We start from the raw sequence: 134,304 nt of genomic DNA, 5'->3' as shown, positions 1-134,304 counted from the left end.
AACCGGATTTTAAAACTAAAATGTTAGCATGATCTTTTACAGTAGTCTTCTGTCAAAAGTTATTTGCATTCTAATGTTTCAAAACGTTCCCCTGTAAAATGTATCTTTTTCAGTTTCGTAAGTTTACCATAAAGGTGACATTATATCATTTTTAAAAATTCTATCTGCGCGTGCGAAGCCGGGTGAGATCGTACAGTATACCATTATATACCATCGTATAGAAAAACATAAGAACTAATATAAAAAGAATGCTGTTGCCACTTGTGCAGCTATAAATCAGGATAATAATGCAAAAAAACAAGAAGATCTATAGTGACAGTCAAGTGGCTAACAAAGCACTTGTATAAACAGAAACGGAATTCAGGGCTAACTTAATATACCATTCAAAATTTAAATGATTTGCTACATCGATCTCGCCGAAGACTAACTTAATAAACTCGAGCGTCTCCAAAACCTGTTTATTAGATTTATATTTGGACTTCGCAAATACGACCACATCTCTAACTTTCGCACTCAGCTCAAGTGGCTCCCGATACGTCGACGCCGAGATTGGCATATACTATCTCTTCTTTATTCCATTCTATTCAATCCTCTTACACTTTACTATCTCAAAGAGCGATATATATTTCTCGGTGAAGTGCAGTCACGCTTCGCGTACCTCAAATAGTCTCCGTTTAAAAACCCCAATACCTCCGTGTACTACACCAAATCCTTTTCCGTTCAGGCAGTGCGCCTATGGAACTCGCTGCCACCGTCTATTCGGAGTGCCAATCCTTGGCTTCGTTTAAAGGACAAGTCAAATCACATTTTCTTTCACTATAGTTACTCTTTTCCATTCCTTTGTGTGTGCTATGTATGTATTCCTTATGTGTTCTTTGTATGTTTATGTATTTTGTTTGTATGTTATATATATATATATATATATATATATATATATATATATATATATATATATATATATATATATATATATTATAGTAAGTAGTTTAATAAATTATACATACATACATACATATCTGTCACGTCTGTCTCCCATTAGGGTAGGCAGAAACAATGGAACGCCAAATGCTTCGATTTAAACAAACCTCTTTCGCTTCCTCCACATTTATCAATCTTTTCATACACGCTCGCCGGTTACGGGTACTTTTAATTTGGCCCTTCTTCAGCACGTCGCCTATTTGGTCGACATACGTCCGTTTAGGGCGGCCCCTACCGACATCTCCATTCATTCTTGCTCGATAAATCTCTTAATAAATTATATGTATTTGATATTTTTGTGCATTAGGGGTTTTTGTATTTTATGCACGAAAAATTATTAATTCACTCTTGTGCCACCTGTATAATAAATAAATAAGTGTAATAGAGTCCGTTTGATATGTATCGCAGAACATGTAGGGATTTTTTTTTTAATGGGTGAAAATGAATTGGTAACTCCGCTAGCGCTATCGGTATACACCGAGGCACCAATGTAAGATGATAGGTGAGAATGAATGCAGGTCAGTTGGCCCACCATGATGAATTCGACGAGAATCAAACATGATGGTTTCCAGGGGGAACCGCGTGGAGGTCGATTTGAGAGGGTATATTGCTAGTAATGGGGCTATTAGACCCCATTACTAATAATTCCTTTCCCCCCACATATAGGAATTAAAGGTAATGAAAAATCCGAAAAGTTGGCAAAAAGTAGGATAGAATAAAAAATAATAGGTGAACTGGGGAAAGGGATTGTTAGCAATGGAGTTTGACAGCTCCATTGCTAGCAATATGCCCTATTAGGTCGACCTCTACGTGGTTCCTCCTGGAAACCATCGTGAACAATTCTTGTTTAATTCGTCACGATGGGCTAATTGACCTGCTTCATCCTCACCTTTTTTTTTATACAATTTAAAATGGCAAACAAGCTGACGGCCCACCTGATGGAAAGTGGTAACCGTCGCCTATAGACACGAGCAGTACCATGGACATAACAGAGTATACTGTTTCGCCCATGATACCCCCCATGCGTTGCCATTCCTTAAGACTCAGGTGTTATTCCTCTGTACCCAGTAAATTTACGCCATACTTCAAACCCACCCTTCAAACCGAAACACAGCCATGCAAACACAACTGCTTCACGGTTGAAACACGAATGGGACAGAGGTACCCAAGCAATCGACTTTTGTGCAAAGTCATCCTTCATTGGTGTCCCGCCGGTGTATACCGATAGCGCAGGTGGGGTTGCCATTCCATTATCACCTATTAAAAAAAAAAACATTTGTTGCACTTGTATCGAGTGTGCAACTATGCACCTGAAGAATATGCGAGAATATTTTACCAGAGCGAGATGTGAAGTTAGTTAGAAGTACCATGTAAGATGTGAAGTTGACGTAAAATGATAATCCAGAAAAAGTTTGTTAATACGCTTGATTGGGGGGAAAGGGATTGTTAGTAATAGAGACTAAAAATCCCATAGCTAGCAATATACCCAGCCAGGTCGACCTCCTCGCGGTTCTCCCTGGAAACTATCATGGTTAATTCCTGATGAATTCATCATGATGGGCTAACTGGCCTGTTTTCATTCTCATCTATCACCCTTTACTGGTGCTCCGCCACCGTATCCCGTTAGCGCAGGCGGGGTTACTATACCATTATCCAGCATTAAAAAAAAATACGCTTGATTATAGAACTAACAATCAATATGTAGATCGTGGTGTCTTTTATAAGCGACATCATGTAATGTCCTTAGAGAAACTTCATTGTCTTGATGCAACCATTGAAAATATCTTTATCTCTGTATAATAGATTTAGCAAATAAACCTTCATTGGACAGCTCAAGTTTTGATATATGTACATTATATTGCGAATTCTAGATTTGGCAGGCATATTCCAAGTTGCTACGAACATAGGCACAATATAAGAACTTAATCGTCTTTTTGCCTTTAAAGGAATATGACGACTGCATAATAAAACCTAGAGCTTGGGTTCCTTGGCATGCAGTAACCACTTGCCATCGGGTGGACCGTATGCTTGTTTGCCACCTCAGTGGTATAAAAAAAATCTTTATTAGCTTTACTAATAATATGACATTCAAATAAGAGCCTATTGTCATTATGTACTCCTAAATCTAGAATGTTTTAAATTCTCTCTAGTGCAAGATTTTTAATTTTATAATCGAAGTAGAGAACATTTGATTTCTTGCTAAAGTTGACAGTATAATATTTTGGAACATTAATAACTAGTCTGTTTACAATACAATAAGCATCTAAATTGGAAAAATCGTCTTAAAGTTGTTTTCCTTCGTTTATATTGTTGACAGTTTTGAATGTATTCATACCATTCTCAAAAAGAAGATACCTAGTCAGAATGTTTAAAACATGTTTCAATGTCGTTAACAAAAATAATGAATAAGAGCAGGCCTAATAAAGAACCCTGAGGTATGCCTGAAGGCACTGATACTCAAGATGATATGAATCTGTTTAAACTTACTACAGTTTAGCCTAATTAGTTAAATAATTGGATTGTTAGTAACAACACAACACTCATGTATTGTTATTCCTAGAGTTTTGTGCCTCTTTACTCTCTAACTTCATTGTCATAACCCACCATTCAAATCGGAACAGGCATGGCAGAGTTTTGCAAGGAATCACAACAGAAAATAAATAATACCATAAAGAAAATTTCACCCAAAATTCTTAAGGTATCCTAATATTCAAATATAACTAACTTATTTTCTGAATAGTGCTTACTAACATTTGAAAAGAAATAATAAATAAAAAAACGAAAAATTTGTTAAACATTTATTAAAAGAAAGTGAAAAATTTGAACAAAAACAAATATCCTTTTTTAATTATATAAATTAATTTTGAGAAAATATATAACAATCATTAATTATTAATCACAATACTTCAAATCTTCATAATTTTAAGTTTGTTACTAAAAAAATGAATCTTGTTATCTGACATTAAACAAATTTGAATTTGAATTAGACATTACACTGAGAATGGGAACAATTAAAACATATTACATTTCATTGTAGTGTTAAGACAACTTCGTTAGTTTAACATGATTTTTACTTAAATACAATGGATGGTCCGATGCATTAAACTGAGTATCAGGATAAAGCCAGACTTTGGCTCAACGGTACAACAACGCAGGCCAGTTTTTTGCAAAACTAAGATTATAGTTCCATACTGACTAGACGAACTGTCGCTTTTCTGAGCATAACAAAAGCCAATAAAATTGTTTGTCATCATTTGAGCTGATTGTATTGAATACCCATCTTCAAAGTCTTTATTCCTCGTTAGAAATTAAAGTCCCCATCGCTAGAAATGTTTAAACCACTATTGGAATTGTTGTTACGTTTTACTGAAAGTTTTGTTTCTTGAAATGTTTTAATTGCTGCCCGGAAACACTGTTAGAATTACCGTTTTAGTATGAACTGGAAGTTGAATTGCTGAAGCTAATAGAATGGCCGAGGTCGCTGGAGTTTACACCACCTGAGTTAGCGGTACGCCGCTGGAGTACAAACCGGAGTTTACACCGGTTGAGGTACTGGATCTCTCATAGCCGTTGGAGTATAAACCGGAGTTTACACCAGTTGTGGTACTGGATCTCTCATAGCCGTTGGAGTATAAACCGGAGTTTACACCGGTTGAGGTACTGGATCTCTCATAGTCGTTGGAGTATAAACCGGAGTTTACACCGGTTGAGGTACTAGATCTCTCATAGCCGTTGGTGTATAAACCGGAGCCAACACCGTTAGTGATACCGGTAGTGCCAAGGCCATTAGGATATAAACCGGAGTTTACACCAGTTGAGCTAACGGATCTCTCAAGGCCATAATTGTATAAACCGGGATTTAAACCGCTTGTGATACCGGTAGTGCCAAGACCGTTAGAGTATAAACCAGAGTTTATACCACTTGAGACGCCGGCAGTGTCAACACCAGTGGGATATAAACCAGAGTTTAATCCGTTTACGTAACCGGTTCTGTCAAGAGTGCTGGTGTATGAATCAACGCCTGTACTGCCCAAGACACCGTTGGTGCCTAAGACGCCATTTCCTGCAAAATACAATTAGATTTTAATAAAATAAAATTAAGAAAAATATTCACATGAAAATTGATAATGTAGACAATTATTCTGCAGATAAGAAACTATTTGTATTTGCATTTGTTACAGAACTAATATGTATCGCATCACAGCTACGTTCCCAGTTTTAGTAGCAGCTGGACTTGAGTCAGAGGCTGCAATGCTGCCTGCAGTATTAGGCGCTATTAAGACTCTTAATGCATCTATTTCCCCTCCTAATGAGGTAGCACCCAACACCTACGAAATTGCCAAGAGCAAAATCGGATTTAGCTTCATTTGCAGCACCAAATCTAGTTTAGATTCCAGTTGCGACTGAACAGAACTGGCAGAACCTCTTAATACAGATGATGCTGCAATATTACCTAGGGTTCCAACTCCTGCTGGATATACACCATTAAGTCCATTTACACCAGTAGCTCCCTCTACGCCACCGGCTACTTCTCCGCCAATGTCTGTTGACAAAACAAAATTTCAGATTTGGTCTGATTGAAATTCCAAGACGGTGTCGACGTTAATTCACTACTACCATAGCATAAAATAATTTCAAGTCAGGGCAGTACTACTGCTTTAGCACTAACGCGAATAGATTATTTTCAAAAAAGTAGATAACTACGACTACAGATTATTTCTGTACGAGCTACTTTACGTCACAAATACTGTCATCAGTGACGAATTCAATATCTCACATTACCACATTTTACCCAACCGTCAAATGAAGAAAATAATTTTCCAGCTTTATGAAATATGTCATTACCATTGGTACGATTTTAATATTACTTGTTGGACAATATGGTATGTGGTCCTGGCATAAATTAAACCACCTTTTGTTGTCGCAAGAGGCGACTAAGCGATATATACTGGTTAAAGAATGGGCTGTAGCGTCCTTCTTGAAATATAGCTAAAGCTAAAAGTAATTATAGACAAAATCTTTCAACAGTAAGCTATGTTCAGCGATGGACAGTTAATGATTGTTACCATCGTCATCGTGGTTAGATTTTAATAAAGTTTTATATCCAGTTTTCCAGCAATAAAACAGTGTCGATGGTTTATATTCTGCCCAAATTTAACCAAATTTCTTATATATCAAGGAAATTTGATATACGGGTAGGTTATCTAATAAAAACCCAAATGATACTTAATATCCTGATTTAAGCCGACAAATTCGCAGGAAATAGATGGTAGTTACAATTAAGATAAATATAAATACATTAGAAGAATTGTAAGATTGCCAGGGTCTATGTAACGAAAGGTCAAAGTACGTATGACAGGCATAACCAGACAAAATCAAAAACGTATAAGTAAAGTTGTCGTTTTGGATTTTTGATTTTTTGCTATATATAAATGATCAGGCTCAAAATAATTAAAATTAAGTGCTAAATATGATATCAATGGAGTGGTTCTAGAACTAGAATAATTTGTGTTATAAATAATAAGGCAGCGAATATCCAGAAGTACCACCCAGTACATCTTGATCCAAGCCAATTTGTTTAATGGTTGATAATGGAATAGTAACCCCGCCTGCACTATCGGGATCTAATACTGGCAGGGCATCAGTGAAGGATGATAGGTGAGGAAGCAGCAAGACAGTTAGTCCATCATGATGAATTGAACAAAAATTCAAACACGATGGTTTCCGCCAGAAACAGCAATCAGGTCGATCTGATTAGGAATATTGCTAGCAGTGGGTTGCTAACTTCTATTTTCGCAACCCAAGCCAATTTAGCAAAATTCGTTCCTAAATTAGCTCGATCAAGAATCAAACTCAGGATGTCATTTACGCGAAGGAGTGTCCCGTGACGCAATGGTGGTTTGCGTAAATGAATCGCGTGTCTAAAGAAATCAACAAAATTTAACTAAATTTATCAATTACAAAGTGTAGGTAGGTACTTACCAGAGACTAATGGGGAGCAAACGGCAGAGCCGATCTGTAAAATAAAATCAGTCGATTTATTGCAAGAAAACACACAAGTGAACTAACAATCTAGTTATTTTATTTGCATCTTGCAGCGATCAGCAAGCTGACAATCCAGCTGATGGAAATTAGCAACCGTCGCCTTTAGGCGTAAAGAGCATTTCCTACATAACGGAACAGGTATTCTGAGAAGCTCATCCTGAATCCTGAAGATTGAATGTTATCTCTCACAGTAACTTTTTTTTTTACCACGCAGGGGGCAAACGAGCATGCGGCCCACCTGATGGTAAGTGACTACCGCCGCCCATAATCACCCACAACACCAGCGGCATTGCAGGTGTGCTGCTGGCCTTTTAAAAAGGAATATACTCTTTTTTTGAAGGTTATGTTGTCGTATCGGTTCGGAAATACTGCTGCTGGAAGTTGATTCCAAAGAATGGTTGTGCGTGAAAGAAAGTGTCTTGAAAAACGCACGGTGGAGAACCGCCACTCGTCCAGATGGTTGGGATGAAACTTTAGTTTGTGGCGGGTTGTACGGTAGTGAAAATCAGCAGCAAGTATTAAACTTTTAGTTTTTTGTCGTTTTCAGACGTTACAGATTTGAATAGGTCTTTTATTGTTATATCAGCTGTAAATTGTCCACTGTTGAACAAGAACTTTCCTCATAAAGGGACCCTTGCAAATAGTTACCATGCTTGGCAGGCTACTTGACAAACGCAGTTAGGCTTTTGTAAAGTTTTAAGAGGGATACTGCTCCTCATCTCTCGACCATTAAGTTCTCTTAATCATCTCTTACGATACGACACGAAAGGAAAGGGTTTTTTTTTTAATGGGTGATAATGGAATGGTAACCCCACCCGCGCTATCGGTATACACCGGCGGGGCACCAGTGAAGGGTGATAGGTGAGGATGAAGCAGGTCAGTTAGCCCATCATGATGAATTCAACAAGAATTGTTCACGACGGTTTCCAGGGGGAACCACGTGGAGGATTATTAGCAATGGGGCTAAACTACATTTCTAATAATCCCTTTTTTTTATACTACTTAGAATGGCAAACAAGCTGACGGCCCACCTGATGGAAAGTAGTAACCGTCGCCTATAGACATAAGCAGTACCATGGACATAATAGAGTATACTGTTTCACCCATGATACCCCCCATGCGTTGCCATTCCTGAGGACTCAGGTGTTATTCCTCTGTACCCAGTAAATTCACGCCATATCCCATCCTTCAAACCGAAACACAGTTATGCAAACACAACTGCTTCACGGTTGAAACACGAATGGGACAGAGGTACCCAAGCAATCGACTTTTCCCTTTTCGTGGGGGGGGGGCACCCCCCGAAAGGAAAGGGTGGTTCGTTCTATGCCGGAACCACATGGAAATTCAATTTACAGGACGCTAATGTTATTAATAATAATGACCGTATGGTCCCGGCTTAGAAGAGACCGCCCCTTCTGTTCTTGTGGGTGTCGTAAGTGTCGACTAAGGGAGGGCGAGGAATGGGTTGAAGCATTACTCTTAAATCATCTTTAAAGCCTTACGGTGGTTGCCAATTCGCCTGTTAAACACGGCAGCTACTGGAAAGGCTTATGGGCAGCAGTGGGTAGTTAAAGACTGGCATGATGATGACAATGAATGATATCAATAGTGCGATGATGATGCGTTATGATTAATTCTAATATAAAACGATGATAGTAATAATAATAGTATATTACCAGAGCGAGAAGCAGTGCGAACCTCATGTTGGCAAACTTGGTGAATCTCTTGCGGATGTCTCCAAAACTTATGGAAAAATTTCCGCTCGCACCTTTAATATACCGACTGTAACAATGAGTCTGACGCAGTTGGCATTATGTTTGTTTGTTGAATTGTATTGATAATATATTAAATATTAATGTAAATAAATAGGCTTTTAAATCTACTGTATGTACCTCGAGTAAACAAGTAGGCTTATGTATGTATATCTATATAAAAATAAAAGGTATTCTGTCCGTTGTTTTATAGTAGATAAAAAAGCATTGAATGTCATTGAATGTACACATGCTCCTTTCTTAAGGGATCAGCTTTAAGAAAGCTTCATATGTACTCAATCTTAAATACGCCAATGAGCATATGTTCCATGATTAACATTTCAGTTCGCTACTAAGAACTAATATAAAATTTTAGATTTTCGCATTGCATGGTTTATGGGTTTTTACCTTTTACCTGCAACTTCGTCCGCGCGATCAGGATATGTTTACTGACCGGGTTAAAATGTTGTCTATATCCTTCTCCAATACATATAATAGTGTATGCCAAATTTCGTAGTGGTCAGTTAAGTCGTTACGGTGCTATAAAGTAACAAACAAACTCTCTTTCAATATTTATTTATCTTATATATAAAATTCTCGTGTCGCGGTGTTTGTTACCAAACTCCTCCGAAACGGCTTTACCGATTTTTATGAAATTTTGTGTGCATATTGGGTAGGTCTGAGAATCGGCCGACATCTATTTTTTATACTCCTCAATGATAAGGGTGACCTTCCCCAAAAATTTTTTTTTTTATTTTTTTAACAAATTTTTCCATTTTTATTTTATTATGATTTAGCTTTGAAAAATATATACAACCTCAAATTTTCACCGTTTTACGATCAACGCCTGTTTGTAAATCGCTATTTTTATATTCCGCAATAGGGTTGCAAGATGGCAATCGAATATAATAATTGTAGTAGAATAAATTTTCATGTATAGTTCTCGAAATAATGTATATGGTAAAACAACGTTTACCGAGTCAGCTAGTTTATTTATAAAAGACACACCAACAATGTGCTCACAACAATTAAGCAGACAATATACAATGTTATTAGTAAGTAAAAGTGAAAAACTACTATTAAAAAATGCTTAAATCTAAGTTTGAACGAAAACATCTCACTGCTCACTACCAAGCTTAAGGCCATATGAACACATCAATTAAAGGTGTATACAGCTCTCACAGACAAGCGTCAATACTAAGTAACAATTATACAATTAGAGAAGACCTAATTACTAATCCATATTATTAATAAGCCTAGTAAACTCCACTAAAGAATTACCAAAGATGTCAAAATCATTATCAACGTTTACGGCTTTATTATAGGTGTTAACATTCTGTTGAGGGGAGAATTGAATCCTAAGTACGACAAGCTCATGTTGAAAATGTGTTAACTATTTTAGCAGTTCTAATATTGAAATTACGTGGTACTATCAAGCGTATATCCTTAACAACGTCAGGTATCAAAATAAGGCCATTTAAAATCTTGAACAACATTATAAGATCTATAACCTTTCTACGCTGACTCAGTGACTTCATCCCGAAGAATTCCAGACGATCAGTATAAGATGCAGTTATTGGACATAATTTAACTTTGTAGGCCAAGTAACGTATGAAACCTCTTTGCACTCTCTCAATACGATCGATAAGACATTGATATTGGGGATTCCATATCAGAGAAGCATATTCAAGTGTACTGCGGACGTATGCGTTATAGAGTATTTTGATTGGCCTAACACCTCTAAATTCTTTACAAGTTCGTTTAATATTGGTTAGGATAAGGTACGAGAATTAACCATTTAGTTAAACTGTGATAATACTAGTAAGAGAAAGTGACCACGGTCAGTGTAACACGGTCAAAACGTCGAAATAACCTAAGTGAATTGTTATAAATTACTAAATAATTGTATGGATTCCTGTCTCTCATCTATATCTGTAAATAAATTATTATATTATCTCTGTTTATACTAATATTATTAAGAAAATGGATTTGATTGTTTGTTTATTTCTAATTGTTGAAAACTGTGATAATTGCGATGCAAATGCGGCTAAACTATCATATATTTATAAGGACGACGAGATAAGTAAAATACATATTATGTTTTCAACATCCATTCTTACTAAATTTGAATAGAATCCACAGAATGCATTATATTTTTAATAGTAAAAAAGTATAAGTGGCCAGTACGTGCAATAATAAAAAGAGTTCATTTTTACATATTGAATCTGCAACATTAATACACAAACCCGAAAACTAGTCTATCGCTTTCCTTCTTTCACCAATAGAAAGCTATATTGTCAGGATTCACAGTTAGTTAAATCACGTTAAGTTAGTTGTAAAATAACGTTCACACTAAACAGTCTGTACTGACTTTAACATTTTTTCATTATTATTACTAAAAACTTATTCGTTCAATCTCTGATTCTCCCCATCCTTGATTATGGTGATGTCTGCTGCACGAACATGAATGAAGACCTCTTAAATAAATTGGGTCGTCTTTTCAATAATAACATACGTTTCATTTTTAGTCTTCGTAAGTATAACCATGTCTCTCCTTATTCCCTTAAGTGACTTCCTATCCGACAATGTAGTTTTGATGGGTGAAAATGGTATGGTAACCCCGCCTGCGCTAACGGGATACGCTGGCGGAGCACCAGTGAAGGGTAATAGATGAGAATGAAAACAGGCCAGTTAGCCCATCATGATGAATTCATCAGGAATTAACCATGATAGTTTCCAGGGAGAACCGCGAGGAGGCCGACCTGGTTGGGTATATTGCTAGCAATAGGATTCTCAGTCTCCATTACTAACACTCCCTTTCCCCCCAACAATGTACAGTTATTCGCATATAGTGTACTTTTCGTTCTATTGTATTAGATTCAATTATATTCAATCCAAATTTTAATCTCATAGGAATATTTCCAGAGGGAGATTTTGCACAAAACTCGGTGCTTGAGTACTTCTGTCCTATTCATGTTTCAACCGTGAAGCATTTGTCTTTGCATGACTGTGTTTCGGTGTAAAGGGTGGGATATGGCTGTGAATTTACAAGGTATAGAGGAATGCAACGCATAGGGGGCATTTTAGGCGAAACAATATACTCTGTTATGTCCATGGTACTGCTCATGTCTATAGGCAACGATTACCACTTCCCATCAGGTGGGCCGTCAGCTTATTTGTCATTCTCGTCGCATAAAAAATACCAATAACTAACTTCGTCCTTGCAGGAAACTTCTTCTTCACGTACCTGCTCTCTTACTCTCTCTCTCTCTCTTACTCTTACTGTCTTCATTTCTTATTTCTTTGCCAATCAGGCTACTACACACTAAAACGCCTTCTTGGTTCAGTGGTAGAGAACACCATCTGGTGTTAAGCTCATCAAATATACATACATTAAAGTTTGAATTAAAGATGATGATCAATTTGATGCCCACAGCAACTTTCTACCATCGTACGGCTCGCCATTGACAGGCAGTTCATCCTCATGTCCTACAGCCTCAATGGTCGCGTACTGCGCGGTTTCAGAGATGTTTCCTCCCACGAACACTCAGGTTGTGGAATGAGCTCTCTGCCGAGGTTTTCCCAAGAGACTACAGCATGGGGTTCTTCAGAAGGGGGATAAAGAGGTTTCTTCAGGGTCGGCAACGCACGCGTAATGCCTCTGGTATTGCAGGTGTTCATAGGCTACGGTAACCACTTACCATCAGGTGGGCCGTATGCTTGTTTGCCACCTCAGTGGTATAAAAAAGAAAAAGTTTAAATAGGCTAAATTTTATCTTTGAAAATTCTGTCTTTATATATATGTGATTTATATGTGAAGTCGGGCCGAAATGTAAAGATATACCATTATATACCATCGGATTGTAAATCATAGACTAATATAGAAAGAATGCTGTTGCCACCTGTGCAGCTACGAACCTGGATAATAATGTAGAAAACAAGAATATCCATATTCCAAACGACAAGTGGCTATTAAAGCACTTGTATCAACAAGAGTGAATTCAGGGCTAACATTGAATACCATTTAAAACTTCAATTATTTGGGTGGCTGTAATGCAGTCAGTTTGATATGAGCCCCTGGAAATATAAGGATTAAAGGTAATGAAAAATTCGAAGAGTTGACGAAAGGAACTGAATCAAAAATTACAGGTCCTGAACCATTTGTCACGCTTGCATCAAGTGTTGTTAACCACGTCCCTGAGGAGTATGCGAGAATGAAACAGCAAAAGGAATTGGGAAAATTTAAAGGTCTCAAACTTTACATAATGTTTTTAAACAAAAGTCTGAAGGATGAAGTAAACTCGTCTATATTGGAGATAGATAACATACAAAACTCATAAAGGGTGCCTTAACTGGACACATGTCATTAGTATTCGATGTGTTTGCAACCTTAACATCTAGAGTCCTTAAACATATAGAGATTAAAGGTAGGATAAAAGCCGATGTGTTGGAAAGAAATCGAATTAAATAAAAAAATATAAAATTAGGTTCTGAAATATTTGTCGCACTTGCACCAAGCGTCGTTAACTATGCCCCTAAGGAGTAAGCGATATTAAAACCGCAAAAGGAATTGATAAAATACTGATCTTAAGCTTTCTAGAAAATTCTTTAATAACAAGGCTGAAGGGTGGGATGAACTCATTTACATTGGAGGCAGACAACAGGCAAGACCATTTACCAGTTAAGGCACCTATTACGAATAGGTGCCTTAACTGGACACATATCGGTAAAACGTTCGAGTGTTTACAGCCTTATCATAGACATGTACAAGTGTCCAAAACTCGCATACCTACCTATCTATATATGACCTTGGTAGTGGAAGAAAAGCATAAAAGCCCCAATACCAGCAACATACCTCTGAAAACCATCGTAGTTAATTTTTGTTGAATTCGTCACGATAGACCAAGCGATTTGCTTTCATCTTCACCTATCATCCCTCATTAGTGCCCATTACAAAAAAGATCTTAGTGATATAGCGGTTTAACATACTACCTTACCTACCGACTATACAAATATTTTTATTCATGACTTCATCTCTGATAATGGGTGCCTTAACTGAATACATGCTGTTAAGGTATATACTAAACAAAATGGCTCTGTCTTTGAAAACACTGTGCAGATTGTGCAGTGAGGAATCAGAATCCATGGAACACCTGATGTGCAATTGAATGATTTTTCCACCTAGATCATTGTCGGCATCGCTGAAAATCCTATGAGAACCTAAATGTACTTTTTTTTAGGGTGAGGATAAAATGGTAACCCTGCCTGCGCTTTCGGTATACGCTGGCAGGGTACCAGTGAAAGGTGACAGGTGAGGATGAAGGCAAGTCAGTTGGCCCATAGTGGACAATTGAACAAGAATTAACCACTATGGTTTCCAGGGGGAATCGCGTGAAGGTCGACCTGATAGGGTATATTGATAGCAATGGGGTTGTTAAATCTCATTATTAATAATCCCTTTCCACCCACCTAAATATATTGAACTGTAGAATTCCTTTGAAATTATAAAATTTGAAAAATATAAGCAGCTTTTCATAAGGAATTACTATACCTACCATCGTACGGCTCGCCATCGACAGGAAGTTCATCCTCATGTCCTACAACCTCAATGGTCGCGTACTGCGCGGTTTCAGAGATGTTTCCTCCCGCGAACACTCAGGTTGTGGAATGAGCTCCCTGCCGATGTTTTCCCAAGAGACTACAGCATGGGGTTTTTCAAAAGGGGGGTAAAGAGGTTTCTTCAGAGTCGGCAACGCACGCGTAATACCTCTGGTATTTCAGGTGTTCATAGGCTACGGTAACCACTTACCATCAGGTGGGCCGTACGCTTGTTTGCCACCACAGTGGTATAAAAAAAAAGAGAGATCGCAAAATCCTGATAGCACATTTCGATAGCGTGTCCTGAATCTTATTATTAATACAACTCCTGACTCCTAATTAAATGACTGACTTTACAATATAAGTTAATGTTATCATATTTTTACCAGAGGGAGACGTTGTACAAAAGTCGATTGCTTGGGTCTGTCCTCTTCGTGTTTCTACCGTGAAGCAGTTGTGTTTGCATGGCTGTGTTTCGGTTTGAAGGGTGGGATATGGCGTGAATTTACTGGGTGTAGAGAAATAGCGTCTTAGTCCTCAGGAATGGCAACGCATGGGCGGTATCATAGGCGCAACAGTATACTCTGTTATGTCCATGGAGACTGCTCATGTCTATAGGCGACGGTTACCACTTTCCGTCAGGTGGGCCGTCAGCTCGTTTGCCATTCTGAGTTGTATAAAAAAAAAATTAATCATACAATGAAATATTAATCAATACAAACGCAATGTGAACCCTCCACTAGATGGAGTGACGACCTCAAATGCAGGGATGCAGTGAATGCAGGTCGCTCAGGGCCGTTTCTTGTGGCAGTCTATGGTGGGTGGCCTATGTTCAGCAGTGGACAGATAATGATGATGATATATTAAAATTATATTTGATAAAAATTTTATGATACTGTATATGTTATGATCAGGCGACAGAGGAATAACACCTGAATCCTCAGGAATGGCAACGCATGGGGGGTACAGTATGTGTACAGAAACAGTATACTCTGTTATGTTCATGGTACTGCTCATGTCTATAGGCGACGGTTACCACTTTCCATCAGGTGGGCCGTCAGCTTGTTTGCCATTCTAAGTTGTACAAAAAAAAAATTGTCCGCAGTAAAGGCATAATTGTAGTGTGTTTCCCATCTTTATCACCATCAACTCTTGAATATAGGCCTCCTATATTTTTGTACAAATACTTATCAATTTCAAAAGTACCGTTTTTTTACTATTAGAACAAGCCGATTATCGACTACTAACCGTAAGCATATTTGCTTATATATATTTGTGATATATTTGTCATCATCCGTTTAGCATATCAGCCGTTAATTGTCTACTGTTAGTGCCTTCACCTAATTGTAATCTTAAGGAGTCATTTATAAATATAAAAACACCTAATTTTGGTCAAAATATTCTTGTTTGTAATAGTTTCGACGTTTATTTATATAATTAAGCTTGTTAACTCAAAAATGTTTAAGAAATAGCACAAAATACTTCGCCAAGGACTAATCTTAAATCTCGGAATTTCAATTCGTTGGAAGAGTTTAGCTTAATTGGTTAAATAGTTTGAAAAACAGTAACACCACCATGCATATCACAGGATACGATTTCTACTATACCATTCCTAAAGAATACAGTTTTGGTGCCTCTGTACCCTCTAACTCCATTGCTTTATCCCTTGAAATGGGAACACAACCATACAGCAGAGTCATACGAGGGACCAAAACAGACGGTATCCTCTATTTTCAAGGTATCCTAATACTAAAATATCTAACTCTTAAAAAAAAAAACAATAAATTAATAATGAACATTTATTGACAGAAATTGAAAAAAAAGAACAAAAGAAAATATCTGTATTTATATTAAATTAACTTTGAGGAAACAAATAATAAACAGTATTTGCTGTACTATGTTTGACACTACGTACTATGATATTTGAGAATGGATACAGTTCACAGACATTGCAATTTATTATAAAGTTAACACAACTTCGGTACTTTAACATGATTTCCGCTGTAACATGGATGGTCCGCTTCATTAAACTGAGTATCTGGACAAAGTCAGATGTTGAGTGATACATTGGCTCTACAGAAAAACAACGCAAGCGAGTTCTCTACAAAACTAAGACTGTCGTTCCATATTGAATAGACGGATTAACTCTTTTATGAACATGATAGAAGTCAATAAAATAGTTTAGCGTCACTTAAGCTGAATATAATGGATACTTATCTTTGGAGTTATCGTTTTATTCCTCGTTAGAAACCCAGTTGAAGTCTCTATCGCTAGAACTATTATATCAATCACAATAGTGATCACTATTGTAATTGCTGATGCGTTTCATTAGAAGTTTTGGTTCTCAAATTGTTTTAATTACTGCCGGAAACAGTGTTAGAAATACCGTTTTTGTATAAACTAGGAGCTGTATTGATTGATTTATCATAATGGCCAAGGTTGCTGAGTATAAACCGGTGTTTATACCACTGGTGTTACCGGAACGCCGCTGGAATATAAACCGGAGTTTACACCGTTTGAGACACTGGTTCTCTCATAGCCGTTGGAGTATAAACCGGAGTTTACACCGGTTGCGATACCGGATCTCTCATAGCCGTTAGTGAAACCGGAGCTTACACCGGTTGAGCTAACGGATCTGCGAAGGCCGTAGTTGTATAAACCGGAATTTAAGCCATTTGCGATACCGGTAGTGCCAAGGCCGTTAGGGTATAAACCGGAATTTAAGCCACTTGCGATACCGGTAGTGCCAAGACCGTTAGAGTATAAACCGGGGTTTACACCGCTTGAGACATCAGCAGCGTTAACACCGGTGGAATATAAACCGGGATATAATCCGTTTACGTAACCAGTTCTTTCAAGAGTGTTGGTGTATGAATCGATGCCTGTACTGCCCAAGACACCGTTGCTGCCTAAGCCGCCATATCCTGCAAAATATTCAATACACATTAATTTCAATAAAATAGAATTATAATTTCAAAATAATTAAGAAACATGTCGTCATGAAAATAGATAGGATAGATTATTATTCTGCAAACAAGAATCCGTTTGTATTTCTTTTATGTAATTTAGAATGGCAAACAAGCTGACAGTCCACCTAACGGAAAGTGGCAGTCGTCGCCTATAGATGTATTTGCATTTTACATCTGAACTTGAGTCAGAGGCTGCAATGCCGTCTACCATGCTAGATACTATAGAGACTCCTATTGCACCTATCTCTCCTTCTAATGCAGCAACACCCAGCACTCACAGAATTTCCATTAGCAAAATCCAATTCAGCTTCACTTGGTACCAATTCTAGTTTAGATTCCAGTGTCAACTCCCAATATAGATAATGCTTTAATATTACCTAAGTTGCTAACTCCTGCTGGATATACACCATTAAGTCCATTTACACCTAAACCGGTAGCTCCCTCTACTCCACCGGCTACTTCCCCGCCAATATCTGTTGGCAAAACAAAATTGCAGATTGAGATATATTTTCCTTCACTTGGGTACTAGCTTAAAAATCCAAGTGTCCTTGTCCAAATCCTTCAGTAATTCATTCAATATTTCACATTATCATATTTTACCCGACTGTAAAATGAAAAAGAAAATTAATAATATGGTCAGATTTTGTTCTGCCTTGTGGTCCTATATAAAAATAAGCTACCACATCCTTTACCATGGTTGTCTTAAGAGACAACTAAGGAATTTTACTGATTAAGAAGGCAGTGCGAGAAGGGGAGAGGGGCAACAGCGTCCTTCTTGAAATATCGCCAAAGCAAAAGGCAACTATGGGCAAAATCCTCCAAGAGGGAGGTCTAGCCTGGTCAATTAGAATAAATTATGTTATGAGAAATAAGGCAACGAACATTCAGGGGAACCGCCCAGAACATCCAGATCCAAGCCAATTTTTTTTAATGGATTATAATGGAGTAATAACCTTGCCTGCGCTATCGAAGGCTAACAGTGGCAGCAAGTCAGTTAGTCCATCATGACGAATTTAACAAAAAGTCAATCACAATGGTTTCCATCAGGAATACAAATGAGGTCGATCTGATTAGGTATATTGCTAGCAGTGGGTTGCTAACTTCTATTTTTCCGACCCAAGCCAATTTACTAAAATTCGTTACTAACTTAGCTCGATCAGGAGACAAATTCGAAATGTCATTTACGCAAACGAGAATCCCGTGACGCAGTGGTGGTTTGCGTAAATGCGTCATTAGAAATCAATTAAATGTAAATGAGTTAATCAATTCAGATGTAGGTAGGCACTTACCAGAGACTAATGGGGAGCAAACGGCAGAGCCGATCTGTAAAATAAAATCAGTCGATTTATTGCAAGAAAACACACAAGTGAACTGACAATCCAGTTCTTTTATTTGCATCTTGGAACGGTCAACAAGCTGACGGTCCAGCTGATGGAAAGTGGCAACCATCGCCTATAGTTAAGCTAAATCCTGAAGATTAGATGTTATTTCTCACAGTAATTTTACTTTGACCTTTCGTCAGTTTATTGTTGTTTTCAAACGATATAGGTTTTAAAAGGTCTTTTATTATTATTTCAGCCGTTAACTGTCAATTTTTGAACAAAAACCTCCTCCATAAAGGGAGTTTCGCCAGTAATCAACAAGCTTGACAGGGAGGTTTGCAACCGCAATTAGGCTTTGGTAATGTTTTAAGAGAGACGCTGCTGCCCATCCTTTAACCATTAAGTTCTCTTAGTTGCCTCTCATGATACCCACGGGAAAGAAATAGGTAATTCGTTCTATGCCGGAACCATACGGGCTAAAGGTCTTATGGTCATAAATGGTCTTTGAAAGAAATATTCAGTACCGCTAGTAGAAATTCAGTTCATAGAAAGCTAAAATGATATTAATAATAAAGGCGTTGTGGTTCTGGCATAGAATAGGCCACCCCTTTCTTTCTCGTGGGTGTCGTAAGAGACAATTAAGGGAGGGCGAGGAATGGGTAGGAGTGTTCCTGTTAAAACATCTCTAAAGCCTAACTGGGGTTGCCAATCCGCCTGTTAAGCGTTGCAACTTCTGGAAAAGCTTATGTAATTAAGTGGATAGTTGAAGGCGTGTACGATGATGATGCGCTATGATAAATTTAAATATAAAATGATGATAGTAATAATAATAGTATATTACCAGAGCGAGAAGCAGAGCGAACCTCATGTTGGCAAACTTGGTGAATCTCTTGCGGATGTCTCCAAACTTATGGAAAAATTTCCGCTCGCACCTTTAATATACCGACTGTAACAATGAGTCTGACGCAGTTAGCATTATGTTTGTTTGTTGAATTGTATTAGTAATATATTGAATACTAATGTAAATAAACAGGCTTTTAAATTTACAGTATGTACCTCAAGTAAACAGGCAGACTTATGTATGTATATCTATATATAATCAAAGGTATTCTGTCCGTTGTTCTATAGTAAATAAAAAAAGGATTGAATGTCTTAGTGTACACATGTTGCTTTCTTAAGGGATCAGCTTTAAGAAAGCTGCATATATACTTAATCTTAAATACGCCATTGAGCATATGTTCTATGATTAACGTATCAGTTCGCTACTAAGAACTAAGGAACTACTAGTTTTTTTTAGAATGGCAAACAAACTGACGATCCACCCGATGGAAAGTGGTAACCGTCGTCTATAGCCTTATGGCTACTGCTTATGCAGTACCATGGACATAATAGAGTATACTGTTTCGGCCATGAAACCCCCCATGCGTTGCTATTACTGAGGACTCAAGTGTTATTCCTCTGTATCCTGTAAATTCACTGCCATATCTCACCCTTCAAACCGAAACACAGCCATGCAAACACAACTGCTTCACGGTAGAAACACGAATGAGGCAGAGGTGCACAAGCAAACTACTTTTGAGTAAAGTCTTTCTCTGGTCAAAACAACTACTAGAAACTAGTAACACATTAAAGTTCCAATTTTTGCGTTGAATGGTTTATGGTTTACTAGCTTTTACCAGGGATTATCTCCATGTCACCGGGTTAAAAAGTAGCCTACATCTTTCTCCATTCTCTATAGTTGGAGTCAAATTTAATAGTGATCGGTTAAGACGTTACGACGCTATAAAGTAACAAACAAACATACTTTTTCATTTGTAATATTAGTAAGACTAAGATTCCCAAAGAGGGTTGACGTCAGGCAGGCGGCTGGTCGTAAAACTATAGTATAAGCCAAATCCTTTAGTAATATGGATAAAGCTATATTACGCCGACCTCAAATAATAATTGGGATAAGAGAAGGAAGGTGATGTAAGGATAAGAGACAGGAATTAATGCGAGCATTTAGACAAACTGTGATAATAAGAGGAAGTTATGATAGCACTTTCCGTGTGGTCCAGGCATAGAATAGTTTTCTCCCACGAACACTCAGGTTATGGAATGAGCTCCCTGCCGAGGTTTTCCCAAGAGACTACAGCATGGAGTTCTTCAAAAGGGGAGTGAAGAGGTTTCTTCAGGGTCGGCAACGCGCGCGTAATATCTCTGGTATTGCAGGCGTTCATAAGCTACGGTAACCGCTTACCATCAGGCCGTATGTTTGTTTGCCACCTCAGTGGTATAAAAAAAATAGGCTACTCCTTCCATTCTAGTGAGTGTCGTAAGAGACGACTAAAGAAGCTTATGGTGGAAGGATGAGCGACAGCATTCCTTTTAAAATATATTTATGAGTACTTCTGTGAAAATGGATAACTTCCATGCCAGTATGGTGTATACTACACAAGAGGCTCTATCTTTGAACACGCTGTGCAGATTGTTCAGCGAGAAATCAGAATTCATGGAGCACCTAATGTGCAATTGAATCATTTTTCCATCCAGATTTTAGGACAGATCTCTAAAATCCGAAAATCCTTTAGGAACCTAAATGAATTGAGCTGAAGTATTCTTTTAAGAGTTTAAGCCTCTTAAAAACCAAAAGACCTTAATGGTCAATGGACGGGAAGGACCTAACTGCGATTGCAAACTCGCTTGCCAAACGTAGCAGCTACGGGCAAACCTCTTATAGTGGGATTTATGTTCAGCAATAGATTGTTAACGGCTGTAATGATGATGATGATGATTCTTTTAAAAAAAATATAAGCAGTTCTTCATAACGCAACATTATTACACTCGTAATGTATATAAATTACCCTAAGGTTGTCTTGAAAAGATCGCTCTCAGCAATAAGACCGCCTTACTGTACTTATACAATTGTATCGTTGTGTTTGTAAATTGTCTTGCTTATTCCTTATATTGTATAATGCAAATAAAGTATACTCATTCATTCATTTGTATTTTGTAAGAGTAGTAAGTTCCTGATCTCACATTTCGACTGCATGTCCTGAACTCTACGAGTATTTTTAATACAAATCCTTCTATTGACTCCTAATTAGATGACTGACTTTACAATATGAGTTAATCTTATTATATTTACTGGTACTTATACAATTGTATCGTTGTGTTTGTAAATTGTCTTGCTTATTCCTTATATTGTATAATGCAAATAAAGTATACTCATTCATTCATTCATTCATTTGTATTTTGTAAGAGTAGTAAGTTCCTGATCTCACATTTCGACTGCATGTCCTGAACTCTACGAGTATTTTTAATACAAATCGTTCTATTGACTCCTAATTAGATGACTGACTTTACAATATGAGTTAATCTTATTATATTTACTGGTACTACGAAATATTAAATATGAAATATTACCAGAGGGAAACCGCCTTACCGTACTTATACAATTGTATCGTTCTGTTTGTAAATTGTCTTGCTTATTCCTTATATTGTATAATGCAAATAAAGTATACTCATTCATTTATTCATTCATTTGTATTTTGTAAGAGTAGTAAGTTTTGGTTTGGTCATTTGGAGAGGATGGATGAAAGAAGAATTACGAAAGAGATTTATCGAGCAAGAATGAATGGAGATGTCGGTAGGGGCTGCCCTAGACGGACGTATGTCGACCAAATAGGCGACGTGCTGAAGAAGGGCCAAATTAAAAGTACCCGTAACCGGCGAGCGTGTATGACAAGATTGATGAATGTGGAAGAAGCGAAAGAGGTTTGTTTGAATCGAAGCATTTGGCGTTCCATTGTTTCTGCCTACCCTAATGGGAGACAGGCGTGACAGATATGTATGTATGTATGTAGTAAGTTCCTGATCTCACATTTCGACCGCATGTCCTAAACTCTACGAGTATTTTTAATACAAATTCTTCTATTGACTCCTAATTACTTTGCAATATGAGTTAATCTTATTATATTTACTGGTATTATGAAATATTAAATATGAAATATTACCAGAGGGAGACTTTGTACAAAAGTCGATTGCTTCGGTACCTCTGTCCCATTCGTGTTTCAACCGTGAAGCAGTTGTGTTTTGCATGGCTGTGTTTCGGTTTGAAGGGTGGGATATGGCAGTGAATTTACAGGGTACAGAGGAATAACACCTGAGTCCTCAGGAATGCCAACGCGTTGGCGAAAACTGTCCGACTTGACCCACTGAAACTGCGCAGAGATGTTGCATCTCTGTGCATCTTCTACCGAATTTATCATGGGGAGTGTTCTGAGGAATTGTTCGGATTGATACCTGCTGCTGATTTTCACCACCGTACAACCCGCCACAAACTAAAGTTTCATCCCAATCATCTGGACGAGTGAAGTAAAAAAAAAAAAAAACAGTATACTCTGTTATGTCCATGGTACTGCTCATGTCTATAGGCGACGTTTACCACTTTCCATCAGGTGGACTGTCAGCTTGTTTGCCATTCTAAGTTGTATAAAAATATATATATATTTGATACACATCCATGTGTGTATCATGATTAAGCGATGAAACATACTGTAATTATGCCTATACTACGAAAGGCATTTTTTTTTTCAAGTGAGGCGTCAGGTTGTTTGCCATTCTAAGTTGTATAAAAAAAAATATTAGGTTATAACAAATTTGTAACATATTGTGCGGACTTAACCCTTAAAGGGATTTAGATTTCATTTTATTATTCTTTCATAAATTTTATCACCATTAACATTATATCGACCGTTAATTGTCCACTTTTGAACATAAGTCTTCCCCTTGGGGAGTTTTGCCATTAGTTGCCACGATTAGCAGGCGGGTTGTCAATTGTTTAGGCTTTGGTGATATTTCAAGATGGACGCTACTGCTCATTCCTCGATCATTAAGTTCCCTTAATCACGACAGCCACAGGAAAGGAAGGGTTGGCTCATTCTATACCGGAACAACAGGGTTATAAATTTTGTGATAGTAAATAATTCAGCAATTTCAGTGGCTTAAATTATAGATTTTTTTAAAGATATAAGATATATATATATATATATATATATATATATATATATATATATATATATATATATATATATATATATATATATATATATATATATATATATATATAAAATACATATATATATAAGATATATGTATTTTGATGTGGTATATCCAATTTATACATTTATTTATATATATATATCCCGTGTAAAAAAGACGTTTATTTCTTTATTTTATACTTTATTGCACCAAGTAAAAAAAAATACAGTAAATATTAATGAGAAGTGCTACAAAAGGCGGCCTTATTGCTTACAATCTCTTGCAGACAACCTTTGGGTAAAGGACATTGAGAAAAAGAAAAATAGAAACATATATATATATATATATATATATATATATATATATATATATATATATATATATTTACCATTAAGGTGTATGTGAGCGCAATTTTGGTATTGACAGGGAGGAAATTAGGTAACCATGACACAGTGTTATCAAAAATAATGCCAAGATATATTACTTTTTTTCTGGTAATCTATTAAAATTTCATTAAAAATTACAAGCGGAAGATTGTTTAAGAAAATTCTTGTGTTTTTAATGAGTCATTTATTACTGTAAAAGCTCCCAATTATGGTTAAAATATTTATTGATTATTAGAGTAATTAAATACCTAGTTTATTCGAGTCAGTACTCGAGACAGCCTGACACAATTTACTAAAATTATAATAAGGACATTCTAAAAGTAAATGTGTATTAAAAAGTATAATAATATGTAGAGTTTGCATTGGCTGGTCGTCAATAGTATTAACGTTTATTTATATGATTGAAAATGTTCAAGAAACAGAACAGAATTCTTCCTGTGATAAATGCAGAGCTATTCCCGAGAACTAATCTTAGACCTCAGAAGTTAAATTGATTTTTTCAATCTTAAGTTTAGTTTAATTAGTTAAATAATTTGAAAAACAGTAATAGTTCTATGCATGTCACAAAATACAATTTCTACCATACCCCTTACATATAGTCATTCCTAAAGAATGGAATTTTGTGTCTCTGTACCCTCTAACTCCATTGCTTTATCCCACTTTTGAAATCGAATCGAAGCACGGTGTCATGCGAGAAATCACAAACAGATCCAAACCGTACAGAAAATTTCACTCAAAAAACTCAAGGTATCCTAATATTTAAAGATTAAACTCTTTTAAAAAGTAATAATAAAAAACGAAAAATTTGTAATGAGCATTTATTGATAGAAACAGAAAAAAAATTAACAAAAGGAAATATCCTTTTCAATGATCTAAATTGACTTTGAGGAAACAAATAACAAACAGTAATTATTGTACTATAATAGACACTACGTACTATTTGAGAGTAGGAACAGTTCAAAGACATTACAATTCATTAAGTAACATTAAGACAACTTCGGTACTTTAACATGATTTCCGCTATAATATGGATGGTCCGATTCATTGAACTGAGCATCCGAACAAAGTCAGAGATTGAGTAATATAATGGCTCTACAAAAAAACAACGCAAGCGAGTTTCCTGCAAAACTATAACTATCGTTCCATACTGACTAGACGAATTGTTGCTTTTCTGTTTGTCATCACTTGAGCTGATTGTAGTGGATACCCATCTTCGAAGTTATCGCTTTATTTCTCATTAGAAATTCAATTAAAGTCTCCATTGCTAGAACTATTTGAACTCCTATTAGAATTGTTGCTTGCGTTTGGATCGGAGGTTCTATAGATTGAGCTGTTTTCCTTACTGTCGAAAGCACTGTTAGAATTGACGTTTCAATATGAACTGGAGCCTGTATCGCTTGAGCTATCGATTCTACATTTTTCATTGCTTGAAGTATTAGAATTGTTGTTTGAAGTGCTTTTGGAATCACTGCTGATATTGCTTCTTGAGTTTGAATCGATGTTTCCATTGATGGAGTAATTTTAATTACTGTAGGAAACACTGACAGAATTTCCGTTTTAGAATTAATCGGAGTAGGAGTCGGAGTTTGCGTTGCTTGAGCTACCCGAACTGCCAAGGCCGTCGGAGAAGGAACCGGAGTTAGCACCGCTTGAGCTACCGGAACTGCCAAGACCGCTGGAGAATGAACCGGAGTTGGCGCCACTTGAGCTACCTGAACTGCCAAGGCTGCTGGAGTATGAATCGGAGTTTGCATCGCTTGAGCTACCTGAACTACCAAGGCCGCTGGAGAAGGAACCGGAGTTTGCATCGCTTGAGCTACCTGAACTACCAAGGCCGCTGGAGAAGGAACCGGAGTTTGCATCGCTTGAGCTACCTGAACTACCAAGGCCGCTGGACACGGAACCGGAATTAGCACCGCTTGAGCTACCTAAGACGCCAAGGCCGCTAGAGGATGAACCGGAATTGGCACCACTTGAGCTACCTGAACTGCCAAGGCCGCTGGAGGATGAACCGGAGCTAGAACCTCTTGAGCTACCTGAGCTGCCAAGGCCGCTGGAGCTTGAACCACTACTAGAACCACTATTGGAGCTTGAGGCGCCATTTCCTGCAAAATATTGAATACAATTCAATTTCATTTGAATAAACGTATAATTAAAAAAAAAAACTCGAATTAGCTGATTCATGATAGATAAGATAGAATATTTACCGGCAGACAGGAATCCGCTTGCATCGCCAGCTGCCCTTGCGCCTGCATTTGCTGCAGAACCTGCAGCCCCAAAACCTGATTCAGCTCCAATTGAAGCTGCATCCCCAGCTCCGCTGGCAGCTGAAGATATATCAGAGGATGCAGTGTTGCCTGCAATGTTAGCTGCTCTAGAGGCTCCTGATGCACCAACAGATGCAGCATCAGTGGCAGCACCGACAAAGTTGCCACTAGCAACATCGGATGCAGCTTCACTTGCTGCACCGATTCCAGCTTCGATTCCAGTTGAGGCTAAACCAGCACCTCCCAATAAAGATGACGATCCAATATGGCCTGCGGCGCCAGCTCCTGCTTCAATAGCACCTCCGAATCCACCTGCACCTGCACCGATAGCTCCCTCTATCCCTCCGGCTGCATCCCCACCAATGCCTGTTGATATAATGGATTTATAGATTAACTGAAGGTTTTCATTGAGTTAGGTACTGGCTTAAGAATATATACAATAGTATCCTGTGTTAGCTTAGAATAATATGATTGAATTTCATGAATTTTGTTATCTTATTTTTCATGTGGTGCAGAGTAAGAATAAAATAACGACAGGATTAATGGGACAAAACACAGTACACCAGCGCAAGAGAAGGAGATCTTGAAACATAGATGCCTAGTAACATCCTCTTATAACAATGGAGAATCTCTTCAATCAAGATTCAATCGAGAATCAAGGAGGTTCTTATGAAATTTGTGCCAAGTTGTGAGCTATTCAAGTTTTGGCTTTTTATATATATATACCATGAAGCCCAGTATAATTAGATATAATTAAATTAGTCTGTTATAAAATGTAGGCGAATACTTACCAGCGAATGATGGGTAGCAAACGGCAGAGCCGACCTGCAAATAAAAAGATTATGATAATTGTAAGGAAACACATACGAATTAAAGCTGGCCATGTGGTCCCAGCATAGAATAGACCACCCCTTCCTGTCCTGTGGGTGTCGTAAAAGGCGATTAAGAAAGGGCGAGGGATGAGCAGCAGTTTCTCTTAAAACATCTCCAAAGCCTAACTGTGGTTGCTAATCCACCTGCCAAGCGTAGCAACTAATGGCAAATCCCAAAAGAGGGAGACTTATGTTCAGCAGTGGATAGTTAAAGGATGATAATAAAGATGGCATACGAATTAAGGACTTTATCAATTTTTAAACAGTTCGGTAAGACAAACAAGCTAACTGATAGGAAGCGGTAATGATCGTCTATGGTCTTAAAAGACATGGTGGATATCACAGAGTGCACTATCCTTAGCAAATTTATTATTAACAAATAATGAATTAATTATACCAAAATTAGCGGACCTTTCAACTGTGCTTTAAACTTCGAGGTCTGAAGAAAAGCCGATTTCGCTGTAATATGGAAGGAATCTTTTCCAAATACTTTTTGTAAGCATAAACACTTTAAATCTGATCTACAGAATTTTTAAGATAGTGAAGGTAGGTGAAGTCAAAAGATTGCAATGGATCGAAAAGAGACAGGTTTAGAAATAAACTCATAGACGATATGGGATATGATATTCCAAAAGTGCTTAGAGGTTACAGATGTAGTCAAAGCATTTTAGCTTCGGCATTCATTCGAGCGTCAACTCATTGTGATCAAGCACATTGAAAGGATTTTTTCTATGACTCGTGGAGAGGAATTAAACTAACAAAACAGGCTCCTTTCCCATTCAATTAGCTTAATGGTCTCATGAACAAGATTGCGGACATTTAATTTGATCCGGATTATCCAATAATAAAATTTTATTGTATTTAATATTGGTCGTGTGATCCCGTTGTAGAATAGGCCACGCCTTCCTGTGCCGTGGGTGTCGTAAAAGGCGACTAAGGGAGAGCGAGGGATGGGCAGCAGCATCCTTCTTACTCCAAAGCTTAACTACGGTTGCCAATCCGCCTGCCAAGCTTGGCAGCTACTGGCAAAACCCCACAAGTAGGAAACTTATGTGATATTTTATATACTAAGTGATTCCTAAGGGAGCCAAATGGGAAATTGTTTCTTTCTTAGTTGGTAACAAATAAATAAATAAAATTGTCAATTACCAGAGCGAGAAGCAGAGCGAACCTCATGTTGGCGATCATGGTGAATCTCTTGCGGATGTCTCCAAACGTATGGAAATTTGCTACCTGGTACCCTTAATATACTACCTGCAACAATGTGTGTGACGCATTTAACAGTCTATTTGTTCATGTTGTATTGTATTAATAATAGTTCGGACACTAATGTAAATAAATAGGCTTTTAAAATTACACACAGCTCAAGGTAACAAGTGGGCTTATAATTATATAAAACTAAAGGTGGTCTGCCTATTGTGTTGCTGGAAAATTTATAGGAAGAAATTATTTCATATTTCCAATAGTGTTATTTTTCCTTTAATTTTGTTATTTTAACACTGGCTGATGAGGACCAAAGATAGATATTTCATTCTATTTAGCATTCTAAATTTAAATTATAAAATGTTACATTAACAATTTGTTTTTGCTTGTAACTAATATTTATGAGAACAGGAAAATATTTGTTACTTTAACAGGCAAAAATTACATACACAGGATTATTATATATGATTGACTCTAGTCAAGAAGACACGGATTTTGCATTTAATGACCACGCTTGGCAGATGGGTTGGCAACCGCAGTTAGGCTTTGGTGATGCTTGAATGAGGATGTTGCTGCCCATCTCTCGATAATTAAGCTCAGTTAGTGGCCTCTTACGACACCCATGGGAAAGGAAGGGGTGGCCCTTCTATGCCGAGTTCACACAATATATTATACACTAGCGGTCCGTTCCGGCTTCACACGGATGGACATTACAACGTTTTACATTTTTATCTGATCCTAACAGATATCTATTTCATAGATGTGCCCGTCTCTACCTGACCCTCTCCCGCACCGCTACAATGCCTGACTAGCTAGCCACGCGGCCGACACGGCGCAGGCGGCGAGCGGCGCCTTTTCTATATCTGATTTTTTAACATAATATCTTTCGAATGGAATATACCTACGATTTGAAAAATTCAAAAAGTAATCTGCAGGTATTGAAAAAATTTTGATTACAAAATAATTTATTTGAATAAGGATTACCAAATAGGTATGAATAACATGTACAATGCGACAGCGTTATTTTTCTATTTCTGTGACTTATTAAATTCGTAATATCTATTGAATGGAATAGCCGATTTGAACAATTTAAAAAGTAATCTACATAAATTGAAACAGTTTTGAAAACAATATGATTTATTTGAATAAGGATTTAAACAGAAGTATGAATAACATGGTGTAATTTTGGTCGGTATTTCTATCAACTTTTAAAATGTAAAAAGTGGTTATTGTAACATAACGATAATAGTTGGATATAGTGTCGCGAAGTTTTTTATAGTTATTGATATTTTCTTCAATATTGTAAAACATACTTTTGTTCTGTCATAAATAGTTTCCGCAGCGCACGCGACGAAAGATATTTTATAGCATTTTTCACACCTTGAGTTACGTTACTAAAGTTTTAGTAAGGATCCCTAATCTTGATATCACATTCTGTTTTGTTCCAATCGCCTCAGGAACCGTCCGTTGAGTAGCCCCCGTTTGGAGCATGCCTACTGCCCGTAACATCTCCTCTCTTGTTAAATGGCGCCGCTGCATGATGAAAACAGTCGCATAAATTTCGAATCAATCACTAACTTGCTATAAAACAATAATTTGACAAAAAGATTTCCAAAAACTATGATGGGTAAATTGAAACATTCGAATTTCACCTTAGTAATGCCGCGCAAATCAATTGTTTTAATTATTTTTACAAATTCAAATTAAGAATCGTTAAAAAAGACCTATAAGATATCTTCAAAAACAAAGGTCAGTATTTTTAAAAGTTTAAAACTTTATATGAAATATCCCTAGACGGTGTTGAGGTGTGTATATATATGTATATATGCATATCCCTTTATATTTATGTATGTATTATTTATTTTATTAGCTATACATTGTTAGTTGTTATTTTCTCTACCTATCTCTAATTTTATAATGTAGTACCGCGTTCGTGATTCCCTGTTCACCCCAAAGGTTGACTGGTAGAGAATGCTACTAGCATCGAGTCCACCTTTTGGACCTCATTTTATTTTGGTCAATAAAGTTATTTAAATAAATACGGGCGCCCACCTTCTCAGTGAAATATTTTCTTGTATTTGTTTGTATTTATAATAAATTTACTATTGTAATCTTTTAGAGGAAACAAGAAAGAGTATTTATCTTTTTTTTTTTACAACACAGGGGGCAAACGAGCATGCGGCTCACTCCCCATGATAAATTCGATAGAAGATGCACAGAGATACAACATCTCTACGCAGTTTCAGTGGGTCGAGCCGGACAGTAAGACGCCGATCGTCAACAATTCGAGCTGCTTGACTTTGAATGCGGTCTAACGGAAGGAGTTGGTACTGTGGCGCTCCTGTCCACAGGTGAAAACAGTATTCCATGTGTGGCCTCACTTGAGCTTTACACAGTTTCAGGCGGTTTTCCGGCGTGAAATACCGTCTCACCCTTGAGCACCCCCAACTTTTTGGAAGCTATCTTAGCTTTTTCCTCCAGATGACCGCAAAACTGGACATCGCTAGATATATCGACGCCAAGAATCCCCAGACTCGACTTATTATCGAGGGAAGTGCCCTGAAAGTGAGGAACGGGCCCGGAAGTGAGTGCGGTGAACGCGCAGACTTATGTCTTCTTAGGGTTAAAGTGAATAAGATTGCGTTCGCCCCAGATCGAAACTTTATCGAGTAAAGTTTTGATTTCAGACACAAGTCTGTTCCGGAGCTCATCGGTAAGTGCCCGCGAGATCTTTGCATGACCGGTGTTAAATGCATCTCCTGTACTGTCATCTGCATAACAATGAATATCACTGATCTGTAACATATCATTGATATGCAGAAGAAACTGTGTCGAAAATAGTACACAGCCTTGCGGGACACCAGCATTCACAGGTTTTAAGTCAGAGCATATAAAACACGCATCCCAACATGTGTGTGGACTGAATAACGGTCGGGGATTGATGACTAACACTTCATCATACTACACACCACAACACTAACACGTCATAGAACTTTTACTAGTAATAAAAGTAGGCAGTTACACATGTATTTAGTACTAGCGGCCCGTACCGGCTTCGCACGGGTGGATATTTTTACAATATTTTAAAATGTGGTTACTGTGACATAACGATAATAGTTAGACATATAGTATGGTGAAGTTTTTTGTAGTTATTGATATTTTCTTCAATATTGTAGAACATACTTTTGTTCTATCACCAATATTCTATTTCCGCTGCGCACGCGACGAAAGATATTTTATAACATTTTTTTACACCTTAAGTTACGTTACTAAAGTTTTAGTAAGGATCCCTAATCTTTTCTAGCAATAAATATAGCCTGTGTTACTCAAGGTGAACGTAGCTTTCTAATGGTAAAGAATTATTGAAATCGGAAAATTCATTTTTGAGTTCTTTTATTACAAACATACATACTCACAAAAATACAAATTTTTTCTCTTTATAATATTAGTGTAGGCAAGTAGCGGAAATAAAAAAACTAATTCCGGACATCAGTGACAGTAATATCGAATGGTCCCAGCATCGAATAGATCACTTATTCTTTTCTCGTAGGTGTCGTAAAAGTTTTTCAGGTAATTTAAAAAAAAAAACAAATGACATAAAAAGTTTAAAAATTTTTTTGGTCTTCTCTCTACGTCTACGGTCTTTAAAAAAATTTTTGACATAATCACCATATGGACCAGATAGCTTGTTTATTCAGCTTCAAATCCCTTTTTTTAAATCCTCAATACGATCATTTTTCTTTGAATGAAAAAGGGTATTTTAGTCTTTAATTAACAATATCTCTGCAACTAATGATTGCACAGAAAGTTGAAAATGGGTTCCGGAAACTTCAATAAATTTCCTACAAGAATAAGCAATAAATATTTTTACAAGCAAATACACAAGTACAGATGGGCAAAGCACCGGGTTTAAACCCGGTGCTTTGGTAAAAACCCAATAAACACCCATAAACTCCCATAATCACCCAAAAAAATAGGTTTTTACGTATTTTTTTGAAAATATGTAAGTAATACCAATAAATTATTTTTATAAATTGTATTGATCAATTCTACAATATTAAATAAAACGTTAACTAATAATATTTCAGGAAATTTTAAAAATCTATATATAATAAAATGAAAGTAATTAATTTTCAGTGTTTTCATGTTGCAGTTGATCAACATGTTGGCCTTTTGCTTCCCGTAGATACTTTAAAATTTCTTCATAACACCTCGTTCGCACACATGGCCGTATATATTTAAATTCTTGAGCCACTAACAGTCCGAAATACTCATTTCTTTTATCCTCTTCTCCATAAATTAAGCATTTAGAACAGTTTGTTTCTTCTTTCAGTAAATTTTCTTTTACTTTATCCTCGTTTTTTTCTTTGTTGCGACGACGCTGGGTAAATCATCTGGACACTGGGTCTCACTATCGCCAAATATATTTGGAGATCGGCTTCGGCTACGGCTTGGCAGACATTTTTTTCTTTCTACAATTTTAAATTAAATTTATTAGAATAAATGCTTCGAACACACGCGATCTAAGTACCTTTTGTGTTTATTATACCTTACCTACCTAGGTATAAAAAGAGTACTTACGTAGATTTTCTTTTATTAACTGTTTTATACGAAGATCTTGATCTCTCAAATTAGCATCCATTTTACTTCCAGTGATTATCAACTAAATTAATAATCCACAAAGTATTAAATAACGTTTTTATGAAATATTTAGCACAAAAACAATACCCTTTAAATATCGATCGTCAGTAACTGTGGCTGACTTACCTATATTCTAGCAAGCAGGACTGCCAGATGTGAAGGGGAAATCCCCAATAAATTGTTGCATGTGACTGATGATGTGAGCATGTTCGTTTCATAATAAAAATGTTGCCAGGTAACCAAAAAGTCGTATGTTTTTGTGCGAATTACGATCATAATCTTTACGATCGTACATTAAAAAATAGACAAATAATAGTATGAGTACGATTTAAATCGTATATCTGTCAACCCTGCTAGCAAGACAGCGACAAAATCACGTTGCATAACAATGTAGCCCAAGCTTATATCTTATGAAATATACGGAAGAGATACGGACTTAGAAAAAACAGAAATGTTGTTCTTTGTGGAAGTCATTGATGAAATTCTATGTATTTTAGCCCGCAAACTTTCTTCAAACAAAAACAGCGCCATCTAGTATCGAGTTCTGTAATTATCTCTTTGTTTATGGATTTGAAGTAAGACCGCCACGCATGCAATACATTATGACTGGGGATTCCCCTATTCGTCGACGCTGAATATGAGGCGACGACAATCACTGTCAAACGTGTTCACTATTACTCTGACTCTGGTAACGTGACTTCCTGGTAACGTGTTAGGTAGGAAAAGCAGTAAAAAAGTGCATATTAAGGGAGCAGATTTGAAATAATATTTATACTTAACAAGAAATAATTAAAGGTAAGTGGATTTTTGAATGATACAATTATATCATGATCACTTAACAATTTTAACTTAAAATTAGATGTATTATTACAAGCTTTTATTTAGCTTGCGTTATGTAAATAAAAGTATGTAGGTATGTTCGTATGTTGATGCAATTATCCTCAATCCTCAACCGACTGGGATAAAATTTTCCATACACGTTTATTTTGGATGATAGTGCATAGTTAGCTGAGAGTCGTCATTGGATAATAATGGTGGATAGCCTAAGATGTGTACTAGATATTTATTTTTAACATAATATGCGTAAGTACCTAATCGAATTAAAGAAGTTGCTGAGAAAAATACAGAACAATACGATAATAAACTAGCGTCTGCGTTTAATCCTCCGAGGAGATGTAATTTTACAAAGGTTTTTTGTATTTATTTTATTATTTTTTTAATAAATTTATTGTAAATAACAAGAAATAATCATTGTAAAAAAATAGGCACTCTATTGTTGAATTTTCGTCAGACCAACTAATCATCGTTCATTTTTTTAGGTTCAATGGGGAGACCTAAAGATTTACGCATATGGGAGCACTACCGTACTTTACCAAACAAGTCTGTTTCTTGCAAGCTTTGTAATAAGGTCTACAAATTCAGTAATGCTGCCAAAATGCTTCAACATCTTATCACTTGTCCAAAATCTCCAGAAACATTAAAAGACTCTATGAAACTTATAAAAGATAGCTCGTCCAAAACCAAAATGTCTGGACTGTCAGAGATAGAGACAAATGATTCTTTTATAAGCCCCTCGTCGTCTGCTAACACTACAATAAATGCTGAGTTTCAAGACACCGATGATCATATAAAAACAGAATTAGCGAGAGCTATATTTGTAACAGGGACGCCATTATCGATGGTGCAACATCCTTTATGGATACAATTTTTCGAAAAATTGCAACCAAAATTTAAAATACCTTCACGTAAAGCTTTAGCGACAAAATACTTAGATAAAATATATAGAGAAATGCGTTTTGAGTTAAATGAGGAACTAAATGCTTGTAGTTACTTACACCTTCAGTGCGATGGCTGGTCTAATTTAAGAAATGAAGGAATAATAAACTTTCTTATATCAAAACCTCAACCTGCATACGTTAAAAGTTTGAATACAGAAAGTAATCCTCACACTAGTGAATACCTTAGCCAAGAAGTTGAAAAAGTAATGAAAGTGTATGGAGCAAATAAGTTTCTTGTACTTATTGGCGATAACGCTAGAAATATACAAAAGGCATTCGAATTAACAAAACTCAAATATCCACATGTTGTTCCTCTCGGTTGCTGTGCACATATCCTTAACTTGTTGTGCCAAGATATTGTAAAGATACAAGAAGTAACTGTGTTTATTATGCAAGCCATAAATATAATAAAAACTGTTAAAAGGAGTCAACGATTAAGTTCCTTGTTGATAAAATCAAGGCAGGGTGAAGATTCTACACAAACACTAAAATTGCCTTGTGCTACAAGATGGGGAAGTCATGTTACTTCGTTAAAAAGTTTGAAAGCAAATAAGATAGCTTTGCAAATATTAACAGTTAGAGAAGATGTGGTAATTTCAAGAGATATTAAAGATTTAATTCTAAGTGATGATTTCTGGACGAAGACAGGGGAATGTATAAGTATTTTGGAACCAGTCACTGAAAGCATATTTTACTTAGAGAGCGACCAGAATCGTTTGCATCGCACATACATTACATTTAGAGATGTACAAGCTAAGATACGTTTTGCATTAAATGAGATTTCGACATTGAGCGAAGAAAGCAAACAGCAGATTCTAACATCAGTATCTTCAAGATGCAATATGGCAATGAGGCCAATACATTTTGCAGCATATATTCTAGACCCCAGGACTCTAGGAGTCGAACTTACTCAAGAGGAAGAACTTAAGGGTATGGAGTTTATCTACAATTTAAGCCAACACTTAAGTTTGTCAAATGTAATGGCAGATTTGGCGTGTTATAAAGCTAAAGAAAACTTTTGGGCCAGAGGATTTGTATGGAGCTCATTAGATAGCATTGAGCCCCTAATATGGTGGAAAGGTATTTGTGGTTCCACTGAGTTAAGCAAAGTAGCGATTCGTATTCTATCAGCTCCCTGTACTTCGGCAGCCACTGAGCGTTCCTTTAGTATCCAAGGCTACATACATAATAACAAAAGAAATCGACTTACAACTGAAAGAACTGAAAAAATTTCATTCATTTGTTATAACTGGAATCTTAAACATAAAGCTGAATGCGAGGACATTCAGTTTAATGAAGAAAATACCTTAGAAGCTTTCATTGAGCAAGTAAATGAACATAACAGTTTAGACGAAATAGAGCCTATCGAACCTATACAATTCATCGCTTGTAATAACTCTGAATCTGACAGTGATTGACTGTAGTTTTACATTTTACTTTCATCTCTTTCTTAATAAACTCAAAATCAAATTAAAAGTTTTTTATTCTGTAGGCTGCATAATAATATTGTCTATGTCCAGTATAGTGGACGTCTTGCGGCTGAGATGACGATGATGAAGTACAAAATCATAAACACCCAAAAATTTGGGTGTTTATGGGGTTTAAACCCAATAAACCCAAAACACCCGGTTTTTACCCACCAGACTTTAAACCCACCCAGGTGGATTGCCCATCTCTATACACAAGTCTGCGCGTTCACCGCAAAAAAGACGCCATTTGTCGTATCTCCTCACTTTCAGGGCACTTCCTTGATATAAAGTCGAGTCTAGGAATTCTGGGCGTTGATATATATTGCGACGTCCAGTTTTGCAGTCATCTGGAGGAAAAGGCTAAGATAGCTTTCAAAAAGTTAGGAGTGCTCAATAGGATGAGACGGTATTTCATGCCGGAACACTGCCTGAAATTATATAAAGCTCAAGTCAGGTCGCATATGGAATACTGTTTTCACCTATGGGCAGGAGCGCCACAGTACCAACTCCTTCCGTTAGACCGCATTCAAAGTCGGGCGGCTCGAATTATCGATAGTCAACGCCTTACTGTCCGACTTGACCCACTGAAACTGCGCAGAGATGTTGCATCTCTGTGCATCTTCTACCGAATTTATCATGGGGAGTGTTCTGAGGAATTATTTGGATTGATACCTGCTGCTGATTTTCACCACCGTACAACCCGCCACAAACTAAAGTTTCATCCCAATCATCTGGACGAGTGGCGGTCTTCCACCGTGCGTTTTTTAAGGTACTTTCTTTCACGCACAACTATTCTTTGGAATCAACTTCCAGTAGCAGTATTTCCGAACCGATACGACATCGTAACCTTCAAGAAAAGAGCATATTCCTTTTTAAAAGGCCGGCAGGACATCTGCAATGCCGCTGGTGTTGTGGGTGATCATGGGCGGCGGTAGTCACTTACCATCAGGTGAGCCGCATGCTCGTTTGCCCCCTGCGTTGTAAAAAAAATAAACTATTTTCAGAAAAAAAAAATTTACATTCTTGACATGTTTTTGAAAATGCAATAAATATAGGGCTTTTGAAGGTTTTTTGTAAAGTAAAGCGTTAAATCGAAAATATTTAGGAAACCTCTAATGTTAAGTGTACTTTTTACAGTTCAATATACCCACAAAAACCCCACAAAGTTTCAATTTAATCCATTTGGCTGTTTCTTTGTTTTACTCGATCAAATTTTTGAAAAAATTAAATGTTCACTATTTTCGTACAACAAAAGCTCATAATCTTTAGAAACTAAAAAAAGCTACAATTTGCTTTTTTTAAAATGTCTCTACCATTACTTTTCTCCGAGTTACAAAACATTGAAAAACTGTTAAACTGTTGAAAATCACCTAAATATTTTAATTTTTTTTTATCTCTTAAGTTTTTCCATTAGTGTATATATATATATATATATATATATATATATATATATATATATATATATATATATATATATTATTGCGTTTTGGGCCTTGTTTATAGACTGTACGCACCTGTTCATTACTTAAGTAAAACATTAAACACCTGTATTTAAATTAAACACAATTATTGCGAATTTGAGTTCTAGGCGTGTTGTTTGTATTGTAAATTTTATGAAAATTCTACGCTTTTGCTGAACTAGTGTTTACCCGCGACTTCGTTCTTGTGGCCGGCATATTTATTTATTTATTTGTTAGTACATATAGGTAATACATAATAATCTAATTGACTTATTGCTAGCAAGCAACACACCCTATCAGGTTGACCTCCATGCGGTTTCCCCTGGAAACTATCATGGTTAATTCTTGATGAATTCATCATGATGAGCTAACTAACCTGCCATTCCATCCTCACCTATCATCCCTCACTGATGATGCCCCGCCAGCGTACCCCGATAGCTTAGACGGGGTTACCATTCCATTATCAATCATTGAAGAATATATAAGAGTGGGGGAAAAGAGATTATTAGTAATTGAGACTGAAAATCCCATTGCTATCAATATACCCAACTAGGTTGACCTCTACGCGGTTTCCCTTGGAAACTATAATGGTTAATTCCTGATGAATTCATCATGATGGGCTAACTGGCCTGTTTTCATTCTCATCTATCACCCTTCACTGGTGCTCTGCCAGCGTATCCCGTTAGCGTAGGCGGGGTTACTATACCATTTTCACCCATAAAAAAAAATAAGTCTATGCCCTTTTTAACACCTTATAAAACGTGTATACCAAATCTCTTAGTGATTGGTTAAGCCGTTTAAGCCTTAAGAGGTAACAAAGAGACTGACTTTCATATTCTTGATATTAGTAAAGAGAATATTTAGCCGACTCCGAATAAATACTACTAAAGGTAGTCATAGGTTTTTTTTTTATTATACAACTTAGAATGGCAAACAAGCTAACGGCCCACCTTATGGAAAGTGATACCCGTCGCCTATACACATGAGCAGTACCATGGACATAACAGAGTATACTGTTTCGCCCATGATACCCCATGCGTTGCCATTCCTGAGGACTCAGGTGTTATTCCTCCGTACCCAGTAAATTCACGCCATATCCCACCCTTCAAATCGAAACACAGCCATGCAAACACAACTGCTTCACGGTAGAAACACGAATGGGACAGAGGTACCCAAGCAATCGACTTTTGTACAAAGTCTCCCTCGTACGCGATGGAGATATTGTGACTGCGCCGATATCTCCATCGCGTATGTTGCATACGTGTAAATTGATTTATTGAAGAAAATTAACATTGTTGTTCTTCTAATAGATTTTTTAAATATAAAATTCTGTTATATATATATATATATATATATATATATATATATGTATATATCCTCTAATAATATATTTTTTTATTGCTTTGTAACGTGATCTGTACAAATTGTTTTAAATGTCACTGAAGAGCAGTTAAAACTTGAGCGTCTTCAAAATTTATGTATACGGTTCATATTTGGACTTCGCAAATATGACCATGTATCCCAATATCGTACACGGCTCAAGTGGCTCTCTATCCGTCTTCGTCGTAACTGGCACATCCTTTCCCTTCTTTACTCAATTCTCTTTAATCCAGTTACCAACCCATTATTTAAAAGAACGTTTTATATTTCTTGGAGAGAGCAATTCTTATTCTTTACGTAGTACTGACAACCTCCAACTCATAATTCCCACTCATTCTTCCTCTTTCTACTCCAAATCCTTTTCCGTGCAAGCAGTTCGTTTGTGGAACTCACTCCCTACCTCTATACGGTGCGCTCAATCGTTGCCCATTTTTAAAAACTTAGTTAAAGCCCACTACCTATCCTTATAATCATTTAGTCCTACGTATTTCCAATTTTATGTGTGTTATATATATGTGTTAGTGTGGTATATTTGTATGTATTTATGCGTATATATATATATATATATATATATATATATATATATATATATATATATATATATATATATATATATATATATATATATGTATGTGTATATGACTATGCTGTCACAGATATTATTTTTTACAGATCAATTTTTTTTAACTCGCCACCTACTTATTTATGCTTTAATTCCTTCTACACAAAGGTTGTCGGGAAGAGATTGCTTAGCAATAAGACCGCCTTTTGTACTACACTATACGTATTGAAAATTGTTCAACAAATCCTGTTATGTTGATGCAATAAAGTGTTAAATAAATAAATAGATATTCAAGAAGAATTGATATTAAAGCCCTTAATAAGACCAATAGAAACCAAAGCAATCATTTTTAGATTTCAGATGAGCCGTCAGCTTGTTTGCCATTCTAAATTGTATAAAAAAAAATAGATAGAGTAGTTATTTTAGTATATATATGTGTGCTACAACGCGATATTAAAAGTTTCTAACATGTGTATATAAGCTCTGTAATATATTGAATAAAATAACAGTAAAAAATCGATTCGGGTACAGTTCAATCGTGTATTAATTTATTGAAACCTAAATCAAAACGAACCTATACTATTGGATGTGAATAAAGGTTTATCATCCATTAAAAAAACCTTTTTTGTAAACAACTCCTACTTACGGTCTGTTTGTCGTTTCCGACAATTGTTTCGACTGCACCCGAAAGTCTTCTTCAGGGGGCGTAAGGCTCCTGTTATACATATATAATAATAATAATAATAAACTCTTTATTGCGCACAGTAGAGATGTATACAAGGAGTATTTATACAGAATGTGCATATACAAAAGGCTATATATATATATATATATATATATATATATATATATATACAGACTTGGTTAAAATTAATATTTTAAAGAGAGAAATAATTTAATCAAAGAAGCATCCGACTCACGCAGTAGCGCACAAAACAAGAAAAAAAAAAAAACAATAGTATAACAATAACAAGTACAAAATTGTGCGGTAAATTACTTTTCCTTTTAAAATTTCACGGTACTTATTGGACACTAGGGTGATCGTATGGCGCCGGCATATTCCCGTGTGCTCTCGGGAATATGCCGGCGCCATAATCGGCGATTAAATTGTCCAGGGAAGGGAAGCAGCTCGTAAAATATCACCGAAGCCTAACTGCGGTGGCCAATCTACCCGCCAAGCGTGGCAACTACTGGCAAAACCCGCGTAGAGGGAGGCTTATGTTCTTTTTGTTTGTATTTTGGTAGCGTACAAAATGTAATCTTATTGAAGTGGATATATTATACACAATTTCAGAACTTACAGTAAACATATTTCTAATTGCAGTAAAAATATATAAATATCAAATTTATAAAACGTCGTATGAAATAAATTTATTTAAATAAATGAAAATTATTTAAATACTTATATTTTAAACGCCTAGAGAAAAGAAACGGTTCTAATTGTCATAAAATTTTATTTGCTACATGATTTTTACGTCCTACTTCATATGCGTAGATTTTAAAAGTCGAAAATTTAATTAAAGGGACTTAAAGGGCTTACCAGAGGGAGACTTTGTACAAAAGTCGTTTGCTCGGGTACCTCTGTCCCATTCGTGTTTCAACCGTGAAGCAGTTGTGTTTGTATGGCTGTGTTTCGGTTTGAAGGGTGGGATATGGCAGTGAATTTACAGGGTACAGAGGTATAACATCTGAGTCCTCAGAAATGGCAACGCATGGGGGGTATCATGGGCGAAACAGTATACTCTGTTTATTCATGGCACTGCTCAAGTCTATAGGTTTTACGTACAATGGCCCAAATGAGAGGCTAATCGCGGAAAATAGAGTCTTTTTCACATTCACAAGTCTATAGGCGACGGTTACCACTTTCCACAAGATGGCCGTCAGCTTGTTTGCCATTCTAAAGAAAAATAAATAAACGTTAAAATACACGTTCAGTATTTGTTTACTATCTCCTACCAAATTTTATGATTCTCCATTGTTCTCTTGTCACATTATTTTAAAATGTTGTCAATACTTATATTAGAATAGTGTGCAGAGCTAACTACAATAACAAGAAATCTTTACATTTTGTATGTAGTTGTATTATAATTCGCCGTGTGGTTCCGGCATAGAATGGGCCACCCTTTCCTTTCCCGTGGATGTCGTAAGAGGCGACTAAGGGAACTTAATGGTCGAAAGATTAGCAGCAGCGTCTCTCTTAAAAGCTCACCAAAGCCTAACTGCGGTTGCCAAACTGCCTGCTGACTACTGGCAAAACCCCCCTTAATGGGGGAGGCCTACATTTAACAGTGAATAGTTAAAGGCTGATATGATGAGATGATGATGATTGTAATAGCTAATCACATGACAGAAATAAAAAAATAGTAGATTACTGCAGCGGCCGGCAACTGAGGCATTGATGGACGAACGTGCAAATGTGAGCCGAGGTGTAGCCGAGGCACACATACGTGAGTCCATCAATGCCTAGTTGTGGCCAAGGCTTGTATAGTACTTTTCTCAAATAATGCGCGGAAATCAAAAACACAATTTTACTTTTTAAGTTCAATGACGAATAACGAACAATAATAATTTTTCACGCGCCATAATTTTCCTTTGTTTTTTTTTCAGTAAACAGCTTTCTATTTGCATGCCAGTTCGAAATTTAAATAAAACCTTTTATTAGTTACCTCCTTGGTAGCCATGTTTCTAAGTAAAAGGTCATTCTATTTTTAAATTACAGGACAGACATGAGTTTACATAGTAATTTATCTGGCCATAAAACATAACAGATATGGATTTTCATACAACTTTTGCCGGCCGCTGCCCGCATGTATCTGGCCAGTACGGCAATTTTGATTTATCTTGAAGAAGATTGTCAAAGTAATGCTCAAATTTCCAAGCATGTTTGAGAAAAGTATTTTATGGGTATTGTCTAGAAAAGAGATAAGGTAGTAAAATTACCTGGTACCAAAGTATGATACAATAGCTCCTTAAGAACAGTCACCGCATAACCTGTATTGCAGTCTGACAGACGAGCTGACGGCCCATCTGATGAAGAATGGTAACCATTACCATCGGTGATCAACAGTACAGGCACCACAGCGTGGAATCTGTGAATTAATAATTATTTATTTATTTAAACTGTAATTCAAAAGGCTACCGGTTAAACCGTCTTTCAAAAAAAAACGTTCACGCTCACTTTTTTACTTTACCCGAGCAGTAAGTACTTTATATTGTTCTCAATTTCTTGTATAATATAGTATATGTTATATATGTGTTTTTATATATATTCATTGGTTTATATATGTAATTTTAGTATGTATGTATATCAATAATTACTAGTACCGCATTCGAGTATTCTGACACTTCCCTATGGTTGACTGGGAGAGAATGCTTTTAGCATTAAGTCCGCCATGTACACATATATGTACTAATGAATAAAGAAATAAATAATACACATTAAAAATGAATTGACGGTCTCTAACAGTCAACCATCTTGCAGAAAAACAAAAAAAAAGTAAGAAAAAATAAGTAATACTTAATACATATATTTATACACTATAGACATAAAATTAGACTAATATAAACATAGTATGTAAATGAATGAATGAATGAATGAATGAGTATGTTTTATTTGCATTATACAATATAAGGAATAAGCAAGACAATTTACAAACACAACGATACAATTGTGTAAGTACAGTAAGGCGGTCTTATTGCTGGGAGCAATAAGTAATGGAGTAAAATAAATAAACATATAATATTTACATAAAATAAATACACACATAAATAAATACATAAAATATTAATATAACAAACAATTAAATGTAATATAAGAGCAAATAAAACAATCTATAACTCGAATAGAATAACCAGCAAGGTTAAGTTCAAAGAAAAAATAAGAAAAAAGCAAATAGATCGGCCTTTTTAAGAAATAGGAGCGCAAGTTATGTCTTAAATTAAAAGCTAGTTTGCTTAACTTAGATCTTAAAATAAGCGGGAGTGCGTTAAATATAGATATACATATATTAATCTCATAGTTATTTGCAAACATCGTTACTTCCGTTTTCAAAAATAAAACTATCTTTGGACTTATTTACAAGCAGTTTTAAATCATTATTTTTTATGAATCCACTGCAGGGTTCAGAAAGTTATTATCTGTTCTGAAAAGAGCCCGCAAGAAACTCAACAGTTGCTCTTTTAAATCTCTGTCAACATTATATGTATTTATTTAAATGTACTATGTATAAAATTAAATCAAGTAAGTTAATTGTACATAGCTATTTCAACTTTTTCAATTAAACTGGCCACAAAGATTCGGCTGTGATGTTTTTTCCCTGTCATTCTCTCTACTTCGATCTCTCGCCTTTTAAATTGTTTAGTACATAGTTAATATTTTTCTACTTATTGCTTGTACTATTTCTACTGTAAATACCTTCTTCATTATATGTACATATACAAAATTAATTACTTCGATAATTATCTCGAACAACTGCAACAGTACAAACTTATAGTTTTAAGAATCATTCCTCCATTTTTTGAACATTATAATTTTTATCATAACCAGTTCATTCCTAAGAACTAAACTATTTAGCCTCCATACCTACTACAACAATGACTCTGTCTATACTCATATCTGTTAACTCATATCTTATCTCTGGTGATTTCAATACTAGATATATAAATACCTAACCGTATTGACAATAATTTATATTAATTATATTCATCGTTTAACTGTCCAATGTTAAACATAAATCTCCCACTTAAGGAGTTCTGCCAGTGATTACCACGCTTGGCAGACAGACTGGCAACCGCAGTTAGGCTATAGAGATGTTTTAAGAGGGACGCTATTGCCCATCCCTCGAACTCCCTTAGTCGCCTCTTACGACACCCACAGAAAGGAAGGGGTGGCCTATTCTATGCCGGGACCACACGGCGAACTCTATATTGCTATATGTTAGTATTTGAAATCTAAAACCAATTATAACTACACAGTTCCTAAAATTATAAAAACACCATGGGCAATTAAAAGAAAGATAGAAGATAAAATACAATCAACATTTATTAATACAATTTTGAAAAATAATTCGAAACAATAGATTGATTTGAAATCATTAATTTCATGAAATTAATTAAATTACAATTATCATTTTACGAAAGGCGTTTCATTATTCATTACATGATGATCCGTAACTAGTAAGTCCGGCATAATTAACACCCTTCTACCTTCAAACCGTCGCTGGAACTTCCGAATTCGTTATTAAACTCTGCATTTTTAGCGCTGCTGGCGCCGAAACTGTTAGAGCTGGCACTTCTGTCGGCACTGCTTCTAGAGCTGGCACTTCTGTCGGCACTGCTACTAGAGCTGGCACTATCGTCTGAACTGCTACTAGATTTGGAACTCTTGGAGCTGCTACTATAGTTGGAACTTTTCTTGGAACTACTACTATAGCCGGAACTTCTATTGGAACTGTCACTATAGTCGGCACTATTGCTGGAACTGCGATCAGAGCTGGCACTTCTGCCCGAACTGCTACTGGAGTTGAAATCGCTTGAGTCACTTAAATCGCTGCTGGCACTTCTAGCGCTGTTACTTGCACTAGCACTTCTTGCGTTGCTAGAGCTATCGCTTAAGCTAGAATCAAGGGAACTCCTGTTGATGTCACTACTAGCTCCGTCAAATGAGCTAGAACGGCCTACGCTGTCTGAAAGGCTGTTCGAATCGCTCCTAGAACCACTGTAGGAACTGCCGTTCAAGCCTGAATCGCTGATGCTTGATGATTTACTGCTAGAACTGCTCGATCTGTCTACACCACTGCCAAATCCATCATTAATGGTGTCAATGCCTAAATTATTGTGAGAGTCGCTGATGGAACTGCTACTACTGTTTGAGTCAGCCAATCTCAAAGCGCCATTGAAGTTGAAGCGTCCGCATCCGGATATTCTCTTCTTTATATCCGATCCCAATGAACTCAGGTCTGGAAGAAGAATAGAAAATTGTATTAACATTTGCTGTAACTATTTAGATATTTGTGTTGACAGCGATAAAAATGAGCGTTTAACTTCGGGTATCAAATTTTAAACGACTGTATGAAGAAAGAGAGTTTTTTTTTAATGGAATTAATAATGGAATAGCTAACCTTGCTTACCTGGTGGTAAGTAATAACTGTCACCTATATGAACAGCCGTGTGGTCCTCGCAAAGAATGGGCCACTTCTTTCTTTCCAGTGGCTATCATAAGGGGCAACTGAGGTAATTTAATTTTCGAAAGATGAAAAGCTGCGTCCGTCTTAAAACATCATCAAAGCCTAACTGCGGTTGCCAACCCATCTGCCAAATGTGGCAACTGCTAGCAAAACCTTCCTTTATGGGGTAGGCCTATATTTGTCAGTTTACGGTTAACAGCTGATATGAAATGATGTGAACAGCTCCATGGGTATCACAGAATATACTCTGGCAATGCATTCATCAGACTTTTCGATGATCGCTGATGATGATGTTAGACTTTCTTTTTATTTTATATATAATATTTTTAAGAGTAGACTTAAAGTGCATCTTCTATCTCTATGAACATATATTTATTTATCTATATATGTATATGTGTGTGTATGTATGTGTTATTATATGCATAGATGTAGGTATATATTTATGTATATGTATATGTGTATTTATACGATTAAATATAATGTAATTAATTTAATTTTGACTAGTTTGTTTGTAAATTGTCACAATATTGTACACCGCTCTACCCGCTGACATTGATGCTCCTTACCACTTTGGGTGTTGCTGGAAGAGAACTCTATTAGAGTTAAGCACGCCTTTATACATTTGATTACCTATGTCATATTCTTATAAATGGTGTGTACAATAAATAAATAAATAAATAGATGATTATTTAGATATTTAGATGACATCGATGATGAATTTATATTTGTTTTGTAAAATTTATAACAAAATACTCATAAAACTTACCAGAGTATCCACGGGTCTTGAAACTTCTTTCAGCGTAAGCAATCATGGCTGAAAGAGAGAATAGAATATTATTTTTTATGTATCATATTATGATTAACATATGTAGGTCTGTACAGTTACTTTTTATTTCATTATATACTAGCGACCCGCCCCGGCTTCGCACGGGTGCACATTACATCACATCACATTGAAAACCTCTGAAATTATCAGTGTTTCTCTACTATATTATGCATGTATTATACATATAAACCTTCCTCTTGAATCACTCTATCTATTGAAAAAAAACCACTTCAAAATCCGTTGCATAGTTTTAAAGATTTAAGCATACATATGGACGGACAGACAGCGACAGCGATTTTGTTTTATACTATGTAGTGATTCAATTTTAACTAGGTATTATTGAGTTTGTATCTTTAACTGTATGGTTTTTTGCCTTTAAACATTTTATAGTTTTCTTTCAGCTTCTCAAAGGTTTTAAGAGATCCCTTTATGGGATAAGTCCGCCATTTTATAATATATTAAATCCTTTAATATGTCCAATGTAAATTATGTACAATAAATATTTTACAATACAATACAATTAATGATATTATATTTTTTATAATTCTACAATTGATTTTCACATAGTTAAGGTTTTTTTGAAATACAGGCAACAAACGAGCATACGGCTCACCTGATAATACTTATCATTCACTTAACTATCGTTGTGTAACTAGTTACAATTAATTTTAACTGTTACATTAACTGATACAAAATATTTTACTTGACTGTAAGCGTATGTTGTTTTATGTAGGCTTACAAACGATTTGTTATTTACTTTTTTAGTTTTTTTGAAAATTGACTGCATTCATAAATGAATGTCGTGCTAATTTAATAAGTGAATTTACTGGATACAGAGGAATAACACCTGAGTCCTCAGGAATGGCAACGCATGGGGGGTATCATGGGCGGAACAGTATACTCTGTTATGTCCATGTTACTGCTCGTGTCTATAGGCGACGGTTACCACTTTCCATCAGGTGGGCCGTCAGCTTGTTTGCCATTGTAAGTTGCATAAAAAAAAATTATAAATAAAAAATAAATAATTAAACTACTTACAATCCACAAGATCATCGCCAACTGCAAAAAGAATGATACGATTAGCAATTCGAATGATAAAAATCTATTTAGCGTTATGAATGGGCCACCCCTTCCTTGCATGTAAGTGTCTTAAGAGAATAAGGGAACACAATGGTAGAGGGATGGGCAGCGTCCCTCTTAAAATATCACTAAAGCCTAACTGCGGTTGCCAACCCGTCTGCCAAGCGTGGCAACTACTGGCAAAACCCCCTCTTTATGGGGGAGGCCTATATCCAGCAGTAACACATCACTTGTAATTTACTGTTTTTTTCTTTACAAAGATTTACTTATGTAATAAATATTTAACATTAAGTCCGTTTTCTTTCTTTCCATTTAACAGTTTCCTCTTGTCGGTGCAACTAATTCATGCATCTTCTTCCAGCCAGCTCTATCCCAGGCCATATCCTTGACCTTCCTATACGACATGACACCTAGTGTTTTCTTTGTCTGTCCCATGTAGTTTTTTCTCAGTCTTTCCCATTCTCTTTTGCCTGCTATTTTACCTTCTACTATGCTCTTAAATAAATCCGTCTATTGAACTATTGTTATAATAACTGTAATTTGAGAGGTAAGAAGTAATAAATTAAAATTCCAATACTTACGTCCGTCATAATAACTGTTACCAAGCAAACCCATGATGCTGGAAACTGGAAAGAAATGGAAAAAAGAAATATAAGTCACTTTGAACAAGATAACGTCGAGTTAAAAATCCCAGAAAGATAGTTCCCTAGTTGGCAATTTGATTACAGTTATTTTGTTTTATATATTTAAAAATATAAATAAATAATATTCTTAACATTAGTAAGAAAACCAATCACCAGAGGGAGACTTTGTACAAAAGTCGTTTGCTTGAATACCACTGTCCTATTCGTGTTTCCACCGTGAAGCAGTTGTGTTTGCATGGCTGTGCTTCGGTTTGAAGGGTGGGATATGGCAATGAATTTACAGGATACAGAGGAATAACACCATAGTCCTCAGTAATGGTAACGCATGGGAGTATCAAGAGCGAAACAGTACACTCTGTTATGCCCATGGTACTGCTCATGTCTATAGGCGATGGTTACCACTTTCCATCAAGTGTGCCGTCAGCTTAATTGCATTTCTAAGTAGTATAAAAAAAATTAAGAATTATAGAGGAGGAACACCGCTCACCCTTGGAGTATGCTGAGACCATGTCATCGCGGCTCCATCTGTTATCTGAAATAATTAGTGTAAATTAACATACAATTATATAATTCAATTGACAGTTGAGTTATTTATATATATATACAACTGTTATTTTATGTTTATTATATTTATACTTTTATATATCTATACTCAATTATTATATAACTGTTGATAATATAATTTATTATTTATCGTATTATTTTCGTATCATATATGTTATGCTTTATATATAAAACCTAAAGACACTTTCTCCTTTCGACTTCTCAAAGTTGACTGGAACAAATCCCTTTAAGGGATAAGTCCACCTGTGTACATTTTTGTTATAATCTCTAATATTTATATTAAAAGTGAATGTATAAAATTATTTAAAAAATAAATAAATAAATTTATAAACAAATATTTTATTCTAATAAATAAATATAAAAGAGAACAATAATATAAAATGCCAAGTACTTACTATCAAAGAGTCCGCCCAATTCGGTCATCAATTCCACCATGACTTTGTTGGCGCCTAAAACAGAAATTAAATTAAATACCTCGATATTTTCCATTTGTATATTTTTTGTGTTTAATAAATAAATAAATTTCTTTCAGTATAAATTAAATTACATTGAAAACCATTACACAGTGTAAATATTTTCATTATCTTCTTTGTAATAATTTTACAATAATTACAAATAATTTGCTTTACTAAATTATTCGTAATTATTATAATTATTATACAGCCAATTCTGTGTATATCTTTAACTGGTGTGTATATACTACTATGTTTATATTAAATGCTGTATTCTAATAAATTATATGTAACAATTGCCGTTGTACCAATAAACAAATTATTGGATGAAATAATTTATTAAAGTTAAAACTGAAATTATTATAATTTTAATTATATTTATTTTAATTTACATTAATTTAAATCATATCCAATTTAAATTAATTTAAATTTAATTTATAAAATGAAATTAAATTTATTTTAAGAAATTTAGATTTATTTAAATTTAACTTAAAATGGCTGAGAGTCAGCCACAAGTTTGTCGACCGCACTCAGCCACAAGTATTATTAGATTTTATTAGAATTAATAGATTGATCACTCATAACTGTAACGATGGTGAAGAAGAGACAAACTCACCTGTTAGAGAGCCGACACCTTTTCCATTCGTATACTTTCCGACAAGACTGTCAATTTGTGCACGGACTTTCAGAAGGTCGTAGAACTTGAGCACGGCTTCGGCGTTGGCGTAGCCACCAGTGTAACTGGACCAGCCCCATTTTGATCCGTAATTGTTATTACAAACAGCTGGAGTCAGATCTGCGTGGAGTGGAACGGGAAAATAAAAAAAAAACTGTAAGTAACTCTTTAAAAAATTTTACGTATGTTATTAAGTTAATAGAAGGAGAGTGTATAAGAATTGTCTGCTTGGATACCTCTGTCCTACTTGTATTTCTGCTGTGAAGCAGCTATCAGCTTGCATGACATTGTTTCGGTTCGAAGGGTCAAATATGGCTGTGAAAATAAAGGGTACGGAGTAGGGATGCGTAATATTAGATATAGTAACATCTATATATTATAATTATAATATCTATATATGGGTCAAATAACGAATATATTATATATCGATAGTCCAATGTATAATTTTTTTTTATGGGTGAAAATGGTGGTAACCCCGCCTGCGCTAACGGGATACGTTGGCGGAGCACCAGTGAAGGGTGATAGATGAAAATGAAAACAGGAATTATTATTATTCATCAGGAATTAACCATGATAGTCTCCAGGGGGAAGCGCGAGGAGGTCGACCTGGTTAGGTATATTGCTAGCAATAGGATTCTCAGTCTCCATTACTAACAATCCCTTTCCCCCCATTGTATAAATATATTGTAACTGCCTGAATGCAATTGGCAAACCTTTATTTTAGGTACTTTGTTTAGGATAGGAGTCAGTAGATGCAAATGGCTTGGGTCTATTCCTTATAGAGGTCTATAGGACGGGCCTATGTTTCGCAGTGAACAGTGGAGTAGCTAATAAGATAGTGATGATGATGATGATGATTTTAGGTGCTAATAAAATATTTTTACCTGTCCTCTTATCGACGACGCAGTTGACAATCCTAGCAATAGCCATGATGCCTGTAAAAGGAAGACAAAAAATAAATTAAATACATCGTGAGGAATAATTCTTTATTTTAAATTTAATTTATAGTTATAAATAATAGTATTTTCCACTTATTATAACAAAAAAAAAAAGAAAAAGATAAATAATGGATCATGATTAATTTTAAATTGTAAAACTGAGTTATTTAATTATCCACTTATGCGAGAAACATTTGTACCACTAAATGTATTAAAAGAATTATATAGTTCCAAGCTAAGTGTATACTATGGGTCATCATCGCATCCTATTTTGTAGGATAGGCAAAAGAACGAAGATGATACAGCTTAATCTGATGTTCTAGAATCAATACTTTTTTCTGAGCAAAAAAAAAAACAGCCAGTCTTATACAAACACACATACTGACGAATATATGTTTATATAATGCCAGGAATCGATCCCATGGCCATAGAAAAGTAAAGAAATGTGTAAGACTGCTACACCATCGATATTGTCAAATATATATAATAATTTTAGTAATTATCTTATGGCTTTTGGCCACAACAAAATATCAGTGTTTTGCTCTTTTGAGGGCAAAGCAATAAACTGAGTTGTGACCATTTTGTGTTATTGTGGCACACGCAGGAAGTGAAAAATTTTTACTTATTTAATGCATTTTGTTTTTTTTTTTATTTTTGTGTTTGTGTTTTATGTCTGTTGTTTGTGTGCTGCAAGTAATGCAAATAAATTATCTATCTATCTATCTAATTATATCCCTAAAAGACTAATAGTAAAAAAAAAAGAAAATATATACTCACTGTTGCCAAATAGTGATCCAACTGAAATTAGAAAAAAAATTAAAATTAATATTGTAAATTTATCATTATAAGTAATAAAATTAAGTAAAGTAAACGACTTAATTGGTTGATTTTCCAAAAAAAAAATTGGGTCATTTTGATAAAAGCAAAAAAAATAAAATAAAATTCAAAGTGCCAAAGATTTAACACTAATATCATGCTACGGTAACATTAAAAAAAAACAGTCGAATTGAGAATTGTCACCTTCTTGGAAGTCAGTTCAATATTCAAATCGTGAACAGGTTGAATTTGCTCATAATAAACTTCTCCTTCTCTTCTTCTCCTTCTGTCGTTTTCGTTTTATATTTATTTTTTTTTTGTGGAAAAAATTAGAAGTTTTCCCCGATAACAATAAAAACCACTTTTTCCATAATTTGAAAAGTACATGAGTTTTTTTCTAATAAAATCAATACGTGTTCAAACTTCCACCAAATGTCACCAATCACAACCACCAACATTACCAATTATGTATTTCTGAAAAAAATAAAAAAAAAAATATATACTCACGGCCAGGAATTTGAACATCAATGATGCCTCTTGCAGCACGAGCCACTAGAAAAGAAAAAAATGATTGTAACAAACGTTGCGGTCAAGCCAAATGAAAACCTAATCTCCCGTTAGATACGTTTTCGTCACCGCACGCACGAGAAAGAAGAAGACGTCGGATATTACTGTCTTGTTCTATCTCATGTATGTCTTAGCGAAAACGTGTCTACTGACAGATTCATCTACCATTTGTATAAAGAATATAACAATTTAATTTTTTTTTTAACAAACTAATTGTTATCGGTTTTTCTTATCACTAGTGAATTATCTGATATTTAAATTATATATTAAATGTATAAGTCTTATTATTTAGAAATAAATTCATTAAATTAAAATAATAAATAAACAAACATAGCATAACTTACTCCTGAGCATGACGTCGATGGAGTCATCGAAGCTACCGGCGTATTCTGAAAAACAAAGTTATTATTAAACGTCCGTCATACTCGAGAACGGGTGCTACTTGCGGGAAATGACAAACTCTGGTCACTACGACTGATTGTTACTTAGCTCTAATTAAATATTTGTTTCATATCTAATTTTTATATATGATATAACCTGCAAATTTCATTTTTTACATAAATATACAATTATAAAACACTCCAATATCAAAGTTCAATATTTTTTTTATAAATAAAAAGTTATAAGACACTCAGCCAAACATCATCATCATTGCTTCATAAATAAATAAATAAAATAAAAATATTTTTTATTCAAATAAACTTAATTAGAAGCATTGCTTTTATATAATGAAATTTATTTAATTAATTTATTGGCTATGTGGTCCCGGCATAGAATAGGCCAGCCCTTCCTTTCTCGTGGGTGTAGTAAAAGTCGACTAAGCGACGGCGAGGGATTGGCAGCAGCATCCCTCTTAAAACATCTCTAAAGCCTGACTGCGGTTGCCAATATAATCTGTATCATTCTTTGAAGGGAACATTAAACTGCTTTCATTCATTTATTCATTCATTCATTCATTCATTCATTCATTCATTCACATTTAAATAGTCTTTATTTATGAATATTTTCTAATAAATATCTATTGTTTCTATTCTATTCTTCAAAGTTGTCGTAAAAAAATTTGTTCAAACAATATAAAGGATTTTAAGAGTAGGTTGGATTAAAGATCGTATATGCAGGAGAGTCCGCGGGGCGCAATTAGTATAAAAATAAAAAATATGCTTACTCAGACTAGAGATGCCAGACAAAATGGAGCTTGCATCGCCGGCATTGTTGGTCACTCCCTTAGCGAAGAAACCTGGAAATTAATGAAAAAAAAAAGAAATTAATCAATTGTAAATTGTCATTAATCAGCTGATCAGAATCATTCTGTATGCATAGTGAAATATTCTTTTATTATTTTTTATTTAATATTCTTTTTTCAATGATATTTTCTACTAGGCAAATTGAATATTTTTCCCCAAAGTAATATGGGTCCAAAAGTGACAAAATATTTTGAGTTCTACTAATTTAACGCGACGTGTTAATATGGACGGCTAAATCTTTTGTTATTTTTCACCCCATGTTTTTATTGCTCCTAGCACTTCAGTAATATTCTTTATAGTACATATATTGTTAAATTAACCCTAGTACTTTATATATGTATGATCTATATCAATAGATATTAATAAAGATATCAGCGACTCGACCATAGAGAATCATATGATATCCAATAGACAAATAAAACAAACAATAAATTGATCGAATCTTTCATGTTTTTACTAAGTCCATTTATAGAGTGACTCTGTGATAATAGCAACAGAATTTGGTTCCTTTATCTTTTCAATAACAAATATTGAAATATTCATAAAATCTAAATGATAATAGTATTATAATTTTAAACAGTGTCTTACCGAAAGGTTCAAATATGTTGTCGCCCTGAAAGCAAATAAAAATTTAATATTGTAATATTTAACATAAACTTTCTAAATATTTCTTCGCCATTTATCAATCATTCACACAAACTTTTCACATACAACTACATTTTTTTTAATGTCAGCCCTTTTAGTAGCACATTAAACATGGGTTAAGAAATGACAAAAATAAATCTCGAGTTCCCTGATATTGAATGATATTAAAACTGTGTTTCACAAAAAGGAACAATTATTTTGATTTCAAAACTAAACTACTGGACCGATTTTGATAAAATTTCTATAGGACCAATCTGTAATTATATGCTGCATGATGAAAAATGAATCTTCTAAATCGATTTACAACTAACTGAGTTATAAGGTAACAAACATAAAAAAATATAAGCAAATTATGAATGGGAAAGAGAGTAAGAGGTGTTGTAGATTTTTTGCCTACTAGACAATTTCATGTAACCAGAAAAATACAAAATAATAGTTTTTTTTTTTCAATTATTGTAGCTTGATATGAAAAACAAGCTGACGGTCCACTTGACAGAAAATGTTAAACGTCAAATTCGAACACAAAAAAATACTTTGGATATTTCAGAATACATTACGAAGCTCATAACATTGTCTATGCGTCGCCATTCCTGAGGACTATGGTGTTATGCCTCCGTGCCCTGTAATTTCACTGCCATATCCCATCCTTCGAATTGAAACACATCAAAGCAAGCACAACTGTACTTCTCCCTCTATTTCTTAACTTCTATGAACTTTACCTCTCGGTATTTGTAGTCGTCATCGAGGAAGCTGCTTTCGCCAGATTTGAAGCTAGATTTGAAACCCGTTCTTGCATGGCCGTCGTGTCGGCACCATCCGGACCACCATGGCTTTCCTACTATTTTAGCGTTTACCCCTCCTCCTAATCCTCCTCCAAGTGCTCCTCCCAATCCTCCTCCAATTGCTCCTTCTAATCCTCCTCCTATTTCTCCTCCTAATCCTCCACCCAATAGGGCGGTGGGGGATGGGGTAACGACTACCACCTGTACAAAGATAAACCATCAGTATTTTCCTGACCTTAATTTAATTATTTTTAGGGAAAGGAATTGTTAATAATGGGTACTAATTAAAATTTAGTGACGTAAAACCATCGCGGTTTCACTCTGCCAGGGTATACTGTCAGGAAAGGCGGAGTTCCATTATCACCGTTTAAAAAATCCTGTATTCAAGGGGAAAAGATTTTTTTATTGGATGATAATAGAATAGGTAACCCCACCCGTGCTATCGGTATACACTGGCGAAGCACCAGTGAGGGATGACATGTGAGGATGAAGCAGATCAGTTAGCCCATTGTGCCGAATTTAATATCAATCACGATGATTTTCAGGGGGAACCGCGAGGATGCCGACCTGATCTAATCCCCATTACTAACAATCCTTTCTCCCTCCCAAAGGGAGAGGGGGAAGAAAGGATTGTTAAAAGAATGTTTACAACTTATACCCTATGAGTTTAATATTCACGCAATTCCCTCTAGAAACCATCTTGGCTAATTTTTCGTGAATTCGTCACGATGTACCAACTGCCTTGATTACATTCTGACCTATCACATGTGAGTAGTGATGCTGCTAACTTCGAATCGAGGACCCCTTTCTTCGGAAATAGCTTAAAAAAAATTTTACTCACCACAAATGAATATGTAGTCGATAAGAGAGTTAATTTGGAATTACCAAAAATATGAGGTTACTCGTTAGCACTGAATTAAGAACTTATTTTAAGAAGTTGGTTTAGTATTAATACAATTAAAACATACTCACCAGAGCGGCCAACACGATCAGCTTCAGGGACATTTTTTGGGATAACTAACGAATATTGTTCTTTCTGCCCATATTTATATGAAATCTGTTGTTTACGTTTACCTCGAATTTGCGTTAACACATGTATTTATTTAATTACTGAAAAATATAATATTTACATGTTAATTGGTTCAAACAGTTGGTTTTGTGCGATGCGCTCAAATGCGGATTTATTGTTTACAATTACTCACTACTGTGATTAACAGTAAGCTGGACAGAGACACTTGTCGACTGCTACCGTTGTGGTAAAGGTAATTCTCGACTTGCACACATTTCAGCCGAGCATATTTGATTCCAATCCTATGGGTGTCGTAAGAGGTGATAAGGAAATTTAATAGTAAATGAAAAGAGATGGGTAGCAGTGACCCTCTTAAAATATCAGTAAAAACCTAACTAATGGGGATAATAATGATGGGGAGATACGGACTATAACTTAAGATTTTGAGATTTTAATACCATGTTATATCCTAGCTCATAATACACTGTTAGATATAAGATTCTCTTAACAAATCTGCCTTATATTATTTTAATTTTACAAAATATGTTACCGTAAAAGCCTGTACTTTAAAAAATCTTAGAATTTACCAACATTATTTGGTAAATGTAAGGATTTAGCAAAAATAATATTTTTTTATGCTGTTACCAAACCAATGCTGATCTAATTTACCTTTCAGACCACAAGTATGACTGCCATGCAGTAAACATGCCTATTATTGCAAAAACTCGAATGGTAAGTCTAAAATTTTCTAGTAAACATAAGATATACTAACTATTTATTTATTTATTTATTTATTGGAAAACCAACAGCTTACAATTTATAGCTTAAAACAATAACAAATTATCCATATAAAAGGCCAATAACAGGTTTTCACTGACTTAGCGATATAAATTTGTCGTGGCTAGAGTAATTATAAAATTTAGAAGGAAATAAAAATAAAAAACTACACTATAGTATATCATAACAATAGTTACTAGATTGTGTGTGTGTGCGTGTGTGTGTATGTGTGTGTGTGTGTGTGTGTGTGTGTGTGTGTGTGTGTGTGTGTGTGTGTGTGTGTATATGTGTGAGCTCTTTAAATGGATATATGTATATATATGTTTCAATGGAAATGACAAAATAAAATTAGAGGTTTTGAAGAAATATTTCAGAAAGTTTTTTTTTATAAGTTTGTTTTGAAGAGTATGTAAAGAGATCCACTTCTTTAAAAAACTTATTATAAATTGACATTATACGTGCAAATATAGAGTTTCTACCATAATTTGTATTAAAAAAGGGTATTGAAAATAACGGTGTTCCACGCACACGACGGCGAGGAACATAGAATGTGATGGAGTTAAGGATGCGTGGACTATCAATATTCCCTCTGACAATATCATACAGAAATGAGGCATCCAACAGTTTGCGACGTTGGTCCAAAGTGAGAAATCTATAATATTTGCAGCCTTCTTCATAGGTCGGAAATCTATTCTTCCGCTTAAAGTTAAGGTATTTAACAAAACGAGATTGCACCTGTTCTATTCGATCCTTATAGATTTGGTAATGAGGTGACCATATACAACTAGAATATTCCAAAATGCTACGTACATAAGCAAAATATATAGACTTCAAACACTGTATGTTATCAAAATGTTCACAAACACGTTTTATAAAACCTAAGTGTTTGAATGCTTTAGTCACAACAATATCCACATGTTTGTCCATTAAGAATTTGTCATCAAAATATACACCGAGATCACGTACAAGATTGACACGATGGACAGGGACATTATCTATGGCATAATGAAATACAATAGGAGTCCTACGTCTAGTGAAACTAATAACTTGACATTTGTTATGGCTTATAGTTATTTTATTTCTTTTATAGAAATTACTTAGCGAAATCAGGTCATTTTGCAATTTATAACAATCCGAAGTATTTTTTATAACACGGTAAATTTTTTTATCATCGGCATATAATAAATGTTCAGAATTATTAACACATGTGTAAATATCGTAAAGATAGGCATTGTAAAATAAGGGTCCCAGATGTGATCCCTGAGGAACACCAGAAGGGACATCAACAAAATCCGATCTAAAACCTCCTAATACAACTGCTTGAGATCTATTAGAGAGATAGGAAATTATCCAACGAAGAAGATCACCGTGTATACCCAACTTATTCAATTTTTGTATAAGTATACCATGGTGTACGCGATCAAACGCCTTCTCAAAGTCAGTGTATACCACATCCACTTGTCCCCCGCTTTCCATATTTTTCAAAACGTAGGATGAGAAAATAGCTAAGTTGGTTGTGGTAGATCTAAACCTAAGAAAACCATGTTGATTATCAGTGATGTTGTGACTTACTGTGGGATAGATTACAGTATACACAATTTTTTCAGCGACCTTACTAAAACCATTTAAAATGGATATAGGTCTATAATTTTCAATTTTAGTTTTGGAACCTTTTTTGTGGATAGGTACAATAAGTGCTTGTTTCCAAATTGAAGGAAAAGAACCCTCCCTTAAGGATCTATTAATAATTATAGCAAAAGGTCGTGATAGTGCTTTAGCACATTTTACTATAAAATACGGATGTACTCCATCACTGCCAGCTCCTTTTGTTGCATCCATATTAGACATGATACGAAAAGCTTCACCTTCAGTAACCTGTACTGATTGAATACAATCCATGTTACCAGGTAAAGGTATATCGTTATTTACATTATCAATGGCTTCTGTTTCATTTAGGAAAACACTGTGAAAAAAGTCATTGAACCCTTTAACTATTGCAGCTCCCTCGGTAAAAATGCCAAAATTTGATGTTAAAGTTTGTGGGTACGAATTATTGGATCTTTTAGATTTTACGTAGGTCCAAATTTTTTTTGGATTCTTGGTGATTTGATCTTGTATGGAATTTGTATAGTTTTTATAGCACACCTTCTCCTCTTGATGGAACCTTTTTCTCAATAGTGAAAATGTATCATAATCTCTTAAGTTATATGTTCTCCTCCAACGTTTGTGAGCCTTTGCTTTATCTTTCAAAATGTGTATCAGCGATTTATTATACCATATCGGATATTGAGTATTAGTTTTATGACATATGGGAATATTTTCCTTTATATTTTCGTAGATTATATTATAAAAATTTTGAGTAGCTTCTTCAACTGTAATATTATTTAAAATACAATTCCAATCTTTTTCGAATAATGTAGTATTAATTTTATCATAATCGCCTTTATAAAATTTATATTTAGGTATGGAATTTTCTCTGAGAGTTTTAGACACAACATCACAACTATTAATCTCCAAAACTGGATGAAATGTGTCTTCTCGTACTAGAGGACAATTACACTTTCGCACTTCAAGGCAGAAATTGGAAAATATTAAGTCTAATACATTACCATGAGAGTTACTTAGAGTGTTATGTTGATTAAGTCCGCACAATGTCATCTCACTTATCAACCTTAAACCGGTTTCCTGTACTTCTATAGGTCCTTTCTTTAAAAAGATAGGACCATCATTATGCCATTCGATACACGGCAAGTTAAAATCTCCAATCAGAAGCAGTCGATCATTACTATAATTTGTGCTAAGATTATTGATCAAACTTATAATATTGTCAATGTCCCTAGACTGGCGCGGAAGACCACCTGCAATATAAGCTCCTCCAATGTGCAAACTGAAAGATGACCGACGTCCGTCGCATCCAATACTTCGCGAGGGTATCGTCAGCCAAACCGCTTCCGTAGGTGATACAGTCCATTCGAGTCGCGGGATAGCACATAAGTGACGTAAAGTGCAAATCAACACACCGCCGCCAGTAGTCTTGCCTGTAAGCACACGATCCCGATCACACCGGAATATATCATAGCGACTATCACAAAGTTCGGCATTGAAAACACCGTCGCATAGCCAGGTTTCCGTTATTATAATCACATCATAATTATTTGATAAGATATTTCGGAATAATTCTGAAGTTTTAGTGCGCAATCCGCGCGCATTCTGATAGTAAATTTTTAAAGATTTTAATTCATCGAATTCTATAAAATTTCACTACAATAGTACTCACGCTTCGAACCGTTGTTATATCATAGTATGTGAATAATACTAAAGCTAAAACGTAAAAAGTACAGGCACATGACATGTATAATAATTTAATAAAAGTACATTTGTGCATGAAGTTCATAAAAAATATATATAATAAAATATAACATGTTATGCCTTTATAATTAATTGTTCTATTTATTTTAATGTAACTAAATCGAGTGATTACATCAGAATGTAATATTTTATATTGATTACACATCACTACTAGTCCCATTGTGTATCTGTGGCGAAAGGTTCCCCTCACTAATTCAGCGGTGCGAGTATTATTTAATGTCGGTACTTGCTTATTGACAATGCTATATAGAGGTTTATATAGTTTATCAAAGCAACAAGTAAATAGAAACAGAAATCCATTTAAAGTTCGATTTAAAACAATTATTTGATTATGTGTAGAAAGGAATAACGTATGTTGTTTATTAGCTATAAAATTAAAATGTAAATAATTGGAAAATTGTAAACAGTTATCGCATTCAAATATTAATAAATAAGAAAAATAATAATATTCAAGTTTAAAGTTACATATTAGAAAGAAAAGTGGTATTGTGTATGTTGTATTTAGTGTAATTATGAGTATAATTTGCACAGAAAAATAAAAGTTAACACCTGTCAGTTTTTTGTCGTGTGTGAATGTTTGAATGGTTATATAATTTAGGTGATAGATTCCTAATAAAAACATATATAGTTGATCGTTCGCTATTGTTATGAAACAGTACATTAACAAATCAATTATCTTAAAAATTGGAGAAGATAACAATTGAGATTTTTGACAAAAAAATGAACAATATATAACGATGAGATTTAGTACAGACATTTTTATGAAATTTTGGTTATGTCGGTATCGTTTCTCATCAATAAAGCCGGTGAATTTTCGTTTCGTCTTACGAAAATTTGACAGTTTTTTACCCACACAAATTTGTATAATTTGGTTTTAGCTTTATCTTTTACCTTTTTCAATAGCAATTTATTATTAACGGTCAGATGTTCGTTGACATATATACGGCGATCTTCGCCCGGAATACCCACGTCTTTAGTTTTAAGTCCACGAGTTCCTCGTAATCCAGAGATGATGTTGTCTTTATGCAACCGACTTTTTAGCTTTATAACGATGGTCCTGGGTCGTCCTTGAACAATCTGTCTAGGTTGAACACGGTTAGCATGTTCTATGTTATCCTTAGTTATAACCACTCCTGCATGCTGCGCAACCTTGACTGTCAGATCTTTTAGACATTCATTTTTTATTTCAGGTACACCGATTATTTCTAAATTAAGCATACGCTCTCTTTGTTGGTACATGTTAATTTCGTTTTTTAGCTGACCCACCTGGATATTTAAATTATGGACGTTTTCTTCCGTTTTAATGAAAGTTTTATTTGCCGATTCTAACTCACACACCCGCTTTTGCAAATCACACTGTAGGTTAGACTGGTATTCCATACTATCTTTCAAATCCTGTATGTCTTTAAGAATTTCAGTCTGGCATACCTGCAGTTTTGAAATTGTTGATCCGAGTTTGTCGTAATTTGCATTTAACTTATTCAATTCACCTTGCATGCCCAGGGTTCGTATAGATAATGTATCGAGTTCACTTCTTATTACTGAATCGATTATATTGTTAATACTTGAAATTCCGGTATCCATTTCTGATTTCCAGGTGTTCATTTTTTCGAGAAGTTTTTCAGATAATCTCTCAATTTGTTCACAGACAGAATCTTCTGGTTGTTTTCTTTTTCGGGATGCGAATCTCACTGCATTTTCAGCAGTTAGGTCTGGATTAGATGAATACTTTGTGGGAGTTCTCTGCACCGACATGATTATGATATATGATGATGGTAGCAACAGTAGTCACTGGGATTTGTGAAATATTTATTATTACAATATTTAAATTTACTTAATTTGATCTAATTTATATAAATTAAACGTATTTATAATATAAGAGTATAAAAATTCAAGCTTTAGACAATGACACGTCCGCCCGCCACGATTGTAGGGTAGAGAAAAAAAAAAAAAAAAAAAAAAAAAAAATAATCAAAAAAAAAAACTAACTATTAATGGTAAAAGTCCAAAATGTCCTGTGATGATGTGAATAAGGCTGAATCTAAAAATAGGAAATGATACTTCCTCAGGGAGGTACTATCTCCCAGGAAGATCGAGTGAAGGAGGTGTATACACTACGGTTTCCACAAATAGAGTTCGATTTCGGCATCGCAGAGTCACTCTACAATGGCAGTGACGTCACGGGAGATTCGTGGGAGCAGCCCACGTCGTTGAAATTCAGGCGCCGAAAGCCCTGACAAATTTGACTCTGACACAAAAACCAGCCCTTGGGGAAGCCTCGGGAAGCATCAGAGGAAGTTGAAACAACCGCACTTCATACCTAATTGAAGGAGAGTTCATTCAGTTGCTATAAAAGTACAACTATTGATACAAGTAGGGCAAAGTGAATGGCAAAATGGTCCTCGAAATGTAGCTCTCCAACGCTGCAATGCGAGTTTCTTACTTAGGGCCGAGGTTCTCTCAAAGACGTAAGAAAATGATGAAACCTTAGGTAAAGTGGTCAAAGACTAAGACCATATATTGGCAGAATTTCTTTTTGCTAGATTTTTTTTTTAAATAATATTTTATTTGTTCTGATTCGATACATATAGCACGATTCAAGTATACACATAGATCTTACACAATGTGATGGCTTAATAACTAGAGCATATTAAATCTAGTATATCTAGTATAGTTATTCTGTAAAACAAATAACTGACAATAACCACCTAGCATAGTTAGTTTTTTTACATCAGAATAGACAGTACAAAATGAAATGAAATGTATACTACTTTGTAACACTAACGCCAAGTAATGTGAGGGTAGTTTAAGCAACGAAAATGTTTTATGATTATGAATATATTTTATGTTTATTAGACATTGATATTCTAAAGTTAATTCGTTGAAGAGAGTTCAGCGTGAGAATAGGGAATTCAGATGTTAGGTATGTTATTATTTTGGACGAGTAAGCGCCTTGTCTAAGAGAGTTGTGCACTTAAATGCGCAAAAGGAAATGGCAGGCGCGGCGCCTGTAATAATATTATTGCCGGAGCTGTACCCATAGAATCCTATGGAGTTTACGTTCACTAGAAAGACCCCGCCCGAGGTTCAGGATCGGTTCGGAATGGTCGAAGCAATCATATTTGAAATTAATGAAGTCAATTCTATGGTGTCATTTCTATCCCTAAAACTAAATTTCAATTTAATATCACAACGAAATTTTTTATCATAAGGACCAATATGAACTAAATGTGTAATAAATTTAAGTTGAAATAATTATAAATTTAGTTTATAATGTATCATAAAACAGTAATTTCGCGTAATTATCAAATTAAAATATTAGATTAAAAGATAGGTTTAAAGAAATGGCGCCTCAGGATCGAGCCAATTATCGCATAAAATCAGAAGGTGGAGAATTTTGCAAAAGAAGGAGCTCATCATCTTCCTACCCTTATCCCAATTATTATTTGGGGTCGGCGTAATATAGTTTTATCCATATTACAAAAGGATTTAGCTTATAGTTTCACAACCGGCCGCCTGCCTGACGTCAACCCTCTTTGGGATGACTGTGTGTTTTAGTGCAATAAAGAATATATATATATCATGGGCAGCAGTAGCTTACCATCAGGTGAGCCACATGCTCGTTTGCTACCTGTTATAAAAAATAAATAAATAAATAAAAGTTAACTGATGCATATCACGCTGCAGTCAGTTTGTAAGTTACAAAAAAATTGCAAATTATGAAAATTTTACTTAATTTCTTTTGATATCATAATTGGTATTCTCGTAATAAATAATGTGATGAACGACCTACGTGGCTTGCTGATGATACGATAAGTCGCTCAGCTATCATCCAATAGCTATCACGGAGATAACGCCTAGTTACGCTCGTGAGCAACCTATATGTTTTTGGGCATTTTGCTAATATATTATCAAGTATGATTTGGGTAACAACATTAACAAATCAACATATGGGAAATATTTTTGCATTGATTGCATGTTTTGGGAAACATTTTAGCATCAACAGAATGTTTGAATTAATCTTTATAATCTGTATTATTCTTTGAAAAAAAACAATAAAGAGCCTTCATTCATCCATTCACTTTTCCATCAACACGTTGTTTTGGGTAACATCTATACAATATATCAACAATTTGAATGTGATATTTACATCAACAGTATGATTTAAGAAACATTTCTAAAAATAATTAGTAAATTTTGTGTCGAACTACATATTTACAATACTGAAAAACGACATTGCTCATTTTTTTTTTAAATTACATAACAGCCTATGTACAAGTGGTCAAGTGTTTATCCAAGCCCTCAAACTAGAGTTAGGATTCGATTTTTCGAAATCAGATTATAACTAAGATAGCAATAGAGAAGTGAAATTAGAGAGAAGTTTGGACTGAAGGACGATGTAGTGACAAAAATCAAAGGGAATGTTACATTGGTTTGACCAATTGAGGAAAATGGATGAAAGAACAATTACGAAAGAGATTTATCGACCACAAATGAATGAAGATGTCGGTAGTATCGTCATCACCATCATCATATCAGCCGTTAACTGTTGACTGCTGAATATAGGCCTCTCCTATTTGGGAATTATTCCAGTTGTTGCCACGCTTGGCAGGCGGAATGGCAACCACAGTTAGGCCTTGGTGATGTTTTTTGAGAAGGACGCTAATATCCATCTTGCGCAATTAAATTTCTTATATCTTAATATAATAATAATTAATGTTCCCTAGATTTAGGGATTCTGCTGACCTTTTACTTGGTACAATAAGTTTATCTTTAAATTCTAGTATTCGATCTTTACATTTAACTTTCTATCTTTATTCTAGTAGACTTCTTTACAAGTACTTTTAAATCGACAATTTTTATTTATTACTTTATTGTACATACTACTTATATATAAAAATATCACACAGTTAAGCATTATTTACAAAGGCGAGCTTAACTCTGCAAAAGTTCTCTTCCAGCAAATCCAAAATGGAAAGGAGCATCAATATACATTGTAAATAAACTGGCTTTAAAAAAAAAAGTAATTCAATTGAGTTTCTTGCCAGTTCTTCTCAATTGGATCTATATACCGAACTGGACGGTAGGGTAAATATAAAATTATAATGTAAAAATTTGACGTTCATAAGCGGCTAAAATGTCCTACATGAATAAATGATTTTTGAATTTTGAATTTTGAAAAAAATTTTTAATATCAGCGGGTAGAACGGTGGCAACTGCAGGGTCTGAAAGTTTTCTTTTTGTATTTTATTGTTATATATCTCTATTATCGGAATAACCTAACGGTCTGTCAGATTTAATTAAACCAAATCCGTTCAATCACTCAAGCAAAACATATGTCAGAAACATCCAAATATCCAGAGTCGAAAAATTTTCCCATTTAGCAGTATAATTTCATGACTATACATTTAAGCAGGCGAAGCCGCGGCATATAGTTATTTAAGAATTAATTAGTTTTTTTCATCTGACTTTAAAAAGGAGGAAGTTGTCAATTCGGTTTCGGTAGTTTAGTTTTTAAATAAAAATAACTAGTTTTGCGACAATTGAAGTAATTTTTTAATCGACTTCAAAAAAATGGAGATTTACAATTCGATTGGATTCTTTTTTATTTGTTTACTCATAACTCTGTTAGTTCTAAATCGATTTGGAAAATTTCTTTTTTCTCTAAAAGAATATACGAGTACTTTAAAATTAGTCCTATAGAAATTTCATCAAATTCAGTTCTGCGGTTTGGTTTTTAAATTGAAATAACTAGTTTAGTCCACGATTGAAATAGTTATTTTGTTTTTTAATTTTTCCTGTTAATCTTTAATATCTATTACATCAAAAACGGTTTTGTAGTTTAGTTTTTAAATAAAAATAACTAGTTTTGCGACAATTGAAGTAATTTTTTAATCGACTTCAAAAAAATGGAGATTCACAATTCGATTGTATTTTTTTTATGTTTATTATTTCATAACTACGTTAATTCTAAACTATTTGAAAAATAACTTTTTTTTTTATCTAAAATAATATATTTTCCGATTGGGCTTGTAGAAAATTAAACAAAATCGTTTCTGTATTTTAATTAATAAAACAAATTAACAGGTTTCGACACAACACGAGTTGTCGTTTTGTTTTTTGTTGATCAAAATGTTCACGTTCAATTATGCATAACAATAAAATTAATTTAAATAACGCAAAATATTTTTATGTTATGTGCGTAACATGTTGGCACAGATGTCACTTAGCGTCAACCAAGGATAATAACATTCAAACAATTATTGATTAAGTCCTGCAATAATGGTAAACATGTTGTCGGTACACCTGATGATAAATTTTATCTATTAACAACACGTTACAGAATGGACTGACGCATTTGTTGCCATAGTCACTTTCAATTGAATTTAACACTGGAAAGACTGGAAGTTTCTCTTACGAAAAACAAAATGGTCAGGTCTCTTTTGGACCCAGGTCGACTAAATTCGATGATTGCTTAAAAAATGTCCAATGTTTTTGTAATATTGAGAATAAAGACTTTTTAATTAATTGTTGAGTCGACAAAACCAGCTCTAGTTGCAGGTTAATTAATAATTATTATATCTCATAATGTTTACCATAGTTTATATATATATATATATATATATATATATATATATATATATATATATATATATATATATATATATATATATATATATATATATCATATATTAGTACATTACTGCAGCGGCCAACAACTAAGGCTTTGATGGACGAACGTGCAAATGTGGGCCAAGGCGCAGCCAAGGCACGCATACGTGAGTCCATCAATGCCTAGTTGTGGCCAAGGCTTGTATAGTACTTTTCTCAAACAATGCGCGGAAATCAAAAACACAATTTTACTTTTTAAGTTCAATAACGAACAATAATAATTTTTCAAGCATCATAGTGTTCCTTTGTTATTTTTTCAATAAACTGCTTTCTATTTGCAAGCCAGTTAGAAATTTAAATAAAACCTTGTATTAGTTACCTCCTTGGTAGCCATTTTTCGAAGTAAAAGGTCATTCTATTATTATTTAAATTACAGAATAGATATGAGTTTACATAGTAATTTATCTGGCCGCAAAACACGACAGATATGGATTTTCATACAACTTTTGCCGGCCACTGCCTGCATGTATCTGGGCAGTACGGCAATTTTGATTTATCTCGAAGAAGATTGTCAAAATAATGCTCACAACTCCAAGCACATTTGAGAAATATATATTTTACAAGTAGTATTTATGTATAATACGTATATTGCTCATGTATTATTATTACAGTATATTGCTATAATTATGTCATATATTTTTCACCACATCTGCCCTTCATACGCTCTCTGTTTTTACCTAATGGTTAGCTGGTAAAAAATGCCATATGGCATTAAGCTCGCCATTTGTACAAAGTTTTATTGCGCAATAAAGAATAAATAAATAAATAAATAATAAATAAATATGTACCGCTGTGTGATTCCAGAAGAATGGGCCATCCCTTTGTCCCTTCCTTTTTGTTTAACCTACTTATATACCAAATTTAGTTTGAATCCGTTCAATAGTTATTATTATTATTATTATAGCGTTTTATCCACTTCAGTGGTCCCCAATGGTAAAAGCCTCCTCCATCTTTTTCCACTTCTCCTTATCTGTAGCAATATTTGTCCAGTTTTTACCTGCTGTCTTTATTATGTCATCAGCCCATCTCTTTCTTTGCCTTCCAACACTCCTTTTTCCTGATGATATCCAGCATTTTTAGCATTAAAGAGCAATAAATATCCATTCATTCATCTTTGAAAACTTTCATATTTATTATGTTAATAGATGTACTGCACGCTGCGCCTTCGTTCGCGAAAACAAGTACATAAAATATCCTATGTGCTGACTTAGTATATAAAGTACGCATTTTTTCTAAAGACTCGAAACCAAAATTGTTCACCAAAATTTAACAGATTTTTTACTTGCCAAAAATTCCAGTTTCAAATTTTTCCTATCAGCTACATTATACATATTACCATGTGGTCTCGGTATAGAATAGGCCATCCCTTCCTTTCCCGTTTGTCTTATAAGAGGCGACTAAATGAACTTAATAGTCGAAGGATGGGGGGAAAGGGATTGATAGCAATGGGGTTTGACAGCCCCATTGCTAGCAATATGCCCTATTAGGTCGACCTCTACGTGGTTCCTCCTGAAAACCATCGTGAACAATTCTTGTTGAATTCGTCGCGATGGGCTAACTGACCTGCTTCATCCTCACCTATCATCTTTCACTGGTGCTCCGCCGGTGTATACCGATAGCGCGGGTGGGGTTACCATTCCATTATCATCCATTAAAAAAAAATAGTCGAAGGATAGGCAACAGCGTCCCTCTTAAAACATCACTAAAGCCTAATTGCGGTTCCCAATCCGCTAGCCAAGCGTAGTAACCACTCCAACCTACAATACGGGAAGGCCTATGTTCAATAGTGGACAGTTTTTTTTTTTATACAACTTAGAATGGCAAACAAGCTGACGGCCCACCTAATGTAAAATGATAACCGTCACCTATAGATATGAGCAGTACCATGGACATAACAGAGTATACTGTTTCGCCCATGATACCCCCCATGCGTTGCCATTCCTGAGGACTCAGGTGTTATTCCTCTGTACCCTGTAAATTCACGCCATATCCCACCCTTTAAACAGAAACACAGCCATGCAAACACAACTGCTTCACGGTAGAAACACGAATGACAGATTATATAGTGATGTGTGCCAGGACTACATAAATTGTGTTTCGGTTTGAAAGATGGGATATGGCATTGAAACTACTGGATATAACACCATAGCCAAATTGGCGATGCATAAGATGCATCACAATCTGTCAAACAAGTTGTTCATGTAATGAAAATTGGTAACAATTCCCCATAGATATGAACATCTGGTTTATTACAGACATACTATTATACTTATGTTTAAAGTACTATATAAGTGTTACCATACGTGAGAACTAAGGCGTTTGTTTCCATTGCCATGCATTATAAGAAAGCATTTCAGAACATTTATTTATTTATTCATTAGTACTAACAAATATGTGTACATGGCAAACTTAATGCTAAAAGCATTCTCTCCCAGTCAACCATAGGGAAGTGTCAGAATACTCGAATGCGGTACTAGTAATTATTGATATACATACATACTAAAATTACATATATAAACCAATAAATATATATGAATAACAAATATACTTACACATATATGATATATTTTATATTATACAGGAATTTGGGAATAATATAAAGCACTTACTGCTCGGATAAAGATAAAAAGTGAGCGTGAACGCTTTTTTTGAAAGACGGTTTAGTCGATAGTCTCTTAATGGCATCTAGAAGCGCGTTCCAGAGTCGTGAAGAATGTAGGAGAAAAGAGTTTGAAGCGTAACCAGTACGGTGAGAGGGTATAACATAACATAACAAAGTATGGCGAATTCTGTACATTCTGTCAATTTCCAAAAACATAGTTGTTTTTAACAATTTTCAATAATACTGATTATCAATAAAATTTTTAAAAAGTATAGAATGAATGACTATACTTTGTTTGCATTATACAATATAGGGAATAAGCAAGACAATTTACAAACACAACGATACAATTGTATAAGTAAGGCGGTTTTATTACTGAAAGCAAACTTTTCAAGACAGCCAAAAACCAAAAAGTCCAAGACAAAATGTAGTCTGTTAACGAACTAAAACGTCAATTATTGAATATAAACAAGCATACGGCCCACCTGATGGTAAGCGGTTACCGTAGCCTATGAACGCCTGCAATACCAGAGGTATTACGCGCGCGTTGCCGACCTTGAATTATATACCTATTAAGCTGTCATGAAAAATTGCATTTCGATGGCAAAAAATGTATTTGAATTATTCCAAAACAGTTTTTAGTTGTAGATTTATGTATATGCAACGTTTTCTATGATTCACATTTTAGTTCGTAGGCACAACAGTATATCACTAAGAACAAGGAATAAAATAGACGGAATGATAAAATAAAAACTGTAAATCATATGGTTGCCTCCTTTCTTCTTATGCAAATATAATTAGTAAAAAGAGGACGAAAGATACACCATCAGTTGCTATTTTTCTCAATTCACAATAGGCTAGTGTATAGAAAATGTGTATGTAAAATTTTTGTTCATTTACATTACTAGATTATATATTCGACACAGTGTATGTTGAAAGTAAGTATGCAAGCAGGTTGTGTCTGAATTTGGTAGGGCTATTTTTTTAATGGATAACGATGGAGAGGTAACCTCGCCTGCGCTAACGCTATACGCTGGCGGGGCACCAGTGAGAGATAATAGGTGAGAAGGGAAGACCACGTGGAGGTCGACCTGATAGGGTATATTGGTAATAATGGGACTGGTAGTCTACATTACTGACAATTTAACCCCCCCCCCCCCCCCCAATTTGGTAGGGTTATACGGTCAAAAAACCAATTGACGAATTTGACTTCTACGAACTAGTCAAAAGGTAGATGCGTTTTTATTGTATGTCTATCCCTCTCTAATGCATTGGCAATGTCATAAATACAACGAGCAAACACACTATGTGAATTATGCATTCTATCTACTCTATTCCGACATCTTTGGTAAGTCAATATCCAATCAGAAATATTCAAAATTCTTCAACTGGTTTTAAAAACTGACAGATAATTGGTAAATGTACCACATTTCGAACTCAAACTTTATTTATGAACGCATTTAACTCATATCTATCTACATATTTTATTTATTTATTTATTTATTCATTAGTACAAATATGTGTACATGGCGGACTTAATGCTAAAAGCATTCTCTCCCAGTCAACCATAGGGAAGTGTCAGAATACTCGAATGCGGTACTACTAATTATTGATATACATACATACTAAAATTACATATATAAACGAATAAATATATATATATAACAAATATACTTACACATATATGACATATACTATATTATACACGAAATTGAGAATAATATAAAGTACATATGATTCCAATACCTTACAAATACCAAACAGACAAACAATAATTTTGTATTCAGAATTTGTTTCTTTTTATAATTTTGGTTATAGTTTTTTGTTTATTTATATTTTTACTTTTTGATCAGCGTATTGAGGCTCCCATTCGGAAAATGGGTATTGGCAACTTGCATGAATGCTAAATTAAATGAGTTAAGGGGCCGCTTGAAAATCAACGCTATATAGGTACATCTCGCTGTGTAGGTACATCTAGGTGTGCATATATAGCAACAGCTGAGGTGGCTCCAGCAACCAGCAAAGTGAATTGTTTTTTTTTTTTTTACTGTTATTTATTTTTACCTGTTATTATTGTTTTAAATTTTCCGAAAATTCTCATCTTAAGGAAAGGAAATGGTAAACTAACTGCCGGCAGAAGCACAGTCGGCCGTAGTTCAGGGCCCTAGGGAGTGAAATCGGAGTACAATGCGGGCGGAATCTAAGAGCACCGCTTTCCGCATCTTTCCCGGGAGTGAGCCGTCTCGGAATCCCAACCGTCTGAGATGTTGTTCCAGACTGGTTGGGATAAGATCGTTCACCGACATAACGATAATTGTTATTATTATTGTTAGGAATAAAACATCTATTTATCTAATTTATTTGGTCTCTATATTATTATATACCATGATGCAACATCTGAAATGATTATTTCTATTCAATTTCTAAAATTATGAGAAAAATACAGGTAAGAAAAGAAAATACTGAAGATAAACTGCAACGAATATTTATTAACAACAATTTGTAAAAGAGGTTTACATAAACAATCTTTAATTTACAAGAGTTTAATTTTGAATAATTAATTATTTATAAAGTACATTTATCGTTTAATAAAAGCCGTTTCATGATTCTTTACTCGACGAGCTGTAATCAATAAGTTAGCATAACTAACATCCTCCCGACTTGAAACTGTGACTAGAACTTTCGCTTGATTCGCCCTTGGAGCTTGCATGGTTCGAGCTACTTGAATTACTGCTAGAACTATTCTTAGAGCTGCTACTATTATTAGAACTGCTGTTAGAACTAGAACTGTTATTAGAGCTGGAACTATTGTTAGAACTGGAACTATTGTTAGAGCTGGAACTGTTGTTAGAACTGGAACTATTATTGGAGCTGCTACTAGAATTATTTGAGTTACTTGAGTTGCTGCTAGAATTGTTAGCGCTGTTGCTTGAGCTAGAATTGCTGCTGGAATTGTTAGCGCTGTTGCTTGAACTAGAATTGCTGCTGGAATTGTTAGCGTTGTTGCTTGAGCTAGAATTGCTAGAATTACTACTGGAATTGTTAGCGCTATTGCTTGAGCTAGAGTTGCTTGAGTTGCTGCTAGAATTGTTGCTTGAATTGCTTGAGTCACTTGAATTGCTGCTGGAATTGTTATTAGCGCTACTGGAGTTGGAACTATTCGAGTTGTTTGAATTGCTGCTGGAACTGTTGTTGGAACTGCTCGAGTTATTTGCATTGCTGTTGGAACTGCTCGAGTTATTTGCGTTGCTACTAGAACTGTTGTTGGAACTGCTCGAGTTATTTGCATTGCTGTTGGAACTGCTCGAGTTATTTGCGTTGCTACTAGAACTGTTGTTGGAACTGCTCGAGTTATTTGCGTTGCTACTAGAACTGTTGTTGGAACTGCTCGAGTTATTTGCGTTGCTACTAGAACTGTTGTTGGAACTGCTCGAGTTATTTGCATTGCTGCTAGAACTATTATTAGAGCTGCTCGAGTTATTTGAATTGCTGCTTGAATTATTATTAGAGCTGCTGCTTGAGTTGTTTGAGTTATTTAAATTGCTGCTAGAGCTATTGTTAGAGTTGGAACCGCTTGAGTTATTGGAACTACTATTTGAGTTGCTGCCCGAATGATTATTGGAATTGCTGTTTGAGCTTGAGTTTCCTGAGGTACTTGAATTACTGCCAGAGTTACTTGAGTTGGAACTGCTCGAGTTATTTGAATTACCGTTGGAACTGTTATTAGAGCTACCGCTTGAGTTGTTTGAACTGTCAGAACCGCTGTTGGAGTTACTGCTAGAGTTAGAATTATTGCTAGAGTTGTTGTTTGAGCTTGAATTGCTTGAGTTATTCGAACTACTATTGGAATTATTGTTAGAGCTTGAACTACTTGAATTATTCGAACCGCTGTTGGAATTATTGTTGGAGCTTGAACTGCTTGAGTTATTCGAACCGCTGTTGGAATTATTGTTGGAGCTGGAACTGCTTGAGTTATTCGAACCGCTGTTGGAATGATTGTTGGAGCTGGAACTGCTCGAGTTATTCGAACCACTGTTGGAATTATTGCTAGAGTTGTTGCTTGAGCTTGAATTATTAGAACTACTGTTTGAATTATTATTAGAGCCACTTGAATTGTTTGAACTACTGTTAGAATTATTGTTAGAACTGGAATTGTTTGAACTACTGTTGGAATTGTTGTTAGAGCTGGAATTGTTTGAACTACTGTTGGAATTGTTGTTAGAGCTGGAATTGTTTGAACTACTATTGGAATGGTTGTTAGAGCTGGAATTGTTATTTGAACTGCCTGAGTTGTTTGAACTGCTTGAATTGTTTGAACTACTGTTAGAGTTATCGTTAGAGTTGTTGCTCGAATTGTTGGAGCTGGAATCGTTTGAATTACTGTTGGAATTGTTGTTTGAACTGTTGTTAGAATTATTGTTCGAACTGCTTGAATTGTTTGAACTGTTGTTGGAGCTATTGTTAGAGTTGTTGCTCGAGTTGTTTGAGCTGCTGGAATTGTTGTCAGACTCTTCACTGGAATCACTGCTGTTGTTTGACTCAGAGTCCCATTTTAGGGCACCATTGAAGTTATAACGTCCGCATGCAGAAATTCTCTTCTTAATCTCCACTCCCAAAGAAACCAGGTCTGGAAAAAGGCAAGACAATTTCATTGTCAGTTATTATCATAATAATTATTTAGATATTAATATTGATTTTTATAATATATATGCAACTGTAAATATTGACTTCGGGTATCAAAATTTACTTGACTATATGATAAATTATAGTTTTTTTTTTTTGCAGAATGTAACGATAATAAGCTGATAGACCACCTGATGGAAAGTAACCGAAATAAACAGCATGAATCCTTTCTCGTGGGTGTCGTAAGAGGCGACTAAGGGAACTTAATAGTCAGGGAAGGGGTAGCAGCGTCCGTTTTAAAACATCACCAAAGACTAACTGCGGTTGCCAATTCGTCTGCCAAGCGTAGCAACTACTGGCAAACCCTCCCAAAGACTGATATGATGATGTTATGACCAAGATATGTATCTTATAACATTATACAAGTTGATATTTCCTCCAACGAAAGCTCAAGTTATGGAGTAAGCTCCCTGTCAAATTTTTTCCAAGAGACTACAGCATGGGATTCTTCAAAATAGGGGTAAAGAGGTTCTTTCAGGGTTGGCAACGCGCGCGCCATGCTTCTAGTATTGCAGCTGTTTATAGGCTACGGTAACTGTTTCCAATCAGGTGAGCCGTATGCTTATTTGCCACCTCAGTGGTATAAAAAAAATCATAAAATTGTATTAATAAAATATTATAATGTATACATTTATTTACAAATTTATATTTTTTTTTTTATTTTATCTATTTCCATTACATATATTATAATATAATGTAATAACAATATATTATAAAACTCACCAGAATATCCTTGCGCCTTGAAACTGCTTTCAGCGTAAGCGATTATGGCTGAAAAAGAAAATACATTATAAATAATTACCATTTAAATATAATTGATTATAAATATATATTACGCCGCTTATGTTTTATTTTATAATATTAATAATTAATTAATAATTATTATTAACGTCAGCGTTTTTCTTTTTTTTATTAATTACACTTCTTGCGCCAAACAACTACCGTCTTTTGTCTTTCTCCTCTACCCAAAGGTTGATTGGAAGAGATTGCTTTAGCGATGTGTCCTGTCGTGACCATGACGTGGTGCAATCCACGTAGAAACGTCGGCAATAAAAAAGCAGATATGTAGGTACTATTTACTTGTAAAGATGCTTACGTCACGTTAAGTCCCGATTGTGTATTTAAAATATGTGTAAACACCGCGAGAGATTAAAATTAACTATTGAATATTAAAAAAAAAAAAAAAACTATTGTAAAGAGGTAGAGAGATAGATTTAGAAACTCTTTATTGTTTCCTCTATAAGATTGTAATAGTAAACTTATTATAGATACAAACAATTACAAGAAATGATCACAGTGAGAAAACAATGGGCGACCTTATCGCTAAGAGCGATCTCTTGCAGGCAACCTTTGGATGGAGAGGTGTAATTATAAACGTTAAGAAAGAATTACTAAATAAATAAATAATGTAAAATACAACTTACAATCGACGAGATCCGCACCAACTGGAAAAAAAAACAGACGTATAATTAATATTGTAATTATCAAACCATAAAAAAAATACTAAAAAACTATTTATTTATTATTCCTGTATACAGTTCACCAGATATATAATTAAAGATACAAAACGAACCGATTCACATGGGACAATCTATTAGTATATCCTTTCTGATAAAAAAAGAAATTTCTAAATTGATTTATAATTGACGAAGTTATGAGGTAATGAACATAAAAAAACAACCGACTGAACTGAGAACCTCTTTTGTTTGAAGTCGGTTAAAAATTGACTTTTACACTTTAGTTGTAATAAAATTTTAATAAATAAATTAATAAAAATATTTTACTAAATATACTAACATTTTAATGCCCAAGTGTATATTACATACATATTTTTGCTATTTTTTTTTTGGAAAGTTTTGATATTACTATTGTTTACTATATAGCATAATTCCCATCACTGGAAACATAGCCAAAAATCAAACTGCGGTTGCCAAACCGCCTGTCAAGCGTGGCAACCACTGGCAAAATGTACCCAATGGTGAACTGTTATAAAGAACGGTCCTGTTCCTTATGACAGTTTATAGGGAAGGCTGATATGATGAAGATGATGATGATGGTAATTATGATGGTGATGAACTCTATGTATTGAACTTTTATTATATTAATATAATATTTTAGTATGGGATCAATAACGTTATCTACATCTATACTAATATTATAAAGAGGAAAGATTTGTATTTTTGTGTGTATGTATGTTTGTAATGAATAAACTCAAAAACTACGTTGCCGATTTCAAAAATTCTTTCACCATTAGAAAGCTACATTCACCCTGAGTAGCATAGGCTATATTTATTGCTAGAAATGATTAGTCCTTACTAAAACTTTAGTACCGTAACACAAGGTGTAAACAAATGCTATAAAATATCTTTGGTCGCGTGCGCTGCGGAAACTATTGGTGATAGAACAAAAGTATGTTTTACAATATTGAAGAAAATATCAATAACTACAAAAAACTTCGCGACACTATATGTCCAACTATTATCGTTATGTCACAATAACCTTTTTTTAAAATGTTGTAAAAATGTCCACCCGTGCGAAGCCGAGACGCGCCGCTAGTTATAAATAAAATAATAATAAAATTTTAATACTCACGTCCGCTAGAGTAACTGTTACCGACCACACCAATGACCGTGGAAACTGGAAAGGAAAGAAAAAATATAAACTACATTGAACAGGATTGAAAGAGGCAAATATATTGGGAGGCTATTTTCTTTTTAATTTTATTAATTTACTACCTACAGTTTACAGACAATCAAACTCCAACACACTACAGGTGATTACAATCGCCAGAGGGAGACTTTGTACAAAAGTCGTTTGCTTAGGTACATCTGTGCCATTCGTGTTTCTACCGTGAAGCAGTTGTGTTTGCATAGCTGTGTTTCGATTAGAAGGGTGGGATATGGCATAAATTTACAGGGCACAGAGGAATAACACCTGAATCCTCAGGAATGGCAACGCATGGGGAGTATCATGGGCGAAATAGTATACTCTGTATGTCCATGGTACTGCTCATGTCTATAGGCGACGGTTACCACTTTCCATCAGGTGGGCCGTCAGCTTGTTTGCCGCTGATGAACCGTTGTGGTGCCAAAGGGTAACAAAGAACTCAGGGTAACAAAGAGCATTAAAATTATAAAAGAGAAAAACCACTCACCCTTGACGAAAATGGAAATAATATCCTCACGACTCCATTTACCGTTGTTACCTGAAAAATAAAGTACAAATTAATATACAATTATTATAAAATTAAAGTAAAATAAATTATTAAATTTAATTAATAATTAAATTTATTTTAATTTTTTAATTATTGTCTATTTTATTTTAAATTAAATAGTATAAGATACACTTATTAAAATATCAAGTACTTACTATCAATCAAAGCTCCCAATTCGTCTGCTAACTCCACAACGATTCTATCAGCACCTGTAACAGAAATAAATTAACATTTTTGATATAACATCCATAATTCAAATTTAAATCATCTTTATTCTATTCGACTTGTTTACAAGCACTTTTAAATCGTCATTTTTAAATCTACTGTTGGTGTTCGGAAAGTTGTTATCTGTTGAGAAGAGCTCGCAAGAAACTCAACAGTTACTCTTTTAAATCTCTGTTAACATTATGTGTATTTATTTAAATGTACAATATCTAAAGTTACATGGTCGTTAAATGCCCGTGCATGATCGACTGACACCATGTACATATGTCATTCAAGCAATCGTTTAGTGCGTAATAGGTTTTGTTCAATAACTATTTTTAAATAACAGTTTTAAACTTATTAAAAGGTAGATCCAAAATATCCTTCGGTATCTTATTGTAACATTTAATGCCCATTCCCACAAAAGACCTATTAACTTTTTCTAAACGATACTTCGGAACAGCAAGTTTGTATTTGTATCTAGTGTTAAGATGATTGAAATCGCTGTTTTTAAGAAACAGTCGTATACACCAGAGGGAAACTTTGTACAAAAGTCGATTGCTTGGGTACCTCTACCCCATTCGTGTTTTAACCGTGAAGCAAATGTGTTTGCATGGCTGTCTTTCGGTTTGAAGAGTGGGATATGGTGTGAATTTACAGGGTACAGAGGAATAATATCTGAGTCCTCAGGAATGGCAACGCATGGGGGGCATCATGGGCGAAACAGTATACTCTGTTATGTGCATGGTACTGCTCATGTACCATGCACATGGTACTGCTATAGGCGACGGTTACCACTTTCCATTAGGTAGGCCATCAGCTTGTTTGCCATTCTAAGTTGTATAAAAAAAAACTCACCTGCTAGAGAACTGATGCCTTTTCCATTCGTATACTTTGCAACGATGACGTCGATTTGGGAACGAACTTTTACAAGGTTGTAGAACTTGAGGACGTCTTCGGCGCTGGCATAGCCACCGGTGTAGTGAGACCAGCCCCATTTGTGTCCATAATCCTTGCGGCATATCGCTGGAACGTAGCCTAAGGCTGCGAGCAATGAAATAAGAAAATTAAAAAAGTCAGTAATAGAATCTCTAAACATTCTTCTTTTATCTAACAGAATGTACTTATAAATAGATAACATAGAAATTGTATTAAAATCGATTTAATAGTTTAGTTTTTAATTTAACTTAATCGCTTTTTTTTTTGAAAAAAAAAGCAACAGCTGATTTTCTCGCCCGTTCTCCTTGGCTGAAATTGCATTCCGAATGGGCGGTAATGAAAAAATGAATATTCAAAATTAATTAAATCTAAGTTTACTTGAATAATAATATTTTTTTCTTTCTTTCCTCTTTACAATAAATACAATATATAAAAATTGTATAAACATTTTGTAAATATTTTGTAAAGCCTTGCAAATACACATCAGTATAGGCAGAGAACTTGTCAATTTAAATACTTTAATTTTAGTTATAAATAAAACATTTACCTGTTGTTTGGCCACCAAGTACTGATCCTGAAGAACTGGATCCGAGAACACAGATGACAATCTTGGCAATAGCGATGATGACTGTAAAAAAAAATACAAAATATAAATAAATATATCCTCGAAATAATTATTTATTGGATTTAATTAATAATTATTTATTTATAAATGATCATTAATTAAATTAATAATTTGATAAATTAATAATTAATTTTGTAATAAATATGTAAAGTAAATTAAATTCCAGTTATTATTTATCAAAAACAAAACTAAGAAAAAATATTAATATTATTACAACATAATTAAAATTAACTTATTTCATTAATTAGTAGATAACTTGTTTAGATTTTATAGGATTGACATGTTAAAAAACAAAAATCCCAAATTAAACGTAAATTAAAAAAAAAAAACAAAAAAAAACTTGTTTCTCCAATTCTCTAATTTAATTCTTCAATTATTGTTATTAAAAAATGCATAGATAATATTTTATTATGTTGTTAGTGGTCTAATGGTCAGATAAAAAGAAGGAAATATATACTTACTACTTCCAAAAAGTGTTCCAACTGAAATAAAAAAAAATAAAAATTAGTATTGTGTAGTCATTATTATAAGTATTTAAATTAAGTAAACGATTGGAATCCTTGATTTAATAAGAAAAAACAATTTACAAAGATGTCGATGACACGTGAAAATAAGACGGTCGAACTTAGAAAAGGCACCTTTTCGAAAATAGATTCAACATATAAATCAAAAACAAACCCATATAGCTCATAATAACCCTTTTTATTTTTGATTTTTCCATTTTAATATTGTTTTTAAGGAAATAAGATGAACTAAAATATTTTTTTATTGAACTTGTGGAAAAAATATACAGCGATTAGTTTAACAACTTGTTAGCAAGGGTGGACATATCTCTGAAAGAGATCTCTTCTAACCAACCCAGTTGGAGAAAAAATAATTAGCGGGTAATCTAAAAGGTACAGGAAATAAAATACCTTGTATACCTTATACAAGGTCTTTTATTTGATATCAATAGAAAAAACACTTTCTCTACAAATTATAAAAAGTGGTTTTTTCTAATAATATCAATATGTTTACTAAAGGGAGACTGTACAAAAGTCGTTTGCTTGGGTACCTCTGTCTCATTCGTGTTTCTACCGTGAAGCAGTTGTTTTGCATGGCTGTGTTTCGGTACAGAGGAATAACACCTAAGTCCTCAGGAATGACAACGCATGGGGTGTATCATGGGCGTAACAGTATACTCTGTTATGTTCATGGTACTGCTCATGTCTATAGGCGACGGTTACCACTTTCCATCAGGTGGGCCGTCAGCTTGTTTGCCGCCATTTACAATTACTAACATTATAAATATTTTATTTAAAAAAAAAATATAATAATACTCACGGGTTGGAATTAAAACGTTAATGATGCCCCTTGCCGCACGTGCCACTAGAAAAAAAATATAATTGTAACAAACACAAACGGTTAACGTAAGTGATAAGTTAAACTCGCATTAGATACGTTTACGTCACCGCATGCATGAGAAAAAATAACGCAGAACATTGATGTCTCGTTCTTTCTCATGTGTATATTAAAGAGTAGATTTATTCGCTACTTATTTGGATAATATATAGCAAAATATCTATATATTGTAGTTATAATATCTATACATCATCATCATCATCATCATCATCATCATCATCATTTCAGCCATAATCCATCCACTGTTAGACATAGGCCTCTCCCATAGACAGCCATAAAGAACGGTCCTGAGCCACCTGCATCCACTGACTCCCTGCAATGCATTTGAGGTCTTAACTCCATCTAGTGGGAGCTCTTTTTTTAATGACTGAAAATGAAATAGTGACCCCGCCTGCGCCCTTCCTTAGTCGGCTCTTACGATAGCCACGGGAAAGAAAGCCGTGTCCTATTCTATGCCGGGACCACACGACCAATAATGGTTAAGCTTTCATATTTCAAACTTACCATTGATGACGACGTCAATGGTGTCATCGAAGGTGCCGGGGAACTCTGAAAAGTAAAGTGGAAATTGAATTATTCATCCGTCATACTCGTGAACGGGTGTTGCTTTTGGAAATTGAACTATTCTGGTTGATTGATTTTCTAATAATAAAAATAGAAATAGGTAAATATTACATCTGATTGTTTGTTTGATGTCTTGATTTTTTAACTTCTGCTATTTGGTAAATTGTATGCATTAAAATTCATAACTCATTAAATTCAATTTTTTTTCTGTTTTTTTGTTTGTTTTAATTGTATATTTTTAATAAATACACTTTATGTCAGACAATTCCATGGCCCTCGACTAGTGTAAAAATACTTACTTAAATGGGCGATGTCAGTCAAAATGGCCGCCGCATCACCGGCGACATTGGTTACTCCCTTAGCCAAGAAACCTGAAAATTAATAATAAAACCTTATTAATCATTAATTAATTGTCATTAATTACAATTTCAGAATTATCCTGTGTATAGAGTGAAATTAAAGTAAAAAAATTAAAGTAAAAAAATCCTTTTTAAGAAGTTTTCTACCAGTGGAATTGGATATTTCCCCCAAAGGAAGGTGAGTCCAAAAATGACAAAAAATTTTGAGCACTACTAATTTATCATCCTTTTAAAGAACTATTTAACTAGTGAAACCGGACTTTTCCCCTAGGTATCCCAACATAACACGGGTCCAAAAATAACAAAAATATTGATACCTACTAATTTGACTATCAGACGCGCATATCAGCGGCTAAAAATATTTTGTCATCTGTTGACCCATATTTTTTTAAAGAAATAATATAATTTTGATTTTACTCTGTATACGAGTATATATATAAATTTACATTATACAGATAGCATTATATACTAATTTAATTTAATTAATTAAAGTTAATTAATGACTTATTTAAATTTAATAAATTTGAAAACAATTTAATAACTATATATTATAATTATTAATAAATGAGAAGAAATAATAACAAAATATTACTTAATCCAATATAACATTAAAAAATTTAAAAATATATATATTTAAAGATAAAAAATTTCTTTGAGATCACTGCCAGCCGGTAGGGTGCCTAGGATACTTGCTGCATAAATAAATTAAATAATTAAATAGGATTAATAATAAATAAATAAGTATATTACTTATACAGGAAAAATATTTAATTAATTAAATGCAGAAAATAAATAAATAGAAATAAATTATTCGATTGTATGAGTTAGAAAATGTGATTCAGCTCGATGTAGCTTAGCGCCATCTACAGTATACTTTATTCTTTTCATGGTATTAAAACTACCATAATATTTTTTTATGTTATGTATATAAAAGCTAATTAAATAGTTACCATTTATTATTTTAATATTATTATTTAAATTATCACTTACCGAAAGGATGAAGTACGTTGTCGCCCTGAAACCAAAAAAATAATTAAGATTTCTTTATACAACAATGGTGGCAAACAAGCATACGACCAGTCCGATGGTAAATGGAGTTACCATAGCCTATGGACACCTGTAACACCAGGCATGTCACGCACGCATTGCCGACTCATAAGAAACCTTAATACGCTCTTTTTGAAGTACCCCATGCTGTAGTCTCTAGGGTAAGCCTCGGCAGAAAGATCAATCCATAACCTGAGTGTAAGGGGAAAGTGACTGTTAGTAATGAGTTCTAACAGCACTATTGCTAGCAATATACCCTACCAGGTCGACCTCCACGCGGTCCTCCCTGGAAACTATCGTGGTAAAGTCTTGTCGGGTTCTTCACGGTAGGTCAACTGACCCGCCTTCATCGTCACCTATCGTCTCTCACTGGTATCTCGCTAGCGTATACCGATAACGCAGGCGGGGTTACCATTCCATTTTCACCCATTAAAAACAACCTGAGTGTCCGTGGGAGGAAGCTCCACTAAAATTGCAGTGCGTCACCATTCTTGTTCTAAGGTGTGTAGCAATATTACATTTATTTGTAAATTTTCAAAAACAATTTCATATTTTTCAATGTCTTTGATATATTATTTAAAAAGTGCTCTGTTGGTGAAATAGAACGTTGTTCATAAAATATGATATATATAAATCTACTATCACTAAAAAACTTTGCATTTATTTCACAATTTTAAAGTCGTTTGCTTGTGCACCTCTGTCCCATTCGTGTTTCTACCGTGAAGCAGTTGTGTTTGCATGGCTGTGTTTCGGTTTGAAGGGTGGGATATGGCAGTGAATTTACAGGGTACAGAGGTATAACACCTTAGCGTTTAGGAATGGCAACGCATGGGGGGTATCATGGGCGGAACAGTATACTCTGTTATATCCATGGTATTGCTCATGTCTATAGGCGACGGTTACCACTTTCCATCAGGTGTGCCGTCAGCTTGTTTCATTCTAAGTTGCATAAAAAACAATTCAAGTGAAATACAGTAACATAAATACAGATTGAAATATATACATAATAGTACAATTGGCGGTCAACCAGCGTTGTTAAAGAACTCACCACTTGGTATTTGTAGTCGTCATTAAGGAAGCCACCTCCGCCAATCTTCCAGCTGGAATGGGAACCCTTCCTCACACTTCCGTCGTGTCGGCACCATCCGGACCACCATGGTTTTCCTAGACTAGTGCCGAGCCCTAAACCCAACCCTGGGCCAAACAGGGAAGTGGGCGTTGGGGTAACGACAACCAACTGTACAAAAAGGACATGTCATCACCTTCCTGAACATAATCCAATTATTTAGGGGGGAAGAGATTGTTGGCAATGGAGTTTGACAGCCCCATTGCTAGGTCAACCTCCACGTGGTTCCTCCTGGAAACTATCATGATTAATTCCTGATTAATTTATCATGATGGGCTAACTGGCCTGTTTTCGTTCTCATCTATCACCCTTCACTGGTGCTCCGCCAGCGTATCCCGTTAGCGCAGGCGGGTTACCATACCATTTTCACCCATCAAAAAAAAAACTTCTACGCTATTCACCCTGGAAACCATTTGTCAGTCATCACCTGACTTCATCCTCACCTATCTAAAAGTACATTGGTACTACCATGATCTACAATCTACAATGAACTACATTGAAAGTCTTTTAGAAAACTGAAATAAAATAATTTAATTTAATTAATAAAGGCCGTGTGGTCCCGGCATAGAATAGGCCACCCCTTTCTTTCCCATGGGTATCGTAAGAGACGAATGCGAAAATTTAAAGTCGAAGGATGGGCAAATGCGTCCCTCTTAAAATATCATCGAAACCTAACCCACGTACCAAGCGTGGCAACTGTTAGCAAAACCTCTATAGGTCCCCCTAATATAATTATAAAAATAGATTAAAATAAAAAAAAATTAGTCAACTTAATAGAACCTCCATTTTTTAAAATGAATTAAAAATACTGTCATATTAAAGACCCCTTTTCAAAGTTGGTTAAGTACTAATATCGAAAAAAACCAACTTCAATTGTGACGAAACCAGTTATTTACAAAAACTAAACAGACCGGACAGACTGTCATTTTAAGATTCCCTTTTTTCAAAGTTGGTTAAGTACTAATATCGAAAAAAAAACAACTTTAATTGTGACAAAAACAGTTACTTTATTTTGAAAACTAAACTACTAAACAGATTTTAATAAAATTTCTTTGGAACCAATTTGTAAGTATATCCTTTCAAATAAAAAAAAAGGAATTTTCCAAATTAAAAAATCATTTTACAACTAACGGAGTTATGAGGTGAGAAATGTAAATAAAAAAGAAACAAACAAATTGGACACCTCCTTTTCGAAGTCGGCTCAAGAACAATAATGAAAATCGATTCAAAATTACCAAAAAAAAAAAAATTTAAGTACTTATTACAATATTTTTGGATGCGATAAAATGTATTATGAAGCCCTTTTTCGAATTCGGTTCACAATGAATGTCTCCAACGTAAACTCACCAGTGCAGCCAACACGATCAGTTTCAATGACATTTTTCAGGATCACTAACTGAATTAATTTTTTTTACCCCATATTTATATGGAATTTCATGTTTGACTTTCCGTTTATATGTACAGATGTTTTTATTTAACCAATGAAAAATATATGCATCGTGACGATTGACTTGAACACTGTTGTCACGAGGTAATGCGCTTGAATGCCTTTTTACATAATACACACCTGTATCCAGCGACTTTGCTCGTCGTCTTACCACAATGACGAATAGACCTTCCTAAAGAAATAAGCTGTCAAATAATTGAGGATTTTGCCCCACAAAAAAAAATATCCAATTGTGACAAAACCCTTTTGTCTAAAAATTAAACTATTGAACTAATTTTAAAAAAATGTCTATGGAAATAACCTGTAAATATATTTAAGAAAAAAAAATCCAAATCGGTTTAGAAGTAACGGTTTTTATTTTTTATTAGATAAAAATGGAATGGTAACCCCCCTGCGCTAACGGGATACGCTGGCGGAGCACCAGTGAAGGGTGATCGATGAGAATGAAAACAGGCCAGTTAGCCCATCATGATGAATGCATCTGGAATTAATCATGATAGTTTCCAGGGGGAACCACGAGGAGGTCGGCCTGGTTGGGTATATTGCTAGCAATGGGATTCTTAGTCTCCATTACTAACAATCACTTTCCCCCCGAAGTAACGGAGTTATGAAGTAATAAACATTAAAAATTACAACACCAGATTGAGGACCTCTTTCTTTTTGAAGTCGGTTAATGAAAAAAGAAACTTTCAAACTCAATTGGTAGCTTTATGGATTTTTTTTTAATGGGTGATAATGGAATGGTAAACTATTCCATTATTACCGCCTGCGCTATAGGAATACGCTGCCGGGGCACCAGTGAAGGATGATAGGTGAGGATGAAGCAGGCCAGTTAGCCCATGGTTTCCAGGGAAAACCACGTGGAGGTCGACCTAATAGAGCATATTGCTAGCAATGGGGCTGTCAAACTTCATTGCTAACAATCCCTTTCCCCCAGTTTTAGGGATTAACTTGTACAAACAAACAAAATCTTCAGCGTTCTTCTATTAGCATAGATAGTATAGGCTTACTCCGTGTTGGAGTAGTCTAAGACATTCGTCAACTGTTACCATTGTGATCCCAGCATAGATAAGCCACCCCTTCCTTTCCCATGGACGTCATAGGAGGCGACTAAGGGAAGTCAAGGGTTAGGCAGCAGCGTCCCTTTTAAAATATTTCCAAAGCCTAACTGCAGTTGCCAATCCGCCTGCCAAGCGTGGCGACTACTAACAATACAATAAACTACATAACAATCAACATTTCACCGAGCATGTGAAAATCTAACATGTCAGAGAGTTTCAGGCCATAATTGATAATCGCAGTTAAATATTCAATCTAGCATAATCTAATCGTAATCACATCTAAAAAACAGACGTTGACATAGTCCAGAATAGGGAGTAGAATCGATCGAGCAAGCATAATTTTGGTATTGAAAGAGAGAAAGTATTGAAGACATTTGAGAGAGTGATATGAAGAGTACATCCGTCTACTAATGTCATTAATATGAGAGCTCCACGACAATGTACTATCCATAATAAGCCCCAGGTTTTTCTCTTTATAAGCATCTTAGTACCCTCATATACCAATGGAGAAATGGAGAAATGGGCGAAACAGTATATTCTGTTAAATCTATGGTACTGCTCATGTCTATTCCATCAGGTGGGCCGTCAGCTTGTTTGCCATTCTAAGTTGTATAAAAAAAAATACAGCTTGGCTACAATAGAATATTAATGTTTTGCTCTTTTAAAGGCAAATCAATAAACAGACTTGTGGCCATTTTGTGTTACTGTGGCACATGCATGAAGGGAGGAAATTGTTGTTTTGTATATTTTGCTTTTTTTGTTGCTTTTTTTTATTATTTTATCTCTTTTTACTGTGTACGTCTGTATTATGTTTGTATTGTTATTTGTGTGCTGTTAGTAATGCAAAGAAATTATATATGTATCAATTTACAGTTAGTTAAAAATTAAATAATCTTTTTTAATTATGCATAACAGTAAAATTAATTTAAACAACAGAAAATATTGTATGTGCGCAAATTGTTAGTACAGATGCCGCATACCATCCGCGAAGGATAATAATAATAAAGTTATTATTAAGTCCTGAAATGATAAACAAGCTGAAGGTGTGCCTGATGGAAAATTTTACATATTAACAAAACAGAGGGAGACAGGCGTGACAGATATGTATGTATGTATGTAGGGAGACTTTGTACAAAAGTCGATTGCTTAAGTACCTCTGCCCCATTCGTGTTTCGACCGTAAAGTAGTTGTGTTTGCATGGCTGTGTTTCGGTTTGAAGGGTGGGATATGGCGTGAATTTACTGGATACAGAGGAATAACACCTGAGTCCTCAGGAATGGCAACGCATGAGGGGTATCATGGGCGGAAACAGTATACTCTGTTATGTCCATGGTACTGCTCGTGTCTATAGGCGACGGTTACCACTTTACATCAGGTGGGCCGTCAGCTTGTTTGCCATTCTAATTCGTATAAAAAAAATACATCCGAAAGACCACTTATGGGGAATCCGCTTATGTCCAACAGTGGACAGTTAACGGCTGAAATAATATCTATAAATTATACCGAAGGATATCTTAAGAAATTAGAATAGAATAAAAATTTATTATTTGACGAAAACACAATGTTACAAACACAAGATACAATGGACCCCATACTAGGGGGGAAAAGGGATTGTTAGTAGTGGGGCCAAATAGCCCTATTACTAGCAATATACCCTGTCAGGTCGACCTCCACGTGATTCCCCCTGGAAACCATCGTGACTAATTCCAGTTTAATTCGTCAGGATGGGCTAATTGACCTACTTTCATCCTCATCAGTCATCTATCACTGGTGCCCCGCAGTGTATACCGATAGCGCAGACGGGGTTTTTTTTTTAATGAGTGAAAATGCTATGGTAACCCTGCCCGCGCTAACGGGATACACTGGCAGAGCACCAGTGAAGGGTGATAGATGAGAATGAAAACAGGCCAGTTAGCCCATCATGATGAATTCATCAGGAATTAACTATGATAGTTTCCAGGTGGAACAGCGAGGAGGTCGACCTGGTTGGGTATATTGCTAGCAATGGGATTCTCAATCTCCATTACTAACAATCCCTTTCCACCTGCGCAGACGGGGTTGCCATATCATAATTATTCATTAAAAAAAAAATGGACCGCACACTAGGCGAGCCTGTATCGTGGACAGTCGACAAGGATTAACAAATCACAATGTGTTATAATAGAAAGTACATAGGCGGGTATTAATATAAAAGAAATATAAATTAAAAAAAAATAAACTGTATTTAAAAATTACTAATTTACTAATCAAAATCTCTTACCCACTGTACGATCACTTAGAGGACAAACGTGCTTCGTGTTAGTTAGACAAATGTTTCAATAACATATAATACAAACTAAGTATACAAATGGACACAAATTCCATTAAACAAGTTGATATTTTGTAAACAGATCTATTATAAAATGTAGGCATGTCGAGTTTTACATTCGCCAAAAAAATAACAACCAATACACAGCAGGGGGAAAGTGATTGTTAGTGATTGGAATCGAACAGCCCCGTTGCTAGCAATACACGTTATCAGGTCGACCTCCACGCGGTTCCCCCTGGTAACCATCTTGGTCAATTCTGTATGAATTCATCACTATGGGCCAACTGATCTGTTTCATCCCCATTTATCATCATTCACTGGTGCCCTGTCAGCGTATACCGATAGCGCAGGCAGGGTTACCATTCCATTATCACCCATTAAAAAAAACAATACATAGTTCGCTTAGATTATCTCTATAGAAATGCTTTGAGAAAAACCAGTTAATTTTTTCATACAATTTGTGTGATAAATAGTTACGAGTGATTCCTTTATAACTTCTATATTTATTTTGTCTTATAATTTCTGCATCTTTTTAATGCGAAAACACTCATTTTATTTATTAAATAACACGTCAAGATACATTTTATGCGTACGTATATAAAATACTGGTAAAAAAAACGAGTCAGCTAATTTGAAAATTAGCTGATAAAAAGTTTTTGTTTTATTTTTAAAGGCTTACCTTCTTCAGGCATATCAACCCTATCGTACCCTGAACTGATTTCTCAGATAAAGCTTTATCTACTTTCCCTAGACACGGAAAGAGAAGAATTAATGGGCATCAATAATTTACAGAGATGTTAAAAAATTTCTGGTTTAGGCTCAGCTAACATGGATTGAATAACCTCTTTCGCATAGTGGCATAGAAACAATCAACACGCGCCTCAGCGAACATTCCCGATGCACTACAAAACCGGGACAGTCCCAACAGAACTCTAAACGCATTATTAGTTTTTTTTTTATACAACTTAGAATGGCAAACAAGCTGACGACCCACCTTATGGAAAGTGGTAACCGTCGCCTATAGACATGAGCAGTACCATGGACATAACAGAGTATACTGTTTCGCCCATGATACCCCCATGCGTTGCCATTCCTGAGGACTCAGGTGTTATTCCTCCGTACCCAGTAAATTCACGCCACATCCCACCCTTCAAACCGAAACACAGCCATGTGAACACAATTGCTTTACGGTTGAAACACGAATGGGACAGAGGTACCCAAGCAATCGACTTTTGTACAAAGTCTCCCTCTGGTAATTGAATAACTGGTAAGGAATATTATTTAAAAACTATAGATAGATAGATAGATAGATAACCTTTATTACCAGTATTATGAAAATAAAAAATTAAAACAATAAAATGAAAAAAAAAAACAATTAGTGTTGTTGGTAATAGGAGCCGCCCCAGCTGTTGCTATATATGCACAGTTCCAGCGAGATGTACCTGTGTAGCGCTGATTTTCAGGCGGCCCCTTAACTCCTTTACCTTTAGCATGCGTGCGGGTCGCCAATAACTATTTCTCGGATGGGAGGAACTAGTAGATCTGTTAGAAGTTTTTCTTTCAAAAGTTATTGGACTATAGCAATCCTTCTATGGTTTATAATAATAAATAAAAATAAAAAAAAATATTATTAATAATTCCAATCGTTTTGTCGGCGAACGGTCTTATCCCAACCAGTCTGGAACAACATCTCAGACGGTTGGGATTCCGAGGCGGCTCACTCCCGGGAAAGATGCAGAAAGCGGTGCTCTTAGATTCTGCCCGCATTGTACGCCGGTTTCTCTCCCTGGGGCCCTGAACCTCGGCCGACTGTGCTTCCGCCGGGGGTTAGTTGCCGTCTCCTCTCCTTAAGATGAGAGATGTGATTATTTTGTAAAATTTAATAAAAATAATAATAAATCTTTTATTATCAGACATACAGAGTTATTATGATTAAAATTTCCTTTTATTATTGAAAAACATAAAAGATAGGCTCTCGACAGTCTGCTATCGGAGGATTCTTGGATACTTCGGTCATATTGCTCGTCAACAGTCCGACAATCTGTACAAGCTAATTGTAGGCAAGATAGAGGGAAAAAGACCACGCGGACAATCGCCTAGTCGATGGTCGGACCAGGTAACCGCCGTTACGGGACTGTCGATTGCAGCTGCCCTGCGAGAAGCTGAAGACCGTGCAAAATGGAATAACATCATAAGAGAGACAACAGACGCCTTTCAAGGACATGACCTTCAGTAATGAAGAGGACGAAGAGAGAGATTGAAAAACGGATTTTTTCAGGCAAAAATACCTATAACACTTCTGCGACCTTTCCATGATCTTTTGGGCTATCACTAAAATGGGCCCTAATTTAAAAAAAATAAATAAATTGGACCAGCTGTTCTCGAGTTTTGCGCTTAACAATATATTGAATAGTTTTTTTTTATTCATACATGTATATGATATAGTTAATTTATTTAAAAATATGTATAAAACTTATTTAACTTAAAACTTATTATTTTCAAAATAGCAAAATAGCTTTAAATATTAATAACAAATTGGTAAATTCCGATACAGAGGTCGCGCATACATTCGAATCTTATTTTACTAATATTCCATTAATTACGACACAGGCTCTAAAATCTTCCCCGTCTGCTGCTGAAACTTTACTAACAGACAATGTTAGCAAGTCATCAGCTGTATTTAACTTTAGACATACATCATCAGTAGAAATAATGAAAATATTCAAACAGCTTAATAATAAAAAAACAGAGGATCTATGGGGTATATCTGTTAAAATACTGGATAGTATAATGGAAATTATTGCGCCCTCTCTTGCTTTTATTTTCAATAAATGTATAGATGAAGGTAAATTTCCTAACATAATGAAAATTAGTAAAATCATACCGCTTTTTAAATCTGGAGATAGGAGTGACCCAATAAATTATAGACCTATATCCATACTCCCAGCACTCAGTAAAATTTTTGAAAAAATAATCCTTATGCAACTTGTCAGTTATTTCAATTTAAATAATTGAATCCACAATAGTCAATTCGGTTTTTCCAAAGGTCGTTCAACTACAGACGCAGGTGCAGAGTTGCTTAGACACGTATTTGCTGCATGGGAAACTAAAATGGATGTGATAGGTGTTTTTTGTGACCTTTCTAAGGCTTTTGATTGCGTTGATCATAATACATTGCTAAAAAAACTTGCTTTTTATGGCGTCAAAGACAATGCTTTAAATTTAATAAAATCTTATCTATCTGATAGAATACAGAAAGTGAAGATTAGCAACGCTACGTCTGACGGGTCACTTGTGCAAATGGGTGTACCTCAAGGATCTATTCTCGGTCCATTTTTATTCCTAGTTTACATTAATGATCTCCCATATGCCATGCAGGATAGATGCGGCATAGTATTATTTGCAGACGATACTTCATTGATTTTTAAAGTTAATAGAATGACTAATAATTATGACGATGTCAATAGTGCTTTGCGGCGTCTCCTGCACTGGTTTACAACTAACAATCTTATGTTAAACGCTAAAAAAACAAAATGTGTTAATTTCTCTCTGTCTAAAAGTTTTAATACTAATTGCAATATTAAATTAAATGACGAATCTCTCGAATTTATAGAATCTACTGTCTTTCTAGGAATCACACTAGATAATAAAACACAATGGGGTGCACAAATTCAAAGCCTTGCAGCGAAACTAAGTTCAGCAGCTTTTGCCGTGCGTAAGGTTAGACAATACACTGATACTGATACTGCTAGATTAGTCTATTTTAGTTATTTTCATAGTTTACTCTCTTATGGAATATTACTATGGGGAAAAGCGGCAGATATTAAGAATATATTCATATTACAAAAACGTGCCGTTCGAGCGATCTACTGTATGAAGAGTCGTGACTCATTAAGAGAGAAATTCAAAGAGGCAAATATTCTCACCGTTGCTTCTCAATTTATATATTCAAATATCCTATATGTTCATAAAAATCTTGACTTATTTCCAAAAAACAGCAATATTCATAATATTAATACTAGATTTAAAGACAAACTTGCTGTCCCCAAGTATCGTTTAGAAAAAGTTAATAGGTCTTTTATGGGAATAGGTATAAAAATTTACAATAAGATACCAAAGGATATGTTGGAATTACCCTTAAATAAATTCAAAACATCTGTTAAATCATATTTACTGAGCAAAGCCTATTACTCACTAAACGATTACTTGAATGACGAGTGTGCATGGCAATAGTTGTTCATGCACTGAATTTTCATTTAATGTTAGACATAGACACCTATATAAATATACATTGTAAATAAACTGGCTTTAAAAAAAAAAGTAATTCAATTGAGTTTCTTGCCAGTTCTTCTCAATTGGATCTATATACCGAACTGGACGGTAGGGAAATAAATAAAATTATAATGTAAAAATTTGACGTTCATAAGCGGCTAAAATGTCCTACATGAATAAATGATTTTTGAATTTGAATTTGAATTTGAATTTATTATAGTTGGTAGCCGCCATTGATTGCTTTTTTTTTTAATCGTCATTCACTTTTAATGTCACACAGTCGTACAAGCGTATTTGCTTAGTGGTATATACAAGGATAGGACAGATACATCCAAATAGTCAACTTTTATAGCGGGAAATGGATTGTTAGTAAATAAAACAAATAGCTCCATTGCTAGCAATATACTCTCTTAGGTCCACCTCCACGCGGTTCCCTCTGAAAAAACCATCATGGTTAATTCTTGTTGAATTCATGATGGTGAGGCAACTGACCTGTATTCATTCTCACCTATCATCTTCCACTGGTGTCCCGCCGGTGCATACCGATAGCGCGGACGGGGTTACCATTTCCTTATCATCCATACAAAAAAAACTTATTATATTATAGTAAGTACTTTATTTTATTGTCAGTTTCGTGTATAATATAGTATATGTCATATATATGTAAGTATATTTGTTATTTATATATATTTATTCGTTTATATATGTAATTTTAGTATGTATGTATATCAATAATTACTAGTACCGCATTCGAGTATGCTGACACTTCCCTGTGGTTGACTGTTCCATTCAACCATTAAAAACAGTCGACTTTTACAAAGACTCCCTTTTATAAAAAACAAACCGGACTATAGGACACGTTCACGCCAATAAAAATCGAGCAACGCCACGATATACAACTAGTGAGTTATATAATCGGAGAGTAAAAAAAAATTGTTTATGCGCTAACGGTATACGCAGGGGGAGAAGGGATTCTTAGTAATGGGGAATACTAGCCCTATTGTTAGCAATATACCCTGTCAGGTCGACCTCCTCGTGGTTCCCCCTGGAAACCATCATGATTGATTTATTGTTAGATTCGTTACGGTAGGTTAACTGACCTGCATTCATTCTCACCTATCACCTTCCACTGGTGCCGCACCGGTGTATACCGATAGCGTGAGCGGGGAGGGGTTACCATTCCCTTTTCATCCATTAAAAAAAGTCGACGTTTACAAAGACTTGGTAAAACAAGTATCATCTTCCACTGGTGCCTCGTCGGTGTATACCGATAGCGTGAGCGGGGTTACCATTCCATTTTCACCCATTAAAAAAAGTCGACGTTTACAAAGACTCGCTTTGGTAAAACAAACCGGACTATAGGACACTTTTGCGCCAATAAAAATCGAGCAACGCCACGGTATACGACTAGTGAGTTATATAATGGGAGAGTAAAAAAAAATTATTTATGCAAACTGCCGTTCTGTTTTCATTATAAAATGTCAATAGGTAATTTACGATTTCCAATTGTTTTTGTTATGTAAATTATTAATTTACGTCAATAAATATTAAATTCAGCTGTGCACACTATGAACTTGATAGGAACAATGACTTTTTAAAATGATAACCTCATAATGATATTTTAATATACATATTTGGACACGATGTTTTTATACCTAAGACTAACTATACAAAATTCTGAATCATTCGGTGAGACAACCAGATGGTTGTTGTATTATAAGCCTGCTTGATTGTAGCCTACATTTCTAACTAGTACACCTAACGCGGCTTTGCCCGCATTAATCAATATATAATCCTAAATTGTAGATTAGGATATAACCTAATCGTGTACCAGATTTCTTTAAAATCCGTTCAGTATTTTTCCCATGAAATGGTTTTAATCTTTCTTTGCATGATTTTTTTTATTGGAATTTTTTGTAATAATATAAGGTGATACTAGTTCATGTTTAAGATTAAAGGAAAAATGGTAAAAAAAAAAAAATTGGACAGCTATATTTTTTCTAAGGAAAAAAGACAAATTATTAGAACTATTGAGGACAGAAGTGGAAAAATGTTAGGACACTTGATACGACACGACGAACTTATGAACATTATAATAGAAGGTAAGATAGAAGAAAGGAGGGGGAGAGGGAGACCGAGGCATAGTTACATCAGGCAGATCAAGGAAGGAGTTGGTGTCGTGTCGTATCAAGAGGTGAAGAGACTCGCTGAAAATCGTAGTGAGTGGCAAGAGCTCCACCGACAAGAGCGCAGCTCTTAAATAGGATAGATAGATAGATAGATAGATGTTTTTTTTTTATTCTGCAACAGACATTAAAACGGTATCCAGACACGATCAACTCAAAGTGAACTTGTTCTTTTACCAGAGGGAGACATTGTACAAAAGTCGATTGCTTGGGTACCTCTGTCCTATTCGTGTTTCAACCGTGAAGCAGTTATGTTTGCATGGCTGTGTTTCGGTTTGAAGGGTGGGATATGGCGTCAATTTACTGGGTACAGAGGAATAACACCTGAGTCCTCAGGAATGGCAACGCATGGAGGGTATCATGGGCGAAACAGTATCACGGGCAACAGATATCATCGATATCGGTCGGATATCTATTTTCGAATGTGTTAAAAGTCTGTTATTCAATATTTTTTTTTGGATAACAGACTTTCTACATATTCGTTATTTAGACCAGTATATAGGTATTACTATATATTAGCCACTCCTAATTACCTCATTAAGAATCATAATCATCATCATCACAGCTGTTAATTGTCCACTAGTGAACATAGCCTACCCTACCCTAAGGGTTTTGCCGGTAGTAGCCACGCTTGGCAGTCGAGTTGGCAACCGCAGTTGGCCTTGGGTGATGTTTAAAGAGGGACACTGCTGTCCATCTCTCGACCAATAAGTAACGTGAAAGGAAAGGGTGGCCCATTGTATACCGAGACTACACGGCAATTAAGAATTATTTATTTATTTATAGGATTACCAACATAAGATACAGCTAATCATTTCAATACAATACACTAGTAGATTGAATCTAACTGTTCTTACATTTATAGGCGACCACAGCGTGCCTTGTGTTTGATAAATATTAAAATATAATTAAATTATGTTTGTGAGTCTTTATTTTACTAGTTTTTACCTAGTTTTTACCGTAACTAGGATATGTTGACAGATTAAATTTAATATTTTAAAATAACATCCAATTCACATGAAAAGGTTTGCTGGAAGAAATCTCTTATTAGAGATAAGCTCGCCTTTGTACATTACGTTTAAAATGAATTGTGCTTAACATTATATTTTGTGTACAATAAAGAATAAGAATAAACGGTCCTTATTCATTTCAAATGCTCTTGTAATACTTTTCATAACAATTGATCGAACCTTTAAGGCAACATGTGAGACAAAAAACAAACTCACTTTCACATTTATAATATTATTGAAAAATATAAGAAATATATTAAATATTTTTTTAATTAATTCCTGTTATATTTACCATTCCATTTTTGTTCATAACAAGTCTGTTTAAAATATTTTTAATAATATGCTTTTATAATGTAATCCGCCATCTTGTGACTGCGGCAATTTTAAAATGGTGGCCAGAATAGCTATACTAATAGCCAGCTATGTACCAGCTTTGGAAAGAACAGTCACAGTTTAGCTATCAGTTGTCAACCTAGCCAGCTTTTGACGATATCCACAAGCGCCTGACTTTTGACGTTACACCGGAGTGTTAACTAATCGCCAACTACCTTCACTAGGCTTAGAATATTTCACCAATTACAATTGAAATTTCATATGCTACGCCAAATCATACGTTACTTCAACAACGCGCTTTATGTACAGTGCTACAATTCATTCTAATTTCAGCAGGAAAGTTATTACTACTTTTAATTTATTATTAATTAGTGAAATTATTATTTTTATTCACATGTATAAGACATATACAGAAGCACATTTTGTGACGAGACGTAGCAGAAAAATAAGTTACATGATCCAATATCGCAAATATTAAATTATTTATTTATTTATTCAAAGAACTATTTTGTTGTTACGATTACGTTAAGTAGATACATATATGTAGAAAAATCTCTTAATTCTATCAATAGCAATCTATGGATATTATCTAAATTCATTTATTAACAAGAGTAAGCGACTTTTATAATTTATAAACTTAAAGTTCATCGGTACGATTACCGTTGACACAACAAAATCTTCTTAACTTAATTCATAGATGACCACCATTACTGATAAAACTAAGAGATTATTTTGCTAATGCATATAGCTAACATAATAGCAAGTAAGGGATTGTTAGCAATGGAACGTAACAATTATATTACTAGTAGAAATTCACTATCAGATCTATCTAAACGCGGCTTCACTTGGAAACCATAGTGTTTAATTCTTGAGTACACCGCGTTGGGCTAACTTCCATTTTCATCTTCAAAATAATCAACATATAATAATAACTACAAAATACTTGATTGAATAAAAAAATAACAGAAATAAAATAAAAATTGCATCTTCTAACTTATATGTTACGGAGTTGAGGATCAAAGTCGATGTATTGCACCTGAACAATTACATAGTTAACGCTAAGCGTAACGCTATTGGACCTATTATAGTAATTCATTTATGTAACGCATGAATAACCAAATAGCTGGTTATTTAGCTGGCTATTACACCACAAACAACTGGCTTATTAAGTTATTACAATTTCGGCTAGTTTCCCATCACTATTTACTTTATGGATACTTACTTCTTAAACTCTTTCAATTGACAAAATTTTACTTAACTATAGGTCAAATATAATTAAGTTGTTTGTTTACAAACTAACAATTACTGCAAGTAAAATAAAATTTTGTAAAAAGGAACTTCTTGTTAGAGTGTACATATTTATTTTAAATCAAAAAATATATAAAATTTGTTATAAGTATATATTAATCTCGATAAAAATTAACCCTGATATTGTATATGAAACTTCCAGTGTTGCCAGATAGGGTATTTTTCCGTAACTTTGCTTAAAAAATTATGTATCATTGCGATATTTTCATAACATTAACTTGTTGTCGAATGTTTTGAAGAAGAATAAAATAGGTGTGGCACAATATGAATATTTTTTTTTCTTTTAGTTTTTGTAAACCGTGTATAAATTAATTATATAGCACATAACATAGTTAATACTCACAGAAGTTCATGATAGGGTAAAAGTAAAAGAAGTTTTATCGATTTGGAGAAAAATGTTATGACATATGTATAAAAATAAAATAATATTTGGCAACCCTGGAGATTTCGTTTGCTATTTAAAACCTCGATTCATATAAGAATAGCTTACAAATGAGGTGGGGAATCTAATGGAAATTCTTCAGATTTCGTTGTAACCTGAAACAATTAATAGTTCTCTTATTGGTGTTATAATGTATTAGTTTCTGTTGCAGTTAATGTGTATAGATGACAGTTATAATTGGTCATGTACATCCCTAATGCCAATCCCTACCTTGGGGTAACGAAATGAAAACTTCCTTCATTTAGTAGTCGCTTACAAATTTACCCCATATACATGTTTTGTAGTTGTCCTCATGCTCTCATGTGGATCCCCACATTAGGGTTATAAATTGAAAAACTTCTTGTCTTCATTTGAATGATGCTTGAAATTTTACCTTATTTTTACATATGTCTGTTCTATGTTTGTTCTCGTGTTGTTTGTTTGTCAATACCCACCATAGGGATTACCCTATGTTCATTAGAATTGAAAATCTCCTATACTGGGAAGTCGCTTTTAAACTTATCTCATGTACATGTTATGTGATCGTTCTCATGTTTTCATGTTCAGTCTTATCATAGGGTAATGAATTGAAAACCACCTTTATTCAGAAGTTGCTTTTAAACTCACCTAACGTACATGTTCCGTGGTTGTCCTCGTGTTTTCATGTCGATTCTCACCATAGGATAATTAATTCTCTACCTACCGACTTGCGAAACAATATCACTGTCAAAAACATAAAATTTAAACTGAGAGATTATTTACTGTCCAACCTTGGTAAAACAGCAGAATATTAATGTAAATAGTGATATTTGGGAACCGAATGTAAAGTACCACACACAAGCCCAAGAGGTTTAAGTGGTACTAAAAATCCAGTTTTTCAATGTATTTATGTATGACAAATAAATAAAAAAAAAATTAAAATCTCCTTTATTAAGAAGTTTCTTTTAAACTCACCTAATTTACATGTTCCGTGGTTGTCTTCGTGTTTTCATTTCGAATCCCACTATAGGGTACCGAATTGAAAACTTTCCTTGCTAGTCGCTTATAAACTTACCTCATACACACATATACTTGTTTTACTGATTCCCTTGTGTTTTTAAATTGGTCCTTACCATAAAGCAACGAATTAAGAATCTCCTTCGTTTAATAATCGCTTTAAAATTACCTCATGTACAGACACATGTTCTGTAGTTGTCTTCTTATTCTCATGTGAATCACCGCCATAGGGTAACTTCGTTGACTGTACAGAGACTTCATCACTACCCAAATTCTTTATTATCGCATGAATTATATGTCTACAAAATGAATATCAAAATTTTAATCACCAAATACACAAAAATACACTAATATCATTTAGAGAATGTATTTATCCTTGCTTTTCCGTGGGTGCCGTAAGAGGCGACTAAGGGTCGAGGAATGGGCAGCAGCGTCCCTCTTAAAACATCACTAAAGCCTAACTTGTGCTGTTATTGTTGTTATAAAAAAAAATTAGAACCCCCTTTTGTTCAACTACCTTCATTAAGAAGGATATTCTCTTGCTTGAGTACCTCTGTCTCATATGTGTTTCTACCGTGAAGCAGTTGTATTTGCATGGCTGTGTTTAGGTTTGAAGGGTGGGATATGGCAGTGAATTTACAGGGTACAGAGGAATAACACCTGAGTCCTCAGGAATAGCAACGCATGGGGGTGTCATGGGCGAAACAGTATACTCTGTTATGTCCATGGTACTGCTTATGTCTATAGGCGACGGTTACCACTTTCCATCAGTTGAGCCGTCAGCTTATTTGCCATTCTAAGTTACGTAAAAAAAACTCAATTCGGTTATACTTCTTTTTTTGTCACCTCATAACTTCGACAGTTCTAAACCGATTTGGAAAATACCTTTTTTATTTGAAAGAATATACATACTTACAGACTAATCTTTTAGAAATTTTATCAAAATCGCTTCAGTTATTTAATTTTTAAATCAAATTTGACTGGTTTCGTCACAATTATTGCCGGTTTTTTTGTAGGACACACTCTTTAATTATATTATTCGAAGTCAATTGAAAAATCGTGCGAACCCGAGATAGAGTAATAGTCTAGTGTCAAATACAAACCCAGCGTATTGAAAACCTAAATCCATATGTGAATTTCTCTCCTGAACTGATAGTGAACTATGCAACTTGTGATAGCGATCGAGACGTTCAATTGGAGAGTATGTAACTTCTTCATGTTCATTTGCACCCTCGCATAATAATTTTGACCTTAAAAAAAAATTTATTAAATGAATGAAAAACTCTTTATTGTTTCCTTCAAAGAATAATACAGATTATAAATATTAACAATATGTACACATTAGATTATATAGATAGAGTGTCTCCATACAAATGTTTCGAGAAAAACGAGTCAACTTTTTCATACAATTTTGCGTGATAAATAGTTATAAATGATTCCTTTATAACTTCTATATTCATTTTGTTATATAAATTCTTAATGCGCAAAAATTCATTTTATTTATTAAATAATTAAATATAGATACGTCAAGATACATTGTGTGCGTAAGTATATAGTACACTGATAAACAAACGAGTCAGCTAATTTGACAATTAGCTGACAAAAAGTTGACCCATTTGCCAGACTCTATGCTCCATTTATACAATCTAATTATTTATTTTGTTTATGTACATTTTGTATACAAACAAAACAAAGAGTTTTCCAAATCGATTTAGAACTGACAGAGTTATGGCGTAACAAAATAAAAAAAAAATACAATCGATTTGAGAACCTCCTTGTTCTTAAAGGCAGTTGAAAACTTGTGAAAGTGAGTTTGTTTGTTACATCTTAACGCCTTAACGTATGATCACTATGAAATTTGATATACCATACACGTACTAAATGGGTTGGAAAAGGATACATGCTATTTTTATCCTGGTCACGCGAACGAAGTCACGTATAAAAACTAGTAATAATATATTTTTCTAATGTATAAGTCGTGAACGCCTGCACACAACAATAAAATATGATATTTACACCAAAATTTCACAACAGATGGCTCCACTATGAACGTATTGGTGAAATTATTAGATTTGATACACAAATAACATTTTACGTCAGTATCACTACTTAGTCATTATTAGTGATGTGCCGAATCATTAAAAATTCATATTCGCTGATACAGATTTGAATACGGATAAATAGTATCTAGATCCGCAGATATGGACACGGATCTTTACTTTTTCGACAGATTTATAATAGAAGATTCATAAAATAGAGATACATTTGGTTATATTTTTTTATATTTGGTATCTCATAGCTTTATCATTTACAAATCGATATGAAAATTCTTTTATTAAAATCAGTTTAGTTTAGTTTTGAAATCAACATAATTGGTTTTGTCACAACTAAAGTCGATTTTTGTGAAACAATTTTATTTGTTATTTATTAATATGTTTTCGTACATTCACTTTAAATGTAGTTTAGAAAAAATATAATTGATTATTTTATTACAGTCTTAATAATTAATCAATAATAAACGTTTTGCATAAATGACGTAACATTACGACTTGCACTGCGCTATTTTTTTGATTTTATTTATAACTTAAGTTATAAAACAATATCTACTAGAAGTTTGCAAAATGTAATTATTTATATATTTATTCTTTATTAACCACACCGATACGACAACATAACCTTCAAGAAAAGAGCATATTCCTTTTTAAAAGGCCGGCAGCACACCTGCAATGCCATAGGTATTGTGGGTGACCATGGGCGGCGGTAGTCACTTACCATCAAATGAGCCGCATGCTCGTTTGCCCCCTGTGTTGTAAAAAAAAACCACATTAAAAAAAATGTTTGGTGTAAAAGGCAGGCTTAATGCTATATAGTATTCTTTTCCAGACAACATTTGGCAAAATAGAAATGTAATTACGCAGTGGAAAAAATTGAAAATTGTTGTAAATTTTTATATTCATTCACAAATTATATAATATACATAAACTACACATTACGATCATATAAAAATACTTACATGAACATATTAAAATAAATATTATTTACATATGAAAACGTATATTTTAAAAAGATACATGTATATGTAATCATACATACATAAACGATAATATAATGTAATACCAATAAAACAACAATAGAGATCAAAGGTAATGTTAATGATGAAGGTGAACTATTTTCATGGTTTTTTTTAACAATTTATGAAAAACTTTTATAATAAATTCAAACTTAAATCATTTTTATGCAAAAAGGCTTATTTTAAATTGTTATTTTTTATTATTCTACTTCGGATTATTACTAAATGATTATGATAGTAAATAACTACATATAAACAGAATTATACATGTGTGAAAAATCCGTTCAAGATCCGTTAAAAAATAACGAACACAGATCTTTTATTCTCTCGGATGTCCGCAAATATTGGATACAAATACGGATATGAATGTCTAGCACATCACTAGTTATTATAGTATATAATAATAGAAAAATTAAATAGAGACTTGTTATACAACAAACGTGCCCATGAATGTACAACGAGTACATAGATTTACAACGGTATTCGGCCTTATCAGTCGAATACTAGCCCCTTCTATGCTATAAGGATAGATAGATAGATAGATACTCTTTATTGTTTCCTCCAAAAGATTACAATAGTAAACTTATTATAAATATAAATAATTACAAGAAATAATCATAATGAGAAAACAATGGGTGACCTTATCGCTAAGAGCGATCTCTTGCAGGCAACCTTTGGATGGAGAGGAGTAATTATAAACAATAAAAACAATAAAGGATAATTCTTTTAATACTCACTTATCAGCTGCCATGTCATTGTTTTCTTTAACCTTCCCTTTTTCATACTTATCCTCTAATTTCTTTTTCATTTGCTCTATGTAATGGTACAGGATATGGGACGTAACGTGATTGTAATGTTCACGTAACTCATTTGTCTATATAAAAAAAAAAAACAATAAAATACAAAAAAAATATGTAGCCTTTTACATCTTTATCAAAAAAAATCTTTTATTTATACCACATTAATGGCAAACAAGCATACAGCTCGCCTGATGGTATACGGCCTATGGACATCTGCAACACTAGACCCTGAAAAAACTTTAATATACCCTTTTTGAAGAACCCCATGTGGTCTCTAGGGAGAACCTTAAAAAATTATATAATTTTTTATTAAAATTCATTTTATTGTTATGCGTAACTAAAAAAAAGACTATCTATTTTTTAACTAACTGTACTCCGTAGCTTCGGGTAGATAAATTTATAACGATATACAAAAAAATATAATACAGCAACCTGAGTCTTCTTCATCATTCGGGTATTGCTTTAATCTTTTTTTTAGACTAGAAGCTACTTATTACCTTGTCATTTAATATCTTCAAATAGTCTGGGCTCCTTCTGAATCTTGTGAGTATAATGCGGAATGTTTCACCGTACAACTTCACAGCTTCTGTCTCTATGTCATACTTCCTGCATACCACTGGATTTAATACTGAAAAGTTTAAATCGGTTAATACAATAACTAGTTTACTGCTTCGTGGAACAAATTAAATAGACCATATCTGTAGGGGATATCAAGTTAAAACATATACCAGAATTTAAGTTACGCCTTCAGGAACGCAACTGTGAAGCTACATCCACTTTTTACTTAATTTTAAACGTCGGCAATAAAGAAGCAGGTGTGAAGGTACTATTTACCTGTAAAGGCTTTTACATCACGTTAAGTCCAAATGCTTCGATTCAAACAAATCGTTTTCGCTTCTTCCACATTCATTAATCTTTTCATACACGCTCGCTGGTTACGGGTACTTTTAATTTGGCCCTTCTTCAGCACGTCGCCTATTTGGTCAAGATACGTCCGTCTAGGGTATCCCCTACCGAAATCTCCATTTAGGCTTGCTCGATAAATCTCTTTCATAATTCTTCCTTCATCTATCCTTTTTAATTTTATTATATTAGTAAAATAAACAAGTTAAACGAACGGACTTCAATAAAATTTGGTACACTTGTAAATTAATCCTAATTTAGTACACAGGATATTTTATGTACTGATACACGTGAGGGCAGCCCCGGATCTATTATTATCACAAGATTAGCGGAATATTGGCACATTAATTATAATTATTATTATTGAAAAACGGACTTTTTCAAGCAGAAAAACCTGTGACACTGCGACCTTTTCATGGTCTTTTGGGCTCGCCCTTTTTTTCAAAGCTTGTTACTAATTCCTACCAAAGATACGAATTTTAAGCTTGTTCTTTGTAGCGTTATCTCCTCAGGATATAGTGTGTTTTCCAAAGGAGATATATCGTTTATGTATGAGTGGGCTACAGCCATACATTCAGTGCTGCGGCGTTTCTTCCTCACTGTGGCAAAATCTACAAACACTTTTTAGGCCAGAGGGAGACTTTGTACAAAAGTCGATTGCTTGGGTACCTCTGTCCTATTCGTGTTTCAACCGTGAAGCAGTTGTGTTTGCATGCCTGTGTTTCGGTTTGAAGGGTGGGATATGGCGTGAATTTACTGCGTACAGAGGAATAACACCTGAGTCCTCAAGAATGGCAACGCGTGGGGAATATCATGGGCGAAACAGTATACTCTGTTATGTCCATGGTACTGCTCATGTCTATAGGCGACAGTTACCACTTTACATCAGGTGGGCCGTCAGCTTGTTTGCCATTCTAAGTTGTATAAAAAAAGGCATAAGCCTAGTTGAGTTGTTTAATTTGTAGTGTCCAATTAAAGTGCCGCGGTATACAAATAGCGTTGGAAACGTTGAAAAACATGCTTGAATGTTTTTCAAGCACGTTCTCTGTTGAATGAATCCATTTAAAATAAAAATAAAAAAACATTTACATACATAGAAAAATACCTGCCACAAAATATATTAAATTTGAAACTGGAGTATTCATTTTAAATGTTTCTGATCGAATTCCATTTAAAAATAATATTAAATTGTAAGTTTTATTTACAATATTGGTAATAAATGCTACTTACATTTTATAGTGTGTTTATTTAAAATAGGAATTGTAAAATAATTGCATTTTGGTACCGACATAGGATGGGCCACATGTTCCTTTTCCATGGGTCTCATAAGAGGCGACTATGAGAACTTAAAAGTCAAAATATGGGCAGCAACGTCCCTCCTAAAACCTATGGTTTTTTTTTTTTTTTTTGGTGAGTGAAAATGGTATGGTAGCCCCGCCTGCGCTAACGGGATACGCTGGCGGAGCACCAGTGAAGGGTGATAGATGAGAATGAAAACAGGCCAGTTAGCCCATCGTGATGAATTCATCAGGAATTAACCATGATAGTTTCCAGGGGGAACCACGCGGAAGTCGACCTGGTTGGGTATATTGCTAGCAATGGGATTTTTAGTCTCCATTACTAACAATCCCTTTCCCCCACCTAACTATGGTTGCCAGCCTGCCCACTAACCGTGAGAACTATTATCAAAACTCACCAAGAGGGAAACTTCAGCATTCAGCAGTGGACCACAAACGGCTAAAATGAAGAGGATGTATTAAATTAGGATATAACCTACCCGTGTAGCAAATTTTATTCAAATCCGTTCAATAGTTTTTGCATAAAAGAATAACAAACATTCATTGGTTCATCCTCACTAACTTTCACCTTTATAAAAGTTTAAAGTCTAAGTGTAAATAAAGTCCACCTACCCTTTGTCTTTTTCTCGATGTCCTCTACCCAAAGGTTGTTTGGAAGAGATTGCTTAGCGATAAGGCCGCCTTTTGTATCACTTCTCATTAATATTTACTGTATTTGTTATTTCTCTTTTTACTTGGTGCAATAAAGTGTAAAATAAATAAATAAAGTGGTATTAGTAAAATTGTTGTTAACTTCATTTTCGTCCGGGTGATCCTAACATGGAAACCCCTCCCTTTCTTGTGGGTGTCGTAAGTGGCAACTAAAGGAACTTAATTATAGAAGGATGGGCAGCAACGTCCCTTCTAAAACACCTTTAAAAGCTTAACTGCGGTTGCTAAACTGCCTGCTAAGCGTGGGACCTACTAGCAAAACTCCCCTTATGGGGAAAGCTTATGTCCAGCGTTGGACAGTTAAAGGCTGAAATGCTAACAATGACTACATTTTCACCATACATATTTACATTTTTCATTAAGAATAATAATAATTTATTTGCTCGAAATGTGGTACAAAGGTCTTAAATGGTAACTGAGCTACACATTTCGCCTTATCTAAAGGCACGCAAATTTTGTCTTAGCACATGTTAAGTAAAAATTTATCGTTACCGTAACCGTCTATCCTGGTAAGGCCACGTGATAAGGAGCATGTTTTAAGAAAGGTAATTAATATGTGGATAAGGACAGAGGAAGACCTAAAAGGATATGAATAGACTGTGTGAAAGATAATATGGCCAGAATGATATAGCCAAATATGTAATATGGGGGGAAAGGGATTGTTAGCAATAGAGTTTGACAGCTCCATTGATAGCAATATGCCTTATTAAGTCGACCTCCACGTGGTTCACCCTGGAAACCATCGTGAACAATTCTTGTTGCATTCGTCACGATGGGCTAACTGACCTACTTCATCCTCGCCTATCATCCTTCACTGGTGCCCCGCCGGTGTATACCGATAGCGCGGGTGGTGTTACCATTCCATTATCATCCATTAAAAAAAAATGTAATATTTTTTTATACTATTTAGAATAGCAAACAAGCTGACGGCCCACCTGATTGAAAGTGGTAACCGTTACCTATAGACATGAGCAGTACCGTGGACATAACAGAGTATACTGTCTCGCCCATAATACCTCCATGCGTTGTCATTCCTGAGGACTAAGGTGTTATACCTTTGTACCCTGTAAATTCACGGGATAAAATTGGGATGAAGGTATAAAAATAAGGACATATATACAATTTTATACTCATATTAGTCGGCCATATTGTATAAAACAAGTTTATCGACAAAAATTTCCTATGGTTTTGTTTGTTTCACCCATATTTTTAGTGCCAACCATCTGTGTTTGTTCCGCTGTTTTTCGATTTGTATTGTATGGATAAAGCCAATGAAATTGGCAACGCGTGAGTGGTGGCATGTACGTCAGTGTATGACGGCCATATGGTAATATTTTTTACAAGCTTTTGTTTAACTTGCAATGTTTGTCAGTTTACTTTGTTTAATGTGATTTAAACAAAATTGTACATGACATACTAGATGGCGCTAGAGTCGGGACTTGTGGTTTTTGTTGATTATTTTGTAATTAAAGATAATTTGATGCGAAATTTCTAAATTGGCGAGTGGTTTTATTTACTTTGTACGGATATAATAATAATTTATCGTAATGTTTGTCTTTATGCCGTTGTATTGTACAACTTTGTGAAAAAAACACACACTAGCAAGAAACATTGCGATTGTGTGGGTTACATTTCATTCGAGAAAAGATCGCGTATCATCTATCACTATTACACTAAAATATAATAATAAAAACTAAACTCGCCAATATGGCAGCTAGACCAAATATGGCAGAAACAAAAGAAAGACTGACTCAGACGACTTCATCTAATCTTCGCTTGGTAACAAAGCTTACCCTTTGTCTTTTAGTTCCTTTATACAGTGATCTAAAATCTCAGGATTATCTATATGATGTATTCTTACAGAATCGTATTCATTTGCTATCAAATCTTGATAATCTTTCTTAAAGTCGTAATTATTTTGTGCAATTCTCTTTATCTGCTTCAATTCTTTATTATCTTTGACATTGATTGTTACATCTATAAAAACAAAGATAAAAATTAGAGCAACTGTAGGTAGGATTAACTGGTCCGCAATTTTTTTTTAATAGGTGAAAATGGTATGGTAACCCCGCCTGCGCTAACGGGATACGCTGGCGGAGCACCAGTGAAGGGTGATAGATGAGAATGAAAACAGGCCAATTAGCCCATCATGATGAATTCATCAGGAATTAACCATGATAGTTTCCAGGGAGAACAGCGAGAAGGTCGACCTGGTTGAGTATATTGCTAGCAATGGGATTCTCAGTCTCCATTACTAACAATCCCTTTCCCCTCGCCAATCCAAGGTTGGCAGGCGCCAAGAGTTGGAGCTACTGGCAAAATCCCCAAGGTGGAAGCTTATGTTTAGCAGTGGACAGTTAAAGGCTGACATGACGATGACGATATGTCCTTGACTGATTTTTATTATTTCAAATGTGACACTTGCTATGGCAACATTTCACCGAACGTACTAGAATCAAAAGTGGCCAGAGACGAGCCTACTGCTACGCCCTTAATCTGATTAATTTTGTTATCAACGTCACCATTATCAGAGAGTTAGTCATATTTAATTCAGTTTTTTTTTTCTTATTGGATAGATTATATAGATAGAGATTGGACTATCTAGTTTGCAATCTTTTTAAGCCACTGTATTTTTTTTATACCACAAAAGTAACAAACAAGTATACAGCCCATCTAATGGTAAACTGATGAAACCTTAATATACCCTTTTTGAAGAATCCCATACTGACTAGAGATTCCCTAGAGACTATCTAGGGAAAATCTCGGCAGGGAGCTTATTCCAAAGCCTGAGCGTTATCTTATATTAATTTGTGTTCCACAAAAAATATGGACTATTTTTTTGTGGATATACACTGGATATATGTAGGGTCCCTGACACTACAGCATAATGCTGAGCACGGACCTCATTTTGCAGGTATTGCGACACACGCACACATACACTCAACTTTGATGAAACTGTTATAGTACGATTGTTTTATTTTTCTTTTTTAACTTACATTCTTTTATATATATATATATATATATATATATATATATATATATATATATATATATATATATATATATATATATATATATATATATATATATATATATTGTTGTTTCTTTATTATAATTCTTAATTTATGATTTTTTTTAACCCCTATGTTGTCACATATTTTTGTAAAATAAGGTTTCTTTCTTTCTTTCTTTCTTTCTTTCATATATTTATGGATTAAACACTGGATCATTTTAAAAATAAAAACCTTTCTCAATATTAAGACGGCATAAAATTCTCAGCATCAAATAAGACAGACACTTTATACAAAAGTCGATTGCTTGGGTACCTCTGTCCCATTCGTGTTTCTACCGTGAAGCAGTTGTGTTTGCATAGCTGTGTTTCGGTTTAAAGGGTGGGATACGGCAGTACATTTACAGGGTACAGAGGAATAACACCTGAGTCCTCAGGAATAGTAACACATGGCAAGTATCATGTGCGAAACAGTATACTCTGTTATGTCCATGGTACTGCTCATGTCTATAGGCGACGGTTACCACTTTCTATCAGGTTGACCGTCAGCTTGTTTGCCATTCTAAGTTGCTTAAAAAAAATGGTTTTCCCGTTTTAAAAAATGCCCAACGCGTCTAAAGAAGTTTTTACCTCAATTATTTATACTGTTATTGGACATCGGCATGCTGTCCCACGGTCAGGTCGCGTATTCCTTTGTTTATATTTGCAACAGACTTCAAAAAGGAGAAGGTATTTCTTTGTGTTTGTTACCTCATAACTCCATTAATTCTATTAATTCTAAACCAATTTGGAAATATCTTTTTTTATCTAAAATTATATACTTCCAGATGGGTCCTATAGAAATGTTATCAATGTCGGTTCATTGGTTTGATTTTTAAGACCGAAAATAACTTCTTTTGTTACAATTAATTTTAGTTTTTTATTGGCACACAGTCTTTATTATATCTGGAAGGATATACATACTTATAGATTAGTTCCATAGAAATTTTATGTTTATGGGTTTTTTCATTAAATTTTATTTAACAAACCACGACAAACAACAAATGTAAGCAATATATTTTAGTAACATAACGTTTTTCAATAGATTTTGTAACATTATTCCCAACTATAAAATTGTACGTAAATATTAGAATTGCAGCTTATCGTAACGACGAAATGAGATTTGCTCTCCGTGAAAAAACATTTGATTTTGCACAGTCCAAGTGCAAATTTAACCATGGTGTTTTATTAGGCGTATAGGTCCTAGTATAGAATAGGCCACCCCTTCCTTTCCCGTGGATGTCGTAAGAGGCGACTAAGGGATCTTGTAGTAGATAGTCAGCGTCCCTCTTAAAACATCACCAAAAGCTAATCTGCAGTGGCCAAGCCTCCTGCCAGGCGTGGCAACTACTGGCAAACCCCCCCTTATGGGGCGGAAAGGGATTGTTAGTAATGAGGCCTAATAAGACACCATATAATAACCCACCTGATGGAAAGTGGTAATCATCGCCTATAGACATGAGCAGTACCATGGACATAACAGAGTATACTGTTTCTCCCATGATACACCCCCATTCGTTGCCATTCCTGAGGACTCAGGTGTTATTCCTCCGTACCCTGTAAATTCACTGCCATCTCCCATCCTTCAAACCGAAACACAGCCATGCAAACACAACTGGTTCCTGGTAGGAACACGAATGGCACAGAGGTAACCAGGCAAGCGACTTTTGTACAAAGTCTCCCTTTGGTAACATTGATACGCCATGTAAAACTAGTCTATTTCATTGGTTTTCCTATATTATTATTACTATTATTATTTAACTCTTTATTGCACCATAAATAAAAATATACAATGACAAGTGAATAATTCAAATGAAATACAGTAACATAAATACAGATTGAAATATACACATAAAGGTACAAAAGGCGGTCTTATCGCTAGGGCGATCTCTTACAGACAACCTTTAGTTAAGGGAGAACAGATAGAAAAGGGCAAGTGGCGCATATCTAAAATCCATTTGTTAAAAACTAGTGAGAAATAATTTCAAATCTGTTTAATCATTAGAAATCATGAACAATTGTGTTACCATGTTATTTTTCGTGCCTACAGATTACAGAAGATTAATTAATACGTCACATATTTTTTTTAGATAAACTTAGAATATCATTTATTGTTTCCTATAACAGAACAATAATAACAATTGTTTCTTTAAAGAGATAAAAAAAAAAACATCACAAATGCAATAAGTCTAGGTAGATAATCGGTCTACATCTATCAGATATATGTAGATTGACGATTTTGTTTTTATTCAAGAGTTTCCTCCTGTCGGTGCGACTAATTCATGCATATTCTAAATATATATATATATATATATATATATATATATATATATATATATATATATATATATATATATATATATGGGCGAAACAGTATACTCTGTTATGTCCATGGTACTGCTCATGTCTATAGGCGACGTCAGCTTGTTTGCCATTCTTTGCTGTATAAAAAAAAGTTAGAAAGTAATACAGCTATCTAGAATCCACATGAATCAAAATATATATGTATGATGGAAAAGATCCAAAGGAAATTTATAAGGTGTAGACGACGTAATTCCAAAATGACACCACTTCTATAGCGCCACTAGTGTTTTTATATTTATTTACATATTACATTTATAACTATTAAACATTGCATCAAGAGATACAAGAATGGTATAAAAAAAAATATTATTTTTCTTTTTTTTTCTAATATACTATATGGCTTCTGTCCAGCCATTACCAAGGTGGCTGTATCAAAAACAATATAAATACTATGTTACGTATTCTAATATATAACCTAGTGAGTTCTTATTGGACATAACCTCCGACTTAAATTTCCCACTCATTCTTCTTCCTTTTATTCTAAATCCTTTACTGTTCAGGCAGTTCGTCTATTGAACTCACTGCCTACCTCTATTCGGTGCGCTCAAACTCTTACTAGCTTCAAAACCTCTGTTAAATCTTACTACCTCTCACTTTAGTACTATTTTCCTGTGTTCTCTCTTCGTTTTCCTTCATCATTTTTTTTTCTGTTGTATGTGTGCTGTTAAGTATGTGTATGTTATGTATATATTTAATTGTGTATATATTATATATGTATGTGTATGTATGTATGTATGTATCTATATATGTTTGTATATGATAATATTTATATAGTAGTGCGCCACCTACTCTTTGTCTTTTTCTCAATGTCCTCTACTCAAAGGTTGTCTGGAAGAGATTGCTTAGCGATAAGGCCGCCTTTTGTATCACTTCTCATTAATATTTACTGTATTTGTTATTTCTCTTGTTACTTGGTGCAATAAAGTGTAAATAAATAAATAACTCATTTAAAATGAGACGGAAGTTAGCTTTGAGTATATTTAAAAATTGTTTCAAAGGTATAAATATAATTTGAGCATCCTGGCTTCGATATCCATTCGAGCGCCTTCTAATTATGCTCGAGCATGTAGTGGGAACTTTTGTCATCTTCCGTTGAGAAGAATAGAGCTAGCAAAACAGGATCCTCTTCTACTGGCATTGGTTCTGCTCGACGGTGTCATGAACCAGTATCCAGAGGGGGAAAAGGATTGTTAACAATGGAGTTTGACAGCCCCATTGCTAGCAATATTAATACCTTATTAGGTCAACCTCTACGTGATTCCCCCTGGAAACCATCGTGAACAATTCTTGTTGAATTCGTCACGATGGGCTAACTAACCTGCTTCGTCCTCACCTATCATCCTTCACTGGTGTCCCGCCGGTGTATACCGTTAGCGCGGGTGGGGTAACCATTCCATTATCATCCATTTAAAAAAAAAACAGTATCCAGACTTGGTTATATCGACTTGTAAACTTGTCGAGTTTCACAGAATGGCAATAAATTATTTAGAAAGTGTCCAATAATTAAATTATTGTGTTTGTAAATATGGTGATTGCTATGGGAGTGAATTAGGAAACTAGTTATTGAAGTCGCTGGCGGAAGACCCAAAAAAAAACCCAATTCTATAAATATAACTAAATTTAATTCTAAAATTAATTATTACAATAATAAGTGTCTTCAGATCGATGTGTGATCCGTAAGTGAAGTTATATAAAATCAAACATAAAGGAAATGGATATTTTTGCTGCGGGAATTGAAATACTGACTCGACGCAGGTGTCTTTCTCGGTAGCGCACCTTCTTGCGTCACGCTAGGTGATCCGATCCGATCGCCGTTGAGGGTGTCTCGTAATACTTGATAGGTATCTACTATAACAAACTGTCAAACTCACTTAGTAAATAAATAAATAACATAGGTACAACTGATCCATCCACATTTCTAGCATTAAGAAATTTTGTTTGCATCACTGTATCGATTTAGTGGCAGTAAATTTACAAGGTGATATGACATAGTTCTTAGGAATAGCAATAGCGTAAGGAGTTTAATATCATGAGTGTTCTGAAATATTTAAATTGCTATTCCTTCCTTATTATTTGCTAGTGTTCCTTCTTTTCATTTCATTGCATTTATTTACTTTGTGATACATACGTAACAGTACATAACAATGTATGGTAAAACAAGATAAGTCCTCTATGATCAACCTCATCTATATTAGAAAAAAAATTCTTCTCTTCTTCTTTCCATTAAATAAACTGTCAACATGTTTACTATTCTACGTGTCATAAAAAAGTCTTTTTTTTTTTATACAACTTAGAATGGCAAACAAGCTGGCAGCCCACCTGATGGAAAGTGGTAACCATCGCCTATAGACATGAGCAGTACCATGGACATAACAGTGTATACTGTTTCGCCCATGATACCCCCCATACGTTGCCATTCCTGAGGACTCAGGTGTTATTCCTCTGTACCCAGTAAATTCACGCCATATCCCACCCTTCAAACCGAAACACAGCCAAGCAAACACAGCTGCTTCACGGTTGAAACACGAATGGGACAGAAGTACCCAAGCAATCGACTTTTGTACAAAGTCTCCCTCTGGTAAGTCACTAGATATTTTCAACAAAAAGAAGAAACAGACTGGAATAGCAGACACTTTAAATACGATTAAGTTATGAACAAAAATATTTTTTAATTCTATACTCAGATGTATATCAAAATAATCAGCAATGATAAACATCATTACGAATCATCATGCACGTTAAACTTATTATTTTTTTTTTCTTTAATAATTTTACATTATTTATATTGTTAATAATATAAAAATTTTAAATCTTAAAATATAATTTCACCCATACATACCTACATATCTGTCGCGCCTGTCTTCCATTAGGATTGGCAGAAACAATGGAACACCAAACGCTTCGATTCAAAGCTCTCCCATATACTGAGTAATAAATATACATTATGGTAACCCTAATTACTTATTTATTTATTTATAAAAGACACACCAACAATATGCTCACAATAATTAAGCAGACAATATACAATGTTATTAGTAAGTAAAAGTGAAAAACTACTATTACAAAATGCTTAAATCTAAGTTTGAACAAAAAAATCTTACTCCTCACTACCAAGCTTAAGGCCATATGAACATATCAATTAAAGGCGTATACAGCTCTCACAGGTAAGCGTCAATGTATACTAACTAACAATTATACAATTAGAAAAGACCTAACTACTAATCCATATTATTAATAAGCCTAGTATACTGCACTAAAGAATTACCAAAGATGTCGATATCATGGTCAACGTTTACGGCTTTATTATACGATTACGCACACATAGATAATATGTCTACACATAAACAATATGTTTGACCTGTTTTTGGTCCTTCTTGTTTTTAGTCCTCAAGAATAGCAACGCATGGGTGGTATCATGGGCGAAACAGTATACTCTGTTATGTCCATAGTACTGCTCATGTCTATAGGGGACGGTTACCACTTCTCCATCAGGTGGGCCGTCTATTTTAAGTAAATTCTTGTTTGCCATTCTAAGTTGTATAAAAAAAAGCATAGAAAGACGATGAGACGAGAATAGGGAATTACGGCATCAGAAAGCAAAATCCTGGGAGATAGTTGGCTAACTTCATAAAGAAGGTAGGGCTCATTATGATGAACTTCTACTTCCAAAAGCAGTATAGAGATATATCATATATCATCAAAAATAGCTCAGAGTTAGAAGACGAAGGTCTTTAACCAGTGCGTGTCGCCAGTGATGACTTATGGAACCGAAACATGGTCCTACACGATTGCCCGTATGCAAAAGCTACAAGTTACTCAACGGGCTATGGAGAGGGCTGTGCTCGGAGTCTCTTTGCGTGATAGAATCCGAAAAGAGGATATCCGCAAACGAACCAAAGTAACTGCCATAGCCCGAAGAATAAGCAAGCTGAAGTGGCAATGGTCACATAGTCAACTTCCAGCAGCAGTATTTCCGAACCGATACGACAACATAACCTTCTAGAAAAGAGTATATTCCTTTTTAAAAGGCCGGCAGCACACCTGCAATGCCGCTGGTGTTGTGGGTGGTCATGGGCGGCGGTAGTCACTTATCATCAGGAGAGCCGCATGCTTGTTTGCCCCACTGTGTTGTAAAAAAAAAGTTCGAAGAACCGACAACCGATGGAGAAGAAAGGGTTTTCAGTCGAAACACCGTACGGGAAAACGCAGTGTAGTACGACCCGCCATTAGATGGCGTGACGACCTCGAATGCATAGCAAGGAGTCAGTGGATGCAAGTGGCTCAAGACCGTTTCTTATGGCTGTCTGTGGGAGAGGCCTATGTCCAATAGTGGACAGGTAATGGGTGAAATGATAATGATAATTACCCACATAAGAATAGGCATAAATTTCTACGCATGTAACACTTACCCCCCGACGTCGTAATTAATCATTGGATTTAGATTATTGGGTCATAATCATACATAATTATGATATGACTTTATATTCATGTATTGATTTTGGATTCCGTACCTGAAAAAATATGGATGCCATCAAAAATATAAAATGTAAAAAATTACCAAGTCTACACAACGTACTTTCATTACAAAAAGTTGTGAGATTTTAAATCTACTACAATAAATGATTTGGCCTTTACATGACTTCGTAATTATAAAGGAATAATTTAATAAGATTGTATAGTATTTATGTATTAATGTTTTAAGTATGTGAGGTATTTTTTAAAATTAGGATACGATGAGGCTGACATATCCTTATAGGATAAAAGCATCTAAATAAAAAAGATATAAAAAAAAAAAGATTTTATAGAGATCGTAAAAAACACAGAGTTAGTAGTGAATGGCTAAAATGACAACAGGTTTCGGGGACAGTATACGACCCCCGAATGGCCTCAAACTGAAGGGTAAAATTTACAAATCTATTATAAGACCTGACCTGTCATTCTGTATGCATCTAAATATTCGCTCAAAAAGATATTATTTCGATTATCATATAAAGAATTTTATTAGTAGAATATGTTACCGTACAATTGTCAAGTCATTATAGTAGATTTAAGATCTCACAACCATTGGAGTGAAAGACCAACGCTGCGAGCTTGGCAATGGATATTAACCACAGGGCGATTTTGTACAAAAGTACTTTGCTTAGGCACCTCTATCTCAATCGTGTAAAACAGTTGTGTTTGCATGGCTGTGTTTCGGTTTGATGGGTGGAGGTGGTGGTTCCTGTAATGTAACATTATGCCCAGCACATTAGTGTCTAAACTAGGCCTGGCCTGTATCTTAGACACCAATGCCTTCAATTAGATACATATTTTCGTGTAATTTCACTATATTACAATAGTACAAATTTTCCTGGGTACAGAACACACTTGATTCCTAATCAAGTGTGTAGTACCCAGAATATCACTTAGTTATACTAACACTTAATTCCTCAGGAATGGCAAAGCATGGGGGTATTATGGGCGAAACAGTATACTCTGTTATGTCCATGGTACTGCTCATGTCTATAGGCGACAGTTATCACTTTCCATTAGGTGGACCGTCAGCTTATTTGCCATTCTAAGTTGTATAAAAAAACCCCACTTTTCAAATCGAAAAACAGCGGTTTGGCAACACAGACACTAGTGGGACAGAAGTACCCACGCAGATATACATAGTCACTTTCTAGTCTACCTTAATCTATTCAGTTTAACCGTGACTGAATGGGGGAGAAGGGATTGTTAGTAATGCGGATTATCAGTTCCATTGCTAATAATATACCCCAACAGGTCGACCTCCCCGTGGTCTCCCCTGGAAACCATCGTGCTGAATTCCAAGTGTATTCATCACGATGGGCTAACTGACCTGCCTTTTCATCCTCACCCATCATCTATCACTGTTGCCCCGCCGGTGTATACCGTTAGCGTAGGCGGGTAGGGTTTTTTTTTTTAATGGATGAGAATGGAATGGTAACCCATTCCATTCTCATCCATTAAAAAAAAAAACCGTGACTGAATAAGGTAGGTTTGATTGATGAAGTAAAATTGGGATTAATAGAATAGTAGAATTTGGCGCGCTGTATCCACGCAACAAAGGATTATAAAGGTAATCAAATTGTTTGCCATAAACAAGTACATTTAAAAACAAAAACAATGATAAATTACTATCATTGATTATTATCATTATTATCACAATATATAATAAATATGAATAATAATGAGTCATGGAAAATCTTAATTAATTAATCGCCTAATAAAAGAGTGAGCTAGATTGCAATTTCGTTGACAATACTGACAAACATGGCGGCGTTTGGACTTCTGCTTCTTTTCGTTGTCGCTACTGTGTCAGGTTTGTTTTTTATTTATATTTTTTTGTTTTTTATAGGGTAATAATGTAATGGTAACCTCGCCGGGCTATCGGGATACGCTGGCGGGGCACCAGTGAGGGATAGGTGAGGATGAAAAGGCAGGTCAGTTAGCCCATCGTGACGAATTCTGTTTGAATTAACCACGACGGTTTCCAGGGGGAACCGCGTGCAGGCGACCTGGTAGGGTGTATTTTTTAATGGATGATAATGTAATGGTAACCCTGTCTGCGCTATCGGTTTACACTGGCGGGGCACCAGTCAGTGATGAGGATGAAAGCAGGTCACTTAGCCCATCCTGGCGTATTCAACTAGAATTAGCCGCAATAGTTCCCAGGGGGAACCACGTGGAGGTCGACCTGGTGGGGTGTATTGCTAGCAAATGGGATTCATTCACCATACCATTTTTACCCATAAAAAAAAATACATTTACGCGCACATGACACCCCTAATGTTGCAGGCGTCCATAGGCTGCAGTGGCCGTTTACCATCAGACGGGCTGTATGCGTATTGAGCCGCATGCTCGTTTGCCCCCTGTGTTGTAAAAAAAATACTTGTTTACCACCTTCGTGGTATAAAAAATTACTCGTTTATTTATTTTTATTTTCTCTTATCCATTTATTTTTTTATAGCACTACCGGCTGACCCGGTTATTCTGAAATATGACGAGAACCGGTTCGGATATGTCCGTGGACCGGACGGCACCCCACACCTGGTTGACTCGTGGATGAAGGTCAGCGATTTGAGTGAAACAGCGAGATATAATCCTTTAAGGCAGAATGTCTACCACCTTTTCACCAGGTATTTATTTATTTATCCTTTATTGCATAATAAAATTGTACAAACGGCGAGCTTAAGCAATATGGCATTCTCTACTAGCTAGCTATTAGGTAAAAACAAAAAGCATTTGAGGGCAGTGGTAGCGCACATACATTACACAAAAAAAATTTAGAATTTTCTAATTTTTAAGTCTAAAGTTAAGAGCTGTCAAAACCATTGACAGTGGCTGTCATTTTAATTAATACGTGTATATTAATTTATAAACAACAATTATATAAAAAAAAAAATTGTTCCCAATTAAAATTAAAAAAAAAAAGAAAATGAAGAACGGGAAATTTATAATCAAATTCCTTGCAACACTAATAAAGAGCATGCATTGTTTTAGTTTAAAAAAAAAATGTGATAAAATTCAGTCAGCCAAAGTGAGGATTAGCAGCTGACAACATTTTTACATATTTTTAATACTCAATACTCTGTCGAGCAAAGTCGCGAAAAAGTGTTTGTAGATATATATGTAGGTAACATACATCTACTAACAGTTTTCCGCAACTTTGCTCGCATAAAATAATGTATAAGGTATCGTGTATTCTTTTTTTTTTACACAACTTAGAATGGCAAACAAGCTGACGGCCCACCTGATGTAAAGTGGTAACCGTCGCCTACAGACACGAGCAGTACCATGGACATAACAGAGTATACTGTTTCGCCCATGATACCCCCCATGCGTTGCCATTCCTGAGGACTCAGGTGTTATTCCTCTGTACCTTGTAAATTCAAGTCATATCCCACCTTTCAAACCGAAACACAGCCATGCATACACAACTGCTTCACAGTAGAAACACGAATGGAACAGAGGTACCCAAGCAATCGACTTTTGTACAAATATAAGCTATCTATCTATCTATATATCTCATCCAAATCTATAAAGTATTTTTTGCGTGAAAGAGTAACAAACATTAATCGGGGCGACATGGGAGGAGGGGGTTGGCATTGCTAGCAGCGTACTAGTCTCACTGCCAGCAAAATTCTCTGTCAGGTCGACATCCACGTGGCCCCTCCTAGAAACCATCGTGCTGAATTCCAGGTGTATTCATCAGGATGGGCTAACTGGCCTGCCTTTTCATTCTCACCTACATGGTGAGGTGACACCCACTGGTGCCTTGCCAGCGTATACTGTTAACGCAGGCGGAGATACCATTCCATTATCATCCATTAAAAAATCAAACATACATCCATTTTCATTGACTTTTGATTTTATAATAATTATAAGGATTTCTCAATGGTTCTGTTGTACTTTATTCCAGGGAAAACCCCACTGTAAGCCAGCCTCTGCTGATAGGAAACGTTGGACTTATCGGCCTGACCAACTATGATCCGCAGCGTAGAACGATCGTCCTTCTTCACGGCTGGCTAGACACGGCCACTGCTGACTTCAACGCTGTTCTAGTACCAGGTAATCTATTTAGAACTACTTTTATCACGCGACTTCACCCATCAGTATGTAAATTATCTTAATATGCTAAGCCTAGATTGTATAGATAGAGCATCGAGCCTCAAAAACAGGTCAAATTTTTGTCAGATAATTGTCAAATTAGCTGATTTTTACATCAGTGTTCTATATACTTACGCATAAAATGTATCTTGACGTGTTATTTAATAACTAAAATGAGTGTTTACACATTAAAAAAAGATGCAGAAATTATAAGATCAAATAAATATAGAAGTTATAAAGGAATCACTCGTAACTATTTATCATGCAAAGTTGTTGACCTGTTTTTTGAAGCATTTGTATGGAGACACGTTATTTATATAATTTAAGGGCAGAAAAACGTTTGCCTGTAATGTTATAAAGAAGAAAGATTACATTGTTTCTTTCTAATGGATAAACTCAAAAATTGAATGATTGATTTTAAAAATTCTTTCACTCATAGAAGGAGGGAGACTGTACAAAAGTCGATTGCTTGGGTACCTCTGTCCCATTCGTGTTTCAACCGTGAAGCATGGCTGTGTTTCGGTTTGAAGGGTGGGATATGGCGTGAATTTACTGGGTACAGAGGAATAACACCTGAGTTCTTTTTTTTTATGTTACTTAGAATGGCAAACAAACTGACGGCCCACCTGATGGAAAGTGGTAACCGTCGCCTATAGACATGAGCAGTACCATGGACATAACAGAGTATACTGTTTCGCCCATGATACCCCCCATGCGTTGCCATTCCTGAGGATTCAGATGTTATTCCTCTGTACCCAGTAAATTTACGCCATATCCCACTCTTCAAACCGAAACACAGCCATCCAAACACAACTGCTTCACGGTTGAAACACGAATGTTCTCAGGAATGGCAACGCATGGGGGGTATCATGGGCGAAACAGTATACTCTGTTATATCCGTGTTACTGCTTATGTCTATAAGCGACTGTTACCACTTTCCATCAGGTGGGCCGTCAGCTTGTTTGCCATTCTAAGTTGTATAAAAAAAATCAATCCTCAAATGATTTTTGAAAATTTTATCCACCCATGTGAAGTCGGATCGAATAATATAAATAAATCGGATAATATAAATATACCATTAAATTTACTTATGTTTTCAAAATAAAGATGTCAGCCCTGATGGAAAGTGGTAACCATCGCCTATAGAGGTACACAAGCAAACGACTTTTGTACAAAGTCTCCCTCTGGTAGCATATGGTATTAAGCTTGCCATTTGTACAAAATTTTATTATGCAATAAAGAATAAATAAATAAACATCTTGACACGAAGTTTTAATATATATAAGAAGTATTAACAGAAAGTTTCTAGGAAGAATCCTATATAAATACTTCTCTCTTCTAGCTTTCCTGGAGGCTGAGGATGTGAACATCATTGTGGTGGACTGGAGTGCTGGCTCGAACACTGCTATTTACATATCCGCTATTGGCAACACCGTGCGATCAGGTAAGTAAATCCTATTTTCATGCTAACGGTATATGCTGGTAGAAAAGACAGTTCAGTTAGCCCATTGTGATAAACATATTTTGGAATTCAACACGATGGTTTCCAGGGGGAACCGCGTGGAGGTCGACCTGACAGAGTATACTGCTAGCAATGGACTAGTAGTCCGCATTACTAACAATCCCTTCCCCTCTCTATATCCAGATTTACATCTATGTGTATACTGTAAAAGTGTGACGTCACAAGGCAGTTAGGGTCGTGGGTATGACCGTCGTGCCCACAACGATGGGTTCACGCTTGTTTTCTGGTAATAAATATAACCTATTTATTTATATAAAGCAGTTGTGTTTACAAAAGATTCAATAATTAATTAATTAACATTAATGCATGTCGAAAAGTAGTCGAAAAACATCGAACTAATTACGAAACGCGTGAAAAACGCGTGTCAACCGCATGTATGTTTCGCTGTAAATAAGCCGCTGCATCGCTGAATTATTTTAGACGCACAAAAAAAAACAAGTAATAATAAAAACGCTAAATTTCAGCACAGCGTTTACGCTGCAGCGATGTTTTTTTACCGAGGCGTACCTCCTATTGTACCTCCAAAAAAATAAATAGGCCTAAATCCAACGCAACACAGCGGCTGCAGCGCTGATTTGAAGCGGTACATACACGTGGTAAACACGCGTTTTTCACGCGTAAACATTATGTATGTACGTAATAAATAAAAAAGAAACAAAAGAAAACAGCTAGGTATAGGAAACCAGATAATTTAAATATTAAACATTTACACATTTTCCATGTTGAAAAGATGGCAACAAAGCTGGTTATAACCGGTTACTGCGGATTGCCATCTGTGATACAAGTATCACGTTATATATGTATATATAATAAAATTGTAAATGAACAATGTCTGTCAATGTCAATATGTGGAAAATATTTGAGATTGATTTGAGGACTCTAATTAGGCCACCTGTTCCTTTCCTGTCGTCTTCCTTGACTGTTCGTGTCGTAAGGTTTCTTATTGGATGATAATGGAATGGTAACCCCAGCTGCGCTATCGGTGTACACCGGCGGGCACCAGTAAAGGATGATAGGTGAGGATGAAGCAGGTCAGTTAACCCATCGTGACCAATTCAACAAAAATCGTTCACGATGGTTTCCAGGGAACCACGTGGAAGTCGACCTAATAGGGCATATTGCTAGCAATGGGACTGTCAAGCTCCATTGCTAACAATCCCTTTCCCCTTTTAAAATATCACTGATTTGAGAACCCCCTCTTTCTTTGAAATTTGTTGAAAACCTTTGAATTTTTAGGTGAAAGCGTGGCCGACTTCATCAATTGGCTCAATTCGGTTACTGGCGTCACACCAGACAGATACCACATCGTGGGGCTGGGCCTTGGTGGTCACCAAGCTGGTATTATTGGTAGAAACGTGGACGGCGAGATTGCGTACATAACTGGTAAGACTATATTATTTTTAAGACCCATGTTTCTTTTTTTTATGCAACTTAAAATGGAAAACAAGCTGACGGCCCACCTATTGGAAAGTGAAAAAAAAATTCATCCCAACCATCTGGACAAGTGGCGGTCCTCCACCGTGCGTTTTTCAAGGCACTTTCTCCCACGCACAACCACTCTTTGGAATCAACTTCCAGCAGCAGTATTTCCGAACCGATACGACAACATAACCTTCAAGAAAAGAGCATATTCAGAATAGAATAGAATAGAATAGAATAGAAATCATTTATTCAAATAAACTTACATTGAAGCACTTTTGAAAAGTCATTACATTTTTTTTAATTTACCGCTCGTTCGGAAAGCTGTCTCATCACAAGAAGAACGAGCAAGAAACTTGCGTGATGCTCTTTTAAATAATTTTATTATTATTTTACATTTTTAAGTTTAATTGTGTGAATACAAACCACCAATTAGCACTAATTCAATTAAATACTCAAAAAGAGAAAAAAAAAATTGAATACATAACCAACTGGTTAAACAATTAATAAGAGGAAATCAGTCATAGTGATTAGAGCAGACCAGTCCCTACAAGCAGCACCCGTTCACGAGTATGACGGATGAGCCAGCCATCACTGCGCTCGACCATATTTTAGGGAGCCCAATGACCCGGCCCACCACGCCGCCACAAGTCTGGACATTTTAGTGAGCATGACTACTCAAAACACTAGACCACGTCAAAGCTACTCACAATTGCCATCTGATAGTTATAGTATTCACATTTTACATAAGAATGCATGCGGCAATTAATACAAAAAACCGCTACGCTTTCATATTTCTAAAATTAATCAATTAAATCAAGAAAGCAATGAGAAAATAAAATTATAACGTTGTATGCTAATAAACTAATTATTTACTTGATATGTTGTCATCTATGAATTCGTCTATCCTGTAATAGGCTTTCTTACATAAAAATTGTTTAATATAAGATTTGAATTGCCTCTCTGTCAGATTTAATGCAGATTCCGGCAGTTTATTATAAAATCTTATGCAATTACCATAGAATGAATTACTGATTTTGTGCAGACGGCATTTAGGTAAAATAAGCTTATTTATATTGCGTAAGTTTCTACTTGTACAGTCTTTGAGTTTTTTAAAACTCGCTAAGTTCTTCCGTGTATACATAATATTTTCATAAATGTATTGTGAAGTAACTGTGAGGATATTTGAGTCTTTAAAGCACTGACGTAATGACTCTCTCGAACCCATACCATAAATAGAACGTATGGCTCTCTTTTGTAAAACAAATATAGTATTTATATCGGCTGCTTTACCCCACAGCAGTATGCCATAAGACATTATGCTATGGAAATAACTAAAATATACAAGTTTAGCCGTCGCCACGTCTGTTAATTGCCTAATTCTTCTAATTGCATATGCAGCAGAACTGAGTCTACTGGCCAATTTTGAAATATGGGGCCCCCATTGTAATTTCGAGTCCACTGTTATACCTAAAAAAACTGTATCATTAACAAAATTTACTATTTCGTCATTAAGCAATAACTGTTTTATTATTTATTCCTTTTTAAAAGGCCGGCAGCACACCTGCAATGCCGTAGGTGTTGTGGGTGACCATGGGCGGCGGTAGTCACTTACCATCAGGTGAGCCGCATGCTAGTTTGCCCCCTGTGTTGTAAAAAAAAAAAAAAGTGGTAACCGTCGCCTATAGATATGAGCAGTACCATGGACATAACAGAGTATACAGTTTCGTCCATGATACCTCTTATGCGTTGCTATTCCTGAGAACTAAAGTGTTAGTTCTCTGTACCCTGTAAATTTCTTTCAACAAGACGAGATGCTGCTACTCAAAGCACCATATTCCTTCTGAAGAAGAACTTTGGAACTCTGAAGTCGAAGTCGAAACAATTGTCGGAAACGACAAACGAAGTAAATTCATAAAATTCCCGTTACACATTGATAATTTAGTACTTTTTAAAAAAAAAATCCTTTTTTCTCTTCAAGTCTATTGACCCGACCCGGCTTCGCCCGGGTAGATTCTTTAAAAAAGGAATACAAAGTTTTCTTTAGGTTCAACATGCACGTAATACCCCTGGTAATGCAGACGTTCATAGGCTACGGTAACCGCTTACCATCAGGTGGGCCGTAAACTTGTTTGCCACCTCAATGGCAAACAAGTTACAAAAACATTGTAAATTTAAATAAACGCACAAGTGACCCAACCATAAGGCAATCTGTTAATGCTATAGACATTTGGATTTGATTGATTCATTATTTCGATTTATTATTTATTTTATTTGGAGGATTTTTCTGTGATAATTTTTACAATTTTTGGCTACCTATTTATTTTATATTAGTAAAACTGTCTATACAAAGTTCTAATTTAAAACTTCCTCCAGCTCTGGACCCTGCTTCGTACGGATGGGTTCTCAACAGCAACAAATTCAAACCTGAAGATGGGCAATACACCGAAGTGATCCACACCAACGCCGGTGTCCAGGGCTACGTGGGAACCCTGGGTGATGTCGACTTCTATCCTAACAGTGGTGTTAACATGCCCGGCTGTATTACACCTGCTTGCGATCATGCCAGGTGAGTGAATTTAAATATAATAATAATTCTGGGTCCAAAGGAGACCAGAGGGAGACTTTGTACAAAAGTGCATGGCTGTGTTTCGGTTTGAAGGGTGGGATATGGCGTGAATTTACTGGGTACGGAGGAATAACACCTGAGTCCTCAGGAATGGCAACACATGGGGGGTATCATGGGCGAAACAGTATACTTTGTTATGTCCATGGTACTGCTCATGTCTATAGGCGACGGTTACCACATTCCATCAGATGGGCCGTCAGCTTGTTTACTATTCTATGTTGTATAAAAAAAAAAATAAGATACCCTGTTCTATAAGGAACAAGGCAACAACAACTTCGAGTTGGCTTCAGTTTGGTGTTCGTTGCCTCATTTCTTATAACATAGAATATCCTGACTCGAAGACCAGGTGATCGGTGCAATTGTATGGTACTTCTTATAAAAACAATACAAGTATTACCACAAATTTGTCCTGCCTCCCTCTAATACGTACCTTGCATTTTTAGGTCCTACTTCTACTTCGCTGAGTCTCTGGTCAGCGGTGGGTTCACCGGTCGTCGCTGTGCCACCACCACTGCCGCTATGGGAGGAGGTGTCTGTCTTGCGAGAGGCAATCTGAATTTGGGCGGCATTGAGCCTAAGACTGGGTAAGATAGAAGATCTTTTACCTTTTAATTGACTGAAGTTAGGTTGTATTTCTGAGCGAAATTTCTTTTTACAACTTAAATATCTAACAAGGTGACGGCGCATCTGATGGAAAATTGGAACTAGGAATAGGTGTGGGTAATATCGTTTATTTATTAGAATAGAATAGAAACATTTATTGCCAGTAAACTTACAATATAAAATATAAATGACATATACAAAAAGTGTCCCACATCCGGCAAAAGGAACCGGCTCAGCGGATGCTGTGAGTGTCCCAGCGCAATGTGAACAGCTACACAGCGCTGGTTTTCAGCCAGTCCCTCTCTTATAAAACAACCAAAGTGCAGGGTACCACTGTACATTACTTATTTATGATATCTAATCAGTAACTATATATTCGATTTTAAATACATGTTATCAGCAATTTTTATAATCCGGAATTCTTTACAATATTTAGGCAATGTGTGTACCTAAAACGTTAAGATGAAGTATGAAATATTACCTCTTTTACTTACTTTGCCCAAGTATTCTTTCAAAATTGAATACGCAGCCGGCAATGTTTGTAAAAGACGAGAGTAGGGAAAGGTACTGTTGATCGTCTACGATCAAAGGTTAAGAACAATTGTTAGAAGCTATAAAAAATGCAAAAACAGTCGAAATAGAATCACCACGGAAATCACAACATATTTAAGAATTATGTTATTAAAATTATTTACTTTATTTTATTTATTTATTCATTAGTACAGATATGTGTACATGGCGGACTTAATGCTAAAACATTCTCTCCCAGTCAACCATAGGGAAGTGTCAGAATACTCGAATGCGGTACTAGTAATTATTGATAAAAGTACATAGATACTAAAATTACATATATAAACGAATAGATATATATAAATAACAAATATACTTACACATATATAATATATACCATATTATACACGAAATCGAGCATATGGGCAATCGTGTAGAACAATGTCATCACTGGCAACACGCACTTGCTAAATACCTTGGTCATCAAACTTTGAGGTATTTTGGAATATTTAGGTGAAAGACCAAATGTGGAATATTTCATACATTACTTGGATGCGTCAAGTATTCTATACATTGTCTAGCTATTTTTATTTATTTTATTTATTTATTTATTTATTAAACACATAAAACAGATTATAACCATAGAAAAAAACTTAAGTAGTAGTTACATTTGTGAAATAGCTTTACCAGAGGGAGACTTTGTACAAAAGTCTTTTGCTTGGGTACCTCTGTCTCATTCGTGTTTCTACCGTGAAGCAGTTGTGTTTGCATGGCTGTGTTTCGGTTTGAAGGGTGGGATATGGCGAGAATTTACAGGGTACAGAGGAATAACACCTGAATCCTCAGGAATGGCAACGCATGGGGGGTATCATGGGCGAAACAGTATACTCTGTTATGTCCATGGTACTGCTCATGTGTATAGGCGACGGTTATCACTTTGCATCAGGTGGTCCGTCAGCTTGTTTGCCATTCTAAATTGTATAAAAAAGTATTCTGTACATTGACTAGCTATTTTTGTTTATTTTATTTATTTATTTATTAAACACATAAAACAGATCATAACTATAAAAAAACTGAAGTAATAGTTACATTTGTCATACAAATAGATTACAATCCAATTACATTATGTGCACAGCTTGTGTAATTTTATGTAAAGCAAGCAAATATAAAAAAGAAAATACTTAAAATGCTATATAAATATATAAAAGATAAAAGTATAAAAAATATATATTTCTATTATTATTATAGCTATTCTATTATTATACCTGAATTATACAGATTGCCAGAAACATATATATCGTACCAAATTTGGATTAACTTTTTTTTTTCGTTTAATTAGCATGCATTAATACATTAAAAAAAAAACTGGATTTTCAGTACCACTTAAACCTCTTGGGCTTGCGTGTGATACTTTACATTTGTTTCTCAAATATCAATATTTACATTAACATTCTGCTGTTTTAGCAAGGTTGGACAGTAAATAAGCTTTCTATAAGCTATAATGTAATATTATATGCGGTGAAGTTGATATATCGCCCGCATTAGATTTGATATCTCTCAAATCGAGTCCAACATCTATTTTAGTACTTAGTAAAAGAAACTCATCACCTATTATGAGTACGACATCGTCCGTATCAGATTCATTACCGCCCACACAGGGCCCACCGGTTCCAAAATCTTAAAGCGCTATGGATATCAAATACCAGTACGAAGGGATGGCCTATTCTATGGCGGGACCACGCGGCCGTTCCTTAAATATATTTAAGAGATATATTTTCATAAAAATTCTGTATTAGTTTTCAAAAAAAGAACCGAGTTTTTTTTTCTTCTTTCTTTTACAATAATTAACCCTTCTTTGCATGTTTTTTTTTTTTTTATTGGTAAAATAAATCAAGGTGATATAATTCATGTTCAAAATTAAAGGAAAAATAGTCAAGAAAATAAATTTGGCAGCTATGTTTTTTTTCTCCGCAATGGACATTAAAAAGGTATCCAGACACGATCAACTTAAAGTGAACTTGTTCTTTTATATAATTTTTGGGCGTTTAATGTTGTGATGGAAATTTCCACCATTATGCAAGGAAGGGTCAAAATGGCAAACACGCTGACGACCCGCCTTATGTGAAGTGGTAACCGTCGCCTGTAAACATAAACAGCATTGTAGATATTACAGAGTTTATTTCTACTATTATGTCCACTAAGTACCAGCTATTCAAGGACAGCCGCTTCAAGACACACGAGTGGGACAATGGTACCCATGCAGACATAAATGTTTATTTCAATATGTGATATTTCTTTTTCAGATCTTCTGGAATCTATCACTTAAGGACCAATTCTCGCCCACCATTCTCAAGAGGTTGAAATATTATGAAATTGAATTAAGACTTGGACTTAGTAATACTTATTATTATTATAAATAAATAAATATTTTAAATGCATTTTTTATCTCTTTTTTTTGTACAAAATGAGATTCTTACATACCAGAGGGAGACTTTACAAAAGTTGTTTGCTTGGGCGCCTCTGTGTCATTCAGGTTTCTACCGTGAAGCAGTTGTGTTTGCATGGCTGAGTTTTGGTTTGAAGGGTGGGATATGGCAGTGAATTTACTGGGTACAGAGGAATAGCACCTGAGTCCTCACTAATGACAACGCATGGGGGTATCATGGACGAAACATAACACTCTGTTAAGTCCATGGTACTGCTCATGTCTATAGGCGACGGTTATCACTTTAAATCCGGTGGGCCGTCAGCTTGTTTGCTTTTTTAAATTGCATAAAAATGCGGACAGACTGTGAGTATATGTATGTATGTGAATGAAAGTGTATGGTCGGGTATGGAAATGTACTCACACACGTGTATAACATATGGTTTTGTATTTAAATTATTCGCGACGATTGTTTTTAATTAATTTAATATTAATATGTTTATATTTTCTATGTAAATATTATTTTATAAGGAAACAGGCTGGCCATAAACAATTGAGCTACTTCGACTTTCTTTTTTATTTGTAAATAGGTACTAATCGAATAATTAAAAATAATATTTTTTTTTAAAACAGATTAAGAGGTATATGCACTTTGAAATAGATAGATAGATACTCTTTATTGTTTCCTCCAAAAGATTACAATAAAAAACCTATTATAAATATAAATAATTACAAGAAATGATCACAGCGAGAAAACAATGGGCGACCTTATCTTTTACAACCATATTAAAACAAATTGAAGAAACCGCCAAATTTCAAGGACAGTCCATAATTTCTTCTTTCTCCAACTCAAGATTGTCTGGAAGAGTCACTTCTATTTATATATTTATACTCATTTTTTCTCTTTGCAACTAGTTTTTTTTTTAGTTTAAATATGAATATAAAATAATTCTTACATAAAAAAAAAAACAAAAATATCATAATTTCAGCCATTAACTGCCCACTCCTCCATGTAGGCCTTCCCCATAGACTGGCAAATGGAACAGTCTTGAGCCACTTGCATCCACTGACTTCCTGCAATGTATTTGAGGTCGTCGCTCCATCTAGTTCCTACTAGACTACTTTCTAGTTTTTTTTTTTTTTGTAATGATTATTTTATATTCATATTTAAACTAAAAAAAAAAAACTAGTTGCAAAGAGAAAAAATGGGTATAAATATATAAATAGAAGTGACTCTTCCAGACAATCTTGAGATCGTGAAAGAAGAAATTATGGACTGTCCTTGAAATTTGACGGTTTCTTCAATTTGTTTTAATATATTTGTAGAAGATACAAATTTCAAAGTGCATATTTTGTAGTGTGACCAGGAGGTCACCCTACAAAATAAGAGCTAAAATAAAGAAATAAATATAGATAGATCTCGTATCTATCTATATTTATTATTAATCCTTTTAACATTAGAAATACATACGTAAGTAACTCTTTCACACAAAAAGTGCTAAACTAAATATGGTTGACATTTCATACACAAATAGGTTACATCCTAACTGAGCACATAGAATATTTTATGTACTGATTCACATAAGTAAAGCCCCAAGATACAGCTATTTAAAAATAGATAAAATATACAAAAAAAAAATATATAACAAAAATATTCCCTCGCAAATAATTTGCCGTTTTCGATATTTTGTGACGCAGTAAGCTGTATACGACCATTCGATTTAATTTATAAGTACTTATAAGTGATTATTAAACCCAATCAGTGAAAGATTGAAGGTGATAAATAGACATGACCAATTATCTAGTCACCCATCGAACGCAATTACTTCTATCTTAGGATTAGATGGTTCGAAAGAAAAAACAATGATAAAACATTATAAATTTTGATGTTTATCTAAAAAGAATAAAAAAAAAACAATGCTATCACCTCATTAGTGACGTTCAAAATGATTCGTCTTAATTAGATAGTAAGGTACATAAAACAATTGACAGCTTGCCATTCCATTAAATTCACTGACAAACATGGCCACGCTCGGACTTCTGCTTCTATTCGTGGTTGCTTGTGCTTCAGGTTTGTTATATTTCTATTATAATTATTATTATCCACTGCTGAAGATAAATCCCCATAAAGGGGGGTTTTAAGAGGATAGATACCACGCTTGGTGGGCGGGTTGGCAAATACAGTTAGGCTTTGGTGATGTTTTAAAAGAGACGCTGCTGGCTACACCTCGTTCATTTAGTTTTGCATTAAGCTCTTAAACGGTTTTTACGACATCCAAAGGAAAGGAAGGGATGGCCCATTCTATTCTATTCTTTTATAATAAATAGACAAAAGAGAGTGTCTACCATTGGGGAAGGGTTTGCCAGTAGTTGCCACGCTTGGCAGCCGGGTTGGCAACCGCAGTTAGGTCTTTTGAGATATTTTAAGAGGGACGTTGCTGCTCATCCCTCGACCATAAGTCTCCTTAGTCGCCTCTTACGACACACACGAGAAAGGAAGGGGGTGGCCCATTCTACGCCGGGACCGACTCGGCGAAAAAGCTTCTAAATACTCAGCGGGCTATGGAGAGGGCTATGTTCTGAATCTCTTTGCGTGATAGAATCCGAAACGGTCCTCGTTTCCGCAAAATAACCGACATAGCCCGAATGATAAGTAAGCTGAAGTGGCAATGGGCTGGTCACATAGCTCGAAGAACCGATAACCGATGGGGGATAAAGATTCTTGAGTGGCGACCGCGTACGGGAAAATTATCATACACAAGTTTCGATTCCAACGCCATATTTCTTGTTTAATTTTAACTAGTGACCAGCCACCTCAATCTTCTTGTCATTTCTGTCTGCAGCACTACCGGCTGACCCGGTTATCCTGAAGTACGATGAGAACCGATACCAGTACATCCGTGGACCGGATGGGACCCCACACTTGGAGGATATGTGGATGAAGGCAAGCGACCTCGCTGGAGTAGCCAGATACAACCCTGACAGGCAAAACGTCTACCATCTCTTCACCAGGTATGTGTGAACTCAAATACAATATTTACTAATATTATAGTATGGCATGCTCTTGTATTAATCGATGATAATGGAATGGTAAACCCGCCTGCGCTAATGCAAGCTAAATACACTGGCGGGGCACCAGTCAGGGATGATAGATGACAATGAAAGTAGGTCAGTCGGCCCATAGTGATGAATTCATAAAAAACACGCAAGTTGGTTTCCAGGGAGAATTGCGTGCAAGTCGACCTGATAACGTATATTGTTAGCAATGAGGCCTCTAGTCCCATTACTAACAATTCCTTTCCCCCCGCTATGGTATGGTATTGGTACGGTAACCTCGCCTGCACTATCGGATTACTCTAACAGGGACACCAGTGAGGGATCCAATGGCAATACGGGTATACAACAAGTTACCTTCAGAAATAAAGGATCTTCCGATAGAGACATTTAAATCAAACTTATTTCATTTTCTTTTGGAAAAGTGCTATTACACAGTTATTGAATATTTAAATGACAAAAAATGTAATAAAAGATGTAATGTGTTAAAAATTACCTAAAATATAAACCATAATTTTATATGATAATTTGAAATAAAGAATACATTATTTTGAAAAACCTTTGGATTTTATAATTGTAATATAATGTAGAAACTAAATACAGTTAAACATTTGCATACCTCCGCGGGGTGCTGCATGTTGTGTGCCTACTTGTATATGTAACTTCTTATTGTACCATGTAGCAAGCGAATAAATATGATTTCATTTGATTTGATGATATGTGAGCACGAAGTCGTACCAGTTGGCCTACGTAACGAATTCGCCATGAATTAACCAGAGATTGTTAGCAATGGAAATTAGCAATCCTATATATAAAAGCCAAAGGTGGTCATTTCGAATAAAATATTTCTTTTATTTTTTGACTTTTAAGACCTTAATAAATATGTAGGTAGGTATAAATATTTTAGTAATATTACATTATTTCACAAAAAAAAATGCATTTTCATTTGTAACAGAACTTATGGCTGAACTAGGTATATATGCACATAAACCTTATAAATATATATATAAACAAAGACTAATCTCGTCATTGCGAATGCTAATATAATTGGGAATTAAATGCGTTTGAATACAATTAGCACATTTGTAGTAATTACAGGGATTCGTGGTAGCAATACATTCTCGTTTCTGAACTTCGATAACATATATATATATATATATATATATATATATATATATATATATATATATATATATATATATATATATATATATATATATACTTACTTCATGAAAAGGTGAGATTTCAATCTTTTCATGAAGGAAATAATGTATTAATATAATAAAGTTTGTTCGTTTGAACGATCTCTGAAACTACCAGTCGGATTTTAAATATTTCTTTTGAATTTGATAGCTCAGCTCTTGAATTAGCTTATAAGCTATTCGACATCACGACACGACGACGAGAGAAGCCACGTTGATCGGCTAGTTTCAAAGACATATCTATATGCCCCCATCATACCAATAATCTATTATCCTATAATTTATAACAAGGTATCTATTAAAATGTATTAATCTTTTAATTGTAATTAATTTGTTATCAAATTGTAACATTAATCAATCTTCTTATCACACTAATGATAAACCCTTAGTGAAAATTCTTTATTCTTTTATCACCTTCATCATATCAGCCTTTGATTGTCCACTGCCGAATATAAGCCTCCTTCTTGGGGGTTTTTTTTAATGTGTAATAATGGAATGGTAGCCCCGCCTGCGCTATCGGTATACGCTGGCGGGGCACCAGTGACGAATGATAGGTGACGATGAAAAAGCAGGTCAGTTAGCCAATCGTGACGAATTCCACTTGAATTAATCACGATAGTTTCCAGGGGGAACCGCGTGGAGGTCGACCTGATAGGGTGCATTGCTAGTTATAGGGAAATCAGACCCCATTACTAACAATCTCTTTCCCCCCCCCCCCGCCCCTTCTTGGGGGATTTTTCCAGGAGTTGTTAGACTTGGCCAGCGGTTTGGCAACTGCAGTTAGGCTTTGGAATTGTTTTAAGAGGGACACTGCTGGTCAACTCTCGCCCTCCCTTAGTAGTTTGTTACGACACTATTCTATGCCGGGACCACACGGCGAGAATTTATAAAGTACGGGGACATAATGACATAATGTCCACTCACTACCGCCATGCTATGCCACTGTGTTAGGTTGACTGGAAGAAATCTCTTTTAGAGATAAGTTCGCCTTTGCTAACTTCAGATAGATAGATAGATACTCTTTATTGTTTCCTCCAAAATATTACAATAGTAAACTTATTATAGATACAAACAATT

The 134,304-nt window shown here is 35.0% G+C and overlaps 8 protein-coding genes and 1 long non-coding RNA gene across 9 annotated transcripts in view; 2 read left to right on the top strand and 7 right to left on the bottom strand.

The window, feature by feature from the left end:
- Positions 1-3,864: 3,864 nt before the first annotated feature.
- On the bottom strand, positions 3,865-8,755 carry LOC113522193 (uncharacterized transmembrane protein DDB_G0289901-like). Its single transcript, XM_031911958.2, has 4 exons — positions 8,700-8,755; positions 6,961-6,994; positions 5,432-5,521; positions 3,865-5,041 (listed from the first exon to the last, which is right to left on the bottom strand). The coding sequence occupies exons 1-4, from the start codon at positions 8,724-8,726 to the stop codon at positions 4,467-4,469; spliced, it is 726 nt and encodes a 241-aa protein (XP_031767818.2). The 5' UTR covers positions 8,727-8,755; the 3' UTR covers positions 3,865-4,466.
- A 7,402-nt stretch (positions 8,756-16,157) lies between these two features.
- On the bottom strand, positions 16,158-19,582 carry LOC113522196 (uncharacterized PPE family protein PPE54-like). Its single transcript, XM_026907870.3, has 4 exons — positions 19,505-19,582; positions 18,631-18,664; positions 17,719-17,814; positions 16,158-17,296 (listed from the first exon to the last, which is right to left on the bottom strand). The coding sequence occupies exons 1-4, from the start codon at positions 19,529-19,531 to the stop codon at positions 16,833-16,835; spliced, it is 621 nt and encodes a 206-aa protein (XP_026763671.2). The 5' UTR covers positions 19,532-19,582; the 3' UTR covers positions 16,158-16,832.
- Positions 19,583-24,874: 5,292 nt separating this feature from the next.
- On the bottom strand, positions 24,875-28,437 carry LOC116413345 (uncharacterized transmembrane protein DDB_G0289901). The gene is made up of 4 exons (XM_031911957.2): positions 28,360-28,437; positions 27,130-27,163; positions 26,279-26,704; positions 24,875-26,176 (listed from the first exon to the last, which is right to left on the bottom strand). The coding sequence occupies exons 1-4, from the start codon at positions 28,396-28,398 to the stop codon at positions 25,635-25,637; spliced, it is 1,041 nt and encodes a 346-aa protein (XP_031767817.2). The 5' UTR covers positions 28,399-28,437; the 3' UTR covers positions 24,875-25,634.
- A 16,284-nt stretch (positions 28,438-44,721) lies between these two features.
- On the bottom strand, positions 44,722-56,225 carry LOC113522195 (dentin sialophosphoprotein-like). The gene is made up of 15 exons (XM_052892427.1): positions 56,095-56,225; positions 55,060-55,323; positions 54,284-54,308; positions 53,617-53,688; positions 52,796-52,840; positions 52,392-52,436; positions 51,846-51,866; positions 51,015-51,065; positions 50,071-50,250; positions 49,398-49,451; positions 48,926-48,970; positions 48,376-48,420; positions 47,753-47,773; positions 46,655-46,702; positions 44,722-45,660 (listed from the first exon to the last, which is right to left on the bottom strand). Exons 1-15 carry the CDS (start codon positions 56,125-56,127, stop codon positions 44,894-44,896), a joined length of 1,716 nt encoding a protein of 571 aa, XP_052748387.1. The 5' UTR covers positions 56,128-56,225; the 3' UTR covers positions 44,722-44,893.
- Positions 56,226-72,020: 15,795 nt separating this feature from the next.
- On the bottom strand, positions 72,021-85,131 carry LOC113509977 (dentin sialophosphoprotein). The gene is made up of 15 exons (XM_052892426.1): positions 85,061-85,131; positions 83,636-83,824; positions 82,531-82,555; positions 81,481-81,552; positions 81,122-81,166; positions 80,540-80,584; positions 79,678-79,698; positions 79,139-79,219; positions 78,511-78,696; positions 77,604-77,657; positions 77,389-77,439; positions 76,827-76,871; positions 75,659-75,679; positions 74,958-75,005; positions 72,021-74,178 (listed from the first exon to the last, which is right to left on the bottom strand). The coding sequence occupies exons 1-15, from the start codon at positions 85,091-85,093 to the stop codon at positions 72,197-72,199; spliced, it is 2,898 nt and encodes a 965-aa protein (XP_052748386.1). The 5' UTR covers positions 85,094-85,131; the 3' UTR covers positions 72,021-72,196.
- Positions 85,132-97,693: 12,562 nt separating this feature from the next.
- LOC128200107 (uncharacterized) lies at positions 97,694-108,560 on the bottom strand. Its single transcript, XM_052892344.1, has 7 exons — positions 108,542-108,560; positions 107,656-107,814; positions 103,423-103,553; positions 102,863-102,999; positions 100,159-100,305; positions 99,225-99,354; positions 97,694-98,175 (listed from the first exon to the last, which is right to left on the bottom strand). Exons 1-7 carry the CDS (start codon positions 108,558-108,560, stop codon positions 98,125-98,127), a joined length of 774 nt encoding a protein of 257 aa, XP_052748304.1. The 3' UTR covers positions 97,694-98,124.
- A 4,212-nt stretch (positions 108,561-112,772) lies between these two features.
- Positions 112,773-116,566, bottom strand: LOC128200121 (uncharacterized). The gene is made up of 3 exons (XR_008252541.1): positions 115,660-116,566; positions 114,090-114,174; positions 112,773-113,108 (listed from the first exon to the last, which is right to left on the bottom strand). It is a non-coding gene; the product is annotated as an uncharacterized LOC128200121 (long non-coding RNA).
- Positions 116,567-117,415: 849 nt separating this feature from the next.
- On the top strand, positions 117,416-128,984 carry LOC113513965 (pancreatic triacylglycerol lipase-like). The gene is made up of 8 exons (XM_031911955.2): positions 117,416-117,575; positions 118,224-118,392; positions 119,676-119,824; positions 121,206-121,307; positions 122,622-122,768; positions 125,181-125,373; positions 125,877-126,017; positions 128,850-128,984. The coding sequence occupies exons 1-8, from the start codon at positions 117,527-117,529 to the stop codon at positions 128,905-128,907; spliced, it is 1,008 nt and encodes a 335-aa protein (XP_031767815.1). The 5' UTR covers positions 117,416-117,526; the 3' UTR covers positions 128,908-128,984.
- A 1,903-nt stretch (positions 128,985-130,887) lies between these two features.
- The window catches only part of LOC113519513 (lipase member H-like), a 9,200-nt gene continuing 5,783 nt past the window's right edge, over positions 130,888-134,304 (top strand). Inside the window, exons 1-2 of the mRNA XM_031911956.2 lie at positions 130,888-131,042; positions 131,815-131,983. Coding sequence (XP_031767816.1) covers positions 130,994-131,042; positions 131,815-131,983 — 218 coding nt within the window. The 5' untranslated portion in view covers positions 130,888-130,993. The remainder of the gene's footprint in view (positions 131,043-131,814; positions 131,984-134,304) is intronic.

The sequence above is a fragment of the Galleria mellonella genome, unplaced genomic scaffold (assembly GCF_026898425.1).
Source record: "Galleria mellonella isolate WM207_F2 unplaced genomic scaffold, CSIRO_AGI_GalMel_v1 utg158, whole genome shotgun sequence".
Lineage (NCBI taxonomy): Eukaryota > Metazoa > Arthropoda > Insecta > Lepidoptera > Pyralidae > Galleria > Galleria mellonella.
This window is presented reverse-complemented; position numbering and strand designations above follow the sequence as displayed.

What these genes read in the sequence shown, in the direction of transcription:
- LOC113522193 (XM_031911958.2), bottom strand. Translation starts at nt 8,726, where the DNA reads ATGAGGTTCGCACTGCTTCTCGCTCTG. An exon ending in TCGCACTGCTTCTCGCTCTG is followed by an intron (nt 6,995 to 8,699) that starts GTAATATACTAT and finishes TTTATTTTACAG; the next exon opens with ATCGGCTCTGCCGTTTGCTC. An exon ending in TTGCTCCCCATTAGTCTCTG is followed by an intron (nt 5,522 to 6,960) that starts GTAAGTACCTAC and finishes TTTTGTCAACAG; the next exon opens with ACATTGGCGGAGAAGTAGCC.
- LOC113522196 (XM_026907870.3), bottom strand. Translation starts at nt 19,531, where the DNA reads ATGAGGTTCGCTCTGCTTCTCGCTCTG. An exon ending in TTGCTCCCCATTAGTCTCTG is followed by an intron (nt 17,815 to 18,630) that starts GTAAGTGCCTAC and finishes TTTTGCCAACAG; the next exon opens with ATATTGGCGGGGAAGTAGCC. An exon ending in AGCAGGAGTTAGCAACTTAG is followed by an intron (nt 17,297 to 17,718) that starts GTAATATTAAAG and finishes AATATTTTGCAG; the next exon opens with GATATGGCGGCTTAGGCAGC.
- LOC116413345 (XM_031911957.2), bottom strand. Translation starts at nt 28,398, where the DNA reads ATGATCGCCAACATGAGGTTCGCTCTGCTTCTCGCTCTG. An exon ending in TTGCTACCCATCATTCGCTG is followed by an intron (nt 26,705 to 27,129) that starts GTAAGTATTCGC and finishes TTATATCAACAG; the next exon opens with GCATTGGTGGGGATGCAGCC. An exon ending in AAGCGGATTCCTGTCTGCCG is followed by an intron (nt 26,177 to 26,278) that starts GTAAATATTCTA and finishes AATATTTTGCAG; the next exon opens with GAAATGGCGCCTCAAGCTCC.
- LOC113522195 (XM_052892427.1), bottom strand. Translation starts at nt 56,127, where the DNA reads ATGTCCCTGAAGCTGATCGTGTTGGCCGCTCTG. An exon ending in GGTCTCAGCATACTCCAAGG is followed by an intron (nt 48,421 to 48,925) that starts GTGAGCGGTGTT and finishes ATTTCTTTCCAG; the next exon opens with TTTCCAGCATCATGGGTTTG. An exon ending in TGGCGATGATCTTGTGGATT is followed by an intron (nt 46,703 to 47,752) that starts GTAAGTAGTTTA and finishes TCTCTCTTTCAG; the next exon opens with CCATGATTGCTTACGCTGAA.
- LOC113509977 (XM_052892426.1), bottom strand. Translation starts at nt 85,093, where the DNA reads ATGTCATTGAAACTGATCGTGTTGGCTGCACTG. An exon ending in ACGACTACAAATACCAAGTG is followed by an intron (nt 82,556 to 83,635) that starts GTGAGTTCTTTA and finishes TTTTGGTTTCAG; the next exon opens with GGCGACAACGTACTTCATCC. An exon ending in AGGCATCAGTTCTCTAGCAG is followed by an intron (nt 77,658 to 78,510) that starts GTGAGTTTTTTT and finishes TTTCTGTTACAG; the next exon opens with GTGCTGATAGAATCGTTGTG.
- LOC128200107 (XM_052892344.1), bottom strand. An exon ending in TGAAGATATTAAATGACAAG is followed by an intron (nt 103,000 to 103,422) that starts GTAATAAGTAGC and finishes TTTTTTATATAG; the next exon opens with ACAAATGAGTTACGTGAACA. An exon ending in AACATGTGTCTGTACATGAG is followed by an intron (nt 98,176 to 99,224) that starts GTAATTTTAAAG and finishes TAATTGTTTCAG; the next exon opens with GTTACAACGAAATCTGAAGA.
- LOC113513965 (XM_031911955.2), top strand. Translation starts at nt 117,527, where the DNA reads ATGGCGGCGTTTGGACTTCTGCTTCTTTTCGTTGTCGCTACTGTGTCA. An exon ending in CGTTGTCGCTACTGTGTCAG is followed by an intron (nt 117,576 to 118,223) that starts GTTTGTTTTTTA and finishes ATTTTTTTATAG; the next exon opens with CACTACCGGCTGACCCGGTT. An exon ending in CGAGATTGCGTACATAACTG is followed by an intron (nt 122,769 to 125,180) that starts GTAAGACTATAT and finishes AACTTCCTCCAG; the next exon opens with CTCTGGACCCTGCTTCGTAC.